Source organism: Neomonachus schauinslandi, chromosome 2 (assembly GCF_002201575.2).
Source record: "Neomonachus schauinslandi chromosome 2, ASM220157v2, whole genome shotgun sequence".
NCBI lineage: Eukaryota > Metazoa > Chordata > Mammalia > Carnivora > Phocidae > Neomonachus > Neomonachus schauinslandi.
In genome coordinates, this window is record NC_058404.1 from 109,617,836 (window position 1) to 109,762,014 (window position 144,179).

Consider the following 144,179-nt stretch of genomic DNA (forward strand, 5'->3'; position numbering starts at 1 on the left):
TAAGCTGCAGCTAGTCTTCTGGGAAGTTAAAGGCAAAGGTGGAAGTATGCTCTCTTCCTCCTCCTCATCCGTTCTCCAGATTAATTCAGCAATTCTCCCAAGAAATATTACTAATGATAAAAACCATAGTAAGTTCTCAATCTGTGTTAGTTATTGTATTAACTGGCTAAGGCTGCCATAACAAAATACCACAGACTGGGTGCCTTAAACCACAGACATGTATTTTCTCACTGTTGTGGAGACGGAATGACCAAAATAAAGGGGTCAGTGTGTTTGATTTTTTCTGAGGCGTCTCTGTTTGGTTTGCAGTGGCTGTCTTCTCTCAGCGTCCTCACATGGTGTTTCCTCTGTGCTGGAGCATGCTTGGTGCTTCTCTACTGAGCCCAAATTTCCTCTTTTTATAAGGACTCTAATCAGGTAGAATTAGGGCCCACCCTAATGGCCTCATTTCCCAACTTAATCACCTCTTTAAAGGCCCTATCTCTTTTTTTTTCCGTGTTCACTGAATATACAAAGATTTTTTTATTTTATTTTATTTCTTTAACTTCAATTAGCCAGCATACAGTACATCATTAGTTTTTGATGTAGTGTTCAATGATTCATTAGAAGCGTATAACACCCAGCACTCATCACATCACATACCCTCCTTAATGCCCATCACCCAGTTACCCCATCCCTATCTCCAAATACAGACACTCTAAAGCAGTGGGGATTAGGCCTTCAAAATATGAATTTTGAGAGGAATACAATTTGACCCATACCAGTTATTCTTAGTGTTATTATCGTGATGATTGCATTAGTCTAAAAACACTATTTTACTTGATCTTCATAGCTACACTGAAAGGTTGAGTATTTTCATCTCCATTTAACAAAAGGTTCTAAGACGTGAATTAAGGTTTCTCAAGGAATAAGTGGAGAAACTAGAAAGCCTTCACTGAAAAGTTTCTTTTGGAAAGTAAGTACCAAGAAAAATGTAGATTACCTTCCCTATCATCATTCTTTCCAGCCTACTGCTAGAAAATTCCAACTTACAGCTAGAGGAAATCCTCCCTTCAACCAGGCAGAGCACCCACACACAAATAAACAACCATAACGGGTTGGTCTAGCAAAATTCTTCAATCCTTAATTTTAAATTCTTTCCCCTTTGCTCAGAAGAATTCAGCGTTGATTCTGGGTAGCTGATGAACATTTGGTTTTCATCACAGGACTTCTTGCATCAGGGTTTGGCTTTAATCTTAAGGAAAGAAAAGCTACCATGTTGAAAATGGTCAAAAGATTTCACTAAGTACATAAGACTAAAACAGTCATCCTTGCTTAGTAGTGAAGTGGTAGTTTCCATGGCAGCAGCTTTGGGAAAGGAGAGCAGCAGCTACAGAGTTCTCTAACTGTGCCTTAAAAAAAAAAAAAAAAAAAAGAACCAGATATTCAAATATATCATAAACTATTTAATTAAGCTCAACAAATATACTTTGGGACCCTACTCTATGGCCTCCTTATTTGGGAATGTCTTTATTTTACTTAGACTAAGCTCTTTTCAGGAGTTCCAGCACTTTCTCAAGTCCATGGGGATCTCTGTACAGGCCTGTGTATCACGTTATTCTATCAGACCACACAGATGCCTTTTCCCCTGCTTCTCTTTGCATTTTTTTATTTCATTCCTTTCTTTTTCTCCATGGAATAAAAAAAAAAAAAAGATATCTTCTTGCACATACTCAGGCAAAAATCTAATGAGGGGCGCCTGGGTGGCTCAGTTGGTTAAGCGACTGCCTTCAGCTCAGGTCATGATCTCAGGGTCCTGGGATCGAGCCCCGCATCGGGCTCCCTGTTCGGCGGGAAGCCTGCTTCTCCCTCTGACCCTCTCCCTGCTAGTGTTCCCTCTCTCGCTGTCTCTCTCTCTCTGTCAAATAAATAAATAAAATCTTAAAAAAAAAAATCTAATGAGTTCTGTTGTTTCTATTTAGAAGCATTTAGATGTAACCAAAACCTACTAAAGAAATACATGGAAAGCTATGATTAAAATGGTGCATTTCAGGGGCACCTGAGTGGTTCTGTCAGTTAAGCATCTGCCTTTGGTCCTGCGATGGAGCTCCCTGTCTGTCTCCCTGCTCAGTGGGGATCCTGCTTCTCCCTCTCCCTCTGCACCACCCCCCTTCTTGTGCTCTCTCTCACTCTCTCTCTATCTCAAATAAGTAAAATCTTAAAAAAATAAAAAAATGGTATATTTCATCCTTTATAATATTCACTTGCTTGTGTTTCTTTATCAGGAATAAAGACATGTAAGAATCGCTAATGAACTAAGCTGGCTAGAAGTGTTTGCTTGTTTTTTCACATTATGTTTTTGCCGATTCAAAAACTATTAAATGATTTTATTGTTCTCTTGCTCCTAAATGCCATATAATAGAATACAATTTTTAATTAATCTCTTAGTGGTGTATATAAATGATATCTATAGCATATTTTCTATGTTTTTCCAAATGGGCGACATTTGAGCAGGTAATACAATTTCCCTTTAAAACAGCGTAACAACGACAATAAACTAATTACAGAAAAAGAATTCCATTTCAACATGAAAATCAGTTCCACTATATAATAATGATTTAGGACATTTACGCCCTATTTGCCCACTCCATCTCTTCCACTATTTGAGAAACTGGATCTCTTCATTTGTATCCTTCTGTAAGGAAGGGGCAATGTTGTAACCTTGGTGATTTTCCAGATCTGCCCCAAACCATGAAATGAGTGGTCCCTGCAGCCTTTCCACAATGGACATGCTGTGAACTGGTTTGTTTTCACACCTCCACCCAAATGGCAGCTCGAAGGTAATTCTCAGGCTCAGATGTGGCACAGTGCCTGACACCACCAATTGATTTATATAGCCTATTTGCCAGTTGAAAAGAAAAAGTAGATGAGATTAGATCTGGCATAAAATTTATATATGTCTATATAGAGAGGTTGTGTTTTACCATGTTTTTAAGATAAATTGTCTTCATACTAGAAAATATGTACAAATGAACCAGTTAATTTGTAACAGAACCTTATTAGCAAGTCTACGAATTGGCAGACGTTCTGTTTCTACTTACATATTGAGTTCAGTGCTGGCATTAAACTCAGTAATATATGCAAAGATGTAAACTTTGAGGTATTTTTAATACAAAAACCCACATGCTGACCTTTTAATTTTTTTTGTTGGTCAGAACATAGAAAATCAGCAGTAAATTCTTAAGTTATTACACAATCAATCTATTAGTGACATGTTTTCATGATTTCTGCCAGCTGGCACCAATATAAGAACTTTACTTACAATATTAAGCAAAAGTTTAGCAAATTTATTTTTTTAAAAAGGATGTGATTAGATCTGAAGGAACAATTAATCTAAAAACTCTTACTAAGCAGAAGTCACTGGGCTGATCCTAAGGATAAAATGTGGTGTAAGAAGGAAGGGATACCTTCAAGAAGTTTATAAGATACTTTTGGGGAGAAGCCACATAAATCTAAAATATACCAAAAACTAATCACTGAATCCTATTATTTTGAGAAATGGGATATTTAATAGATCAACAAACATTCTCTCATACTCCTTTATAATGAATCTTAAGACATTTTTCCTAAGAGCTTAACCTACACGTATAAAATATCCTACACTAATTATTTTTCCATAAATCTTTAAAAACACAGCATCTTGGGCTTGCTAGATTTTCAAGACCCTTAAAAAGATTATTGGCTAAAAATATGAAAATTAAATTATACATTGGAATTATTAATTGATAATAAAATGTATACAAAATAGTGCCTTATATCAAACTATTCAACTGCATTGAAAATCAATTTAACATAAATAATGTTTAATGTGGGATATGGGGGCATATGAATATATTTGATATATAGTAACAGAGAATCAGATCTCTAAGAGTTCCTAAACTCTGTGAAGGCATTTAAATGGTCATGCCCCAACCAAATATCCAAATGGCATTGCTAAACATTTTGAGTAAACAACAATGAAACACAATTAAATAGCAGGGTTAAAATCATATGAATAACGTAATAAGCCTCAAAAAAATGTCTTTACCAGAAAAATAATAGAAAGAATACAAAAACATTTTTTTTAATATATAATAGTCCTATGATCTGGACCAGGTAGTAAAATTTCAGACACCTAAATCAGGATAGCAATAATACTCTAATTGTTCTATTTTCAATCATTTCCTCACTTCCCATCTACTAGTAACTGCTGGTTGACCAATTTTCTCTCTGAAATGATGCTGCCATTCCTACCTCCAAGTCTCAGTTCATGCTTTCCTCACAAGGCAAGTTTTTGCCTTTCTCTCTCAGATCCAAAGCCACCCACTTTTCAAATATGAAAAGAATTTCAACTGCCCTGTTCTTTTGCCCAGTTTCTTCATATCCACAGAATGGGAAGCAAATGGGGGAGAACTGTGACCTCACCTCAGACACCATGGTCCAGAACTGCCCGTGCACACCCATGATCCATAATTATGAGCTCCCCACTGCCTGATCCTATCCCCTAAATCTAGGAAAGCTGCTCCAACAGTAACCTAGTGCTGGACTGTGTGCCACACTCATGGAGGTGGCTGGTTCTCCTTGGATTTTGATCTCTCTTGCCCAGTCTCTCTGCACTGCTTCTTGACCAAGAGTTCAGGGGCTTTCTCCCTAGGTTTTGGATTGGTTGTCTCTCCAATCTGATCCTTCAACATTATTTGACAATTTGGTTCTCATTCTCTTCATGGCTCTGACCTTCACTATTCCTGGCTGCCCACTTTGTTGCTTCCCCCATCACTTTGAATTACTCATCTGCTTCCTCATGCACCATTTTCTTTTGTTATTATATTATTTCTTGACCCTTAGCTTCTGAACTCTTCTTTAGTCCTGCTTGACAAATCCTGTTCACCTGACTAAAGTTCATCTTTATAAGATCTATTATCAGTTTTTAAAATAGTGGTTATCTTCTGAGTATCAATTTTTGACAGGTTTTTTACATATGATTTACTCTAATCTACATAGCAGGTTATCATTTCCCCCTTTTTAATGATGAGAAAAGTGAGACTCAACAAATTTAGACCTTAGTATCTCTGACATCAGGTCTACTCTGGCTATTGCAGTGGTAGCTCCCATACTAGAGAGATTTTTAAAATAGGATTCTCAGGACATATCCTCGAACTTCTGATTGTAGTGGTTGCAGGGGCTATGCCAAGAGATTTCAACCATGAGCCAGGTTTGGGAACATGCTACTGCAAATGTTGTCACTACCATACTATGTGTAACCTGTATTGTGGGGCACACCACCCTTAAAATGAAACTTGGGTCATTTTTAAAACTGGCAGTGTGTTCTTACAGATTTATGAGGTGTAATTTTACTCAGGGTCCTTCCATGCACTATTCTGCTTATCTGAAGAATATGTTACGCATTCTAGATTATATGTCATCCATATTCTCCTCTTTTAACCCAGACCTCAAATTTGAAGAGCAGTTGGTTAACACCAGTAGTCTTGGAGTGAGAATTTTTCTCCTGAGGCACAGAAGACCTACATAAAGACAAAAATCATGACCATGAGGTCATAATCACATGGACACAAGTTTACATTGTGTGTTAGGAGAAAATATAATACGGTGACAGTATGCTCTTTTAGTCATTAGCACAAAGAAGTAAATGCAACTGTATTGTCCCTATAATGAGATCAAATTTAGCCTAACTATTCTAAAATAAATCTTTCTACTAGAAAATAACCATGAACATTTCTCATGACTTGAGGATATACTTTGTTGTATCACTATATCCCAACTAAAAACAAGAGTCAAAAATAATTAATTCATTCCTCTGAGACCTTCTAGGTGCTTCGTAGCTTGAAGTCAAGTATATATTTTTTAAAGTAAATTGAGATGCATAGGATAGTTGCAATTAATATTGCTACTTGTACTCCTTAATCAAATGAATCACTAAACTCTCAGATATTTTAAGGGGATAGTGAGTGAATCTTCATACTAATGGATTAAAAAAGTAAGAACAAAGCATCTAGATAGCTATTTTACCAAACATGATAGTGACCATAATTTTTTCCACATTTATGCAAGAGAGAGAAATAAGGAATAGAGATACCCAGTAATCCTCTGAGTCAATTTAGAATTTACTGGAACATACAGAGAGGAAACCCAGGGTGTATGACTGATGATTGCTCACTAAACACAACAGTGCCTCATGATGCTCACATTAATGTTCCTACCTTGCTTTCCCATTGTTACAGAATTCTCTTAGTTGACATTATCAATTGTGTTTTTCCTACAGGTCAATAAAATAATCTAAAAACTGATGTTTAAAGTACAAAGTAAATCAGCACAGCAAGGAAAACCATCAACAAAGTGAAAAGGCAACCTACTGAATGGAAGAAAATATTTGCAAATCATATATCTGATGGAGCTAATGTCCAAAATGTATAAAGAACTTACACAACTCAATAGCAAAAAAAATACAAATAAGCAATTTAAAAAATGGGCAGGAGATCTGAATAGACAGTTTTCCAAAGAAGACATACAGCTAGCCAACAGGTACATGAAAAGATGCTCAATAGCACTAATCATCAGGGAAATGCAAATCAAAACCACAATGAGATATCACCTCACCTTATCAAAAAGACAAGAAATTACAACTGTTGGTGAGGCTGTGGAGAAAAGGGAAAACTTGTGGACTGTTTATAGGAATATAAATTGGTGCAGCAACTATTATGGAGGTTCCTAAAAAAATTAAAAATAGAACTACCACATGATCCAGTAATTCCACTTCTGGGTATTTATCCAAAGAAAAAAAAATCAGTAACTCAAAAAGATATATGCACCCACATATTCATTGCAGCATTACTAACAATAGCAAAGATGGAAACAACCTAAGTGTCCATGGACGGATGAACGGATAAAGATAATATGGGGTGTGTGTGTGTGTGTGTGTGTGCGTGTGTGTGTGTGCGGTGGAATACTATTTAGGCATTAAGAAGGATGAAATCTTGCCATTGCAACAACATTGATAGACCTCAAGGGCATTATGCTAAGTGAAATAAGTCAGACAGAGAAAGACAAATACCATATGATCTCACTTACATGTGGAATCTAAAACAAAAACAAAAGCTTATAGATACAGAAAACAGATTGGTGGCTGCCAGAGGTGGAAAGTGGGGGAATGGGGAAATGGGTGAAGGGGGTCAAAAGGTGCAAACTTCCAGTTACAAAATAAATAAGTCATGGGGATATAATGTACACCATGGTGACTATAATTAATAACAATGGAAGTTGCTAGGAGAGTAGATCTTAAAGGTTCTCATCACAAGAACAAGAAAAAAACATTTTGTAACTATCTGAGTTGACAGATGTTAACTAGACTTATTGTGGTCATCATTTTACAATGTATACAAATATCAAATCATTATGTTGTATACCTTATATTCATATAATGGTATATGTCAATTATACCTCATTAAAAAAAAAAGGTATAAAGTAAAGAAGACCAAATGAGGTATGTTGCTTTTGTTTGGTTATTTTATCTGTGGTAGCACTATAAGAAAATAGATCTGGACCTTGGTTGGTCAAAACTCCACATAAAAGTTCTGAGGTGAATATAGTTGATTTTGGAATAAACCCAAAGAAGGACGAGGATCTACTTCTGAGATGGCAGCCCAAGAGGGCACGATGCCAGGAAAGAATTTAAAAGCCAGGAAATGAATCAGGCTTGTGAATGGAGGGAGTCAAACACATCACTAAATCAGGAAGACCAGGCAGATGGAAAACCAGAAAAATGTACCCAGCTTTGAAAAATGCCCATTGCAAAGGAGATTGAGGTCAAACGGGCTGATGTTTTACTGGTTTAATCATCTATCTCATCGTTCTTTTTATCCACAACATGCTGGGTCAGGGTAATTTCCATAAAGCAAGGCATACCTACTTTCGTTATGCCGTGTTCCTTTAACAGAGAAACCGTGTTTTCTAAATTCTGACCTGTTGTCTGGAATTACACCTTTTGTGAACTCTAAAAAATAGGCTAAGAGATCTCAACATTTAATATAAATAGCATCTTTTTTCAAGGATGGGAATTTGGCATATATACTAGTGTTGAATTTCTGAAAATTATTCATTCACTTATTCATAATGTATTTTTACTCTAGACAAAGCAGGATCGTGTCAAGGGCTAGAGACTGCATATTACCAAATGGCCACAGCCTATATTTAGTAATGTGAATTTCAAAGGAAGAAGAAATTCTCTAGTTCTTCACTCATATTGATATTGCTCAAAGCAAGCTATTATGTATAAACCTGAGCAAAAAAAAAATTAATCTATGCCTTAGAGAGCTAAGCAAAAGGAGAACGTTTCTAATTTTTGTTCTGTTAAACTCCATTGGCTTTACACCTTGTCAAAAGATTGCCCTCTTTGCATAATAACTTGATAGTTTTATAAATCTTTTATTTATAATTTGACATTCAGACAAAGCATCTCTAAGAGGTATTTCAGGATTCTTATCAATTAATTTATGTATCACAAAATTAGCATCTAATGACTTTTTAAGGTTTCTCTGCAAATCTGTAGAGTCAAACCCTCACCTTACTGAAACAATACTGTTTTCTATGCCATAAAAATTTTCCAGTTATAAAAAGTACTATATATACTTTTTCATCTGTTATGTTTTCTTTACTTCCATCTATAAGCTTTAACACTTTTGCTGTGCTGGGAGAGTGGGGACAGAGGATGCCCAAGCTTTGCTTCTTAAAGCCTTAGAAAATGCGGGTCTGTAGGCAGAAAAACATTCCACTGAGTTACTTATGAAATCCAAACCAAATTTAAACCCTGACACTGGGAGGTTTATTGTGGTTTCTTTTTATTTAACATATAGTCACTAATAAAGTAAAATACCTCTAAAATGGACGTTTGACAGTCAAAAATGTTTTTACTTCTCCTCTAACAAAAAGGTGGGGAGACCTGGAAATTGAGTTTCTTTGTGTGTGTTTGAGGTATGCTTAATTACCTACTTCTTTAGTTTTCCTTTAGAGTTTAATTTTGCTGCTTATTATAATACTTAGTTATATAAAGTGCTTAAAATAGGCATATATGTATACTTTAAATCCTCACAATAACCCTATGGGATAATTAATTATTATCCTTATTTTATGGATTAAGAAACTAAAGCACAAAAAATGGAAATAACTTGTCATGAAAGTTACTGGCTTATATTTCAATGGTGTCACTGACACATATCACAAGTAAACTATTTCTTGAAGGATTGTCATGTAATATAAAATAACAGAAAGAGGAATTTTCTTCCTAATTATTGATTTTTGAGGTTAAAATATAATTACTGATTTAATATACTCTGCTTCCTTGAAGTTGAACAACCAGATACAACATGCATATGAGTTTAGGATAAAACTCAAGTGAGGCATTTTCTATAGAAATTAACAGATGCAAATATGTCATTATTTTGAGAAATTTTCACCTAGCATATATAAATAGGAAAGATTTTTATATGAAGCAAAAATAGATACAAGAATCTTTCTTTCTCTTGCCTCTTTCCTTTCTAGAATTGATTTTTCTTTTCTCCAAATATAAGTATTTTTTAAATTCTATTTGTTGACTTCACATCTGCATCAAATCCAAAAAGTATTGAATTGTTACCTGTAAATACTTGTGTAATGGCAATTTCTTGATGTTAAAGTAGCCATCCTTAATAAGTATTACACAATCACATATGGTCTAGGCGAGTCTTTATTTGTTAGTTTTAAAATAACACAGTCCTACTCAGGATGTAGTAAGAGCGCAAAACTCCACCCAGGTGTGGGATATAAAGCATGATCATTTCCTGAGAGAGGGCTTAGAGCCCATTCTTCCCAGATGCTTCAGTATTTTTTTTTAGCAGTCTTCTATTTGCTTCTTCCACAGGGAACAGCAGAATTCCAAGCATCTCCTTTATAACTTTCGAAGTAAGACTTATCATTTGCAACACATATTGTGATTTTGAAAAGCTACCATCAAAAGTTTTAGACTATTTACTCAGAGGCCATTGTAAATCACAGGGAATCGTTTTGTTGCTAAATGCTGACTCTGATAATCTAACTAGGTTAGTGGGTCATTGAATTTTTTCCCCTCGTTTTAAGCAAATCTTTTTTTAGGGGAAAAATACTATAACCAAATACCAACAGATCAGTTTTTCTGTGGTTTTTAAGAACTAGCTACAGAAAAATAACAAGTCTGTGAACTACATTTCAGAGTTGAAAAGGAGCCATGGTTTGGCTCATCTCTCTTTATGTATGCTAGCAATAGGAGAGTGACAGATGCTCTTTTTCTGCCCCTGTGTCCTCCTAATTTACTTTATTCACTGGACCAACTTGCAATGTAGATAAACATAGCCTCTGCTCTTATTTTATCATGATAATGGTGGAAAATCCTTAATTTTTCCCTTGTTGCCTCTATGTCCTTCTATATTTTTTAGCACTGAGACTTGTATGTGCTTGGTTTTTCTATTCACACAATTCCATTATGAATAATCTGATTAATTATGTTTATTTCAAGTATTCGCCTCCCCTTTTATAAATTCTCTGTTAAGTTCAGATTCTCATGTTCCTTTTGTTTTCAGTTAAAAGACAGAATTATTTATTGAACAAGAGAGGAAAAGGCAGCAAAATGTGGTTGAAATCAATGGACCCGAGGGTAAGGGCCTGAGTCTAAAATCCAACTAATTCATTCAGACTTCGTCCATAATAAGAGTTTTTAAATCTCCAATTCTGTGCCAGATAATGAAAGAATATGGCACACGAAGTATTTATTGTCCCCACTCTTGTGACACAATCTGGTGGGGAACTCAAGTGATAATCAGATAATCACACAAATAAAAATGTAATTACAAAATGTGAAAAATGCCTTAGGACGTAGGAGAACTTGACTACACCAGAGAGGCTAAAGAATGCTTCCTGGAGAAAGCAACATCTAACCTGAGAAATGAAATAACAGGGTAGTAGGGTCAGGAACAGGGAAGATTTGTCCAGGCAAGGGAAAGAGTAAGGGAAAGCCTTGAGGCAGAGTAGTTTACTTATTTTTTTTTATTTTTAAAGATTTTATTTATTTGACAGAGAATGAGAGCAAGCAGAAGCAGGGGGAGCAACAGAGGAAGAGGGAGAGGGAGATGGAGAAGCAGACTCCCCACCGAGCAGGGAGTCCGATATGGGGCTCCATCCCAGGACACTGGGATCATGACCTGAGCTGAAGGCAGATGCTTAACTGACTGAGCCACCCAGGCACCCTCACAGAGTAGTTTAAATAAGGAATTCTAAGCCCCTAGTTAAGAGGAAGAGAGGTTCCAGGTATCAAAAAGGATACCTGTAATATCTTGTAGGATCTACTACAGGAGGAGTTGTTAGTGATTTTGGTCTCAATGTTAATAGCAATGTGAAGAAATTGAACTGATGTGATCACATTTGCATTTTAAAAGAATTACTGTGCCAAGTCTGTGGAGAATGGATTAGGAAGGTACAAGAGCAGAATCAGGGAAGAAACTATTATAGGAATCCAGAATGTAGATCATGGCCATTTGGATCAGTAGGAAGAGAGAAAAACAAATGGATTCAGAATATACTTCACTTGAAAAATAAAATCAGGAGGATTTCATGATAGACTGGATGTGGTAGATGAGAGTGTCAGCAGGGACTTGCAATTTGGGGGCTTGCATATTACCACTGACTGAAATAGAATATGTTTTCAAGGAAGATCATGAGTTGGCTTTAGACTGCTAGAGCTTTGAAACTGAGGCTTGTAAGGGGTATCTACAAAATGAGAGAGTGAGTAAATCATCTCCAAGATTCCCTTTCAGCTACATATTTTGATTTTTATTCTGTCTCTTTTAAATCTTACCTATAGGAAAAACCAGGAAATTGTCCTTGTTCTAATAAGTTCCTTGATCATAATCAGAAAATTTTAGAACTGGGAAAGAAGCAACTTTACCCTAGTGTTGACTAAGTATATTTTCAAGTGTACTTTCAAGGAAATGACTTTTGGAGTTCAATCTGTCAACTATAGTTTACTATTTTGGCCTCTAAACGAAATACAGTATTAAATTCCCTATCCAATTTTTTTGCCAGTAGTTCTCAAACACTTTTACAGGCCCCTGTTCCATGGAGAAGAAGGGGAGTGATAACAAAGAATTGGTAACAATGAAATGCTATTAAAAAGTAGAAAAGTAAGGGTGCCTGGGTGGCTCAGTCAATTAAGTGTCTGACTCTTGTTTTGGGCTCAGGTCATGATCTCAAGGTGGTGAGATCAAGCTCCACATCAGGCTCCACACTCAGCCGGGAGTCTGCTTCTCTCTCTCTCTCCCCATCTCCCTCTGCTCCTCCCCCCCCACTTGTGCTCTCTCCCTCTCTAAAATAAATAAATCAATCTTTAAAAAAAAAAGTAGAAAATCAGTACACACACAAAAATAAAAGGTCAGGAAAAGTAAATTTTAAGGTCAAGTCTACAAATGTATTAAATAATGCATTCATTCCAGGAAGTATAAATCATGGTTAGTTCAAGGCAACACTACATTCACAGTGATAATACAGAGTCCTTCCTGAAAATGGCAGTAATTCCTACTATCTACATGGACATGTTAAAAGAATTTGGCTGCTGTGGTAAGTAGCCTCTAAGATGGCCCTCAGTGATCCCCATTCCTTGGAATCCACACCCTTGAACGAAAGCTGGTCTTTCTGGAAGATACTTGAGACTTAACTCCATATCTAACCAAAAGGTGAGAGCCCATCAGAAAAATTTTACTCATTCATACTATATGCAGTACAGAGCTCCATTTTTTAGCTCTTCTCTGAAAGATTCAACTGTCAGTAGGAAGAGGCAGTGCAAACTCTAGCTATGACTGAAACCTTTTAATTTCCTACCCAAAAATTATATACATCTTAAATATACCTCCATGTTCTCTCATGAGAATATCATTCATCCCCACATGAACTTTGAGAAATCTTGGAAGGATAGAAATAACATGTTAACATGGTAGTCACACTTTGAAGCTCCTGGGATATGCCCATTATTTCATATAATTCTCACAACTTCATAAAGAACACTGATTAGCACCTTCAAAAAAAAAAAAAACCTGAGACACTTAGACAAGCACATTATTCAAGGTTTTATCTAGCAACTGATAGAATAGGGCTTGTATACGAGTCTACCTATCACATTCTGAAGTGCCTTTTTCCCGCGGCCCTATTCCCATCCCTCAAAGATATGCTTGAAGAAGGCAGCCCCCAACTACCCAAGGGGTCTTTCAGGCCCTTTCAGATGTCATCAGCTACCATAAATCCTTGTTTCCTCACAGGATCAGTAGATTTCCTTGCATCTTTCATTATTAGCAATGCATCTGATTGTTTTAGAATTCTCCAAAAAGTATTAGATTATCTTTTCAAAGGATGAACCCCTTCAACGGATGTCTTTCCAGTGTACAGAATGGCTTTTCTTTGTATCTTCTGTCAATTTCTTCTCTCTCTCTTTGTCTGTCTCTCCTACTGCCAGATGTGTGTTCCTTTCATATTACTGAAGTGTTCACATTCTATTTTGGTTTTATGCCCTCCATTAACTCTAGCAACTCTTTCATCTCTAGACCTGCAGAATGTGTGGGGAAGTGCTCCTTAGGCTTTCTCTGTCTCTCAAGCATGCTGTATAGTCTGTTTATGATGCTGGCGTTCACCTTTGGCAGGAAAGAGGAACTCTCCCACCAGCCACTTAAACAGCCTTCCAGCTTTGAATCCTCCTACTTAGGGCTGGCATTGGTAACATAAATCTTGTCTCTTAGGGCACAGTGCTTAACTTGCTTGGCTAACTGTGCAATAGGAAATGGATACATACATTGTTTTCTATGTAAGCTGGTTTGAACAGGGCTTCATGTTAAGTTTCCATATGGGAAAGAATGGGTAGGGATGGCAGGGTTATTTTTCAATTTGGGCTCCATCCCCCTATAGAGGAAAGAACCTCTGCTGGCCAGCTAAGCTGCATATTAATTCTTTAACCCACCCTTTCTGGAAAGGAAACTGTTCTCTCAGGTGAGCAAGCCCTTGAGTAAGGAAATTGCCCTATGAGTTCAATGCACAATTGCATTCTGCTGCAATACTGCTAGTTGAGAAAGAAGACCTGGGTAGATAATTAGAATTCCATTACCCTCTATTCTAATGTTTGCCACAATATACTTCTTAAATATTTATTGAGTGGAAATTTAAGAGTAAATTAATAAATATGAGAGTTAAGTTATCCCAGTGTACCTGTGGAAGACAACAGCAATTTTTTTCAGCCAGATATTTGATGGAACTTAGCAGCATCAGGAGCTTCCCAACCAATCTCTCCTTTCCAAAGGTGGGATTGGGCGTTTAACTCAGGCATTTTTAGAAGCTAAGAAGAAGTATCAAATATCCCAGGACTTTCATATTCACTGAAGATAATTAGGCATAATATAGGAAGGAACTTTGTTTCATGCAACATCAGTTTCCATGGCCCCCTTTTCCTTCAGCTAGTATTTATTAAGTACTTGGTATGGAACAGGTACTATGGTAAGCCCTGGGCCTAGAATAGTGAACAAAACCTAACCTAGTCCCTATTCCAGTGTGGGGACTGGCATTAATCAAATACTCACAGTGTCTTTTTAAGCTGAAATAAACATTCTGGACAAAAAGGAATATGGAGTAGATGGAGGGCAGGACTGGTGCATAATGAGATCTGTGATTTTTTTTTAAACATAATTGCTGAATGTAGAAAATCAATTGGAGGAAACCCAAGTAATTACTCAGTAGTAAAATGTTCTGTCGCCTTGCAAGGGAACTGACTTTTCATATTAGTTAATAAAAGTACACATAGAAGAAACCTCATTTTATGTACACTTGTCTGAACTTCAAAAAAGAAATTTTATATTCTATGTGGGAAAACATGTAAGCTGGGCAACGTTCAGGCAAAACTACTATGTTCGTGGTACTTTTTATGTTTATTGTGTATTCTTTTTATGCATGTTTAACTGGAGTAGGGTCTGAGTGGGTGATAAGCAAGCACCCTTTGTTAAAACTTGCTCTACTCATTTGCTCTATAATGTTTCAGAATATGGCTACCAGTGGGACTAGATTCAACTAGTTATTATTTCTGAATCAAAGTATTAGGTCAACATGGATCCTTAAAATAAACCATAATATAAAACATACCATCACAGTAGATTCCTCTAATTATTTCCAGAAAATAACATCGACAGGAAATTCAGCTAACAAACATGATATAGAAATGTTAAATTAGAATAGTACAAGAAAATAACTTTCTCCTAAAAGTAACTTAAATAAAATATATTTCAAAATGTTTAATGAGACAGCTCTCCCATCTTTATCTTTTCATCTTTATATAATACATATTTGTATATGTGCTGTCTCTGAAAATTCCATTATTCTTCCACTATTCTTCTATGATCTTTTCCTATTTAACCTCAAATTAATTGAAACACCACTATTTGCTTACCACTCCCTATACAGTCTAAAGTTTAGAAAGTCTCTGACATTATATTTACTTCCTTCCCTTGCATTTGATCTTTTCTACTTCACTAGGTATGAGCTAGAAATACTCTCATTACAAATGACATCAAAGTTTACCACACAGGGAAAGTATGCTTAACCAAAATCAGAATTATTTTCTACCTATTAATTATGAATTTGAAAAGCATTCATCATACTAGCTATACACATATAATTATTGGTTATTTTATGTTGAATTCAAATACACATAAATTAATTGGATAGTTCCACAAAGAGATACTATATGATTAAATGTACATTTATATGTAAAATTTTATAAAAACTATTAACATATCATCGTAAAGTACAGATTCCTTAAAATCATTCCAAATTTATGAATGTTATAAAACTTGTTTTGATGTGGTATTAAACTAAAAGAAACAATAAATACATTCAATTTCTTTCCAAAGGCTTTTAAGGAGCATACAGGTTTTTTTTTTTTTTTGAAGATTTATTTAGTTAGTTATTTGAGAGAGAGAGCATGAGCAGGGAAGGGGCAGAGGGAGGGGGAGAGAATCTCAAGCAGACTCCCTGCTGAAAGAGGACTCCATCCCAGGATCCCTAGATAATGACCTGAACAGAAATCAAGAGTTGGACACTTAACCGACTGAGCCACCCAGGCGCCCCAAGGAGCATACAGTTTATAAAACACTGTGTGGATCAAAATCCTCAAGATGCTAAGAAGAACATCTGCAAAAATTCTGTTTTTTGTTTTTGTTTTATTGTGGTAAGTAAACACAAGATAACCACAAAGGGAAACATGTCTTATAAAACCGTATTTTTATGAGCCAGATCTTCAATATTAAAAGGAAATTATATCAATTGCAATAACATTTAAAGCACTGAAGGGCCCTTCTCATGAGATTATTTTAATTTTTTTCTTTAAAGATTTTATTTATTTGCGAGAGAGAGAATGAGAGACAGAGAGCATGAGAGGGAGGAGGGTCAGAGGGAGAAGCAGACTCCCTGCTGAGCAGGGAGCCCTATGTGGGACTCGATCCTGGGACTCCAGGATCGTGACCTGAGCCGAAGGCAGTCGCTTAACCAACTGAGCCACCCAGGTGCCCATCATGAGATTATTTTAATATGAAAAGCTGACAACACTTTTTAATAGGGAATGCTGTTTTAAAAGGCATTTGAAAAACAATCTTATCAGCAAAATTAGTGCTTCCCATTTTGGACAAGAAATATTGCAAGACATCTGTATTTGTTTTAATGTTGCCAAAAGATGGTGTTACTGTTTCAGCTGACCCATTGACTTAAAATCATTTGCTTCCTAAGAGTTGGGGGTGGGGAGGCTAAGCAGGGGAGAGAAGGAGAGGTCCTCCTCAAGAATCCATCATAATATAAGAGCATATTCTTTGCCAAATCTACTTATTTTCTGAAAATTAAATTCCTTCCGAATAACTGAGTATAAGAACTGACCTTACTAATGATGTATTTATGGAGTGCTGTGTTTTAATTTTTTTTAATTAAAATCTTCTGGCCTTTAATTATAAACAAGAAGGAAGACACCTACTTTAAAAAATAATAATCAAGAGCATGATGTAGTGAAAAAGGAAAGCAGAGGCAAGAAGTCTGTACTGTCATTGACTCTTTAGTCACTGATTTGCTATATGACCTTGAAAAGTCAAGGAATGACTTGACACCAGACTCTCTTTACTCATTTGTGAAGTGAATACATATAGTAATGGTTACCAGCTGGTTCCAGGATTGATGAGTTTGGGTGTGATCCTCCCATGTTACAGAAATACACCCCAGCTAGGCCTGGCTGAGCCTATTACCAAAAGGAACGGGGTATATCACGAAGCATCAGGCCTGTGCCAGGCACCACACAGGATGCCACCCAGCTGAAGGCGGTCCAAGATGGAAACTAGGAAGATCCTGAACCTGCCTCCTGCAGACTCACCAAATCTATAGCTACACATGGAAAATTCCCTCAAAAAAGACCTGAAAACTTGCTAAACATTTCCTTCTCAGCCGCAAATGAGAAAAGGGGAGGAGAGGCTGAGATGCGGTCTGATCATAAACCCCAGCCCCAGCACAGCAACTCACAATCAGAAGAGAACTTACAAATCCAGAGCTGCCTTCTGAGGCATGACATGTTGGTACCCCACATCAGGCACCTCAACTTTTACAATCTGCACCTGAGAGATGAGACCCCGAAATATCTGACTTTGAAAACCAACAGGGCTTTTGTCCACAAGACCCAAAGGGCTGTAGCAAACAGAGAAACTGCCCTTAAAGGGATCATGTGCAGACTCACTCGCCCCCGGGCCCCAAGCAGAAGTGGAAGTTTGAAAAACACCCAGTCTATATGTGATGGAGATGCACTTGCTAATCTTAAAGTGTCCACCAGATTGGCAGAGGCCTGTTAGGATACTCTCTGGGGAATAAGGTGCAGGCAGGTGTCACTCCTCGTTAAAGCCAATACGTGTCAGGCAACTTTTTTTTTTTTTTTTAATTCTGGGGGTGCTTTCTTCATGCTCTCCCTCTGCAATGCTCCACAATGCCGGTTTCTCTGCAGTGGGGTGGGAGTGGGGGCTTTTATACACACAGCTGATGCCCTGGTTTTTATGTCTGGTGTCCTGGTTTTTGCAGCTGTAACCCAGGGAGCACCCTTTGAACTCCTGGCTCTAGTGGTCAGGGAGACTTGCATTCCTGGGTCCCATGAAACTGTAACAGTCAGACAGTTCTTCCCAGACTACCACACTCAGGGCACTGCACAGATAGCAACTAAAACACACTCCCTGTTTTTCTGATAAAGAGGCCTATTTGGTTGTCTGGGAGCTTTGGCCTGAAGGGCAGGCTTCTGGTTGAGCTCACTGTATAGGAACCTACCAAAGTGCTCTGAGGGAAGGAGGCCAGCAGATTCAGTCTTTGTGCTTTCCCTCTGCCTTGCTCCTTCTCACTGGCATCTTCCAGGAAGGACCTTATACCTTTGTCTGATTTCCTGATTTTTGTAGCTGCTGCCAGGGGACACCTCTACATCACCTGGTTCTGGTGCCCAGCAGGGTTTATGCTCACAGGTCCTACAGGACTGTGTATATTTGCATACTTTAAAAGTTGTTGCCCGAGGCTTTGGCTTCTAATCAGTCTGATTCTAGGTGCTGAGATCTCCCCCTCTGGAACACTGACAGTTCTTGGGACACCCTCACAACTGGGAGCCGTGAAAAATAAACTAGGCTGCTTAGATAATCACAAAAATTCAAAAGACTACTAAGAGCTAGGGCAAGGTTGAATGATAAGGTTCATCTCTCCTACATGAGGCCATTCTTTCAAGACTGGAAGAGGTGGCTATTAGACCTAATACATGGAAACACAGAGAGTCAAGCAAAATGAGGAAACAGGGGAATATGTTCTAAATGAAAGTACAAGACAAACCTCCAGAAAAAAGATGAAACAGAGATAAGGAAACAGAGATAAAGAGTTCAGAGTAATGGTCATAAAATTGCTCACCGAACTAATGAATGAACACAGTAAGAACTTCAACAAAGTGATAGAAAGTGTAAGAAAGTACCAAACATAAGTCCCAGAGCTGAAGAATACAATAACTGAACTGAACATTACACTAGAGGGGCTCAACAGCAGACTGGATGAAGACTGGATGAAGCAGAGGAAAGGCAGCTCGGGTGAGTGTGTGGAGAATGAAGCTGGCGCACTGGGAGATAGGCCCTCTCCCAGTCACTGCAGAACCAGGAGCAGAGAGGGCAAACAGTGAAAGCGGGGAGAAAAAGGGAAAAGAGGGACACAAATCTAGCACATTTTGAGCACCTACTATAAAATGCAGATAGCCATAGTACTTCAGGGTGAAGTTATGAGAATTAAAGAATTTGACTCTTTTTGGAAAAACCTTAGCAAAATTCCTGAAATACGAAAGTGCTAAAAAAAAAATTGGTTTTATGGAGGTGGCTTGGGATCCAGATGGACTAGGTTCAGATTCCTATTCCAATATATTATCTATTTAACTAATTAATTTCCTTTTGTCTCAGTTTCCTTAGTTATAAAATGAAAGTAAAGATACTACCTACTCACAGGCCTGATGCAAGGCTAAATATGTTAATAACGGCACAGCACAAAGAACAGCGCCTGGCACCACTAAGCCATTCAATAAGTGTTATAGTTACAGTGAGCTTATCACTTCCCACCAGATTCTGTGCATGATGCTTTCACAAGGTTATCTCATTTTCCATGTCCAATTAATGTTCTCTGGGGCAAAAAAGGCTATATGGTAATTTGTATTCTCTTGGAGAAAGATATCACGAGGATGGTATTATGTTTCCGACCCAAAGAAATCTAATACAAAATAATTTTAAAGTAGATAGTACTCTGCAGTATGCTAATCTTGAAATACCATAATGAAAAATATCCATTGATGTCTTATTTATTCCACAAATGTTTACTGTTTACTATGTGCCAGACATATGTTGAAACTCTATATGCAGAATATTGAAGAGATTTCTTTTGAAAAGCTCTTTTTTATTATCTGATGAAGGTTAAGATCAGAATAAACTTTCTACCAAGTACATTATATTCATTAATTTTATCCCCAGGAGACTGTTTTTCCTTCTAGTTTTTTACTTCCTTTCTAAAAGACATTCAGCTTCCTGTTCACTTTGGTCTCTGCAATCAGTCCTTGTTAGTCTTTTCATTCCCATCTCGGGATGCTTCTCCTTTAGGAAGCCTCCATCAATTTTGATCTCTTTGTTGCCAGGCTTTGTATCATGGCCTGAGCACAGATAAAGCCGAATTAACCATGGCAGGAGGACTGTTGTTGTATAACAAACCATACCCAAACTTAGTAGCTTGAAATAACAGGTCACTTCATTTGCTCATGATTCTGTGAGTAAACTGGGCAATTCTGGTCTGGGCCAGCTTGATGGATCTCTACAGTTAGATGGTAACTCAGCTGGGGCTGATAGTCTAGAAATGGCCTTATTTATAGCTAGGTGGTTCTAGTATGCCTCATCTCTGGAAGAAGGGGCGACTTGTTTTTGCTTCATGTAATTTCCCATCCTCCAGTAGGTTATTCCTGGTTTCTACCCACAAGTTCTGAAAAACAGAAAAGCAAGTCCCCAGGTACAAGCACTTTTTAAGCCTCTGCTAACATCAAGTTTACTTGTGTCCCACTGGCAAAAAGAAGTCAACAGTTGAGCCCAGATTCAAGGAGAGGAAAAAATAGATTCCTCATCTTAATTGGAGGAGTTTTGCAAAGAGGCAGCATACAGAGATGGGAAGAATTTATGACTAGTGTGCACAAGAGGCTAAGCCTAAAAGAAAAAAAAAAGGCAAGACATCACAAATGTTGGAGAAAAATAAAATTTTTGATATTTGAAAATTCAAAAAAGCATTAAAGTGATTATAATGAAAAAATCAGTACTGAGTTAGATTGCCTTACACTTATAAATGATATAATATCTTGATGTTTTCAACCAAGTGGGATTTATTCCTGGGCTGCCAGGTTGGTTCCACATCCACATATCAATCTATGTGATACAGTACATTAATAAAAGAAAGAACAAGAACCATATGATACTCTCAATAGATGCCAAAAAAGCATTTGACAAAGTACAGCATCCTTTCTTGATTAAAACTCTTCACAGTGTAGGGATAGAGGGTACATACCTCAATATCATAAAAGCCATCTATGAAAAACCCACAGAGAGTATCATTCTCAATGGAGAAAAACTGAGAGCTTTTCCCCTAAGGTCAGTAACATGGCAGGGATGTCCACTATTACCATTGCTATTCAACATAGTACTAGAAGTCTTCAGCAGTCAGACAACAAAAATAAATAAATAAATAAAAGGCATCCAAATCGGCAAAGAAGAAGTTAAACTCTCACTCTTTGCAGATGATATGATATTTCATGTGGAAAACCCAAAAGACTCTACCCCAAAACTGCTAGAACTCATACAGGAATTTAGTCAAGTGGCAGGATATAAAATCAATGCACAGAAATCAGTTGCATTTCTATACACCAACAACAAGACAGAAGAAAGATAAATTAAGGAGTCGATCCCAGTTACAATTGCACCCCAAACCATAAGATACCTAGGAATAAATCTAACCAAAGAGGCAAAGAATCTGCACTCAGAAAACTATAGACTACTCATGAAAGAAATTGAGGAAGACACAAAGAAATAGAAAAACGTTCCATGCTCATGGATTGGAAGAACAAATATTGTGAAGATGTCAATGCTACCTAGAGCAATCTACACATTTTATGCAATCTCTATCAAAATACCATCAACTTTTTTCAAAGAAATGGAACAAATAATCCTAAAATTTATATGGAACCAGAAAAGACCCCGAATAGCCAGAGAAATGTTGAAAAAGAAAAGCAAAGCTGGTAGCATCACAATTCTGAACTTCAAGCATGATTACAAAGCTGTAATCAACAAGACAGTATGGTACTGGCACAAAAACAGACATATAGATCAATGGAACAGAATAGAGAGCCCAGAAATGGACCCTCAACTCTAGGGTCAACTAATCTTCGACAAAGCAGGAAAGAATGTCCACTGGAAAAAAGACAGTCTCTTCAGGCGCCTGGGTGGCTCAGTTGGTTAAGCGACTGCCTTCGGCTCAGGTCATGATCCTGGAGTCCCGGGATCGAGTCCCACATCGGGCTCCCTGCTCGGCAGGGAGTCTGCTTCTCCCTCTGACCCTCCTCCCTCTCACGCTCTCTGTCTCTCATTCTCTCTCTCGCAAATAAATAAAATCTTAAAAAAAAAAAAAAAGACAGTCTCTTCAACAAATGGTGTTGGGAAAATTGGACAGCCACATGCAGAAGAATGAAACTGGACCATTTCCTTATGCCACACACAAAAGAGACTCAAAATGGATGAAAGACCTCAATGTGAGACAGGAATCCATCAAAATCCTTGAGGAGAACACAGGCAGCAACCTCTTCGACCTCAGCCCCAGCAACTTGTTCCTAGAAACATCACCAAAGGCAAGGGAAACAAAGGCAAAAAAGGAACTATTGGGACTTCATCAGGATAAAAAAGCTTTTGCACAGAAAAGGGAACAGTCAACAAAACCAAAAGATAACCGACAGAATGGGAGAAGATATTTGCAAATGACAAAACAGATAAAGGGCTAGTATCCAAAATCTATAAGGAACTTATCAAACTCAACACCCAAAGAACAAATAATCCAATCAAGAAATGGGCAGAAGACACGAACAGACATTTCTGCAAAGAAAACATCCAAATGGCCAACAGACACATGAAAAAGTGTTCAACATCACTCGGCATCAGGGAAATCCAAATCAAAACCTCAATGAGATACCACCTCACACCAGTCAGAATGGCTAAAATTAACAAGTCAGGAAACGACAGATGTTGGCGAGGATGCGGAGAAAGGGGACCCCTCCTACACTGTTGGTGGGAATGCAAGCTGGTGCAGCCACTCTGGAAAACAGTGTGAAGTTTCCTCAAAAAGTTGAAAATAGAGCTACCCTACGACCCAGCAATTGCCCTGCTGGGTATTTACCCCGAAGATACAAATGTAGTGATCCAAAGGGGTACGTGTACCCCAATGTTTATAGCAGCAATGTCCACAATAGCCAAACTATGGAAAGAGCCTAGATGTCCATCAACAGATGAATGGATGAAGACGATGTGGTGTATACACACACACACACACACACACACACTGGAATATTATGCAGCCATCAAAAAATGAAACCTTGCCATTTGCAACGATGTGGATGGAACTACAGGGTATTATGCTAAGTGAAATAAGTCAGTCAGAGAAAGACAATTATCATATGATCTCACTGATAGGAATTTGAGAAACAAGACAGCGGATCATAGGGGAAGTGAGGGAAAAATGAAACAAGATGAAACCAGAGAGGGAGACAAACCATAAGAGACTCTTAATCTCAGGAAACAAACTGAGGGTTGCTGGAGTGGAGGGGGGTGGGAGGGATAGGGTGGCTGGGTGATGGATATTGGGGAGGGTATGTGCTATGATGAGTGCTGTGAATTGTGTAAGACTGATGAATCACAGACCTGTACCCCTGAAACAAGTAATACATTATATGTTAATAAAAAAAAATCTTGATATTTTAAATTACATATGGAGCAAACATGGGCACCAATTTCTTTTCATGATTCAGTGTCTTAGTCTATTTGGGCTGCTAAAACAAAATACCACAGACTGGATGGTTGGGGTCTGATTGCTCCCACACTGGGCTAGGACCCCTGTTTTAGCCTCTCAGAGATTCACATCATCTTCGTAGCACTCATCACAATTATAACTAATCACCATTATCAGTTCTCCCAGTAAACTGCAATTTCCATGAAGACATGGACCGTGCCTGTCTTATACCCTGTTGTATGTATCACCAATGACTCACCAGTAGTGGACCCTTATGGGGGATAGTTGAATGAATGGCAAAGCAGGAAAGAGGAAAGAACAAAGAGATAAGTATACAAACATATCTTTGAAATTAATTGAAAGGATGTGAACTGAGTAAGGAAATAAAGAGGCCTGCCTGCACAAGTTAACAAAGGGAATGATTATCCACCGAGAGAATGATAACAAATAAAGATGTATTTGGGAGGAATTAAAGTAGAAAAAGGGAATGAGCAAAGATTTCCCATTTTGAGGATTAGAAGGCCCAAAGTGAAACTGAGCCCAAGGGTGGCTACAGTGGAGGTAAGTAGGACTTTGGGCAATGAAAGCGGTTGATAGATCAAAAAGCCAGAAACAGTACGGTAGGCCTGGGCAAGGGGGGCACCCACCCTGGGTTCCCACCCTGTGAGGGCTATTCTCTGGCCTTCCTCCAGCCCTGCTCCTTCCCAAAAGGTAGGGAGCCCACCCAGTGTCCATATACCTCCTTTTAGATCATATTTGGAATATCTGGGACCTGGAAACTCCATGCAAAGATCACTCTAGATGTCTGTCCTCCTGAGGATGGATCACACAGCTACAGCATACTCTCTGGATTAAGGGGAGAGGAAGACAGGACTGTTTGGGGCCAGTTTGGCCCTAATCTGGAGTGTCTACACACTTTTACAAGGGTCTTGTGGTACAAGAGCAGGAGCAGGGGAAGAAAGAAAGTGAACATGAACTGGGGACCACCCAACCCACCAACTAGTGACATGGAACTCTGACAAGTCCAGGAATTCTAATCTTGAATCAGCCTTCCAGCTCTCAAATTGTATCTTTGTTTTCCATATATTCCTTTGCTCTCCCTATAATAAAAGAGAATGCAGGCTTTCTAGGGCAGAAACAAGTTGGACACCAGCTAAATTGATGAAGTCAGAGATCTCAAACTGAGGCTTGGCTTATTAGCTTGACTTACAACTATTAAATACTTAAGTATATGACATATAGACCTCCATTTTTAATCTTGACACCAGCCCTGCAATGTTAGGGGTGGACCTGGACAGGATGTTTACCTTATACTAGAAAGCTATGATTCTTAAATGATCTTTCACTATGGGTTGATCTTGGCTGGTTATGGACTTCTTACTATCCATAACTCTTATTTTTATGTGGAAACTTAACTAGACTATTCCACAACCACTGGCTTAGGTTTAGAGTTCCACTTACTCTTTTCAGATGGATGCTGAGTCATGTATTTGCTCAGGAGTCCCTAGAGGCTAGAGGTTTTCTGAACTCAAGAGAAATAAGAAAATTGGGGAGAGATGAAGAACATACAGGCATATGGTATTTGATGATTTCAAAACCCTTTCATATATATTGTCCTAATTTGGTTCTTAGAACCACCCTGTAAAAATAGATAGGGAAGATATTACTTCTTTACCTGACAGTTGAGAAAACTGAAACTCCAAGAGCTTGCACCATGATGGATAGCAGAACTAGAATTTGAACCTAGTCTTCAAATATCCTTTTATTTTTCATGTAAGGAAAGAGGTGATATATTTACAAAATTTGAGGGTTTTTTCCTTAACAAAATAAGACATATAAACCTACAGTGAATATATATATGTAATCTCACCATGAGAAGATGTTGTAAGCACTTTTTGAAAAGATACAAATTCCTCTAGTTGGCTTCTGTTTGAAATCTCTCTGTCTTCATCAATTTGGCAGGTGTCCAACTGGCTTATGCCCTAGAAATTCTGCACTTTCTTTTATTAAGGGGAGAGAAAGGAAATAAAAAAAAGGGGGGGAATCAAAGGATATAATTTTAGGGATAGTTTTCATCTAATCCTTTATTTTTACTTGAGGTCACTGCAACTCAGAGAAGTTAAGTGAGTTGCCCTAAATCTCAGAGAGATAGAAGGAAGAGCTAGACCATGAAACCACATCTGATCCAGATCTCTGAGTCTTCCCTTCTTTCTGTGTCCTATGTAATAGTCTTTACTCCCTCCAGTTAATTTTATTTTTTTTCTTAATTTCTCATCACCTTCTATTCTTTTTAACACAGTCTCTGCTACTAGTTGAAACTATGTATAAGATATGCATACATATATCTTGTATGTTAACATATATATTTTGTATATATATTTCTAGTGTACAAAATATTTCACATTATTTTCACTATGTATTACTTTAGATGCATATTTTATGTCCTTTTTATATTCATAATTATCATTTCTAGTGATCAAGGCATTGCATCAAGTTGATGACTCATAATTTATTTAACCCATTTCCCTATTACTTAAAATTAAGACCATTTTAATATTACCTGTTATAGATAGAGCTCTCATGACCATTTTTATTAAGTATTTCTTTTATTCTACTGAATTATTAGGATAAATGTCAAAGAATGGTACTACTGAGCTAATGTGTAGAGATATTTGTGTGGTTTGTATGTGATACTGTGATATACATTGCCATGTTATTTTTTGAAAAATATATATCAAACCAACACTCCCAGCAGAGTACCAGTTTCAATCCAATCTTACTAATACTACAAATCATTTATCATTCTTTTTACTAGTTTCATAGGTATAAAAATTATGATAGTTTGCTTTACTTTATATTCCTTTCATTACAAATAAGACCAATATTTTTACTCTCTTTTGATCCATTTCTATTTGCATTAGTTGTCCAAATTCTTTACATATTTATTATTGGGGGTCAAGATATTTTTCTTAAAAATTTGAATGACTCTTTTAATAGAATACATATGAACTCTTGTTATATTACTAGAAATATTTTCCCAGTTTATTTTCCTTTTTGATTTAGTTTTGTAATTAATTTTCATACAGTTAAAATTTATCTGTTACATTGAACAAGAAAAACCAGTAGATGCCCACAACTTTGTTTTTATTTCTCAATGTCTCTAAATTCTGTGGGCCAAGCTTCTCTTGCCCTTCAGACTTCTGGAGTCCATCCTAAAAACAAATAGTCTTGTGATCACTCTACTTCACAAAATCTGATATTCAGATTTAGGATGCCCAATAATATATAGTTCTGAAAACTGTGAACTTCATTTAAAGCATATCTTTTGTCCCCTCCCCAGATCAGGACCACTTCAGCCTGGAAACCCAGAGTATTTCTCTCATTTACTGTTCCCTGCCTAGTATTTCTACCGTTCCTTCCCTAGCTTGTTAACTTCAACTTCTCCTCCAGGATGAGTGTGCAGGGAGGGAGAAAGGTGAGAGTCAAGTAAGTCCTTACATGACCAGTATGATGCACTCTGGGCCTGGTAGTTGTGCAAGGGTAATTTTTTCTCCTATGTGCTCCCAACCAACTTTTGACCATCTCCTATCTGCAGTTCCTTTGATGTGAGAACAGGTATCTGTAGGCATAATCCAGAGAGTTAGCCTTTCAGACTGGAAAGCTACCTCGTGATTCTTTTTTTGGAAGTCTGATTGACTGAGCCTTCGGCAGACCTTCCTGAACAGGGCCAAAGACAACTCAAGGCCTGCTTTTACTCACACATGGCCCACACCTGGTTCCCAGGAAGCCCTCAAGCATCCTTTGCCCTGTCAAACTGTGGGAGAGCTGGCCAGTCCCTGGGAGCCTCTCTCTTCCTCTGGCTCGTCGGCAGCCTGTCCTGAGGCTTTCTCCAGCAGCAGGCAGACAGCAGACCACTTGAATCTCAGGAGTCAGCACCTCCCTCCCCAGGCCCATGTAGGCAGCAGGGTGAGGAGCTCTCAGGGCACACCAACAAGTTATTAAAATCTCTTCACTCATACTCTCCAATGCCCACACGCTCTGACCCTCTTATTACCTTTGCATGGGTAAGAATGTTAAGAGTTGTCAAACTGGTTTTTAATAATCTCCTTTGAAAACTGGCACCTTGTTCTGGCACACCTCTTTGGAAAAATCACAGCTTTGAATCTTAGTGCCTTAGTTAAAACTTCTGATTTAATAGTCTATTATAAATATTTTATAATCATCTGTCATTGAAATATCTGTATCATTTAAAAGCCAAAAAATAGAAGAGTTTCCCTACATATATTTAATATAGTCAATTAAATTTTGTTGGGCTTTCTTTAACTTTTTTTTTTCATTTAGCTCTCCAATTTCAACTAGATATGTTTTTCTCTTGGTATGTGCTATAAGATGTGGATTAATTAATCTTTTTTGATGTGGTTATATAATTATCCAATTATTATGTTCATCATTCTAAATGCTTACTTTCTTTTATTTTGAAAAGTTTATTTTCACATATTGTTGTCCTATAGCATCGGATCAGTTTTTGGCCTCTCCTTTCTTTCACCCATCAGCATTAAATTACTGTTGTATAGTAAAAAGTCCTATCTATGGTCAGTAGGACCTTTATGTCATTTAGTAAGAGTTTATCATGCATATAAGAATAGTTCACAAACTGGGAGCTTTCAAACCAACGGTGGAATGAGGCTCAGAGGTATATGCTGATCAGATAGTTTATATAGTGACAATGCAGAGGCTGTTTGTTCTTTATGATGATTGGTTATGGCTTTAGACTTTTCTTAGTGATAGGGAATAGGTTAAAAGTGGTTACCTCGGGCGCCTGGGTGGCTCAGTTGGTTAAGCGACTGCCTTCAGCTCAGGTCATGATCCTGGAGTCCCGGAATCGAGTCCCGCATCGGGCTCCCTGCTCGGCAGGGAGTCTGCTTCATCCTCTGACCCTATCCCCTCTCATGTGTTCTCTCTCTCTCATTCTCTCTCTCAAATAAATAAAATCTTTAAAAATAAATAAATAAATAAAAGTGGTTACCTCATGCCAATTTTAGGGAACAGCTTTTGTCTGTTACTATTCTTATAAATATTATCATATGTTGAGTTCTGAATTATCATCGGACTGAGGTTTTATTGGAATAACATTATACTATTAATTAATTTAGGAATAATTATAATAGGAATAACAAATTAAAACAAGCCTTAATACTGCTTGCAATGGACAAAAGCTGTCCTATGTGCTTTCAAGTATTAACTCATTTAATTCTCAAATGACTGTGGTCGATTTAATTATTGGCCGCATTTCATCACCTTTTCTGGCATCCACAACTTTTTTATAGCCTCATCCTGAGAAGGATGTATTTCCCACCCCTTGACTCTGGGCTTAGTTATAAGATTTGCATTGGCCAGTGAGATGTAAACAGGTAAACAGAGCCTTGATCTTGGTTCAGCTTGATCTCTTGTGCTTCAACTATGCCCTGAAAAGAATTTGTGTCCATCCCACTGATCCCAGGAGACAGGAAACAGTTGGAGCAGATCTGGCCCAGCAAATCCTCAAATCCATAAGAATATATTATTGTTGCTTTAAGCCTTTGAGTTTTGGGGTAGTTTGTTAAGTAGCATTGTTTGGTGATAGATAAGTAACATGCCACACTATGAAATAGTTATTATTATTATCTATATTTTACAGATGAGAAAAATGAGGCAAAGAGAGACTCAGCAACTTATTAGCTAGCAAGTGGGCAGTATGATTCCACAGTGCATGTTTTTGATCATCTTTATAACACTGAGTCCTTAGTTTGGAAAACAGTATATTCAAAACTGTGTATTCAAATATTTTTAACTCCAATATAAATATATACTTCTCTTTATAAAGATTTTGCACATGTCTCATCTAGTTCATCTAACACTTATATGATTTGATGATTATCAGTTTCTTTTAATACATTTTGAGTTAAAACCCTGTTTTCTTTCCAAACCTACTTAGTTCATCAACACTTCAATACTATAGAGCTCTATCATTGTCAATGTTGGTAAATTCAGAGAAAGAAAAAAGCTTTAGTAAGTTATTTGCAGAGACCTTATTCCAATGAATTAACACCTACTATGTTCCTCATCTCACTCTTCACTCTTGACTTTATTGACCTTTCTCACTTCCTGGTGTGTTAGTTCTCTGGTTCATAGCTATTTGATATTCTGTTCTCTTATGATGTCCTTCCCTTGTTTTTTCTTTGTACAACCACCTGATGTAACTTAACCTTAGTTTCTTCACATGTAAAATGGTAATAATAGTATCTATCTACATAGGTTGTGAAGAGCACTGGGATAGTTCATGAAAAACCACTTAGCGTAGTACTGGCACCGTGCCATTGCTGAGTAATGTTCAATGAAATCTGCCATCTTTGCTGTTACATTTCTCTTGCTACTTCTTGGCTTCCCTGTGGGCCCTATTTCATCTTCCCTATCCTAAATAGTTCTGTCCCCAGCCCTTTTCTCACTTCTTATTACCCAACTGCCCTTGGGAAATTTTACCCACCCTATCTAGATGTGTATACAATTTTCTCTCCTCCCTTGTTCTCTGAAGTCCAGACCCATATATCCACCTATGTACTGCACTCGTCTATTGGGATGCTTCACATATCTCAAGTTCAACAACACCAGAGTAATTTTTTCCATCTAGTCCTCAAATCAGCTAGTCCTTTCATGACTTCTACCATTATAAGTGGTACTACCATTCTGGCTATTTCCCCAAACCAGAAACTAGGTATAATCATTTATTCCTCCCTCATTTTTATTCTCCAATCACCAACTTCTATTGGTTTCTCCACTATATCTTATAAATTCATATGATTTTTATTCTTACGATTTACATGATTCTTATAGTCTTTAAATCATATGATTTTTATAAATTTATACAGTTTAAAATTGGGAATATGCTACTTTCTGGATGCCAGATCAGGCACTTACTCTTACTGAGTAGCCTTGACTCTAGATGTCACAGCTATCTAGCCTCATTGAGACCAGACACCAGAACATTTCAATCTCAGGAGGTCAGTACCTTAGACCTTAGACCTCTCTCATAGGGAGAATACTATGAATCCTGCCAAAAGACACCACTATAGACGAGCTGGATTTAGAACTCAGCTTTTCCTTCCAGTCTTTCCTTTAAGTGCATCTGAATCCAGCAGTGCCTGCACAGGCAATTGCCCCTGTCACTCACCCACTTAAGCTTCAATGCCTTTCCCTTCTTTTCTTGATCCTTGTGGCTTGGCTATCTCCCAACTTTAATTCTTCCTGTCATCTTACAGAAACTCACTGTTCAGCCCTCAGATGTTCTGACTCTAGATTTATCCACCCATTTTTCAGCTGTGTTTCCCATACTGTATTTGATAGATGGCACCAACCTCATCCATTAAGTAACCTATTAAAACTTTTTGATGATTTGGCTTCTAAATCAGTGGTTTTCAAAATTCTATACATACCAGAATCACCTGGAGAGCTTTTCTTAACACAGATATTACCAAACTCTGGATATTTTGATTTAGGTCTTGGGTGGAGCTGGGAATTTCCTTAAAAAAAAAAAGGCCCTAAAGGAATCTGATGAGCAGCTAAGTTTAGAAATTGATATTCTAAACAGAAAATTGCTATGTAAATAATAAAGAATTTTACTTACAATTTAAGCAGTAAGAACAGATTTTAAAATTATGGAAATGACCAGGTTTCCCCATTGTAAAAATTCTGTTTAAAAGTCTGCTTTCACACGTTTGCTGAATGAAAGATCTCTTCTTTGACAGTTCAGATTTTCTGAGTTTCTAATGTCAAAAACCTTGCTACTTTTGGGTAGCTATGTTTATACACTGTTGAAACTTTAGTGTCACTCACATTACTCAAATTATTACAGCTTATTTCAACAGAGACTTCCCACGAAAGAGAAGTGATTTTTACTTAACAATTACTAAATCAGCTACTTAACCACCCTAATCATAGAGCTCTTGTTTCTTGAGACAATGGCTCAAAGCAGCCTTTGTTCTGTAGACTAAAAAAGAGTTAATAATGATGAATAAGGAGTTGATTATATAGAATGCATATCAAAATGACTATATTAGGACAAATGTTTCTTTTAGACTGTGCATGAATTTAAACTTGGTGACTATTCCTTCATTTTTAAGTACTTAATGTACTTATAAACCCAAACAAGCTGCAACTGAGTTTTAAATCTTTTTAATAGTCTATAAGTCCTGGAGTGACTATTTTCACAACTTTTTAAGCCTACATTTAAAAAATTAGCTGTATCTTTTAAGCATCTAAGTACATGTTTAGTTGAAAATAAATGCCTATAGAGAAATGGAAATAGGGTGGCAGGCATGCTCTCTTAGTAAGCAAAAACATAATAACAACAACTTATCTAGGTGTAACTACAACTACTTATCAGTAGTAAGCTAGGGCATTTCTGCCCATGCATACGGGGGGCTATGGGAAATGTCTTTATGGTGAGGATTAACATGGAAGTCTCAAAGAAATACTGTGTGACTATCCATTTTAGTGTTTGTCTGTGATTTTCTTAGCTTCTGCATTTACTGATAAGCTCCTCATATCCACTCCTTTATTCCACCCTGGCATCCACTACCCATGGTCTGTCCCCTAAAGAGCCCCAGGCCACACTGTGGTCTTGGATCACACTGTGATCTTACTCTGATCTCCCTCTCTGATGGTGACCTTCCTGACAATACATTCTATTATTTCTTTTCTTTTTCCATCATCCCATCAAAGAACGTCCTATACTGGGTCCCTGATTCCTTTGTCACTTGTTTTCCTCTTAGGTGATTAATTACTTCTTCCTAAACTTTTAACAAATGCCCCTCTCCCAGAAGATGATGTAATCTTTAAGGAATATATTGCTGTAGAAATTTCACACTGTGGCAGTTGTGTGATACTAGTCTTTACTCCCTCAAATCTCTCCCTAAAAATGTCCTGGGATATCTTTTCCTATATTTTCATCATGTCTTGCCCTAACCAAAAAAACTTTAATAGACTTAGTGCTCTCGGGGTAAAATTCAACTCTTCAAATTTTTATGGACTGAAGCCACTTATTTGTTGCTTCTATGTCTATAAATCCATCCCAGAAAGGACCTTAATATGATTTACTTAAGTATTTTTTCATGTTATGTCCTGCACAAAGGACCTCATCACTCCTAATGCCCTCAAATCAAGTTCCAGCCCTTTATACATTTTCAAAGCTTCCCATATCTGGTGTGATCTGAATTTCCTAACATCATATACCAGTCTCTCCCAGTCCAAATGTGTCTCAGCCAGTTGGTCTTCTCTTTCCTTTTACCTGAAATGCCCTTCCTGTAACTTCCTCTCTTCTTTCCCAAATTTTGATTGTCCTTTAAGGCATACTTTCAGTCCCACCTCCTGATTAAGCCTCACCTGAATAATCAGTCCACACTAATTTCATCTCCAAGCAATTCTATTTCCTCTCTCTCTTTACTGAATCAAATAGTACCTTTAATTTTTATAATGCCATTTCATAACTAGAGAACTGTGTAATATGACTATATCTAAGCTGAAATAAACCTATGGTGTGGTTCCATAGGTGAAGCTGATGCCTGAACACCAGAAATGCTGGCTCTAAAGTCAGGAAAAAACAGCTAAGTTATAGAGGGTCTTTAACCTGGGATTTCATGAGGACACTGAAACTACTGCTTAGAGTGCATGAAACTCAATCCTGTAATGAGAAATGCGAAGTTTATGTGCTTATAATACCAGTGTATGTACAGTAAAGCATAGGGCATTCAACAGCCTCTGATTTCATGCTCAAGGTATTCCTTGTGGATGTGGGAATAACCATTATCCATTTCCCAGTTTGGCTAGGGCACCCAATCAATGGATTTTCCCTTTGAGTCACATCTCATTTGGTCTGCTGTAGCATGACTATTAGTGTGCCTTGGCTCTTACTACTAATTGCAAATAGTTCTTAGTCTCCCTTAATATTAGTACTGTTTACTCTACAAATGGCATTTTTAGGGCCAGAATTCTGCCCTTCTATCCTCAATGTGGAGAGCATGCATGCCTTGTGTGAAGATTGGAATTCTCTAACTCTGGCAGCTGTGTTCTCTCTGTGCTGTGTGGCTAGAAAAGATCTTAATGTCCACTTGTGGGAAGATTATCTTTTGAAAAACATGGGTTTTGAAGACAGACAGATTTGCAAGTCTAAGTTTCCTGTAAAAAGGGCATAACAGGTTTTCCTCAGCTGCCACTAAGGTGCTCTGTTCTTCTGCGGAAGCTAAGGCCAGGGTGGGGTGAGGCTCTCACTTCATCCTGTGACTATTACCTTGCCCAGCAGCATCCACTCAGCCCTCATCTGCACCAAGGCCTCCAGCTGGGAGCTCACCTGCTTCTACTCAGCCCTCATCTGCACCAAGGCCTCCAGCTGGGAGCTTGCCTGCTTCTACTCAGTCCTCATCCTGCACCATGATGAGGTGAGGCTCACAAAGGATAAGAGCCCTGCCTCATTAAAGCAGCGGGTGTAAATGTTGAACCTTTCTGGCTGGGCTTGTTTGCAAAGTCTCTTGCCAGTGTCAACAAAGGAGCCTCATCTGCAAGGTAGGGGCTAAGGGACCTGTCCCAGCAGCTGGTGCCACACCAGCAGAAGGTCCTGCCCCCTCCACCACTGCTGCCGAGCTGAGAAGAAAGTGGAAGCAAAGAAAAGAAGAATCAGAGAAGTCTGACGATGACATGAGCTTTGGTCTTTTTTACTAAACTTCTTCTGTAATCTGTTCAATAAAAAGCTGAACTCTTAAAAAAAAGAGGGGGGTGGATACCAAACAAAATAACATTTCCCTCAGTTTAAAGGTTACTTCCCTGTACCACTCACCCATTAACCACACCTAGCCTACGTCAGATTTCTTTGTTTTAAAATTTCTTTTATTTTGTTCCTTTGCTTCAGAATACTGCAGAATAGTAGGTAACCTCTGGAGTTTGGGGGTGATTCATTGATCAGCGTATCTCTTCCCATCAATGTAAGTTCCACAAGAGCACACGCTGTGCTTCATTTAGTTAACCATTACTTTCCAGCTACTAGCATTAGCCCAGCTCCTCAGATATTTATTGAATGGAAGAATACCTCATAAAATTGGTAGGGAAGGAAAAGCGATAAAGTATGTAAAGCACAATATAAACACCATAAGGCATATGTGTGTGTATATTTATGTATGTGTATATACATATATAAAATCAGTATATAGCGCACTATGGTTACCACATGGTAAGCCATAAATGTTAACATTATCATTATTTACTCTTGCTTGAAATCTGAACTGAAAAGGGCCCTCTTTCTTGCATAGCAACATGGACTAAGTGCTAAGTCATTGACTATCCCCAACTAAAAGCAGCTGATTCATCTGAACGTCTTTTAACACTCAAGCACCTTGTTAGGCTTACAAAGCTGGGAGCCTTACCTCAGTGCTTTCCAATCTCCCAATATTCAGTTCACTCGTTACATATTTGGTGATTTACCTTACAGAACTGCCAAGATCATATTTCCAAGTAGGCCTTCTAACACTGCTCATCCCTCCACAGACTAATCAGAATGGCTTCAGGGAAGAAAATAAAGTGGTAGAAGGCTACACGTTTTAGCAAAATTACCTGTATGGAGCACACTGCAAGTTTCAAAGGTGCTAAGTTTCCATTTTACAAATGTTTTGCCTAGAAACGAAATAGGAACTTTAGCAACAGAAAGGAATTAAAAATAATGGCTAAGTGAAACCTAGATTTATGCTTAGGCAATTGGGAGAATCTGGCTTTTTATGTGCCAGCCCATAGTAGGTGTTCAATAAATAATCTGAATAAATTTTGGGAAAGAAACATGTCTCAGTGGCTCTTGGCATTGATTGCCTCCTCTACAGATACCACAAATCCCTTTCCTGACTGAGCAGGGCTTTAAAAACCTGTGACTCTAGTAAAAGCAGGCATATCTTCCTAGTCAGGACAAGATTTTACAATAGTTTCACTCCACATAGTTTAAAAAAAAAAAAAGTGATGAAGTTCCTGGAACTATTAGATGGGAAATGGTTTCTTTACTGCAGGAGTGCAGACTGGGCTCTCAGTTCTTGAGGGTGAAATGCGTAACTCCTCTTCGCCCCACATTCTTGGCTGGAGACGCCCTGTGGGTAAGTTTGGGGGGAGGTAAGAACACGGGGACAATTTCAATATCTTCACGTAGGGAGAAGCTCATGAGGAAGTCAGGCTGTCAAGGCCAGCAACAGGGAAAGGAAATTCAATTTAAAAACTTGTAGTCGCGACTGTTTAAAAAAAAAAAAAAAAAAAAAGAGGCGGGGATAAAAAGAGTAGGAAAAATGGGGGGTGGTGGTGGAGGGAAGAGACTAGTAAAGGAAAACTAGAAGAGGAAGAAAGAGTGTGCTGCGCAGTTTGTTGTTTCTCCTGCTCTTCCTCTCTCACTCCCTCCAGCAGCTAGAAAAAGTTCGCAAGCGCAGCAATCGGGATGGGCGAGAGAGCTCTTCATTTACGGACCCACGAAAAGAAGCACCCGCTTCACCCCTCCCGATCCGCGCCGCCGCCGTTTCCCCCCTCTCCGGATGATGGAGGGCAGCCGGCGAAACCCAGAGAGGAGTTAGCCCTGGCGGACTCCCCTGGACCCCGCAGGGATCGAGGAGAGGCGCGCAGCTTTCCTTCTGTCCCGCAAAGCCTCCCCTCCCTCCTCCTCCCGCAAAGAAAAAAGGAAAGACCGAACCTCTAAACCAACCTTACCCCTCCCCCTCTTCCTGGAGGAGCTAAAGCCGAAAGTACCGTTCTGTGATTCACCGGACAGAAAAGAGGAAGGAGGCGGCTAAGAACGCCTAGTGCGCAAACTAAGTAAGTTAGCTGACAAAACGCACCCATCTTTCAGCGCCTCGGCCGGGTGCGCCAACTCCGCGGAGACCAAGTGGGCTCGGCGTGGAGGGGCCACCGGGGCGGGGAACCCGCTTCGCTCCCCCACGCGCTCCAGCGGCCCGGAGGACTCGGCGCCCGAAGTTCCTGCAGAAAAAGGGTGGTTAGCGGTGGAAAGAAATCAGGAAACTGGGCTTTCCCCCCCTCACTTCGCCGCCTAGTGTCGGAGAGATTGGCAAACGCCTTGGAGAGGACCGGGACAAATAGCCCTGGAAAAGTGGAGAAAGTGGTCAGGAAGTCGGTCCACTTCAGGCGGCTGTTTATCTGCTAGTGTACGGGCGAGGCGTGGCGGCTCAACTTCCAGTGCTTTCCAGGTGAGGGGACGGCCAGACTGCCGGTCCCACCCGGCCCGCGCGCGCGCGCGCGTGCGCGCCCGCCGCAACCTCACTCCTCAACGTCCAGGGCGCCCTGGGCAGAAAAAGCCCCTACCCAAGGTGATTCTCAATCCCTTACTAGACTTCTTCTCCCGAGAACTTTTGGGTGGAGGCATTGACTTTTTTTGGTGGCAGCTGCTCAGGGGAGCGAGGAGGAGGAGAAAGTGAAATTTGAAGGAGAAGAGCGGCTTCTTGTTTTTCCGACGTCTCATCACTTCTAGGAGGTTAAGGAAAGTTGTTGGATGTGGTGACAGCGGAGAGGGGCGTAGGACTTCTTTCCAGGTGGAGATAGTCCACCGTCTGTTCGGTCGACCCCTCCCGCGTGCATGTGTGCGCCAGCGGCGGCACGCGGTGCGTGGTTCGGCAAGTGGCGTCTCAGCCGGGACCTAAGTGAATGGCCCCCAGGGGCTGTGCGGGGCCTCCGCCGCCTCCGCCTCCGCCTCCGCCTCCGCCTCCGCAAGCCTGGTTCTGGCCGGGAAGGATGCTAGCCATGGGGGCGCTGGCAGCCTTCTGGGTCCTCAGCCTCCTCACCTACGGTTACCTGTCCTGGGGCCAGGGCTTGGAGGAGGAGGAGGAAGGGACCTTGCGAGCTCAAGCTGGAGAGAGACCAGAGCCCAGCACGACGGCCACCTCCCAACCCCATCTCATTTTCATCCTAGCGGATGATCAGGGATTTAGAGATGTGGGTTACCACGGCTCGGAGATCAAGACTCCCACTCTTGACAAGCTCGCTGCCGAAGGAGTTAAACTGGAGAACTACTATGTCCAGCCTATTTGCACACCGTCCAGGAGTCAGTTTATTACTGGAAAGTAAGTGTTAACACTTTGTATATTTATTCCTTGGAGAAATCTTGAGCATTTAATTAAGACCCAGCTCCTAATTTAAAGGAGTAACAGAAAATACGGGGAACGAGTGAATGAATGAAATGTGGTATTGAGTTATGGTGAGTATCAAATTGGATGCCCTGTTAATGATCTTGAACATCTCCTCTCTAGCCTAGTCTCATTTTCCTTACTCTCAGAGCCTGCTGTGAAGTGCCCTCCAAGTTTTTAAATGAGATCAGTACTTGTAAAAGTCTCGCCTACCAACCACATGTCTCCAGAAGGGGTCTCCTTTTCCAAATCTATTTTGGCTTTTGAGCATGCTTAGATTTGGTTCAGGCGTCACAGTAGAATTCACAATCGCCATCACTGATAAGAAAGACAGATCAAAAATTTTCTGCAACTCTTGGTTTGTTCTTAAATCTAGAATTGAATGATCAAAGCCATAGGTTCTCACGGACATAAAAGAGGCCAAGGAAACAGATGGAAAGCAACGTAAAATCAGTGTACAGATGACTCTGTTTGGGTCTTTGGTAGGTAATTTTCTCTGATTGGATTAATAAAGAGGGACATGTGTGATTACCAAGGCAATTCTCAAGATGCAAGGAAATTCAATGATAAATGTTCAACAGGAGTCCAATTTCATCTGAAGTTTTCTGCTCCTTTTATCTGAAGTCTGGGAATTTTCTGGCTAACTCTAAGAAAAATCAGATTATTTGGATGCTTAAGTAAAGCATTTTTAATTTGTTGTTTTGCTAAACAGCTAAACCTTCTACTTAAGGCATTCACTCATTTTCACAGTTCATCCTATTAGAATATGGGTTACTATTACTGATTTGGATGTCCAAAGTCAGCCTGTGCAACTGAGATAGACTAGGAGGTCTGGAGGTCAAGCTACCGCTGGACAGAGGTAGAAGAGAAGCCTTGGTGGTTCAGTATATGCATCCTGTGAGTTCAGTCTCGGGGAACCCTGCTTCAGTGAAGTTGTTCTTGGAACTGGATCCTCTAAAAGTAGCCAGTATCCATTGGAAAAATAAAGATTATTTTGTAAGAATCTCTGTCTTGCAGAGACTTTTGCTTACAGCATGATTTCCATTGCTTAGCAAACTGTCAGAACGTAGCATCACTGCCAGAAAAGAAAAGAAAAAAAATCCCATCCTTTCCTTTCTTGAGAATGAGAGATTTTAAAAAAAGTCTCACTGTACTTCAGAGATAGTTTAAAGGTTATTTGTGGCATCACAGAGTCAAGGGCATTTGATATTTATAAAGGAGCAGATTTTTGGCTGGAAAATAAGTCCATCTGGTGGCTGCAGATCAAGTTCTTCATGTCTAATCCCAACCACTCTTGTATTTGGCTTATGAAGTAAATGTGTCATAACTCACTGAATCTCTTCAACTAATTTAGAGAATTTAGATTTACTGAGATAGCCAGTGGTAGTTGAAAATATGTACATGAATTATATGAATTTTATCTTTCACAATAGAGCATATGCTTTAAGGCTTTTTACCAAATAAGAACATTTAGTTCCTAAACATTATCTTGCACTGATAAAATATCTAGGTTTTATCTTTTAATCTTTATGTTTACTTAATGACATGAAACAGAAATGAAGCTAGGGACGCCTGGGTGGCTCAGTCCTTAAGCATCTGCCTTCAGCTCAGGTCATGATCCCAGGGTCCTGGGATCTAGCCCCGCATCAGGGCCCCTGCTCGGCGGGAAGCCTGCTTCTCCCTCTCCCACTCCTCCTGCTTGTGTTCCCTCTCTCACTCTCTCTCTGTCAAATAAATAAAAATCTTTAAAAAAAAAAAGAAATGAAGCTAAAAATAATTCCTAACTTTTTTCTCTTTTTTAAGTTGAAGATGATATACAATGTTGCATTTGTTTTAGGCATACAACATAATTGATTCAACAACTCTATACATTATGCTATGTTCACCAGAGCGTAGCTAATTTTTCTCTTTTGTCAAAGGTTGGCTCTCTTGTTCTTTCAATGCAATCGAACATCTAATGAAAAGATTTATTCTCCTATTAAAATTTTCTATTCAGTGCGACAAATTGTGTAGCTGTTTTATAGACAAAAAGTTTAAATAGATACTGTAACTTGATTTAAATTTTTATTTGACTTAAGCTGAAGACATTTCCATTTGCAGTTCTCTTTTTTAGACTGGAACCTTCCTTTAAATGAACACAAATATAAGAAAGAAAGTAGTGATAGAAGCCTGGTTGTGGGCCTAATATTAATGGTGCAGAGCCCAGGGATTATGGTCATTTGTCCTCTCCATGAGCACATGTGTATACTCCCTGGATCTTCTAAAGTAAAACAAAACAAAACAAAATCAGAAAGCAAAAAAAAAACCTAACTGTCCTGAATTATTTTAAGTGAAAAATGGGTTATATAAAATACGAGAGGATTCAAATATCTTTTATGAAGAAAGTTAAAATGATTAAAACTGAGGCTACCTTTTTTTTTCTTTTTTAACAAGCCTCCTTTTATGTTTTGCTGAAGTCAAAATGTCAAAATCTATTCCCCTATACTGCATAAATGTGTAACAAATTCCAGATTGCTTTAATAATTTATGTCATACCCATCTGGTAATATTCAATATCAGTTAGACTGTCAGTAAGCATTCACTGTGTACAGATCCCTGTATTGGAGCTCTGAGGAACAGTAAGAAGTAAGCCTTAATCTCTGGGTAGTGGTCTTCAGATTTAAATCTACAAAAATAATCACTCAAAAGGCTAGTTAAAATGCAGATTTCGAGGCCCAACTAGCAATTCAGCCTCAATAGGTGTGGGGTTGAGCCCGGAAATCAATGGTGATTTAACAAACACTTCAGGCTATTCTGATGTTGACAGTATTAATACAAATTAAGGGTGTTATTATTAAGTGCTAACATCCACTGTCCCAGGATAATGCATTTTTATCTCGTTTAATCTTTTTTTTTTAAAGATTTTATTTATTTATTTGAGAGAGAGAATGAGATAGAGCATGAGAGGGGGGAGGGGCAGAGGGAGAAGCAGACTCCCCGCTGAGCAGGGAGCCTGATGCGGGACTCGATCCCAGGACTCCGGGATCATGACCTGAGCTGAAGGCAGTCGCTTAACCAACTGAGCCACCCAGGCGCCCTATCTCGTTTAATCTTAATAACACTCTGTAAGATAGTTGCTGTTGTTATCTTCATTTTACATAGTTACGGCAAAAAATTTCAAGAGAGGTAGTAATGCAGGGGCTCTGTACATGGGACTTTGAGAAACAGCATTGAATGTGTTCAAAGTTGGCCTGGTGATAAAAAAGGTTGATTGAGAAAGTGACTATCTATGTTTGATTTATTTCAAAGTAATTTTCTCACCTTTTGTTTTTCATAGTTTTACAAATAAAGACATGGATAAATGACATCATTTTTTCTTAAAAGAGAATATAGTGAAGGCTTCAGAAAGAGAATTAAAAGTTTTGCAATATTTAGAGGCGCCTGGGTGTCTCAGTTGGTTAAGTGTCCGACTCTTGGTTTTGACTTAGGTCATGATCTCAGGGTCATGATATCCGGGTTGTGAGATGGAGCCCTACATTGGGCTCCGCACTGAGTGCAGAGTCTGCTTGAGGATTCTGTTTCTCCCTCTGCTTCCCCTCCCCCCGCACTCTCTCTCTCTCAAATAAATAAATAAATCTTAAAAAAAAGTTTTGCAAAATTTAGGCACGCATTTTATGCAGACTTCAAAGTAGGAAAAATCGGCAATCTGAGCTGAATTTATATCTTTGGCAATAATTTCGTTTTTTTACTACTTTGTTATTAATTTTTCTACTTGAAGTTACCATGGTGATCATTTTTATAAATGCAAAGGTAACTCAAATGTGTATTTGTAATAGGATATTTGATAAATTCATTGCGTATTAAAGCAACTCCTGCTGCTTGCCCAGGGTAGTCACTCTCCCAACTTCTAACACCTCAGGTTAATTTTTGCCTTGTGTTTGAACTTTATCTTAATGGAATTATAGAAATGTACTCTTTCATGTCTGCCTTCTTTCTCTTAACATTATGCTTGTAAAATTTTTCCATGTTGTTGCCTGTAGATGTAATTCATTCATCCTCATTACTGAACAGTGTTCTTTTGTATAGATATACTACAATTTATTCATCCATTCTGCTGTTGACAGATATTAAGGTGGTTTCCAGTGTTGGGCCATTATGAATAGTGCTGCCATGAATATGTATTTGTATGTGTTTGTTGATGAACATATATATATGTTTCTCTTGAATATCTATCAGGAACTTGGATTGCCGGGTTATGGGAATGTGTGTATTCATTTTCTGTAGATACTGCCCAACAGTTTCCCTAAGTGGTTCCACCAGTTTACGCTCTTACCAATACACACTCTTAGCACTGTATGGAGAGTTCTGTTTGTTTCACATCTTTGTCAACGTTTGATATTGTCTTTTTCAATTTAGTCATTCTGGTTGTTATGCACTGGTATACCATTATGGCTTAAATTTGCATTTCTTGAGTGACTAAGGAAGTTGAGCATCTTTTTGTATTTTTATGGACTATTTGAATATTCCCTTTTAAGAAGTATCTGTTTAAGTCTTTGTCTATTTTCTCATTAGCTGATTGCTCTTCCTTGTTGATTTATGGTAGTTATTTATATATTCTGTTTCTTTGTCAGATATTTGTACTGCAGATGTCTTCTTCCACTCCATGGCTTACTTTCTCTCTCTTAATAGTGTTTTTGATGAACAGAAGGTTTTAATTTTATTGTAGTCTAATTAATAATCTTTTTCTTTTTATGTCCTATTTAAGGTATATTTGACTAAATCAGGATCATGATTTGGTCTTTTTTTCCTAAAAGTTTTATTGTTTTATTTTTATATTTAGATCTATAATTCATCTGAAATTACTTTTCTGTTATGGTGTAAGTCAGGGTTCAAGATTATTTTTTTTCCGTGTGTACCTCCATTTGGCCCACACTATTTATTAAAAAAGGCCATACTTTCTCCACTACACATCAGGGTCACTTTTTCATAAATCAGAAAAATATAGATGTTTGGGTCATTTCTGTTCCATTAGTCTCTTTGTCTATCCTTGTGCCAATACTACATTCTTAACTATTATAGCTTTATAATACTGATATCTGGAACGTGAGTTCTCTGACTTGTTCTTCAAAATTGCCTTAGCTCTTCTTTAACAGTTCATTCATTTTAAAAATATGGATGTACAAATGGGAAAGGTTGGGAGATTTGGTTTTGGAATATGGAGTCGTTCTTTTCTCAATCATTCTACTCTCTAAGTGAAATAACAAATGAGGTCATTAGCTGAGAATAAAGATCTGGAGGTTTAAAGACCAAAATAGAAAATATTCTTCCAGGAGAATGAGAAAGTGAATTAAGTAGGGAAATGCTGTACAAATACAGGGCACTCAACTGAGCCCACTTGAGATTTGTAGTCATAAATTTAAACAGAGATGGGTCATCGTTTGTTTGTTTTTCTCGTGCCATGGCCCAGTGCTGGTGTGCAGAAGAAGCACCATTGAAGAGGTAGATTTAACTAGATATGGGGCTTTGCCAAATCAATCAAGTGGGATCATGGACTCTAAATTGGCAAGGAAAAGGGGAAGACATTAAGGGGTTAATGTTCTCTAAGAAATCACCAGGTCAGTGAATTGACTCTGGCTGGGGTTGAAGTGAGGATATGTAGTAAACTTGGAAATCTAGATAGATATTGGTAGTTGGAGAAGTGTATGCTTGGGGTTAAAATTGTGTGAATGGTACAGTTTTGGGAAATGATAGGGGAATGGGTGCTAAGGTGAGATGGAAGAAAACATCTTTGGAAATGAGGAAGGCACGGTTTAAAGGGCAAGGTATTGGATAGATCACTTCAGTGGATATTGAAATTATTAACAACAATGAGAGAGGTAGTATTCAAGAGGATGGTGAACCAGGTGCTGGAATCATCAGGTGCTGGAGGTAAGGGGCAGGGCCTGGAACTAGGTGTGTGAAGGAGTCAAATAGGAAAGAGAGTCTATAATCTGTTGCCTTGCTTTTCGAGGGAGTTGAGCTTTTAAAAGAAGAGAAGAGCCAAAATTGTCTGAAAGTGCCAGTGAGGAATTAGGAGGACATTCATCCCTGCTTCAGGCTCTGTGATAATTGGGGTATGGGTAAAAGAACAGCCCCAAGTTGAGAGGATGTCAGGGATACCCAGCAATCAACTAAAACAAGAAGGTGGAGAGAAAGTCCAGGAAAGAGGAGAGGTCATAGTAAATTTTGCTAATGTGAGACTTTCAGTAACAGAAGGCTTCTTGGCAAAGGTTAGGGAGTTAGGAGTGGAGAGGGATTGGTTAAATCAGAGTAGAGATGTACAGAGACATATAGAGATTAGAACCTGAATGAAAGAAGTTACATTGGGAAGATTGGAGTTACAGTGAAAACACAAATGGCGCTGAAAGGCATTGTAGGATTTTCTCCACACAATCTCCTAGGAAATGATAAGTGTTCAGTTTTAATTTTAGTGTCATTCTGGAGATTGATTGAGCTCCTGACCGTGTGCCTGACTATACACAGTATGGCTGCAGTAGTTGGTGATGAACGGTCAGGAGCTTTGGGGGCTTAATCTGGTCTAGGAAGATAGGATCCATGTAGGCCTCCTTCCTCTGTAGACTGCAATGGGCTATACAGGCAGGGAAACATGTCTCTTGCGAGTTTACAAAGTATTGTTTCTAGATATGAAATTGTCAACAATTATGCTAGTGTTGAAAACCCTGAAAAAGTAATTGAATTCTTTCAGTCATTCTCACAGGAGAAAGATTCAAGGAAGCTAAGGAGAGTAGGGTTTGATTATTCCATTTCATAGGCATGTGGGTACACATATACATTTCCCCTCCACTTTTATTGTAAACATAACATCAAGAGTCGTGCATGCTTTCTCTTCCATCCACTTCTTTTATCCAAAGCCTAGTTTTAAGTAGTGTTCTACATACTAAGAGTACACAATAAAAATCAGTTGCTAAGAGTTCACTTATTACATTTGTAAATATTTAGTTAATGCATAAACATCTAGAGAAATGTTTATGGTTAGAAGTATAGAAGAGACAGAATTTTTTTCCAAGACTCACTTTGGCTTTGGAAAATGAATGTAACAACAAATGAAGAGGGTGGCTTTAAAGTCTCACATATCCATTTCAAAAAGAACAGCTCAATAGAGGAGACCATTCAACAAATAGCTGCCTCTTCCTATTTGACCTCATGGGTTTTTCTGACAGTAGAATCATGGTCAAGTAATCTATTGGCACACTCTTGTGATCAAAGTCCCCAATTTTAAATGAGTCTTTTAAAAAAGATTCCCTTTGAAATGAATTTCTATTCAGGTAATCCTGGGTGAGTTTCCTGAGTGGCTGCTCTGCAAGGTGGACATTTATTCAGGTGTGGAGAGTTGAGAACATTTTGTTTCATCCAAATGACCTCTCCTAGAGATCAAAGGTGAGAGAAGCGAAAGACTTAAGCCCCTGCTTCTAATATGAGCTCAGTGTGAAAGCCTCTATTTCAAAGTTTCATTCAGATTTTTTCCTACAGCAATATTCCAGAATTAAATTCACTCTAATCTTTTTCTGTATTTTACTTTGATATAATTAGAGTGTGTTGCAATGTTCTTTTATCATTCTAGATAGTAAGCATTCCCGGTAGTGTTACCTCATTGAGACATTCATTCCCCTGTGTGCTCTATTGCAAAAAAGACTTTTTACCTCTAATCATTTACTCCCTCTCTCTTCCGATTCACCCAGCATATTTGCTTTATTCAAGCATGACTCTCATTACATCACCAGCCTCAGCAAACACCCTCCCTGGTTCAACCCTGACTACCACAGAAGGGGAACAGAATTAATTTTTACTCACAACCTTATTGTACCAATCACTTTTCAAACATCCTGTCATTTGATCTTCACACCCACCCTGAAGGTAAAATATTTTTATTATTTTGAAAAAGTTATGAAATATTTCACAGATGTCTTCCTTTCACGAATGATATATGAAAGTTTTAGAGAAATTATGTAAGTTGATCACAGTCACACAACTTCTAAGTAGCAGAGACTGTATTTGAACATAAACTTGTGTGGCTTCAACAAGACCCTTGCTGTTTTCATCACCTCATTCTGCCCGATATGAAAATTGTAAGCACCTTAGTCTAGTCTTTAAAAAAGTTTTTAGCCTTATTTTCCTCTATCAAGCTTCACACTCTCCTCCAGCAAAAAGGATGATTCACTGTTCCTTGAGCACGTTCCATACTTCACTTTCTTCCTTCTTTTGCACATACTGTTTCCACTCCTTGGAATTCATGCCCTATCTGTCTTTGCCCAAATGCCAGCCATTCAGACTCACCTAAAATACTACCTTTCCTGTACAGCTTTACGAGATTCCTTAGCCAGAAATAATTTATTCTAGTGATGACCTTTCATAATTCTATTACTGTCTTATTATGCATCTCATTCATAGCTGTCACTAAACCTCGTACCTCTGATTTATAATCTCCATAAATCTCACAGTGCTTTGTACTAATAGGCACTAAGTGTATATGTGAAGAATGAATGAATGAATGAATGAATGAATAGATAAATAAATGATTATTTATTTCCCTCTGGCAGGCAATGTGATAGAGCAGAAATAGCATAGAATTTATAGTGAGGAAACCTGAATTACAGTGCTGATTCAGTGAACAAATTCCTGACTGACCTTGAATAAGTAGTTTAATCTCTCTAGGATTCCATGGTTTCACCTGTAAAATAGGAATAATGATATTATTTATATTGCCAACCTTAAATTGATCAATTGAGGTAATATCTGAAAAGTGTGAAAACTTTTAAGTATTATATAACTTTTAAGTAAAAATTCTTTTAAATTTAGAGCTATAGCTCTGTAATTTTTAATCATATACAAACTTTAGAGGAATAGTTCTTTTTAAAAGTTTTCTGGGATACAGTCATATCTCTTTTCCAATTTCAATCTATTGGTGCAAAGAGTTAAAATTAAATCCCATATGTTTTAATTTCTATACATAAGTTATTTTCAAATGATATTGTTAGTTCTGAGATATTCAGGAAGGTGATTAGGGGTATATATTTTTTTAATTTCTGCACTTGGAAATTGTGCGTATTGTTGTCATCATGCTTGGCAGAATCTGATGGAACCCTGCTAAGCTTGTGACAACTGAAAGCAGATGCATATTTAAACAATGACATTGTTTAAGAGTACAACACTAAATGAGAAGAAATGGAAATAGGGTAATGGAAAGGCCGGTGATTACTTCAAATTCCTTCAATCAACAACAACTTTAAAATTTTATTGAGTATCATTAACATACCTCATTCAGCTTTGAATGCCAGTTCACCCCAGGGACTACCACTCAGGAGGTACTCAATAAGTTGTTTTGAATTAAGACATTGCTCTTGGCTTCTTGGGAATTGGAATTTGATATGCTCTGTGACCACTATTTCAGTCACCTTCTAAATGACTATGTTGCCTGCAGCATCTTCCTTTAATACTAGGACTTGGGTGAAATTTCAGCATGTTCGAAAACCACTTCCCTGGTTAAAATCTTTTAGAAACCGACATTACCTATAGGCTAAAGCCCCATTCCTAAGCATTCTATATAAGGACCTTCAAAATATGGCTTCTGATAAAATTCTGGTGCAATCTCCCAACACATTGCCATTTATACTTTCTCTGGATTATCACTGCCAAGGTACAATGCCCCCCAGCCCCCCTGTTTCCATCTAAGCAGGTTTCCCTTTGCTAGAATATCCTTCATTCTCCTCTTTGTTGCATCCCTCCAGACCCTCTACTACCTTCATCTCCTCTGCAATCCTTCTCTGATCATTTTCTTACCCCACACCAGGCAGAATCAAGTGTGTTCTCCTCTGTTCCTACAGCCTCTCCTCTTTACATTTTTATAATATTTGTAATTATTTATGTACCTATTTCCTCCCAATTCCAAAATGTACAACAATACATTAAACTGTAAACTTCTGTCTTTTTAAAGACTTTATTTATTTATTTATTTATTTATTTATTTAAGGGGGGAGGGGCAGAAGGAGAGGGAGAGGTAGAGACTCTCAAGCAGACTCTACACTGAGCATGGAGCCCAATGTGGAGCTGGATCTCATGACCCTGAGATCACAACCTGAGGTGAAACCAAGAGTCAGATGTTTAACCAACTGAGCCATACAGGTGCCCCTGAACTGTAAACTTCTTACAACATAGTCTATTTAAAAAAAAAACACAAAAACAAAAACAGCATATCCTACTGATTAAAAAGAAGGATTCTGTAAGACACCAGCCATGTAACTTAAGCTATATATGCCTCATTTTCTCATGGGAAAATGGCCATGATAATTATAGTACCTACCTCAAAGAGTTTATTGTGAGGGTTAAGTGGGATTATGTACATGGAACATATAGAATAGAGTCTGCCACATAGAAACCTATTTATTTATTTGTTTGTTTGTTTCTATAAAATCTTGATCATCTTGGTTATTACCTTCATGCTGGGCAACTTTAAGCTATCCCACAAATAGTGAATGTTGATAAGCAGACTCTCAAATATTTCTTCAATAATTATACTGAATCACCATTGCTGATCAACTGGGATTTGATACTGTATTCCATAGAGTTAGGTGGACATAAATATTTAGATTGGTAGGAACTTTTAACAGTTGTTCAAGTATAATTTTAACCTTTATTATGTTCAGCAAAAGCAGCCATGTTAAGTGGAAGTTATTTGAGGAGCAGGGTGCTATGTGGGAAGAACTGTAGGCATAGAGTTGAAGACCTGGGTCTAAACACCAGTTCCCACCTACAGTGAAACCTTAGATAGTTACTTCATGCCTCTGAGTCTCCTCATCAAGTGAGAATAATAGGAGCTAACAGACCATTACTTTCTGGTTTGGTTATCCTATTAAATGAGACCATGTTGGTGAAAACATATAGAGTATTGCCTGACATATAATAGATGCCCAATACATTCTAGTTTTAGGTTTAACTCAATTCTGCAGGGCATTTATTTTGAATAGAAAAGGAAAAATCTTTCCAAAGTCTCAACTACACTTTTAAATTTTTTCCAAATTGGGGATGTGTAGAGCCTTACCAAAAATTGTGACAATACTCATGAACCTTTTGGGTTTACCATATGTAGGCTTTATACAACTTTTCTTGGGTACGATTATGACAGCCAACACAGTGATAGAACTCTTAGAATTCAAAGGGATATCACATGTAATTTTTTTCCAACCCCCTCATTTTATGACAATGGATAGGAATATTCTTTCCACTGACCAAACAGAATCAATAATAATGCATCTCTATCATAACACCAATACCAATCTACTAAGCACCTGGGCCTAGTAGGGAGACGAGCCAGAAAATAATCACTAGGTTATTGTCCTCTTGCTGAAGAGATATATTAATGTGCTTTCCTCAATACTTGGTTGTTCTCAGACTTGATTGGAGAGGGTAAGGGAACCAGACCTAGATGAGAAAGAAGCTGAGAAAACTAACTGGACCTTATGGGATTACTGGATTGGTCTATGCACCGTGACCACACAGGCTTTGTGAGCATGGTTTGGCAACATTCAGTGTCCAATAAGGTCCAGCCAAGAGGTACATAGCAGAAGGAACATGAGTGGCAATCAATACTGGATTAAATTCATGCCCACAAATCCAAAATAGGCACTCAGAAATGCCCAGTAATCTTTTTAACTTCCTCTAGTATATGTTCCATTCTTTAGAACTACGATTTCAAAATTTCTCATCTCCTCAAAGTCAGTTTCAGGATGAGTTCAGATATATCCTGATTTTTTTAAAGTGTTCTAGCTGGTCTGAACACTTACCTGACTTCAAAATTCCATCTACAGAAGCAATAATGAATAATCTATACCACAATATTAATGTATACTATAAATTATCTATAATTTTAACATTTTTAATAAATCTGTGATTTATTAGAAATTTATAAAAATTTGCCATAATCTTGGATCTGAGGACCTCAAGAATTTTTAAATTGTTTTATCAGACTTTTTTTTTTTAAGATTTTATTTATTTATTTGAGAGAGAGAATGAGAGAGAGCACATGAGAAGGGGGAGGGTCAGAGGGAGAAGCAGACTCCCTGCCGAGCAGGGAGCCCGACGCGGGACTCGATCCAGGGACTCCAGGATCATGACCTGAGACGAAGGCAGTCGCTTAACCAACTGAGCCACCCAGGCGCCCCTGTTTTATCAGACTTTAAACAATTATCTTCAGGGTTGAATATTACAAGATTAAAGACTGTATTATATCCTTTGACCATACCAGGTTTTTGCACAGAATAAGGCTATAATAAAAGTATGTGAACTGAGTGTATCAAACTTATCAAATTAAATTTTTTTTAGTTTAGGACACCTGGGTGGCTCAGTTGGTTAAGCTTAGGACTCTTGATTTCAGCTTATATCATGATCTCAGGGTCGTGAGATTGAGCCCCACATCAGGCTCCATACTGGGCATCAAGCATGTTTAAGATTTCTCTGTCTCCCTCTGACCCTCCCCCCAACATAGGAGAAAAAAATAAAGTTTTGTTAGTTTAGAGAATTTTTAACATACTTGAAAATATAAGCTCAAATACTTGAAATCAGTTTTGGTTTTTATTTTCTTTTTGTTTTTGTTTTGTTTTTTTTGCTTTGGTTCTAGTTTGGTTGTCTTTCAATGTTCTGAAGTATAATTTAATCATAAATTTTTCTAACTAAAAGGTTTAGTTGAAGATAAAATCTTGGGAGTAGAGCTGTAACATTTATTTGGCACTTAACAAGTGTTAAGAAATTATATATGTATGTATATACATATATAAATAATTCGATATTATATATTCTCTAATTTGTCTATGTATGTATCTCTCTTCCAATATGTATGTAGACCTCATAACTCAGGGGTAATTATTATTATCCACATTTTATATATGAAGAAATCAAGCTCACAGAAGTAAAATATCTTGGCCAAGATCCCATAGTAAGTAATGAGGCTAGAATTGCAACCCTAACACTATGATTGTTCCACTACATTACTCAGATGGTTGGCAAGATGGGTTTAGTATAGCTGCATAGCTACTCTTTAGAGTTAGAGTGGAAATTAATAAATATCTTGTTCAAGTAAAACCACAACAGGCTAAAATAGGTATAGCTATTCTAAAAAGCAGAAACTCATTTTCAAACTGGCTTTCTCATACAATTTGGGGAAATTGGGATAAGTTCTTATTATTCATTTCATATCTACATTAAGGATGACACTATTATTTTACCTTTCAAAATTTGTAATACTTAAATTGTTAATCAAACTATACTTTCTCATATTGAGATGAAACAAAGAATTTAAGTGGTCCAGGGGATTTAAAATATAATCTCAGCTCTGTTTTTGTTACTATGTTTTGAAGTAATAGTTGAATACTTCCTATAAAATGTTTTGTTTAAATTTGACTTTGAAAAGTTTTAAGGATTTTTTTCATACATATTATTGCCCCTAACCTCTTAAATATTAACAATTAGACATTTAGAACTGTAAGATGTACATAATAGTGCAATGTGTAAGAATTACCTGGAGAGCTTGTTAAAGCCTTCATTCCTCTGGACCCCACCCAGAAATTTTGTTTCAGAAGGTCCTGGGTGGGGCCTGAGATTCCTCATTTCCAGTAAACAGCCTGGTGATGATGAAGTTGCTGGTCTGGGGACCACAATGAGTGAGGAGTAACACCACAATACAGTTTTGATCTCTAAGGCTCCATGACTGTTTATTACCATCTTCTTTCTTTTTTCCCCCCCACCATTTAACACCCACCATATGCATAAGGCTGTTTAATTTAAATGCCATCCAAGTAGCAAGTGCAGTTAATTCATGTGGTTTTCTTTATATCCTCTATAGTTGAAGGCTTGTTTCAGGTTACGTAGATCTGGCTCCTGGAAGAGACAGTTTCTCTATTAATGTGCTTCTGCTCTCCCACAGAATGAATGATAAAAAAGATTCCTATTTTGGGCAAAGCAATTACCTCAAGAGCAAAAGCAACTGAATTTCTTAGAACTAAATTGTGAAATTAAAGGTGCTAGGAGATATAGATATTTTAGCACATTGTTCTCTTTTAGAACCTTTCTACCACAATGCCAACTTAGAGAAAATGGACATTTATTTTGGGGTCTTGTTTAAATCAATAAATTAAGAATTTGATCTAGTTTGCGTCAGTTTCAGGATGAGTTCAGATATATCCTGATTTTTTTAAAGTGTTCTAGCTGGTCTGAATTAGCTGAGGAATTCATTGTCATCATTTACCTTTAAATGAGATTAGGTCATTTAGTTTAACAGTCTGAGATTTGCTAAAATAATTCAGTGATTTGGTTTTAACAATAGAACTTCTCAGATCTCTTTTCTGATGTGGCTCCGAATGACCGCAGATGCCAAAATAATAAAAAATATATAATTTAAAATAGAGGGTTTTTTATTTTTTAAGACCAATGTTAAGCCTCACCACAAATCTATGAAGAAGGTGAATGTTAATGTTTCTCAGTCTTACAAAGGAGTCTCCCAAGGTTAAATGCATACCCTTAGAAGTTCTATAAAGGAGAAAACTACACATTGACTAATTTGTCACACTCATGTGTAAACCTTCATGAAGCTTTCCATTACCAGTTAATGGTTCTTGAGGTAATCACCTTTGATTTAATTAGGCTTCTTGTTTTTATTTCCCTGAGATTCATTCAGCATTCATTCATTCAGTACTGAGCACCTATTCTGCCAGATGCTGTTGTAGGCACTGGGAGACGTATCAGTCAACACAACCTACAAAAATCCCTGCTCTGGTGACTTTTATATGTCAGTGCAAGGAAACACAAATAAGTGAAATATATAGTATGCTAGCGGACGCTATGCTCTGTGAAGGAAAATACAGCAAGAAAGGGGATGGGAGTTAAGAGGGTAGTGTTATGGAGGTCATGGAAGGCCTCATTAAGAAAGTAAGGGAGGGAGTCTTGTATGTTGGTGCTCCAGGCAGACAGAACAGTAGAAGCATAGGCCCTGCGGTAGGAGCAGCTTTGATATGTTGAGGTACCATTAAGAAATCCATCTAGCTGGATTGATCAGAGGGAGGACAGGGGAGAGTAAGAGGAGGTGGGGTCAAGGTGGTTAAAGGAGCCAGATTCTGTAGTGCAGTGCAGGCCAGGACGGGATAGGGACTTCCACTGTGAGCAAAATGGGAGCCATGGAAGGCTTTGAGCAGAGATGTGACATGAACTAACTTAGTTTTAACTGAATTGCTTTGGTGCTTATGTTGAGGATAGATTGTAGAAGTAAGGTTTGCAGCAGGAAGACCTGGTACAGAGATCATCCATTAACCTGTGTGGGGAAATTACAGCTGTGGAGAGGGGTGATGGAAAGCAGTAGATTCTGAGTATACAGAATCTCCACAGGTAGAGCAGACAAAATATTTTTATGAAGTACAGATAGTTTGGGGGGGGGAAAGAGGAGTCAAGGACAACTTTAAGGTCATTCATTCTGCTAATAGCACAAAACCAAAATGTGCTTGCTCAAGCAGGTGAAATTACTACTGATTACAAATTACAGGAATGCCTTCCTTCAGTAATTACATTTGACACTTCAAAGCCCACCGATACACGGGAGCCTTTGTTTCTCCCTTCTCCTTTGCCTGACTCTCTAAGTTTTTACAGTTTGAAGGAGTGCCATAATATATATATTTTTTTCATTTAGCAGTAAGGTTCACAGAAGGGCATAGTAGATGGAGTTGGAAGATCTGCATTTGAATTCTAGCTCAGCCACTTACTAACATTTCAAAGGAAAGATAAAGCGCAGGGGAATGTGGAAGAGGCTGCTTTGTCAAGACAAGAACAAGAACAAGAACAGGGCTCCTTCGGCCACAAAGTTGTCCAGAATGGCATTAACTAGGTAAAGTCACCATTCCCATCACTTTGCCACCTCAGACTTGAAGACACAAACCCTGCGGATTATTGGTATAGTACACATTACTAGTATTAGAGTTGCTCAGATGGTTGCTGAAAAAAGGAAACCAACAAGCACAACCAATGTATAAATTGGACATTCCTCTCTCTTGCCATTACACTGAAAATGCTGCCACTTCAGTCAGATTAAATGTCAAGTGTATACAACACACACACACACACACGTTTCTCCCTTTGTCTTGGATTAACGTCTAGGCCAAAAAGTCTGAGTGGCACTTGGTGGTTGAATCTTCACCTGGCACTTATGGAGTTATGACTTCTAAGGATTTATTTCTGGTAAGAATTTTTTTTTTTTTTTAATTTGAGCTGCGCTCCTTTTGTTTCTTAGTTTACAAATAGCTAAAAATAGAACATCTGGTTTTATTTTTAGAAGACAGTCATTTTAAAAACTTTTCCACATTGGTGATCTCTTCTTTTTGTTCTCTGAGTTAATAAAATTGTTCTCTAAACAATTTGTGAACCACCCTGGGTAAGTTGTATTGCTGATGGCTTCTGTGTTGTTTTCTGGGCCAAAGAGTTAACAGCTGTGCAGATAGGGAGACAAGTTTTAATGAGATGAATGTTTGTTTCAGTGAGTTCATTCACCTTGGTTACCCCCTAGTATTAAGATTGAAAGGTCCACCCTCCATCTGACATAACAGTGAGCCCAAACTTTCCCTTTCTTGGACTTTGAAGGACAGGCACTGTAAAAAATTTTATACTGAAGCAAAAGAAATTTTTAAAATTATTTCTTAAAGAACACTGAATCTCAAGAGTCTTTTACAATCTCTAATTTCTCCTCAGAATCCCTCCATTTTAAATATTTGTGGGAAACTTTAGTGAAACCGTGTTGTCCTGTCCTGTAAGAGTTGCCTTGCTTCCCACGTGCTGAGGCCTTTCTGGGCCTTTCCGGGCCTGAAGCAGGGCTGTAATCTCACGCCTGCAGCTGTCTACGTAGGACCCACACAGTCCCTTCTTTGTCCCAGAGCTTCTTTTTGACCTCGAGGAGCTGGCTGCTTCACAGGTTTGTCTGCCACATGTAAATTGATTTAATTTCCTTGTTGGACTTGAAACTCATTCTGTGACTTACAAACTCTTTTTCTATGGTGGAACTTTTTATTCAAGTGAGGTCTTTGATGGAAAAGCTCAGTATATAAAACAGATGAAAGTAGAGAGTCTGGCAGAGGTTCCTAGCCTCAACCCCTTCCTTCAAAGGCTGGCTCAGGGCCCCTCTGCCCCATCTCCAGGGTTCCTGGGTCATGGTTTGAGATACTGAGGCCTATTTTGTCTACTATGGGAGTCATTTCCCAACAGGTCAAGAAAGATACGTGACTGACTTAATGCTGCAAACGAGTACTTTGTGGACAATGCAATGCAGTCATTCTCAAGAATAGAGAATATAGGCATTTAGTTATAAAATATAAAAATAGTACACAGCAGCAGCAACAACAAAACACTGCCTGTCTTTTCAGTACATCTTTTATAAGTCAGTGCTTTGGTTACAACAGATTTTTTTTTTTTTTTTTTTTTTTTTTACAGATTATGATGTTTGTCCTGATGCTTTTAATGAATTGATCATAGTTTTTAAAGATGATGCAGCTAGTAATAATCTTAAGGTATTGTAATGCTATAGTGCAGGGGCATGAAAGACTTTAATATCCGAACTAGGGTACATGGAAGTATGAGGAAAATAATAATGAAGCAACAATATCTGTAGGGTGGGGAAGACTTTCCAGGTAATATCAGACTTTTAAGGCTTTTTTTTTTTTTCTTGTCTTCAAATACCATTTCAGTAGCCCAATAGAGAGTACCAGGGAGCTATGATTTAATAACTAAATTATAGGTAAGCATGTTGCAGAACAGTTATTGGGAACTAATACTTAAAGTTTGTCCTCTTTCTATGCATAGTCTATAAAATGCCAACTATAATTCTACTGCCTCATTATTATCTCTCTAATTCTTTAGCAGGAAAATCAGTAGGAAATTGTTCAGATGAGAAATGAGAAGCTGGAAAGACATAATAATAAGAATGGAAAAGAGAACAAAACTTCAAGAGATAATCCGTATTAAAATGGACATTACTGAATCCCCAAATGAGCATAGCTTGAAATGAAAAGAAGAGAAACTACAGGACTTTCAGGAAAGTTCTCTTTGGGTGGCTGGTGGATCACATAACATTATCCAAAGTAGACATTAATCGAAATGCAAGGTAGCAAATATTTTGCCTTTAAACTGTGCTTCTTGTCTTCTTTATGTCTTCCTTCTGTTTTCCAGAAACCAAATATCTTTTGATAATATGCAACCATATAAAGACATTCTGGTGAAACAATCCCACATCCTTGCCATCCCATTGTAGTTGCCAAATGGTCTAAAAAAATCATGGTAAATAAATATAAACTGAAACATAGCAAATGTCTGTAAGATTTTTGTTTAAATGCTACACATGATCATTGTAAATCCTATATAAATAAAAAATTATAGCAAACTGAGGTTCCTCTAGTAAATGTTGAAATTCAGAAAAGATAAGACATGAAAACAGTAAAATCTTATTTCTCTCTTAGCCTGGCCTCTCGTGAAAGCTAAAAATTCTGTCTCCTCTGAGACTGTGAAATTGTTCACAGGTTCACATATGTCCCTAACATTTTAATAGCTAACTGTCTTGGAAAGCTTTATGACTCTGACTCATGTTTGGCCAGAATGATTCAACCTTAGGGAATCAGTGCACTAGATCAGAACTAGTCTGTGCATTTGAAACATTAAACAGAAGATTTTTTAAAGGAAATATTATGTATATTTAGAAGTAAAGCTGTTAACAGAACAGAACACTGGACTGAGGGTGAACAGAAATTATTTTCCTCCACAGTGTGCTGTTGGCTTATGAGGTTTATGTTCTGTGTGAGCCACTCAGAAAGATGTCTACAGCAATTTCAGGCAGATTACTTAATTTAACATTTGCCTGAAAAGAAATGTGCTTTTTAGACAGTTCTAGTTATTTTTTTAAAAAAAATTTATAGTGCTTTTAAGTTGCTATTTTAAGAAGAAAGACATTTTTATCACCCCCCCCCCAAAAGAACCTAAAACCACAAATGGCTTTGATTTTGGAGAGGTTACTAAAAGGGCTGGTGGAATAGAAATGGAGAGAGTTGTGTAATTTGTGAGAGGAGTTTGACTTTGTATATGTGCTGCCGAAGCGAGCACCGAGGAGTTTGACTTTGAAACAAAGGCAAGAGAGAAATATTCTGGTGTTTTAAAAAGTAGTAGGTTCAAAGAGAGGATATTTTCAAGATAGAGAGACATGTGCTTGAAGATGTGGGTGAAGGTATAGCAGAAAATAAAGGGGAGTTTAGGGGAAAGTAAATCTTTAAACAAATGGAAGTGGTACATTTTTATCACAGTTGCCCTCTTCTCTTGCCTATTTGAATCTTATTTATTCTTGAAGATCCAGATCAATGTCTGTCTGCCTTTCTCCAAATCTTCCTCACCTTAAGCTCTGTTATGCATGCATTTGTATCTATATAACTGCTAACAATAAAATATTCAGGTTAACATCCATAGAGAAAAAATATATAAAAATCTGTGATGTAGGGGCCTGATATTTGTCAAAGTAAATGGTTTACAGACCTTCTATAATTACCACAGGTGTCTGGTTTGGGGAACATAGTACAAATAGAAAAATTATTAATGGATTTCTTAATTTCTCTACACACAGGGAAACCTTAGACCGCATTTTATCTTTAGTCATAGCATCGATTACACTGTTTGTACTACTGGTTATGCACATAATTTTTCATTTAACACTAATTTTGGCTCTATAACTCTCTCCCTAATTAGACTGGATTTTCATATAGCAATGCTTTATGTACAGGGACATTCAATAAGGTGGCTGATTTGTCATCTCCTTTTTCACCAAACCAACCACCTCACTGAGTTCAAGTTGCATCAGGAGCACTGTTGCTCAGTTTATTTTCCATGGTATTTTGGAAGGAGCTGGTAAGAGGAAGTAGAGGTTCCAGGCAGTGGCAACAGCTGGAAGGCATCTCTAATTAGATTCCAGGCGGACTTGGGCCACATTTATAACTTTCCATATGCTGGCTTACAGTTCCTTTTAAAAAGGTTCCCCAAACAACATGCAAATTTAAAAAGATGTGCTGCATTTGTATATGTCACTCAATATGAAGCTGTTTTCTTTGAGCACCTTAGTATGGAACATAGAATGGTAATCACCGAGTGCTAAGTTAGAAGATGTTATCCAGAAAGGATGTCTTAGGAGGTCTGTGTGCTTGACTGATTTGTTATTTATTCATAAAAGTTTCAAGACTTCCATTACCTCATAAAATTAAAAGATATAAGCCTAGCAGATGAAATTCTATCTGACTTTTAAGTTTTTTCTCTGACGTACGTGATTTGGAGTCTCTCTTGTAAGTTACTGGTTTTTTAAAGAAACACAAAAGAAGCCAACCATTGTGTTCAATATACAAACAAATCAGTGGCCGTGAACTATGAAACATATGTTGTGCATTTGTGATTATAGTGTTGTGCTCAGCAGTAGAGAGAAGGTTTGGAGTTGTTGGGTTTTATTTTTTCAGCATTCTCTCCTGGAAAGACTGATTTAAAATTTTCCTTTTCAAGGAAATTAAAAGTTATATTTGTTGCAGAAGAACTTTAAAGACCCATTGCTATTCTCAAATGGATTATCAGTCTACTTAATTTTAGATTTTAAATTTTCCAATAAAACTTATTGCTTATTAGTTTTGTACTTATGAAGGATTTGCTTTTGTATTTGCTTTCTCCAGAGAGAAATTAACTTAAAAAAAAAAGATTTATTTATTTATTTGAGGGCAGGGAGGGGCAGAGGGAGAGAAAATCTCAAGTAGACTCCACTCTGAGCACAGAGCCCAACACTGGACTCCACCTCATAACCCTGAGATCACGATCTGAGATCACGACCTGAGCGGAAACCAAGAGCCAGGTGCTTTTAACTGACTGCACCACCCAGGAACTCCTTAACATTTTTTTAAAATATTTTATTTATTTGTCAGAGAGAGAGAGCGTTTACAAGCAGGGTGGACTGCAGGCAGGAGAAGCAGGCTTCCCTGCTGAGTAGGTACCCTGATGCTGGACTTGATCCTAGGACCCTGGGATCATGACCTGAGCTGAAGACAGACGTTCAACCAACTGAGCCACTCAGGTGTCCCACCCCTTAACATTTTTTTATTATTATGTTAATCACCATACATTACATCATTAGTTTCTGATGTAGTGTTTCATGATTCATTATTTGCGACCCCTTAACGTTTTTAAAAGAAGAAGAAACCCTTAATATTTAAGGATGTTAACAAAGATATGTAAATGGGGATACCAGGGATCCTGGGATCGAGCCCTGCATTGGGAGAGTCTGCTCCCTCTCCCTCTGTCACTCTCCCTGCTTGTGCTCTCTCTCTCTCACTTGCTCTCTCTCAAATATATAAATAAAATCTTAAAAAAATAAAGACATGTAAATGAAATGGTGGTAATACCTTTTGGAGAACTGAATATAAAAGAACAGTCACCATCCCAAGGCATCAGACATCATATTGAAGACTTTATTGCTATTAACTTACTATGTAGTGAATCTTCCTCAAGACCCTCGTCCCCACACCTAGCCTTACCTCAAAATATTTCATATTTATGAGCTGCCCACAATTACTAAAAACATTATTCTAAAGTAAAATGATTCTTTAATTTATGATAACACATCATTATGTAGTTTCATCTTGTCCGTACAATTGCAGTCACCTGTGAAATGGTCCCCTGCCACCAGTCTCTTCTTTCCATTGTTTTTCCTCCCATAAGCCCCTGGAATTGTCTTTGTAAATTACCAATCAGAGAGACTGATCATGTCACCTTTGTGAACTTACCTCTTTTACGTCTCTTTGCCTTTCCACAGGCTGTTCCTTTTGAGGTGTTCCCTTTCTCAGTTTATTTGTGATTCATCCTTCGGAACTCAAATCAAATTTTACTTCCTTCATTTATTCCTGTAGATGAGTTTCTCTTTTTTTTATTCATAGATTTTATTTATACTTACCAGGACTGTAACACTCGTTGCCATATTCTCCATTGTATGCTGAGCTCTTCAAAGGCATAGGCCTTGTCTTATAAATTTAAATTCACCCTGTACCTAGCATTACATGGCATATAACAAACAGTCAATAAATATTTATTAAGTGAAAGTGTGTTCCCACTGATTCTAGCATATTGGTAATATTTTTTATTATTTTTATTTTAATATTCTAGATCCCCTTCTCTTTATTTTTTCTATCAAATGACTAATAAGTACCTCTTTGTGTTCTAAGGAAATAATATATTAACCATACCCTATAAGAAGAGACATCTCCTTTATTATTATGAATAATTTCGATCCTAATTTTTTATTCTAAATATATGTTTTCATAAAGAAGGCTTTGCCTCACTTTCTTTCAAAATCAGCACAAGTTCTATCCTTAATATTATCCTCATATTTTTAGACAAAGAAATTAAATACTATATTATAATTATTTTTCAGCTTGGGCATATGACTGAATGAATATTCAACTTCTCCAGTGCTGGTTTGAAAAATTATTACATTTCAGTACAAGTCTGTTTTATTAAGTTGTTCCATCTACAAATTATCCATTCTTGGTGAAGAGATGGAGTTCAATGAATACTTGGTTATAGTTTACATCTTGGTTCCAACTAGTGAAAATGGAGCTTATGTCAAGTCAGTTGGAAATATAAAGACAAAGAAGAGAAAGGGAAAAAGAAATGATCACACTATAAACCAAACAGCTACCATTTGGGTACAGTTGTCAAAGAAGCCTAAAAATATGCTGTATATCTTTTAGATATTTATATGTGTTCATGTTTGACCATTAATATATCCTGCTCAGAAACAGTTATCCTGTATCTCTACCATAAATTTCAAATCAAGTCTTTTAAAGTTATAAAACTGTTTTGTCCTTCCTGAATAAAACCCATTAATTTTACTTACTATAAATTATTATGTAAATAGAAATTAAATATTATGAATTATTTGCCGTATTCCCCTAATATATTAATTTTCTAATTAAAATCAGGATATAATAAGCAGAGGTTGAATTATCTTCTGTCTTCTTGTAAGTAAGATATATTATTACTTTAGAATAATTAGATAACAAGTTTCATTTTCTTCTGTAGTAGTTTTGGATATAGTCCATTTGCTTATCTTAGGTTGGAGTTACATGATAGCTGAACAATCCCCAAAAGGGGAAAATTTTCATTCAAAAAAAAAAAAAAACAACCCACCAAATTCTAGGGAAGAAAATTCCAAAGCCTTCTTTAAAAATGTCATGGTTACTTTCAACCACATAGGCAGGAAAGTTTTCCTTCATAATAACCAATTGTAAATTCCAGTTAGGCTTCTTCTATCCTTCTTCATATTCAGTGGAATTAGAATACTTCTAAGCTATCATTTTCATAACTTATAAATGCCTTAATTCATCCCTTAGCCTTTATTTCCTTAAGCTTTTGTTTTTGTGGAGTGTTTTCTGTGTCATCATGACCGGATCACGCATGTAATGACAGCCTAATGTGAAGTAATTGTTTGCAAAGTACTTTAGCTTTCATAAATTATATAATGCTGTATAAAGCTATATTTATAGTTTCTATATAATAAAGGCATTTTTGTGACACACACACACAAAAATTTTGTGACACTAGATAATCTCTCAACTTAAACAGGGTAGAATAGAAGAGACAAAATAGAACACACTGATCCAACCAGCATTGCATTCTTCCTAATAGAAGTAGATTTACATGAAATTTTTTCACAGAGAGGAAAAATACGTCAATGAAGCTGAACAGGTTATATGTATATCTACTAGATTAAGTTCCTGATATTTGGGATTTTTTTTAACCTATGGAAATGATACTTTTGTACCTAATACTGACATTAATAAAATGATGAAACAATGCCAAGAAGTAGCAGATACTATGAAGAAAAATAAGGCAACTTAAGGAAAAAGAGAACAAAAGGAATTGCCCTATTCCTAAAGGCACTCAGGAAAGGTGTCTTTGAGGAGGAAACATTTGCAACCTGAATGAAATGAAGCAAAAGCTAATGTACAATTAGTCTAGGCCAAGGAAGACACAGTGGCCAAGGTCCAGGGATCGGAGCTGCCTCGGCACGTTTTTGAGAAACGGGCAGTAGGGTGGTGTGCGGTGAATGAACAGAGCATGGAGGGAAGTGAGAACAGAGACAGAGTCTGTCTTGCAGCCCATGGTAAAGACTTTGAGACTTAACCTAAGGGTGAGGAGATGCCACTGAAAGATTTTTAGCAGAAGTGTGACATGATATAATTTGTATTCCAAAATGATTTTTTGCAGCTCTTAGTACTTTGATCAGGCTGTATGACGCAGACGGCTGCAGCCTCCCAGAATAAAGAATAGTGTATCTCCCAGGATAGAACGAAATTTGCTTTCCTTCCTTATAACCACTTGGATTTTGGGCTAGGTCAAGAGGAGCTGGTCCACAGAAGTGAATTTTGACTGTCAAACTCTGCCGTAAAATGTGGACTCATGCACCTGCACAAATGCAGTCTGACTCCCCACGTTTCCAAGGCAGGCTTCCCCACTTCTGCCTGGAGCCCAACCCAAGTGTTCAGAAGCAGGGAACACCACCACGGTTCATCACAGGCTGCAGGAAACTCCATAGCTTATCCACCATAACACCGGCCAGCTACTGAGTGTGGGGCTTTGTCCCTGATGCCAGCGCACTAGTGGAAGAAATTTGATGGAGTTACGGCAACGTCGTAAAAAGGCAGCTATATCGGTCATTTATGGACCTTTCACAGAGGCACCTCTACCGTACCATCAGAGGTTTGACGACGACTGACGAGTACATTAATTTTGGCCTCTGGACAAGATCAAAATCTGTAAAGAAATAGACTTGTTAATTGCATTCTTTGTTTCTCTTAAAATAACTGAATTGCCATTTGCAAACGTTTAAAGAATAGCATTCCTATTTTAGCTACTCAGAACTTTATAAAACCATTTCCTATTTCAATCAAACATTTTTACGTTTTGCCCCAAACTAGAGTGAATATACTTGCTTTAAAATTTGAGACAATTGTCTTCAACTTTTCTTGAATGTTTTTACTATAGAAAAATTTCAGGCTTTTTTTTTTTTTTTAAGTGTGAGCTCAAACATGCTTAACATCAAACTGCTATAGCAATTACATTTTATACTTAAAGACATGGTTATCTATTTTTCCCTCTTCTGAATAAATATATATCCTTTATCTTTTGTCTAGAAACACTGATAATTGGGATAGGACCTTTATCAAAGGTGATCAAATTTAGTGTGCCTTGAAACTTTATGTTCTTAACACATTTTGTTTTAAATTGGCGCTCTTCGTTCTGAGGCATTTACATTGCTCCTGATTTGTTGGCCCATTTGTTTAGAGCACATGTCAGTAACCATGAGGATCCCTGAGTGAGGTTCTGGGGTTTTTCTATGGCTGTAGTCTACCCAAACTGCAAATTTCAATACATAGAAAAGAAGTATTTTTGGTCACAAGTGGAACCAAGTTAAAATGTTTAAAAACTTTCAAGAGTATTTTCAAATTTTCAGTTTAAAAACGCTGTTTCCATAGTACGAATGGCTCAGAAATATTATCTTCACAAATTATTAGACCATAGCCCCTATTGTTGGAAGATACTAAAAGACAACATTTTCTAAAAGTAACATTAAAAAGTATACTTACAATACTATTTTCTTACAATGAAGAATTTGTTAAAATGTTTCAAAGACAGGCAGCACACCGTAGTAGAATTTAGGCTAGATTTGGAATTAAAAAAAAAAATCCACTCATTTTGGAATCAAAAGTTATGGCTTAAAACATTGTCTTTTGCTATGTGATCATAATGATTTCATTTTAGCTCCTTAAGCCTTAGTTGCCTTACCCTTCAGTGAGGATTCTAATGCTTATGAAGGGTAAGCAAAGCAACGTGTAGACCAGAGAGCACTATACAGGTGTTAGTATTATTTTCATGGTATTTATCAAGCTGTACCCATATGAATTTGGTGCTTGAAAACACCAAACAGACTTCATCCTTGTACTTTCTGTTATAATAAAAACTATGACACAACTCCTGTGGGGTGGCACGGAACCTGGGCTTTCAAGCAATTCTGTTGATTTTTTTCCCCTGAATTTTCTGTTTAATTATGTAATCATTTAGATTACCATGAGTCCATGCAGATTTAGGACCTAAAAGAAGTTGGGTTAATTGGTTGAGTTAATATGTAAATAATAACCTGTCTGCCCACTTGCTCTGACAGACGTTGATGAGAATTTGGGAGAGGGGGAGGGAAGTATAGTGTATCTGCCACAGTGCTCAAGCTAGATATATGCAGGGTCACTGGATCTGGCAAAACTTTGAGAAGTGGTTTAGTGTGTTTCTGACAATGAGTGTCTCTGGTTTTCACTTGTACCCTTCCATTATCTCCTTCCTGTGTTAAAAGTACCTTGATTTCCCTTTCCTCCAATTTCTCCAATAATTAATTTCATCCATCTGGCATAGACTCAGAAGCAGATGCTGTGTGCTCACATATGCTAAAGAAAACAGTCAAGAAATTGAGAGGAGGAATAAAAAAGAACACAGCTCTGTTTGTAGTGGTAAAGAATGGGACCAAAATAACACAAGACAGATAAATGCACAGAGAATAGCAAAGGGGAAGCATTACTGCATTAGAACAAATTGGAAATCATTTCTAAGAGGTTCCAGACATCTGGCTCCTGGGGTTTGGGGGTTGAAGATCCATAGACCTTTTTGGAAACAGTGCAAATGTAAAAGGCATGGCTCTATTTTCAGCAAATGGGCCTTTGGTATATCACTGCCCAGTGTGATCTGGCTTCATCTGTCTCACTGCTCTGAGATAAATTCCCACCTATTGGCAATACCCATACATCAAAAAATGCCCATAATAACTGTGGACATCTTTGTCCCAGGGACAGTTTGTGCAGTGAGAGTTAACTGAGATAGATGTGGACTTCTAAAGTACAATCTATATTTAACTTTAAATGAAATAAGGGAAGATACTTGATTTTTGGAAGCAGTGCTTCTTAGGTATTTTGTTTGAGGCAGAATTTGAAATAAACGTTTTATTTATTTTCTTTTACAAGTATTTAAAATCTGTATTTTCATAAAGAATGAAAACATAAACAAGAACATAAACCTAAAATTTTGTTCAATTTCACACTCCTTGCAGATTATATATTTTAAGATCAGAGAAAGCTATTATGGAAACATTATTAATTTTAATGAAAATTCTGTGTTAATTACAAAGAATATTTTATATATACTGGGAAGGAGGGAGGCAAAGAGGAGGGAGACCATGGCTAATAGATTTCTATACATTCACATATGTAATGGATATAGTCACATATCTAATGAGATGTCAGTGACTTGAGGAAACCAGAGGACATCCCTTCAGAAAGCCTAAAATAGATCTTCGTGGTAATATGTTATTTTAATTATTTCTTGTCTGAGAAAACCATTAGAAACCCAAAACAATAGAGCTATAAAGAGCCACACTCACTGATGTAGACCTATAACTCATTCCTAATATATTTAGAAATACTGCCGTTTTGAATCTCACATTTCTTGAAACAATTTTATTCAAACTTATGTGATGATGCATCTTTGATATCAATGACCTTATCATTGCTCCTGCTACCTTTTTGATCCTTTTTTCCCCCCAGAGCACTTTATCTTTACTTCCATCTAAGTTATTTAACATTCAGCACTTCTAAAATTCTTTTATTGTGCTACCACTGATCATTTCTTTTGATTTTACAGATACTAAAATTGAAAATCTTTTTTTACCCTTTAAAATATTTTCTCCCTTAATTAATGAATTAACATTTTCACTAGGTTGATCTGGTGCCACATATGTAGGGCCGGTATTGGGGGCCAAAAGGTGCAGGTCCTGTTTGAAATTCAAATTATTATTGAGAATTCTCATTGCATTACATTTGTCTTAACTCCATTGTACTAAACCAAAGAGTCATATGTTGTCTTTACAAAAGTATATGTTCGTCACAAGACTTTAAAGAAAATAGAATGTACTAAGAGAATGTATTTTGTTTACATCCTAAAGCAGAATGAACTTCAAACTGAGGGATTGGTGAAGTACAATTACCAGCAAATAGTAGCACGAGACAAATAAGATGTGTCTGCTCTCCATAGATTCTAAGAGAGATGGCCGGCTGTCACAGCTTCTGCCATGCTGTCTTCCCAGAGTTCTGATTTCCTGAATCAGTAGACCCTACAGTCTTTCAGCACAGAGAACACAAGCTTCGGAGCTCAGCAGGCCTCACTCCAGATCCCACGTCTGCCACTTCAGTTTCTTAATCCCTAGTTTCCCTTTGTCTAAAGCTCGGATGCTGTTACTTTCCAAAGGTTGTTCCAAGAATGAGAGAGATTATTGGTTTATTGCTAGATGATATAGTATTCAATAAATTGTAGGTATCGTCACTGAATCTGTGCTATTTTGATCTTCATTTTCAATATAGACTTCAACGGTGACACCAAGATTCCTGGTGTCAAAGCTATTTTCTGACACTGGTATCCAATGCTTCCTAACAATGTTGTCATTGCTGTGTCCTCCGACTGATTGTGTCCCAGTTCTAGCCCAGTTCTTATGTGAACCATATCTAAACTGGAATTTTTGGATAGCCTAAAAGGTTTGCCTTTCCTACAGAGGGCTGGCCATCTCTAACCTATAGGTCTCTTGGTCCTTCTAACCGGCTGTCACTCACACAGGTCTCTATTTCTCAGCCCTCTGTTGCCCTCTAGTGATTGCTTTCAGCACTACCTCATTTGGTGGTTTATCATTGTACTGAAACTCTTCTTTACCTGGGTTCAGACTGTAAGAACAGTCAGCTGAACTGAGAATCCACCATGGATTAAATTACATCCCATATTTTAAACATTAACATGTGTGAAAAAATTGAAAAACAGCCATAGCAGACTCCTGAAAAGAGGTTATCAGAATATTGAAGATGTGTAGGATCTCAGTGACAAAAAACAAGTCTAGATTATAGAAACAAGACCAATAAATTGGTTATAGTGCCCTGATAAAAAAATATTCTACTTGACTAGGAAATGATTGTTATTGAGTAAGTTAGTAACGGAATCAGTGATCATTAGGATCTATCTTAGATTCATTGAGAAGAAATTATGCCCCCAAAATGTCATTTACTTTTCTTTTGGCATGCATGTCAATATCAGCAGAAGTTATAGGTATACTCTATCTCAGTTTCAACAAAGCTCATAGAAAAGACGATCCTTTTTAATAAACAAAAATTAGATTGGTCAGTAAAAAGTTGAGCCATTCAAAGTGAATTGAGTAATAAATCAAAGTTGACCTGAGGGCAGGTCTCCAGTAACATTTTATAAGGCTTTGATCTGAGTTAGTGTTGTCCCCTCAAAATCTGTAACATATGGTTCAGATGAAGACATATATTGCCAAAATTAACGGAGGAGGAATAACTAAGGTATTGGATGACAAAATCAAGTATCTGCTGGGTCCCTAAATGGCAGGAAGAATGAGAGAAAACATCCAGAAGTGGAAAATTCTCTGTAGATTCACAAATTAAACTGTTCTTCTACAAAATACGGGAAACCTGGCTTAAGGAAAGTATACATGAAAAAAAAAATAATGTCGGGCTTTAGCCACCTGCAAGCTCACCATGTGCCAACAGTGTGATGAGCTGCCAAATAAGCTAATGTGAGTCCTAATAAAGTGTAGAGTTCAGATCAAGGAAAGTAATAGTCCCATTGAATTTTGCACTGTTCATACCACATCTGGAGTATTATGTTCAATTTAAAGTGCCAGATTTTAAGAGGGACACTGACAAACTGAACCTCGTGCCAAGGAGATCTGGCAAGTGCAGAGCGCGAGGACTGGCTGAGATCGCTGAGATGACTCAGAAACATGGTAGCTGTCTTCACGTATTAGAAGGACCATAACGTAGAAGAGAGTCTGCGTTCATTAAGATTCCAGACAAGTCAAGCCTGGATCAATCCAAGTAAGAACCTTCTATTAGCAAACTCTTCAGAAACAAAATGAGCTGTCTGGTGAGAAATTGAACTCCCCGCCACTGGAAGTGTTCTAGAAAAAGCCATAGGACTAAGAAACTATGGCTCTTTATAGCTTTACTGTTTGGGCTGTCTACTGCCTTTCTTACAAATCTTTAACTTTTAGGATTCTATATTTCCTTTCCCTCTCTTTACATTTGTTTCTTCAAAAGTAGAAACCCTCATTTATTTTCTTTTACTCTCCAGTCCCTCCTCCCAAGCTTGTGCAGAGTTGGACAAGGCAGTGCCATAAACAGGATTACAGCATATCATGGCCAAGGCTGTATGCCAATGCTTCAACTATATGCAGATTTCTTTAAGAATAAGATGCTGTCTCAGGGGCGCCTGGGTGGCTCAGTCATTAAGCGTCTGCCTTCTGCTCAGGTCATGATCCCAGGGTCCTGGGATCGAGTCCCACATCGGGCTCCCTGCTCGGCGGGAAACCTGCTTCTCCCTCTCCCACTCCCCCTGCTTGTGTTCCTGCTCTTGCTATCTCTCTCTGTGTCAAATAAATAAATAAAATCTTAAAAAAAAAAAAAAAGATGCTGTCTCAGAACAGACTCCAGAGAAAATAATTCCCGTTCCTATCCCCAGTTATGGTATAATCAGAAAAGCATAGCTTCTTAATGTTTAAGCCTTTGTATTCAGTGGCCATAAAAATAAAGAGAACACAATCACGTTAGCACGAGCCTAAGGAGCTTATGTGTAGTGTTTTGATAGTCATATTACAGAACCAAATAGAATGTATGTAACTTCAGAATTTGCAGGCCTTTCGAAGCAAAATCAATTCTCTCTCTCCCTCATTCCTTCTTTGCATTCCTCCTGCTTTTTTCCCTCTCTCTTTCAAGATTTATCTCACAGCTGTTGCACAGTGTTTCTTAGCAGAATGATTGACTGTCCCGTTCCTATGTTTCTCTTGAGTTGTTTCCTCATTACCAAACCCAACTGACTGCCAGGTCCAGGGCTCATCTGGCTGGTGCCTCCTACATCTGCTGTGCTAGGAATAGCTTCCTCTTCACCAGCTGCCAGTAAAGCAACCATGAGGGTGCAGAGGGAGGCAGGTTTGGGGGGAGCATCAAAAGAATGGGGAGGAGGTAGAACAGATATGTCCTTTCTTCTCTGTGATGGATTTCCTTCAGGGCAGTTCTAGACAGCTGAAATCTCTTCAAAGAGAGGGAAATGGAGAAGCTGTTCTTTCACAAGTAGGTTTCTCCTTTCAGATGGTCCAATATTTTCTACTCCTATGTAATCACTTTTCAGTACATTTTATTAGAAGTTATTTTTATTTCCTGAGAAACCATGTAGCTTGCATCTGAATGGCATGCGTTTCTGTGGACCTCTAGAGTCCTGGCATTTACAGTGTCTGACTCCATTCCCGGACCAAAAGTTGGGAAAACCTAGGAAAGAAAATCTCCACATCTCCACACTTTTCTTCCTCCAAAGAGTCTTTAATATCAAGTGGCAGAGAGGCTGTGAACATTAATAACAAAGATCTCCTTCTGCTGTGCAGGGGCGCTGGGAGGCGTCAGGAGCTAATACGACAGGTATAGAGCAGAGTACAGATTTCAAAAGTATATTATTAGTGATGAGACCATCAGCTTCATCTCTTTATGCCTTCACTTCTCCATATTTAAAATGACACTAAAATATCTATCCCATGGGGTAATTATGAGGAGAAAACAAGAAGGATGTAAAACCCTTAGCATAGGGACTGGCACAGGGTAAATCCTCAATAGCCGTGGGCTATTAACATCATTCCTGTCTATTTTTAAGTGGGGCAGTTAAGTTTTAAGTTGAGGGAACCATCAGTAAATATCCGTGGAATGAAGGTGGGGGCCATTGAATACCAGTGTTAGTTCAATATGTGCAGATCTTGAGCTTCATTTAGAAAATGGCAGATTCTAGTGTGTGCTTCCTCAGCTCCCGTTCATGTGCTTCTTTTTCCTCCTTTGATCAAAGTCAAACAGAAAGGAAAAAGGCGGTCTCTGGCATTCACTGTATCTTCAGTTCTAACCAGCAAAAAAGGTGCCATGGTGAGGTAGCACATTTCTTAAAGGTGGGCTTTAAGAAACTCTTTGAGCATCTGTTGCAATGAAGAGATAGAGAAAATTCTAAGACCAAGGGTAACTGGCTGGCTTAGTGGGTAGAGCAGCGTGTAACTCTTGATCTTGGGGTTGCGATTTCAAGCCCTGTGTTGGGGGTAGTGATTGCTTAAAAATAAAATCTTAAAAAAAAAAAAAAAACAGAAAGGAAATTTTAAGAGCAAAGCCAAATACCATCTAAGAAGCATGGAAGAGGATGTCATATAGCTATATCCAGTTCATTCATGGCTCAGGACTGCACTCTTCTCTGCGTGCTTCTGTAGTAATAGAATTGTTATGTTTGCCACTATGTGCTTTATTTTTTTTTGTATGTGCTTTAGAATGTGGTTCTAAAATATGATTGCCTAGACACAGAAGAAAATCCGTGAAGTGCAATAAAAATCAAAGCTATAAGGATAACATTAACAGTATGCTTGGAAAAAATTCTAGAAGGCAGCACACTTGCAAATATTATCAGGAAATAATAAAGTGTAAGTGTTTGTTTTTAAAATAAGTAAAAATGCCTAGATATTATAAAATATGACATTTCATATAGCTGTAGGATTCCTGCAATGGAAAGGGAATGCTCCAATCTTTGTTAACTGTAAGGAAGTTTCTGAAGAAAAGAGTAATAATTTTAAAGTTTTTCATGGTTTAAATTTCTTGGTGATTGTAAACCATTTGGGTTTACTGATCTATAGTTATGAAAGAATATAAATTTCGACAAGTAATTCCTTACTTGAGCTCATAGATAAGATAATAGAATGAAGCCATAAATAACTCACAAGCATATTACTTCTGTTGGAAACATTCTTCTCCACCCTCTTTGGGTCTCCAGCTGGGCCTCAGAAGTAAGCTGACATCCGACAGATTAACAAGAGAAAAGCATGCAAGTTGTATTGAATTTCTACATGGACATGGAAGCCCCCACAAGAGAATGAAGACCCAAAGAAGTAACCAGAGCAGGAAGCTTTTAATACCTTTTAAATAAAGAAAGAATACATTTGTGAAGAATGGTAAAGAAATAAGGTTTCTTTACACAGCCTTCTTGGCCCTAAATTCCCCATCTCTGGTGATTAGAATGTTTTTCTTCCTCCTGGTACAGGGAGAGAACCTTCCACATGGGAGGTTTCTCTTCTGCTTTTTGAGAAGTGGTGCCAGAATGACCTTCCTACTGCTACTCTTTTCTCAAACTTCTTCATCTTATGTCAATATGTCAATATGTCAAGGTGTCATAATTTAGAGTGGTGTGTCCTGAACTCCATCACTTCATAATATAATAAAGAAATATTGTATTTTAATATATTTTCATCACATACAAAGTTTAAAGGCTTACTTTCCAAATGTTTTAATTAAAGATAATACTCTATCTAGGAACTACAAAACACTCATGAAAGAAATTGAAGAAGATGGAAAAATACTCCGTGCTCATGGATGGGAAGAATAAACATTGTTAAAATGTCTGTGCTACCCAGAGCAATCTATACCTTCAATGCCATCCTGATCAAAATTCCAATGACATTTTTCAAAGTGCTGGAACAAACAATCCTAAAATTTGTATGGAATCAGAAAAGACCCCGAATCGCCAAGGAAATGTTGAAAAAGAAAACCAAAGATGGGAGCATCATGTTGCCCGATTTCAAGCTATATTACAAAGCTGTGATCACCAAGACAGCATGGTACTGGCACAAAAACAGACATATAGATCAATGGAACAGAAGAGAGAACCCAGATATGGACCCTCAACTCTATGGTCAAATAATCTTTGACAAAGCAGGAAAAAACATGCAATGGAAAAAAGACAGTCTCTTCAATAAATGGTGCTGGGAAAATTGGACAGCCACATGCAGAAGAATGAAACTCGACCATTCTCTAACACCATACACAAAGATAAACTCAAAGTGAGGGCGCCTGGGTGGCTCAGTTGGTTAAGCGACTGCCTTCGTCTCAGGTCATGATCCTGGAGTCCCTGAATCGAGTCCCGCATTGGGCTCCCTGCTCGGCAGGGAGTCTGCTTCTCCCTCTGACCCTCCCCCCTCTCATGTGCTTGCTCTCTCTCATTCTCTCTCTCTCAAATAAATAAATAAAATCTTTAAAAAAAAAAAAGATAAACTCAAAGTGGATGAAAGACCTCAATGTGAGACAGGAATCCATCAAAATCCTAGAGGAGAACATAGGCAGTAACCTCTTTGACATCGCCCACAGCAACTTCTTTCATGATACATCTCCAAAAGCTAGTGAAACAAAAGCAAAAATGAACTTTTGGGACTTCATCAAGATAAAAAGCTTCTGCACAGCAAAGGAAACAGTCAACAAAACAAAGAGGCAACCCACAGAATGGGAGAAGATATTTGCAAATGACACTACAGATAAAGGGCTGGTATCCAAGATCTATAAAGAACTTCTCAGACTCAACACCCAAAAAACAAATAATCAAGTCAAAAAGTGGGCAGAAGATATGAAAAGACACTTATCTAAGGAAGACATACAAATGGCTAACAGACACATGAAAAAATGTTCATCATTATTAGCCATCAGGGAAATTCAAATCAAAACCACCTTACACCAATTAGAATGGCAAAAATGGACAGGGGGAGAAACAACAAATGTTGGAGAGGTTGTGGAGAAAGGGGAACCCTCTTACACTGTTGGTGGGAATGCAAGTTGGTACAGCCACTTTGGAAAACAGTGTGGAGGTGCCTCAAAAATTTAAAAATAGAGATACCCTATGACCCAGCAATTGCACTACTGGGTATTTACCCCAAAGACACAGATGTAGTGAAAAGAAGGGCCATATGCACCCCAATGTTCATAGCAGCAATGTCCGCAATAGCCAAACTGTGGAAAGAGCCGAGATGCCCTTCAACAGATGAACGGATAAAGAAGATGTGGTCCATATATACAATGGAATATTACTCAGCCATCAGAAAGGATGAATATCGAACTTTTACATCAACATGGATGGGACTAGAGGAGATTATGCTTAGTGAAATAAGTCAAGCAGAGAAAGTCAATTATCATATGGTTTCACTTATTGTGGAACATAGGGAATAGCATGGAGGACACTAGGAGAAGGAAGGGAAAAATGGGGGGGGGGCGGAATTGGAGGGAGAGATGAACCATGAGAGACTATGGACTCTGAGAAACAAACAGGATTTTAGAGGGGAGGAGGAAGGGGGGATTGGTTAGCCAGTGATGGGTATTAAGGAGGGCACGTACTGCATGGAGCACTGGGTGTTATACGAAAACAATGGATCGTGGATCACCACATCAAAAACCAGTGATGTATTGTATGGTGACTAACATAACATAAAAAAAAAAAAAGATAATACTCTATATTCAGATATGTTTGGTGATATGTGTTTACCATATTACACTTATCTAAAGAAAGCCTAAAGTATCTCAAGCTAAATGATCAAAAGCAAAAAGCAAAATTTATTAAGTAACTTATAAAATACTGTTTGTATAATTTCCTTATTTACTGGATAAAGAAAAAGCCCTTTTCACTTATAAATCACAGTTAAAGTACCTACATATCATAGTTGAAAAATTTTGAATATATGTCAATATGTCAAAATATCTTGACAAAAAAAAAGTCAAATGTTTTCCATAAAGTTCATGGAATGGGTGAGAAGTGATATTCATCAATTTTTTTAGTGCATAGTCATCAAATGTTAGATACCACTCATTTTGTTGATGCCTCCCCTCTAGTAAATGAAAATTTAATTATGTTAAGTTTTAAATTGTATAAATAACTTTTAACTGTTATTGTAATGTTCTTAAAATTTGTATAATTAAAAAAATCATAACTATGTTTAGGAAAAGACAATAGGAATCTAGAAACCACTGTATAGGAAAACAAAACAGCTATAATTCAAATCACTAAAATAATTTTAATACTGCATTTGTTTCCTTATGGGCTACCCACTGAGCTCAATTGGAATAACGTATGTGAAAATAAAATTATGTAATTTATACAAAATATTATAAATGGATTATTATTGCTATTAAGGTCAAGGAGAAGTGCAAAATTATCTAAATTAAAATAGAAGTTGGAGAGTTTGGCATATTAAATATATAAATCATATTTATAGGCATGTTTGTGTGTGCACACATACATGTGTATGTGTGTGGGGGTATGTTTGTGTACTGTGTGTATTTAATGCAACCTTTTTTTTTAAGATTTTTTTTATTTATTTGACAGAGAAAGAGACAGCGAGAGAGGGAACACAAGCAGGGGGGAATGGGAGAGGGAGAAGCAGGCTCCCCGCTGAACAAGGAGCCTGATGTGGGACTTGATCCCAGGACCCTGAGATCATGACCTGAGTCAAAGGCAGATGCTTAACTGACTGAGCCACCCAGGTGCCCCTAATGTAACCTTTCTTGATTTCCTTTTTACTCTGAAATGTTCAGTGAAGACCATGTGCAAAATTTGGGATGCTGATCCACTGTAAAACATAACATATTTAAATTATGTTTAGTATCTCAACATTCTTTTCTCCCATGTACATTTTTTCATGCTTCTAAAAATACCACTTGGTGTGCAAAGGAGTCTTCTCTATGTGGAACTTCCATGTGTGTCTGCATCGTTGTATTTATGCATAATGATTTGCAAGTCATTAAAAGGTGGGGATTACATTTAGGATTTGTTTTCACTGTAATTTTGGAGCACAGTCCCTATTGTTTCCAGTTCTAAGAAAGTGTAAAGGAGACAGATAAGAAATCGGTGAAAAAGACATCTAGAAGAGTGAAGGAGTAAATTCTGGCTCACTTTTTATTTCCTTTTATTTAACCTGGGGAACACAGAAGTGGCCTACACCTCTTTCATTTTAAGTTACTCTTTACAGTAACCACAGGCACATTATTTTTATACCAAGGAGGAAAAGTGATTCTTAGGGGGGAGAAATTTAAAGTGTAGAAGGGAAGTAGTTTGTGTGAAATTGCTTTCCTAGATCACTGTGCCTGCTGCCTATTGATATTGATATTGATTGATATTTTGATTTTTGATTGACATTTTTAAGCCCCCAGTATCCTCTACCAACAATCAAGATTATTGGTTCAAATCAGAAAAGAAGGTGTGTGGAAATTACTGGGAGAATTCTTTTTCTTTTCATTAGGAAGAGAGAAGAAATCAAAGAATGGGCAAAATGCCGGTATACAGGGCACTTCTAAACAATAGTTCTTTCATCTATTTGTATAAATGTCAGAGCCATAAAGGTAAACTGCATTAAGATTTTAATATGAAAATGGAAGAGCGCCTGGGTGGCTCAGTCGTTAAGCGTCTGCCTTCACTCAGGTCATGATCTCAGGGTCCTGGGATTGAGCCCCATGTCTGGCTCCCTGCTCAGTGGGGAGCCTGCTTCTCCCTCTACCTGCTGCTCCCCCTGCTTGTGCTCTCTCTCACTCTCTCTCTCTCTCTCTTTCTCAAATAAATAAAATCTTAAAAAAAAACCACCCTCCTTTAAAAAAATAATATGAAAATGGAGAAATGGGATTTATGATGGCAATTAAACTGGTTTTCTCATAGCTGTTCATAATGCCTTTTTTGGAAGAATGACAAAAAAATTCCCTTAGAATATTAAGTATCCTAGGAACAATTATATATATATTCAATCACAATAATGACATTACCCATATCTCGACTGGTCAATTATAATTCTAACTATTCAAAGTTTACTAATTTCTATTATATCCTCTTTAAATGTCAGAAGTGGACATTTTAAGAGAGACCACCAAAGAACTAATCCCAGCAAATCACTTCCTATTCGGAAATCAAAATTGCCCCTTTGATCTTTAATGCACTATTGTTACTCTTGTTAACATGTAATTTCAAAAGATAAAAATACTACTGTCATTCAAATATAAAATAAACATGTCAAAGATTTATTTTATTAAATTCATTAAGGAAAAAAATTCAGTAAGGAGAAAACCATTAAGATGTCAATATTAATTTAAATGAGAATTTGAAGAAGATATATATGCAATCATGAATACTGAAATGAATTTGTTAATAAGTGCAAAACTAGTTAATATTCATGGGGCAATAATGTTTGGAGTCATCTTTTCTATAGGGCAGAGATCAGTTGTATCTCTGTCAGACAAAATTCATTTGCATCGCTATGGACGAGAATCATTTGTATTACCCTCGGTTTTCTGACACTTAACTTCTAACCTCTACAGAGTTGTAAAATAGCCTAGCCAATAATAAAACTCACATTCCTGTAGAACTGATAATCCCCAGAAGATCTGGTAGAACACTCTACCTCCCTGCATAGCCCTGAAAGGACATTCAGAAGCCTCTTTCCTGTTCTTGGGAAATATTTCCTTCACAATGTATATAATTTTATTGGACATGTTGGTTTTGATCACTGTTGTTTTTTTTTTTAAGGTAATGGATCCCTTTTGGTGACTAGACAGCTTTAAAATTACGAGGCCATTTTATGAGGCCTCATCCACCTGATGAGGAGCAATGGCATTAATATGATAGTCTCGAACTTTTAAGACAGAGCTATTGATTTCTTTATGTGTTCCTCTCCTAGTTTTCCCATTGTCCACACAGTTATTTAATCCCAAATCCTAGGAATCATCTTGACTTCTGCTAATCCATCTCCCTCATCTCAAATACATAAAGCCACACAGTTATATACATAGAGAAACACACATACACACGCATCCCCTGTCTAGCGCTGTCAGATCTGCAAGCAAATCATTCCCTTCCTAAATATCACTTCTCTGAGTCTCCTGGTTCTAAACCACAAACAGCACTTGCCTGGGCTAGTGTAGCAGCATTCATACTGTTTTCTCTTTTGTCACCAAAATTGCATTCTCTACAAGTCAGCAGAGAGATTTTGAAAAACTTAAATTGGATATTACTTCCCTGCTTAAAGCTTTCCAATGGCTTTACCATTTCAGTTAGAATAAAATAAAAATTTGAGGACATAGCCTACAAGGCCCAACACACTCTGGTCTTATCTATGTCCCTGGCTTTGTTACCTACCATCTTCGGTACTTCACTGTGCTCTAGCCACACTGTCTCTCCCTCTGTTCATGGACACATCTATCTGATTCCCAGCTCAGGACACTTACTTTTACCACTCCTTCTGCTTGAATGACTTTCCCCCGTATCTTCACTTGGCTTCATCTTGTCATTCAGGTGTCAATTCAAAAGCTACAGCCTCAAAGAAGATTTCCCTTGCCCCCCTCTCTAATGTACCTTTCTTCAGTAACTACCAATTGCTTGTTTTAATTATTTCCATAGCAGTTATTACTACCTGAATTTTCTTATTTGCAGTTGGTTTGTTTATTATCCGACTCCCCTGTGGGGAGAACAGAGCTATGGTTCACGTATACTCTAGTGCCTGTCCCATAGTGGTGTTCAACTGAGATTTGTTAAAGCATAGGTAAACCCCATAGGTAAAATATGTTTGCAATATTTACTGAGGAATTTCTGCTCTGTTTAGGAGTCTAAACTGCTACATGTAATGTGAGAGAACATCATGGAATGGTGCTCAGGACAATAGTAGATCTAATCCTCCATGATACTGTAGAACATAAGAGCAGCAAAGATTCCTGCATAGGGCTTTGGTAGGTACTTTTGTACTGGGAGGTACAAGTAAGTCCTTAGATGTGAACTAAGGGGTGAAACACAGATTTGGGATCACAGGAGCCCCAGGATAGGAATATGAGCAGGAAGGTTGAAATTGGGGTCTATGGCAGATGCTTACTTCTCTCTGTCAACTTCTAAAACGTATCTGAGCAGCTCTGGGTCCACAGTGATAAACGTTGGCCAAAATGAAGTCAGTGGACTCCAGACAAATCCTGCTTGGGTTTCAAGACATGTAGAATCAACCAAAGAGATTCAAAGCCTACCTTTATGAACGACTATCTTGAGATGCTTTGTACTCCTAATTGTTATTTATTTATTTATTTATTTATTTATTTATTTTAGTATCTAGGTAAATTTCTGACTCATTAGGCAAGATCTTTTCTTCACATATATTTATTAGCTGCACCAGTTAATTATTCTAGGCTATGATTGAACATATGGCTTGGGTGCTATTTAAGTAAACATGTGGTACATTTTTTTCATATTTTTATGACTTTTCCATTTTAAGAAAAAGTTCCAAAATTCTAGCAGAATTATGCATTGTGTATATGCCAAATTAAAATGAAAGTCTGAAAAGATCACTTGTATCCACTGCTTGCCAAAATCTAAGAACATTCCCTAGTCATTGTTGATTGTGCTTGCTTTGTGCCTCAGGGGGAGGAGGAAAGCTCCATGGCGGAGGTGGCATATGAGATGGGCCTTTAAATGTGGAAGTGGTACCAAAACAAGGATTTATATCAAGTTAAGTCTCAGGAGTAGTGTTGTTTGGGTTTATTTAGAACAGTGAGGAAGTGAGCACTAGTTACTTGGGTCTGTGAAAATTTGCAGCCATAATTTCAAGGGCCACATATTCTGAGATGTCTATACTTTATGTACTTTGCAGGTAACTGATTTTTAGCAGCAAGCTTATATCATTGGGATTTATCTATAAAATATTGAACTGAAAACTGTCTGATAAATTAATTTGAGGAGAAAGGGATAGGAAGCAAGAAGAAAAAGTAGAAATGTGAATTCATTGGCTGCATCCACGGTCTTCAAGTAATCCCATCATCTGACGTTCCTTTGCATTTCCTTTCGTTCCAGCAAAACTTGACAGTTCTTGTGTTCTTCAGTTAAACATGTTTACCTAATAAGATTCCTTGTAACTGGTATCCAGTTTTCCTCTTTCAGTTTAGTCATACTTCAGGGAGGTCATGTCCTTAACACTTTCTCTAACCTGCTCTCACCATCATCCCTACAACTCTCCTTTCAGGAAGCATGACCTACATATGTTCCTTACCTCTCTAAACCTCTAACTTCTAATCTGTAATAATGATAATATCCACCTCAGAATTGTCCCAAAGTAAATAATGAAAAGGTTTTGAGCATTCTTATTCTTAAATTGGTGCAGTTTGAACTTGGCAATATTAATTTAGCATTTTGTCTTGCTATACAGTAATTTATATACATGATTTATTGCTTCATCTAGATTCTAATTTAATTGAAGGTAGAAATTGTATATTATTTTTGTTTTTACCAAAGAGTATTATGGTGCCTTATGCATTAGACATTTAAGTTTTCGATTTGAATTAAGGGACATTTTATAATTGTTAATGGCACATCTGTCTTGAATTATGACTATTGGGGGCTTTTAGACAACACACCAATATCAGATACTTTAGTTTGTTGCAACTCATTTGAAGGCATATAGGCCATGTCTTCTTTTTTTTTTTTAAGATTTTATTTATTTGAGGAAAAGAGACAGCGAGAGAGAGAGAGAGAGCACAAGCAGGTGGAGGGGCAGAGGGAGAGGGAGAAACAGACTCACTGCTGAGCAGGGACCCCAATGTGGGGCTCCATCCCAGGACCCTGAGATCATGACCTGAGTCAAAGTCAGATGCTTAAACAACTGAGCCACCCAGGCGCCCCCATGCCTTCTCATCCTTGCATTGTCCTATTACATTCCTAGTAGATTTTCTTCCTACCACCTAGTAGATTTTCAAACCATATGGCAGGAACCAAGTAAACATTCACTGAATCAAAACATGAACACAAAGGAAGCAACTCCTATATTCTTTAAATTCTCTAAGATGTCAAAAAGCAACTACTTTGGCTTGCTTATTTATGTAATTGAAAAGTGTTTGTTTTATTTTACAACTTTTAAAGTCCCTAGAAACTCTTAACTAGTGTATCTTATTTCCAGAATATGGGGTGTGTTCACATGTTGCTGTGTATATCACATTTGCATCTAAAAAGAAGCCATTCATTCTTTCTAGAAATATTTATGAGCTTCTACACTGTTCCTGGCTCTGTTTACCTTCTGTTAACCCCTCAAAGGCTACTCAGCTGAAAGGCTATCTTTGTCCATGTAACGTAGAGGTTGACTTCAGGAAGGCATTGTAGAAACTGGAAGAGAACAGGAAATCAGTTGTGTAAGGAACCCCTAAGAGCCTTGCTTTAAACATATATGCCAGGATTCAAGAAACATGCTTGCCATCTGTCAAAATACTTAGATTTAACATTAAAAAATTCTCATATTCAAATTTATAACCCATTTTGAATTTATTCTTTATCTCTTTCTTAGAGCCAATTTTAGGCCAACTTTTAAAGTGGGTGGAATCTATCTTTCGTAACTCCACCTCATCTGGGTCTTGTCTTCATCCACCTTTTCTAGGCAGTCAGGGTTTTCCTGTTGCTTTAATATAGTGAGACCAAATTTCTCACCAAAGTTTTAGTGTCTTTTAGCTTTATTAATTTTCTTGTGTTCATAGACTTTAATGCAATGTAAGTAAAAGTGCTAGCATGAACATATGAACAGAAGATATTAAAGATACATTAATATTTTACTTGAAATAATCAAATTCTTAGGAGCATTTTTTATTTATTTTGCTTCATTATCATTCTGTTTTTATGAGCTACAAAATAAAAGTTTTGATATTTGATATTTGATATTTGAACAATAATAAAATATCTTCACCTCTATAATTAATGATAGTGCCTCTCTAGTTGTTTTTAGATTGAGGAAAGACTACAGTGAATCTGATTCTGATTCTAAAAGAATCCATTCTAGCTTTTTAAAAAAATTTTAATACAACAGTGTGATGAGCACAGGGTGTTGCATGTAAGTGATGAATCACTAAATTCTACTCCTGAAACTAATATTACACTATATGTTAACTAACTGGAATTTAAAGAAATTACAGACTCAAATGTCTGTGTGTGAAGTGTGTAAAGCAGCAACGTAATGGAATTAATGGAAGTTATAGATGTGTTTTCAAATGTTCTTCCAATTTGTTTTACTGGCTAAGTCAGAATCCCCTTTTGGAATGCATGTGGTCTACTGCTGTCTACTTCTACATGTAAATATCTTCTTTTAAGGCAGCAGATACATTGTCTTTCTTTTGATTGCCAATTGATTCATGAACACTCATTCATTTATTAATTCCCTCATTCATTCAATAACCTTTGAAGTGACACCTTTATTTGAGTGTGCTTGTACCAAGTGGAAAACCAGATGACATGACTCAGACTCTACCTTCCAATAAATTATAAACCATGTGACATATGAACCTTTCCCTCATCTTTCTGTCCACCCAGCCAGAATTAGTTTCCTTCTCTTCAGAACATTTAAATAATTTTCTGTCTTGTATATGTTTCTTTATATGTCTTATCCTCCTTACTTAGCTATTTCTTATATATCTCGGCATTCTTCATGCTATCAAAAGTTGTTACTTACCCTCAGATATTGGTCAATATATGTTTATTATATGAGTAAATGTCAGATTAAGCTCTTGCTCATATGATCACAATGTTTTTTACAGGTTAGAGCATCATTTTTGCATTTATTTACATCACAAATTATGGTGAGGATATAAGGACAGCATCTTCTCTAATGATTTGGTTTTATTTGACATTTTATTCCCTCAGTTGGTATCCTTAGTTAATTAATTAAGCTTAGAATGTTTAAAATACATTTTAAGTTTTAAGAGAGACTGACTTTCATAAAGAAAGATACTATTAATTACTATGTTAGGGAAAGTTTGAGAATCATGGTATACACTTAGGATAAATGGGAAAGTAGAGGAATAGTTGAGCAAGCTGTCAAAATAAGGACATAGAGTATTCTAAATCAGGTTATGGGAAAGCTGGTTTTGTTTGCTCTTACTCTCTTAGACCAGTTCCCATTCCAGTATAGTAAAATATAAACCCCAATTGTATAATACACAATTTCAAATTATTTATTACTTTGAAACATACAAATACTTATTTCAAGGAGGGAGGTAAATTAAAAAGTTTAGTTTGGGCCTTATTAAGCATGAGGCATATTTTAGACATTAAAGTAGAGTTGTCAGGTAAACAACTAAATACAAGAAACTGGGGTTTGGAAAAGAGATTATATCTGAAGATATACATGAAAGACATTAAGGGCCATGAGATTATATGGCATCCAAAGATGAACCCTAAGCACTCCAGAGTTAAGAGGTCAGTGGATGAGGGGGATTTTCAAAAGCATTCCAAAAAGAAGCAGCCAGTGAATTAGGAGGAAAACCTAGAGAGTGTGTTCTGGAAGCCAAGTGAAGAAAGTGAATAAAGGAGAGGCAAATGATCAACTTTGTCAAAAGCTACTCATGGATCAAGTGAGAGGAAGGCTGAACATTGATCATTGGCTTTAACAACATGGAGGTCAATGGTGATCTTGTAGTAGAACGGTAAATAGAAAAACTTACCAGAATATATGCAAAAGAGGATGGGAGAAAACTAGATGGAGACAACAGGTATCAACAAGTATTTCAAGGAGTTTTGATGTAAAAGTGAAAAAACAAAACAAAACAGGGCAATACCTGGAAAGGGAAATAAGGTCAAGAGAAGATGTTTGTAAGTTGGAATAAATAATAGCAACAGCATATGTTAGCTGATGGGAATGGTTCAACAGAGAGGCAAAATTTGCTGATGCTGAAATATAGAAAGATGTTCTTGAGTAGGCAGGAGAGGATGAGATCTAGTGTGCAAGGTGAGGGATTGGCATTAGCCATGAACACAGGAAGGAAGACAGGGTATTATGAATACAGAAGCAAGGAGGTGGTAGATTAAATTGAGTAACTTATGGAAGTTAGAACAGAATCTGAGTGATTCTGTTTCCTTTGTGAAATAAGTAACTTTACCAGCAAGAGGGAGAGAGAGGGAGGAGCTGTTAGAGATCTGAGGAGAAGAGTATGGTATGAAATATGTATCTAAGAAAGTGAGAGGCGATGAAGGAGGAAAATAAAGACTAGGGCCAGTATCAGGGCCCACTTGAGATTAGTGATCATGACTTTAACGTTAGACCAGTACACTTCATTTTAGGTTGTTCTCTGGAAATGGGTTAGGCAGAGAGTTGGATTTAATCAAAATTGGAGTTTTACCAAAAGAGTATGATAAAGTTAGAGGGAAGGAAAGAGAGTGGTACACATGTGTAAGAAGATAACTACAATGATGGTATGTGGAATTTAAACAAGGCAATTTAAACTAGGGGTAGTGGAAAGGTAGTATAATAAATGGATTACTAGTCTCAGAGAGAACAGATTTTTTATTAATTAAGATATTAGAAGGAATGAGCAGGGAAAAAAAAGTTGGAAACAGTGATTAGAGAATGAGGTGCTTAAAATTGTGGTTAGAGTGGGGTTTCCATAAATGGTAGTGAGAAGATCTTCTAGGGCATGATCACTGGAGTTGGTAACTGGATTAAAAGACCATGGGAGGAGAGGAAGTCAAGAAATCAAGAGTCCAGGGCATTGGAAGAATCATTCGTGTGGATATTGAAGTAGAACTGAAGAATGTTTTACAGTACAATAAGAGCCAAAATCTTCAAGAACTGAAAGGGAAGAATGACATGGAAAGGGGGTGCTAGAAAAATGATATACAGTAGATTCTATAATCTGATAACATGGGATTCAAAGTTTGGCATTATAGGGAGAAGAAAGAGAATTGTTTGGAAGTGATAATAAAATGTAAGTGGGGTATTTGCATTCCAGGGCTCTTCCAGGCCCAGTGGTGTGAGAGGTATCAAAAAGAGAAGAGCCACCACTTGAGAATGTTATAGGGGATGGAGTGTCTTCACAAGAGAGCCATTTTTCAGTGGAAACCAGAAGATCAAGATCCCATTCAAGAGGAGACTGAAGATAAAGGGGACTATGCTTATGACTGGCTGAGAGCTCCAGAGGGCACAGTGTGCTGGGGAGGAGTCAGGGATGGGAACAGAAAGATGAATATACAGGGCCTTATGGAAATTAGAGACTGAGACATGAGAGACCCAGGTTTTACCTAGGGTGTGAACAAATAGGACTGGTGCTGAGCAGGAGAGTGGTGGAGACCTGTCAGTGGTGTGAGAGAGCACCTTGCCTATGGCCTACAGAACTGAGAATATACTATTGGGAAATAAACATGTTTAACAAATGATGTTTACTGTTCATAAGTGGAAAGGTAGAATGTGAATAAGAATAGAGTCTAAAAAAAAAAAGAGTCTAACTTTTTGCTAGGAAATTCTGCCTTAGATCATTTACAAATTGATGATATTCTGCAGAAATTTAGCCTAAGTTGATCTTAGCTTATAAAAAAAAAAAAAAAGCCTTTTAGGGTATGTCTTTTATGAGTTTTGTCAGATCTAGGCTGATACTGTGGTTCCAAAAATTCACATATGTTTTGACATTGACTTCATGGGAAAATCTGGAGTTTCACATAATATGATTTGTTTTCCCCGTATTTCCCTTCAGTTCTCCAGAGTCTAATAATATTTAGCTTTATTGTGGTAAAAGGGACTTAGTTCTCTGGGCAAGCCAATATTCTGGTCCATGCATCAGATTTAATTATTCTAAAAATACATATATACTATGGGGCGCCTGGCTGGCTCAGTTGGTGGAGTGTGTGGCTCTCGATTTCAGGGTTGTAGGTTCGAGCCCCACATTGGATGTGGAGATTACTTAAAAAAATAAAACCTTAAAAAATACATTTATGCTCGGGCGCCTGAGTGGCTCAGTTGGTTGAGCGACTGCCTTCGGCTCAGGTCATGATCCTGGAGTCCCGGGATCGAGTCCCACATCAGGCTCCCTGCTCGGCGGGGAGTCTGCTTCTCCCTCTGACCCTCCCCCCTCTCATGTGCTCTCTCTCTCATTCTCTCTGTCAAATAAATAAATAAAATCTTTAAAAAAAAATACATTTATGCTCTTAAATCCTCTGCTTATGAATAAAAACCAGGTAATTGCCAACTAAATAATAGCAAATTGTTTAAGTCTCTGAACTATTTACCTTTTCTTTCATGCCTTGCATCATTTTCTGACTTTTTGGCAGATTCTCTTCATTGCCATTTTTGAGGCTATGATGTTCAGTTTCTGTCTCTTTTGGCTTCTTATTAATCTCATCACTTTTTCTTGATTGAGATTAATAATTTCATTGCCCCCATGTTTACATTTCAGTTTGTCTTGATTCAGATATTAAAGTGCATTTTAATTACTCCTGGATCAAGATATTTCCTGCATTTCAATTTAATTCTATTTTTTATTTTTTATTTGTTCTTATAATTATTACTTTTTTCTTGCAGATCTTTTGAGCCTCTTGACATAAGTTCTTGCTTGCATGCAAAGCTTCCTCAGACGAAAGACATTGTCCATTCCAAAATAATCTAAAAATTATTTTTAATCATGACTAGGTAAAAATACTTTCTTGGAGACATTTACTTTAAACAAAGTTCAGTAACATAATAAAATCAGGGATGGAGCAGGGGAGAGTATACCTAGTCTTTCTTGAGGGTGGCTTTCCTCTCTTCTAAACAGGTGGAAACAATAGCTACTCCTTTCATAGCGCAATTGATCTTCTCCTCTACCCTTTTTTACTTTGGTTATCTCATTAATTCTTTTCCCCTCTTCACTTAATCTTGGATAATGGGATAATGGCAGGTCCAAAAGGAGTGTAAAGTTTTTAATGAAGAGGAAAAATTCATACTTATTGTTTTTCTTCTTGCTCAAAATGTTGAATTTGGGCCAAAGCAGAGGAAGCTGAGCCATTAACAGTCTTTATTTTTACGCACATTTATTTATACTTCTATTGGCTACAGTTAGCAGACTTAGAAACATGTGTGGACCATATTGAAAAATCAAATTAAAAAGCAGTACTTAATTGTTGATACTTAATTGGATAATACTTAACTTTTAAGTTTCCTTGATTCAGGGTGTGGTATTTTTCAGGCACTGCGTTGAAAATGAACCTTTTTCTTAGATTATTAGATCATTCTTAGATTCTTAATAGCCAGGATCATAAGATAAAGTAGTGGTATTTTCGCTATAGGGATAAACTTGTCTCAGGACCTGGACGGATTGACGAGTCCAATAAATGAGGTGTCCAAATGACAGGGCAATCTCAGAAACACAAAAGTTAAAAACTGCCACTCTGATTTATTTTTTTGGATGACTTGCAAATCATTGTTCCTCATTCTGAGTTACACATTCATTCCTTTTTATATATATGCTAAGGTAAAATTAACAGTTGCCACCAAATGACTTACATATACCACAATTCTTGCCTAACATGTTAATTTTGTAGTTTAGTTCTCACAGGGTTCATCTTTGTTTTTTCCCTTCTGAGTTTGTGAAGATGCTGTTCTCACATACCTCTTCACAGCAACCCACACTGTTGTACTGTCTGCAGTGAAGAAGGAGGGCTACCTCCTTCTATGGAACTTCCTCTGATTGACCGGACATTGTGAAAAATGAGGTGTATAAAGTTGGCTTCTAGAACTCCCATTTTCTATTTCAGTATTTCCCTCCCTCATAACTGGGCTCCATTGCCTCATTGCACAGTTCTTTTCTGGTATACCTCATTGCCTAATCCTGCATTTTGTGGACAGCCCCATGGCTCCATGCCAGTCTCTTCCAGATTCTACTTTTTAAAACTTTATGGTTCTGCATTCCTTAGTAGATGTACTCTCTCCTTGCTGTAACTTGAAAACTAGAGCAAACTATAGAGTTCTACTGGCAAAGTCATAGCAGCAGACATCCCAGTTAGCTAGTTTTACCTCAGCTTTTACCACACAAAGACCCTCACCCCCATCCCCAACCCTGGCACTTGCCTACTATATTGAACTACTTAAAATTCTACCACTGTGCCTGTTCACATCATCTAGCCTCAGTTTGAAAGGTTCTTTCCCACCCTTCTTCACCTTTCCATTCTACATTCTGGTCTCTGCTTAAATATTTCCCAGGGAACATTTCCTTGAACTTTCTTGATCTACAAACATTTGAGTCCCCATATCACTCTGTCATCACCCCTTTTTAAGCACTTAACACACTGAATTGAAATCACCTGGACATTTATCTTTTATTATTTGGCTATAAAGTCCTTAAGATAAAGCACTATGTCTTATTCACCTTTGTTTGAGCAGCACATTGTTGGAGAAGGGAGGGAGGGAATAAATAAAGGAGGGAAGAAAGAAGTTAGTTATACAGCTAAAGAAGACTAAAGAGCTATGGGTCTTTTCTTCTACCTTTAAACAGACAAAAGTAAATATTTGCTGGAAAGTCTTCATAATGTGAAGGATAGGGACATAAATTTGAAGTTTTATAGTATGGCATAAAATAAAACAAATTATCTTTGTTCTGAGCTATTCATCTCAATGTTTCTGCCTAATTTACTTCTTATGGTTCTTTTAGAATTTGTATCACTTTGATACGCAAATTTTAGACCTATGCATTGCTCTGGAAATACATTTAATATTTTATTGATTATAAGATGCCATTAATAGTGGAGAACCCAATATATTATATAAAACCACATAAAATATGTAAGTCAGTTATAAAATACTTCACAATTTGGGAATTGTTATGAAAAATGTGCATTTTAGGATTAAGGACTATAGTAATAATACTAAATAATACTAAAATCTAACAATTATTGAATGCTTACAAAATGCCAAGTACTTCATGTACATTATAATACTTCATTCTCAAAATAACCCTAGGTGGTAAATCTACTATTATTATCATATTACATAAAGGAAACTAAATGTACAGAGAGGGGTGTGTGGAGGGTGTAGTGTGGGTATGTAGAGGGAGGGAGAGGGAGAGATTGATTTTAAAGAATTGGCTCACATGATTAGGGAGGCTGGCAAGTCCAAAATCTGCAAAATAAGTCATCAGGCTAGACACCCAGGGAATGGTCGATGCTACAGTTCAAGTCCAAAGGCAGAATTCCCTTTTCTTCAGAGGAGGTCAGTCTTCTTCTATCAAGGCTTCAGCTGATTGGAATATACCCACCCACATTAAGGAGGGTAATCTGCTTCATTCAAAATCTGCTCATTTAAATGCTCATCTCATCTAAAAAGTATTTTCACAGAAACATCTAGAATAATGTTTGAACAAATATCTGGGTACCATGGCCTACCCAAGTTGATACATAAAATTAATTATTCCATAGTTCGCTGAGCACGTTTGTATGCAGTACAACAAATTACATTGTTCCATGGAGTACACTGGAAAGGGATTTGACTAGTATTAAAGTAAGTTGCTTTTATATAATCAAACAAAACTGACATGTTTAATCAATCACCAGATGGAGCACTCTGAGTTAATGTTATATTGTTTCACGGTATTCTAAAACTCTTTGATGCTATCTAATTATTACCAAATATGACTTTTTTGTTTTCTGTAATATATGAGTAAAAGTATGAAGACTGCTTTAAATGTTATCATTTTCTCCATAGTGAAAATACAATAGTGATTGATGGGAGTTGAAGCTACCGTTACTTCCATCAAATAACTAGAGAACATACCTAGTATATTTCTATATTTGAAAAAAAAAAAAAAGCTTAGCAATAGAGCTGATAGGATGATATTATGTTACTCATACCACAATTAAACATTGAACAATAGCTAATCATAAAAGAATAATTAGAATATTTGTTAATAATCCTCCTGTTTATGTTTCAAATATGAAAATTAAGTGTTAAATTACATTTCTTCATTGATTGCAAACTCTTAGTAATTGGAGCTATTTAAAATTTAATAACAATATTTGATTTGGTCTGGTTTTTAATTTCACACCATAGATTTCAGCTCATTACTTTCCTAACATTACATCTTTGACTAAGGCATGTTTTACTTAAGCAGAGAACTGCCCTTGGAAAGAGAAGTAGAGACAGAGCTATTTCTTGTATTTTTTTTAAAGATTTTATTTATTTATTTGAGAGAGAGAGAGAGCACGGGCGAGGGGTGTGGGAGGGCAAAGGGAGAGGGAGAAGCAGAATCCCCACTGAGCCGGGAGCCCAACCCGGACCTCCATACCATGACCCTGAGATCATGACCTGAGCTGAAGGCAGACACTTAACTGACTGAGCCACCCAGGCACCCCTATTTCTTATATTTTTTAAATGATTTTCCATGTGGTAGATATTACTTTCCACACAAACTGTGGTGTTGATATTGTTTTCTTTCCCACTAGAATAGGGAAGATGAATCACAAGGAAAACAATCTGCCCTATTCACGTTGTACAAGCATGATGGTTGTTACTTGATTTATTCTTAGGACTATTTGAGAATTCATTGATATTTGCCTATTTGTTTAGACTCATTGTCCACCTGAAGTTTTCACCAACTTACCCCATTCCTGGTGTTGCCCACCAGGCTGTCTGCATGCATGTGGCTGTCTGAAAGATGAAATTTTATGTTGCATTTGGGCTAGAAAATACTGAGTTACAGCCTTTATTTTAGTAGTTTGCAAAATACAAAGTGACTATAGGTTTCTGACTAAAAGGAGAAGCTATGCCATTTGGCAAGTTTAATTAACACAAGACTGGTGAGATCATTCCTAGAGTTATGGGTTAATAATCACTAAGATGGTGGCTTCATTTATATCTTGGATGAGCAAATCTGTTTAATCAGCTTTATGTTTAACCTAGCTCTTGGCTAAAAGTTACATTCCTGGTAGATTAAACACATTTTGTAGTTTCAGGTGAATAATTCTGAGAGCCTCTTGCCCCTCCTCAACAAACATTAAACAGAAGAACTGTCATTCAAAATAAGAAGAAAAAGAGTATGTATAAACCAAAAGAATCTTACCTAAATCTTTTGCACACACCTCCCACCCTCCAGTCTCCTAACAGCCTGGCTCTTTGTGTTCTTCCTTCTGTTGGAGGAATGAGTAATACTCCACACAGTTTATGGAAGTTGCAGAGCATGTGTGTCAACAAGATTCTTTTCTCTCAAGGCTTGTCATCAAATACCATGGTTTCCTATAGTTTCTTTTCATTTTAAGCAAAGCTGACTCAAAGTTTAAAGCTTCTAATTTTTCTTTCCACACTCTGGTTTCACAGTTACGGTCATTTAAAATGTGTATCTGCATATCTATTTCAGAGAATTTTAAGCAACATTCTGCTCTCTCTCTTTGTTTGATGAATCTCACTCAATTCCACACAGCAGGCGCCTGCAGCATCCAGCCATCCCATTTCATTCCCAGTTAATGCTCCAGTATGTCATTATTGGTGTCATTGCTTTTAATCTAATACCTTCTAAACCTTGTCAGCATCCCAGATTAAATCGTTCAAGAATGTAAATGTGACTTTTGTAGTTATCATGGACCTCTGGGTTATTTAAAAATTCTAAAACTTCAGTTTTATTCTAAAATGTGATAATATGGGGCGCCTGGGTGGCTCAGTTGGTTAAGCGACTGCCTTCGGCTCAGGTCATGATCCCAGGGTCCTGGGATGGAGTCCCACATCGGGCTCCCGTCTCAGCAGGAAGCCTGCTTCTCCCTCTCCCACTCCCCCTGCTTGTGTTCCTGCTCTCACTGTCTCTGTCTCTGTCAAATAAATAAATAAAATCTTTTTAAAAAATAAAAAATAAAATAAAATAAAATGTGATAATGTACATGAAATACCAAATTGACTTTCCCATAGTAGGCAGTTAAAACAGGCAAATTGTCATAAGTCATGTCCCTCCATGGACTTTTATTTAAGTATGGGCCACTCTTAGCCTCTGAAGAGACATAGAGGCCCCTGGATTCTTTATGATTTCTCTCTTTAAGCAAGTTTTCATCTTAGGAGAATTCCATCCATCTTTCAGCTTTTAATTGCCAGTAAAAATTATTTATTCATAGAATGTTAGAACTGAAAGGCCCAGAGGCTCCCTAATTCCAGACTTTTTATTTTATATAAGAAGTTTTACAGTTTTTCCTGATATTGGCTAGTGTATTTCTTTAAATGTATTACCAATTGTTATTCTGGCCTGTTTCTGCAAATGTATGAATAGACCACAGTGTACAAAGATGTTGTGAAGTGATCCTGGATGATTTTTGTTTGCTGCTTTGTGCTGTGAATGTGTGCTTTAAGCCTGTTCACCTAATAGCTACTGAACACTTTTCTAGAGAATATTTTATGACACTTGAACACTCATGCAAACATAAATATTCTGTAGAAGGCTTTTTTTTTTTCTTTCACACTGAAACTAGCCTGTTCCAAGAAATAGAGAATAATTATGACCTTTGGCACAATGTTAAGTATTAATTTTTCTCTCAGAAACTAGCTGTTGGCTTTATACAAAGGAATATCAAGCTGCCTTCTCTTTTATTGAAATTCAAAGGAATGTAGAGCACTGTATTCAATACTCAAGAGGAAGTGCTTCATTTCAATAGAAACAGTGCATTTCTAGTTCCTACTAGAAATCACTAATAAATCTTAACCATACTCACTTTACAGAGCATGATTTCCTGTTAAATATGAAACTTTCAACAACCAGATTATCTCTATGGGAGGGATCTACAGGACTGTCTTGCTTCTTGCTCTTGTTACTTAATAATGATAACTAAACTTCCATAATATTTCATTCTTCAAAGAGGGAATTTATACATATTATCTTATTTAATTTTCACAACAATCTGAAGAGAAAGTCGAGTGTATGATTGGGACCATATTAAGTGAAAGTCAGGTGTCACACGAGGTAGAGATTTAACTACAAACCACAGCTCACTTCCATAGTCAGGGCTAGTGAAAGCCATTCCCATTGTTTTTCTTTGCCTTTCTCAGCGTGCACTCCTTCATCTGCCCACATTCCAGATTCCTCTCTTTGTCACACTGAACCATGAATCTCTGCCTTTCTCCTGTCTCCACAAGATCCCCAGTGCTTTTCTGAGTCATGACTAACTTTTCTGAAAATGTGGGGTCATGTTGCATAGCAACAGGTTTCTGCCATTTCTCTGGCTCTCCACTTCACAAGCGACTCCCTCCCAAAGTCCACACACCTCAGACATGTCCCTCCTTCTCATACAGATGGGGAAAGTTAGGTTTAGGAAGGGTAAATGATGAATCCAAATGATGACGCATGATGTGAAAGCCATGTGTCTCATTACAGAATCAGGGCTCCACTCATGACTTCAGCAATATTAAGAGTAACCATTTGTTTAGCACATTGTAGTTTACATAGACATTTCATTTGCATTAACATGTTTTAATCTGTTGAATAACCCTATGAGGTAAGTATTACTATTCCATTTTGCAGAAGCAGATATGGATACATACAGAATTGACTTACCTAAGGCACTATTTATTATCATTTGACTTTAGCCTTTCCTTTGAAATTTCACTTACCTAAAATTGATTTCAACTCCTAACCTACATCTTATTGAAGTCCAGTATTCTTTTCTTTTTTTAAGATTTTATTTATTTATTTATTTAGAGCACAGGCCAGGGTGGGGGATGGGACAGAAGGAGAAGGAGAGAGAGAATCTTCAGTAGACTCCATGCTGAGCACGGAGACCGTTGTCACAGGACTCAATCCCACAACTCGGAGATCCTGACCTGAGCAGAAATCAAGAGTAGGTGGCTCAACTGACTGAGCTACCCAGAAGCCCCTCCCGAGGAATTCTGTTAATTACTAGGAGCTCACAGTCTCATGATCACCTCTTTCTATAGCCTTTGATCTCAGCTGAATCTCATGTTCTAGTCTAGATGATATATATGTCTCTCAGCTTCAGTTCAACCCAAATATGAAAAATAGTCCTTTTTATGTATTTATTTTTAACTTTTTATAAAAACCAAAGCCAACTACTCTAGAAGCTGAAGGAAGTGATATGGAAAATTTTCACGACTACTGTGCATTATGTCAGAGTCAGCTTACTAAAAAATATTTGTTTCATCTTGCTACAGAGTTAATAATGGATTCAGTATTGGAAATTTTACAGCTAATCTCATGTTCTTTTTATTATAAAATACTGCTTCATAAAATTATTCATTATTTAGCCTTAATAATGATTGATGTATCTATTCAGAAAGTTTTGCCATAGACTAATTTAGAGAATTTTATGATATCAGTGTTCCTCAAACTTTTTGGCCTCAGGACCTGCTTACATTCTTAAAAATCACTGAGCATCTCAAAGAAATTTGTTTAAATGAGTTAACTGTTGTTTTTACCATAATAGAAATTAAAACTGAGAATTAAAATATTTGCTTATCAATTCATTTAAAAATATAAATCAATTACATGTTAACATAAATAAGATCTTTTTATCAGTACAATAGTCCCCCTCATCCACAGGGGATATGTCCAAGAACTCCCAGTGGATGCCTAAAACTGCAGAAAGTACCAAAACTTATATACACTCTATTTTTCCTATATATACACACCTATGATAAAGTTTAAAAATTAAACTCTCTAAGAGATTAATAATAGCTAATAATAAAATAAAATAATTATAACAATATGCTATAAAAATGTTATGTGAATATGATTTCTCTCCCTCAAAATATCTTATTATACTAGATTTACTCCTCTTGTGATAACGTAAGATGATAAAATGCCTATGGAACAACATGAAGTAAGGTGAATTACATAGGCGTTCTGATGTGGTGTCAGGCTACTATTGACCTGACAATATATCAAGAAGATCAACAGCTTCTGGACCATGGTTGACTTTGAGTAAATGAAACCACAGAAGGCAACACTGCAGTTAAGGAGGACTACTGTATAACTACATTCTTCTAAAAAATAATGAGAAGATTAGCACTATTTTTTACTTTTGCTCATCTCTTTAACAGCTAGTTTAATAGAAGATAATTGGCTTCTGGGATGCCTGGGTGGTTCAGTTGGTTAAGCCTCTGCCTTCAGCATGGGTCATGATCCCAGAGTCCTGGGATCGAGTGCCGCATCGGGCTCCTTGCTCTGTGGGGAGCCTGCTTCTCCCTCTGCCTGCATCTTCCCCTTGCTTGTGCTCTCTCTCTCTCTCTGTCTGACAGAAGGTAATTGGCTTCTCATTGCTATACCTTATTACTATTGAAGTATATGAAGAAAATTCAGCGTCATGGAGGCATATAGTTGGAGAGAGAGATGTATTTGAGCCATGTTTTCAGATAAATGTGGATATTCTTCTCTAATACTACACCAAAAATTTGACAAATGGTAGTTTCTTAGAGAGTCTTACTATGTTAGGTGAGATCAGACAGCCAATAGGTTGGAAAATGTGTTAAGTCTACAAAATTCTAATAACCTCACTGCACTCTATAATTTTTTTCTATTGTGTTTCTCTTTGTTAGAAACTGTTCTAAGCACTTTAGATCTACTAATTCATTTAATTGTCTTGATAACTCAATAACAAAGGTGCTATTATTAACCTCATTTTATGCAAATAAGGAAACTGAGGCATAGAGAATCTCTAAAATGAACTTTCCTTGTTTCTGCTCAGCTCTATTGTTTCACAGGATAGTAAATTTGAAGTAAAATAAATCTAATGACAAGGATAGGTAATAGAATTTCAAAGTTACTGGTAAGCATATGAAATATTGAACACTAATAATACATTGGTAAATTACAAAGGGAGATAACAGGCCAAAATCACTTACTATTCCCTTAGTATGCCTCCAATTATAATGTCTATTGAAATAGAATGACCTATTTTTGGTAACTTGTTTCCAATACATTATTTTTCTGAGTATGACATCTAAGAACTACATCAATACAGCTTCTGAATATAATCCTCAGCACATTGCACTTTTGTGTGCACTTTCCCTTATATTGCTATAAAAACACCTTAAACTAATTTTAAGAAGCCATGTTTGGGATCCTAGTAAGAAGTCAGCTAAAACAACATAGGTTTTCAGGATTTACATAACTCTCTAGGATTGCAAAATCTCGAGAACATAGGGATAACAGTTTGGGACCTTATAACACAAATTTTTAGAGGAGTTGCCAGGAGAAGTATAGCATGAGGACATATAATTCTTCTCAATGGCACAAGAAAGGAGCAGTGGGCACTAGAAGCAGTACCATAAAGGACAGTTTTTACTGCAGCAAATCTTAATGGTACCTTCTGGGAGCTTTCCAGAATAGAGTCAGCTGAGAAACCTGTGCTCAAGAATGGGTGTGCTTTCCCAAGGTCGTAAATGCAGATTTGTATAATATTTTGGAAATCTATCTGTTGTGGTATGAGTAAAGAATAAGAAAAAAATTGGATAGTGTATTCCACCTTAGGTTTATCTATCAAATCTTCCCTCTTATAGATAAGATAAACATTAATTAATAATATTAAAGCACTCAAAATAGAATTTGGGGGAATAAGTTTATCTCTACTTCTGAAATATGTCAAGAAGCATGTATTAAATTAATAGTAGAAATTATGATTCAGACAACTAATAGATCAGTTGGTTTTTGTTTATAAGTCATTATAACTCAGCATAATTTATTTCTATAGACTCACCACCTATCCTTGTCACAAACTGTTTCCATTCGGAATATTTATTTCATAAAAATAAGGCTAAGTAATCGGCAAAACTTGGGTCTCCCTATAGAGCAATATGAATTATATTTTTTGCATTCCTCATAGACATTTACAGGAATTGACACATTTGTCAAGTAAAAGGGAGGGAAAGCAACTCCATGGGCAAAACTTCAATTTGACAATTGGAAATTCCAATCTAACTGCTGGGAAGAAAGAGAATGGGCAAGATACTGGTTCACTAGTTCCAAGCAATGGAACCACATATTTGCTTTGGTTTGGTTTTGGTTGTATCACTTGCACACAGTAGGGCAGAGGAGGAAGAGGAGATGGAGTTGAAAAGATGATGGACAGGAAGGGCACAAGAAAAGATAAGATGTGGTAATAATTAGTATAATGAGCATTTGTATGAAATTTTACAGTTTACAGTATGTTTTAAGCATTTTATTTCATTTAATCCTAACCAAAAAGGGAGGGGGGAATCCTGTGGAGTTGATGCATTGTTAATATTAATATCTCTGCTACAAACTAAGACACTGAGGTTCAGGGTAAGTGGCTGTCTCAAGGCTACATAGCCAGTAAGGAGGAGGATTCAAATTCAGACATTGTGATTCCTAAGACTGTGGGTTTTTCTCAATACCACCACATAGGCTGGATTATTTCCACAATACATCCTAGAAAACATCCTATGATGTCAAGTCATTGGGCAGAATGTCCAGAGTTAAATATGGCCTCTACTAATCCCACCACCAACCTGATTTCTAACAAACAGAAAGATATACATTTTCCCACTTACTACCCGGGAAATGGGTGGTTGTCCTCCTATGAGACATTGGGGCTGTAGACCCAACCCTGACCCCCAGGGCAATCCTTTTGGAGAAAATAAAGAAGATTATTGCCAGAGCACATGTGAAATAAACACTGTGGACTTTACAGTTAGTGCCCTCTTTAGTCTGTAAGCAGTGAGCCCTCTCCTGAGCAAAATAATCTGCCTGATTACTTTCCACTTTACTTGTAATGTTTGGATAACTTTCCTGGAAAAAAAAAATAGAGGGCTGACTAGCACTTGTAGCAAGAGAGATGAAGGTTAACTGTGATAAAGGTATTCTGATGGTAAGCCAGAGTGGGGAGAATCTCCTCCCCGGGGTATGTTTCAAGGCAATAGATTTTTTGTTATTTTTTTGTTTTTTGTTTCTTTTTTTTATTAGAGATCTTCAGAGTATATTTATTTTTTCCTTTTTATTTCTAGTTTTAAACATTATTTTTATTATCACTGTGAAACATTTCTAACATACTAAATCTTTTTGAGAATAATATGACAAATACTCTGGGCATTTTTCTACATAAGAAGAAAGTTGAAGGGCATCTGCCTTTGGCTCAGGTCATGATCTCAGGGTCCTGGGATCAAGCCCCACATTGGGCTTCCTGCTCAGTGAGGAGTCGGCTTCTCCTTCTCCCTCTGCCCCTCCCCTACTTGTGCGCATTCAGTCTCTCCCTCTCTTTCTCTCTCTCTCTCTCAGATAAATAAAATCTTTTTTAACATAGTTGAATGAAAATTTTATTACAGAAAATTAAGACAGCTATAATCATTCTGTTATATATATGGTAGATGAAAGAGTATAATAATTATTAGAGCAAGGGGTCCATTTTAATTTCTAATTTTCCTACTCTCATTTAAAGTTATGCATAAATTTCAACACTTCAGAATATAAAATATAAATTCCACATCCTTATCTGCCAGCACTAATTGCTTATTAATGCTGCCATTTTAACAATAAATCCTAAGCTATTCAAAATAGTTCAATATCTGTATTCAGGAGAGAATCAATAGTCCATCACTATTAGAATTTAAAGAGAGAAACCAATAAAAGGGCAAAGTCACAGACAGAAGTCCGTGAATTAAGCTTTTAGGAAAAAAATTATTTAATACATGCCAGTTAGTGCCTAAGTTCTAAGTCTAATGATGCCTGTGTGAAAATGCATGGCTCTAGCCTTGAGAATTTGGTCATACCAATTAATGGAGTTTTTATTCAATAATTCTCTTTTTCTTTCGTTGAAACGGTTATGTAGCATAGAATTATAAGCATATATTTTTTAAGATTTTATTTATTTATTTGACAGAGGGAGTGAGCAAAAGTAGGGGGAGCAGCAGAGGAGAGGGAAAAGCAGGCTCCCCGCTGAGCAGGGAGCCCGAATGAACGCGGGCTCCATCCCAGGACCGTGAGATCATGACCTGAGCCAAAGGCAGACACCCAACCCACTGAGCCCTGAATTATAAGCATCTTTTAAAAATAGTGCTAATCAACTGAAAGTATTAGTAAACCTAGTGGCTTTGAAGAATGTAGGTTCACAACTCTCTGTAGATTTCCTGGTGTAATCTGAAACCTGTCCCCATCCACAGAGAACAGGGAGAGACCTAAAAAATAGGCCACTCCAGGTTGGTAGGTGGCATTTTTTGGGGGGGGGGGTGGCATTTTTAATACTAGCGAAAGGAACTTACATAAAAGGCTTGTCTTGGGGGCGCCTGGGTGGCTTAGCTGTTAAGCGTCTGCCTTCGGCTCGGGTCATGATCCCAGGGTCCTGGGATCGAGCCCCACATCATCTGCTTCCTGCTTCCCCCCACCCCCAGCTTGTGTTCCCTCTCTCGCTGTGTCTCTGTCAAATAAATAAATAAATCTTTAAAAAAAAAAAAAAAGGCTTGTCTTGGGTGGCAGCAAGATGAATGGATCCCTGCACACTCCCTCCAAATCTTAAAAACGTACTAAGAGTCCCTAACTGGGCTCAGTCACCTAGGCTGTGCAGGTGCTTTCAACATCACATCACCATCTCAAGGCTCTGTCCTTGGAGCAGCCTCTGGGAGGAGGAAAGACAGTGAAACCTACATTCCCAGGACCAGGGAGAGGGTGAGGAGCCTCCTAATGCCCATGGCTAGCTCAAAGGTCAATTGACAGGCATGTCCTTTTGATCGCATTCCCCAACAATTATATAATGGTTACATATTCCCTGCTAAGCCATCTTTACTTTCAGTTTATTTTCACCTGGCTTGCAGCTAAGACACTAATGAGTTCCACAGGAGTTTGACATGAAATACTTTCACCTATGTGGTAATTTCAGTGCAAAGATACTCAGTTATTTGAAAGATAATTCCTAACCTTGGCTAAGAGGAAGTAATTCTGTTCAAGAATGCAAGAATGTTACCACTTTTTTGGGGAGCTAATTCCTAGAGAAGCCACATGGTGAACATAAATGTCAAGCTCTTCATAATTTTTGTCTTCAAAGTTAGAACTATAAAGAAAATGTTGGACTTAAATATGGCAGTCCTCAGGCACCTGGGTGACTCAGTCAGTTAAACATCTGACTTCAGGTCATGATCTCAGGGTCCTGGGATCAAGCCCCATGTCGGGCTCCATGCTCAGCAAGGAGATCACTTCTCCCTCTCCCTCAGCCCCTCCTCCCCCCCCACGCCCCACTCATTTTCTTTCTCTTGTTCTCTCACTCTCTCGCTCTCTCTTTCAAATAAATCAATAAAATCTTTAAAAAATAGTAAATAAATAAATACGGCAGTCCTATTTCTAGGGAAATAACAATAATGATGGACTAATGCATACAAAGGAAAATGGAGAGATCCTATTTTCAAAATATTTGAAAGGATTTTTAATTTTTTTCTAAGGAATCTATGTTACTTTGAGAATTCTAATATCAAAGGATATTAGGGATATTTTCTTTAACACATCCTGTCTCTAGGGTAAAGTTGGTAACATGAAATGTGGTTTAACATTTAAGTATTCTCTGGTCCATACCTTCAAGTGCATTTTCTGTTTAGAATAGAGGACATTAAAACTTGCACGTTTAGAAAAAATTGATTTAATAATACTCTGTGGTAGTAAAGAGAATAGCAAAAAAAAATTGAAAATTTTATTTTGACAGTACTGTTACATTTTGCTTTATGGAATATATGTGACCTTAAAATAGTCTTTGTAAATTAAATAATTATAAATATACCTCTGGAGTTAAATTTTACTTTGTAAATAATTTTACAGAAAAGGAACAAACTAATTATATAAATGATCATTTAGACAGATGTTTGGTAATCTTTTATTTATGTCTTAAATCTTTTTTTTTCAAGATTTTATTTATTTGACACAGAGAGAGAGATAGCGAGAGAGGAAACACAAGCAGGGGGAGTGGGAGAGGGAGAAGCAGGCTTCCCGTGGAGCAGGGAGCCCGATGCGGGGCTAGATCCCAGGACCCTGGGATCATGACCTGAGCCGAAAGCAGACACTTAACGACTGAGCCACCCAGGCGCCCCTTAAATCTTTTTTTTTAATGGAGTAGAAAGTATCAATCTTCAAAAGGAATAATTCCAGAAGGAAAGACAACATGGAAAAAAAGAGTCAGGGAGAAGACCTCTAGTTGGGAAGTAAATTTGCCTTTTGATGGAAACTACCAAAAATTCACATACACACTATACATAAAACTGTAACTGAATAAAATAAAAGTTCATCCACCTGATGTGCAGCAAGCCAATAAAAACTGACACTCAGCTTTTGCAGTAAAGAAAGACAGGCTAGGGGCGCCTGGGTAGTTCAGTCGTTAAGCGTCTGCCTTCGGCTCAGGTCATAATCCCAGGGTCCGGGGATTGAGCCCCACATCAGGCTCCCTGCTCCACGGGAAGCCTGCTTCTCCCTTCCCGACTCCCCCTGCTTTTGTTCCCTCTCTTGCTGTGTGTCTCTCTGTCAAATAAATAAATAAAATCTTAAAAAAAAAAAAGAAAAGAAAGGGTATTTATTAGTATGGTGCCACCCAGGAGAATGGGAGCTAATATTCTTTTTTTTTTTTTTTTTAAAGATTTTATTTATTTATTTGAGACAGAGAGAATGAGAGAGACAGAGAGCACATGAGAGGGGGAAGGGTCAGAGGGAGAAGCAGGCTCCCTGCCGAGCAGGGAGCCCGATGTGGGACTCGATCCCGGGACTCCAGGATCATGACCTGAGCCGAAGGCAGTCGCTTAACCAACTGAGCCACCCAGGCGCCCGGGAGCTAATATTCTAAAGTTCCAAACTCCCTGATGGCTTGCAAATGAAGGGTTTTAAGGGGAAAATTTGGGGTGGGGGGTCTCCTGAAAAGGGGGACACCATTGATTAGGGGTCCATGAGGTCATGCTACCAGGTGCTCTGGTGCCACTTCGTCTGATCTCCTGGAGGTCTTTTCCATCTCAAGAGACTTAGAATCTGAAAAATATCTTTATTCTTTATGCTAGAGATTCATTTGGTGCATCTGGTGATTATATCTTTAGGGTAGTGCTGATTAATACCTAAAAGCAAGTAGAGTTGCATTCCTACAGGTTCCTTGGTCAGTCCAGCCCTGCCTGGGGCACTATGACCTCTGGTGTTCATTCTTTCATCTGAACTGGCAAGATGGACGCCGGCTTCAAGATTAAAAGGAAAATTTCCAGAAAGAAGTCACTTAACATGTAATTTGCAGCCATGTTTCTAATGAGACCAGGAAGACTTTATTCAGTGTAGCAAAAGCTTTGATGTTGTAAATGTTAACATATTGTGGATGAGCAAGGCAATTGCAAGGACGAACAGCAGGCACTGATGATGAGGAAAGACCATTCAAAGCCAGGAATTTTTAAGTTACTTGACAAGTTATTCCTTTTTCTTGTTGTTGTTAAATGGAGCATTTTCTCTGTCTTCTAAGACAATTATAGAATTCATTTAGCTCATTCCATCTGCTTTCTTCTGGTCTCAATGTGGTCTCCTGAGTAGATGTCCCTAATAGGAAGAATGTTCCTTGATGAGATGAACATTTTCATTCGTTTAGCATTTAATTTCTTTTTTAATTTTAAATTAAAAATTAGTCCCATATGTAATTAGTCTGAGTAGAGTAAGCTAATTTTTTAACACCCTTTCATCTAAGTTTCATTTATAATATATATAAATTATATGTAAATTTATATATCAGGAGTGAAAGCTTCCCCTTATTATTATCTCCCTGGAAATAATCATGTCTAACTATTTGGAGTGTATCTTTACAATTCTTTCTTTCTCTTTTTCTTTCTGTGAATATACACTCACTCTCATTCATTTAATCATTCAACAAAATTTTATTGATGTCCTATATGATGAGCCAGGTGATGCAGAACAGCAGTGAACAGTCCCTGTCCTCGTTGAATGTACACATTTTTTGTTATAAAAATGTAATAATACCATAGATATTCTGCCATAGCCAGATGCTCTTTTACTCAACAATATATCATAAGCATTTCACCACATCAGCACTTGGAGCCCCACCATATTCTTTTTTTTTTTCCTTCTTCCATTTATACATCTTGAAATAGTTTATACTCACCATCTATACATTTTTGTCAACATAAAAAAAAAAGCCAATTATTTTACCAGCAAAGTGGGTTTATTCAGGAATGGTAAAGAATTACAATTCAGGACCTGCAAGCTACAGCAAAACCATAGGCAAGTCCAACAGACAAAGGAGAGGAAGATTATTTTATAGACAAGGAGGAAGTTGGGAGGGGTTGTTCTGAACTAAAATCCATTGAAGAAAAGTAAGAGTTCAGGGTGATGACGGTTTCTCATTGGCTGAGAAACTGGAGTAGTTGATTTCTTGTAGAAGATGCAGTGTATATCTTTTCCTGGTAGGGCCTATAATTGATCATTCTTTCCTGTGGAAGATTCTTTTGTTGGGGTCTATAATTGACAATTCTTCCTGTAATTGATGTTGAGTGGTATGGCTCCTTCTAGCATCCCAACTCCACTTTTGTGGAAAATTAGTATTTTCACAGTTTTCATATTCCATTCAGGTCTCAACTCACTAAAATCTGGATTTCTACTAAAATATGGTTTACCAGGTTGTCAGGGAGAAAGAATTCCCTCTGCCCTTCAAGGTCCTTCTAGCTGGACTAAGAATCAAATTGACATAAGACAGATTAACAGGAGAAAATCAAATTTAGTTTCATATGTATGGGAAATCCACACAGACATGAACTTCCAGAAACAGTCAGGCAACATGAGGTTTATTTGACTTTCTGGGCTAAGGAGAGGGGTAAGGATTTGGGGATACAGAGGAAAGGAAGTCTATTAGCAGGAAGGTGAGGGGAGATGTTTGGAAAACAATGTTTACCCTATTATATGGTCAAGTTTCTTAGGTAAAAAGGAACTTATGTTAATATCTCTCTTCCTGGTACCTCCAGGAAGTTGTGGGGTAGGTAAAGAGCTTTTTCTGAATTTGCTGTGTTTAACTCAAAATAAATTTCATGCCAAAGTAGCCCGTCTTGAGGCAGCCTGCCCTTGTCTCCTACAAGGTCATACAGGCTTATTGCCAAGTTCAGTTGCTGTCTTTTAATTCTCACCTATCTTGGCTTCTCTACCCTATGTGATGCTGTCAACTCTAAAACTGCCCTTTACTACTCTAGTTCACACAGTAGCTGTTTCATCTCAAACTCTTTCACTGGTGCTCTTGCTTTTCTTCTGAGTGATAGCATTTCCTGGGCTCCATCTTTGGCCCTCAGTCTCCATCTTATCTTTAGATGGTCTCATGAGCTCCCATGAATTCACCCACCACCTATATGCTAATGAGTCTCAAATCTTAGAGCTATTTCATCGTATACATCTCTACCTGGATATCTTACAGGTGCTTCCAACCAAACAGAGCAGGATTCATCATCTTCCTATTCATTCCTGTTCTTCTTCCTACATTTCTTAACTTAATGCAAGAAAACTCCTTTCACCCCACCACCCAGCCCAGACACTTGGGACTCATTTTTAACATCCCCTGTCCCATGTTCCCCACAGCCTATAGCCCACTCAGATGTGCCTCGTTAGAGTCCTCCCCTCATCCTTACTGTCACACATCTCTGTTTCAGCTGTCAGTGTTTATCTCTTACACTAGGGCAAAACATCCCTGCCTTTGTCTTGTTCCACTACAATCTACCCTTCACACTACAATCAGAGTGTTTTTTCTAATGCAAACTTTTATTATGTATTATTCTTTTCAAAAGTATGTCGGTGGTTTCTTGTATCACATTAAGTACAAAAACCTTTGTATAGCTGTATGCTATAATACAACTCTATGTAACTTGGCACCTACTTGTCTGTGTAGCCTCATCTTCCATGAAGATATGTCTGAATCTCTGTTCTCATATCCTGAACTGTTGATCCACAGAGGGCCAAATTCTCTCCCTTTGTGCATTTGAACATTCTACTCCTCTTATTGAAATACTCTCTTTGCCTTCCCTTCAACTCTTCACCTGGCCGCACCTCCTCCCTCAACAATCACCTCAGATTCATGTTCCCTTGTGACTACGTGCTTTTTTCCATATTGTTCTGGGTGTTTCACATATCTGCCTTTTCCCCATATTCACCTACATACCCCTATGAATGCACTTAGATCAAACATGGCCCCTTTTGAGAGCATTTCCTGACCTTCTGTGAGTACTCAGAGAATGCTGTGGTTGTCTTTCTTGCAGTGTTTACTCCTGTCATGATAATCTTCTAATCATTGTCTGTCTCTAACACTAGACTTGTTACCTAACCATCTATCATAGCCTCTAATTCAGGAAATGAGGGGAAGCCCTGGTGTGTTGCCACAGCCAACTGCTCCATCCTGAGGAATCCTGACAAATCAAAAGCATAGCTCCTGGCTGGGTTTGCCAACAGTGTTGTCCAACAAATTCAGATAAAATTGTCACAAGAGAAGCCAATAATTCAAGAGGGGGTTTTAGAAAAGAGAAAGAGAGAAATTTATTTTGGGTGCAGGCAGCTGGGGAGGTGGCAGGCTCAAGCCTTAACAACTGACCTCTTCACTGGCAACCTGAAATTTTATAAGGAGAGGATGGAGGTTGGAGGTACGTGCAAGAGAGCAGGCAGAGTACATGATCATGGATAGGGGTCAGTATGTGTTCAGCCCATGAACATGGGTGGGGAGGGGGATGTGTGGTCTTCTAGGCAGTCCATTGCTATCTGGGCTTTTCTGGGCTGGTGGTTAGAATGTTCCAGTCATTGCAAGACACCTTCATTAATGCCTCAAGAAAGTGTGATAAGAAATAAGCACAATGGGTTTTACTTAGAGCATGAATTAAATGATCTTATCTATTTCTGATTTTAACTGTTGGGGTCTATAGTTGAGTAAGAGGGCTCACTAACTGAGTGCTTTCTGAGCAGGAATCATCTTCTACAAATTTATGACCCCCAAAGTTAGCAGTGTCTGGCTCATTGTAGGTGAATGAGTTTTAAATAAGTGATTCATTCTAAACCATGACGAGTTTTTCATCTCATGAATGAATATCCAATGAATATCCATTCATTCATGAGATAAAAATCTAGACATTGAGTTGTTATGGTACCTCTCTCCCACTTACACCCTTTGTCAGAAGATATAATTAACTGAAAGATGAAAGAAATTAAGGCCTATAAATAGAATGACAGTCTTTGAGATAAAAGAGTCTTTTGGAAGGAAGTGATGAAGGAATACCTTTCAGAATATGGAAAATTAGTTATATTTTTCTAATTTATAAATATCTGAGTGACATTTGATTCATAACCTAGTGTCTTATACCTGGTTCCTTCCCTTCAAAATACCAATTTCTCCTGCATATTGGCTGATTTTGTATTCTGTAACAATCCTAGACATTGGAGTCTGCATGGAACTGTGAGGATTCATGTTTTATCTTTATAAGTATCTTGTATTTATAAGGGTACATTAACTATGTAATTGGATTAAAACAATATTATATTAGACATTCCTAGACAAAAGAGAATTCAAAACTACTGCCACTGCCAGAACCCAGTGATATAAATTAATATTTAAAAAGATTACAGAAGTCTTTACACATTCTAATGCCAAGCTGAAAGGCCCACTTAGCTTTTGTCTTTTGAGTTGGCAGGAAAGTGAGAATGATGGCTATTGATGTTAACAGATGTGGTATCAACTCTAGGTTCACTATTGTTCATATGGAATTTTCTTCACATGGTACCCAGATGGTAACAAAAAAGTAGAATAAATTTCAAAATTAGTTTATTTTTTAATCATGATTACTGCATTCAGAAAATATTATGTGAGAGACGCCTGGGTGGCTCAGTCGGTTGAGCGTCTGCCTTCGGCTCGGGTCATGATCCCGGGGTCCTGGAATCGAGCCCCGCATCGGGCTCCCTGCTCTGCGGGGAGCCTGCTTCTCCCTCTCCCACTCCCCCTGCTTGTGTTCCCTCTCTCGCTGTCTCTCTCTCTGTCAAATAAATAAATAAATCTTAAAAAAAAAAAAAAGAAAATATTATGTGAAAAACCTATTCTTTAAGCTAACTTTATATTATTCAAAGAAATAACTTAAGTATATATGGATGCATTATGGAAATTTCTTTATCAAACACCTGTACATAATATTATAAACTTGTTTTTGTAAAACTGCTCTGAGGTTGCACAGCATTCTTTAAGGAAACGTTGACCTGTCATCCTTGATCCATGAATTCTCAGGTTTAGAAGGCACCTTAGAGGTAACCTAGTACTCCTTTCCCAATTCAAATACATCTTTTAAAGAATCCCTGGCAGATGACTATGTAGTCTATTTTGTTTTGTTTTTTTTTCTTCTTTTAGTTGTGGGGTTTTGTAGTTGTTGTTGTTTGCATTGTTGTTGTTGTTTTGCAATCTACCATTTTGTAATGTTATCCATTAGTCATAATTGTATACTTTGGAACGAAACAGAGATCAGCTGGTCCGTCCACTGTTCACCAAAATATGAAAGCCACAAATTCAGAAGTCCTTGATTTTTTTTCCTTTTCCTTTCCCACTACCCTCCCTTCACTGATTTTGTCCTATCAGTTCTAAATTTAAATTATACATCTGATTTACCCACTTACGTCCATTTTTACTGCCACTAGGTGGTAGTCCAAGCCACCATCATCTTTGACCCACACTACTGTAATTGCCTTCTCATTAATCCCTGTGTTTCAATTCTCATCTCTTTACAAGCAACTTTCTGTACCAGTGGTCTCCACATTGGAATATATACACTCCGGGGCAATGCAGGATCATTCATTAGGATACAAGAACAAATACCAGAAATTCTATTTCTATTTATTTTTATCCCATTCTTCTTAATTTCTATTTCATCTATGCTTATAATGTTGATAAATTAGTACAGTACTGCATGTGTGTCATTTATAAATAATAAACGTACATGTATTTGGGGGATCATGCTTAAATATTAAATACTCTATTCCAGATATGTTCTGATTAGCACAGAGTAGGATTATTACCTCTTAGAATCCACACACTGCCCTTACATAATGTAAGATCTTATTAGCATTTTAACTCTTTGCTTTTTTCCAAATTCATAATCTGATATATCCAACTTCCCAGATCCGTAACAAACATGTAAATCATTGCTTCTTAACATGCAGTGCCTTCCATTTGTCCCAATTAGATTTTCTTGCACTTTCTAAAAAAATTTTGAAACAATCTCATACTTACGGAAAAAGTCAAGTACCATACAAGTACAACACAAATAATATTTTTTTCTGGACCATTTGGGAGTTCACTGCCAACCTGATGCCCCATCATCTCTAATACTTTATATTTCTGACAAAATCTCTTTCTACGCTGGTCACAAGACTATCAAAATCAGGAAATTAACATTGTTATTCCCATTTAATCCTTAGACCCTATTAAAAATTTGCCAGTTCTCAAAGTATGTCCTTTATCATAACTATTCCAATTCAGAATCACATGCTGCAATTATTTGTCAGGTTTCCTTACTCTCTTTCAAATTGGAAAAATTAACTCATTCCTTCTTTGACTTACATTATCTGGACACTTTTGAATATTTTAGACTGGTTATTTTGTAGAATATCCCTCAATTTGGGTTTGCCCATTGTTTTCTCGGGATGAGATTGAGGTGATGCATCTTAGGCTGACACACACAGAAACAGTGCTGTGCTCCTCTCATTACATCCTATCTGAAGGCACATGATGTTGGTTTGTCCCAGTTATTGGTGATGTTAACTTTGATCGCTAGATTAATATGGTGTTTATCAGGTGCTTTCACTGTACAGTTACTCTTTTAAAGATTTTGTTTATTTATTTGTCAGAGAGAGAGCACACAAGCAGGGGGAGCAGGCAGAGAGAGAGGCGGGCTCTCCACTGAGCAAGGAGCCCAATGTGGGAGTTGACCCCAGGACCCTGGGACCATGACCTGAGCTGCTGAAGGCAGACGCTTAACCGACTGAGCCACCCAGGCGTCGCTGTACAGTTACTCTTTTATTACATGTTTTGTGGGGAGGTACTGTGCGACTATGTCATTATCCCATTCCATAGCAAACTTTTATTATTTACCAATTTATTTATATTAGTGTGGACTCAGGGTTTCTATTTTATTCAGTGGGTATAATTTTTTACTATTTTTTACCATCATTTATTTTGATACTCGCCTTGTCCCATATTTGGCCAGTGAGATCCCCGTCATTCACGCTTCTGCATCTTTTTGACATTCCCTTCACTCTTTGAGCGCTTCCTTGATTTTTGATCTATGTCTCACTTTCTTTGTTTTGACATTTCAGGTCATTTATATTACTTTGAGTCTTGATTATGCCACTTATAATATCAGCTATTCCTCCTAGATGATAAGCATTTCTTCTGTTTCTTTGTTCAAGTCATGGATAATAATGGATGATAATGGATATGGATATATAATGGACTATAATAATAAGTGGATAATAATGACCAGTGTGTTGAAGCTGAGGAAAGAGCCCTGTTGTACTGTTCCAGAGACTACTTCCCAGATCAGCAGTCTTCAACCAATTAATCAATATACTATTTTGTAGTGTATTTTGAAGACTTACTGATCATCAAGCTAGTTGCTGCTGCCAAGTCAGAGTCACTATCAAGCCAAAGATTCTTCCCTGGATTCCAACCATCTCCTTCCTGAAAGAAAATAATTTCTTAGCATTCAGTGCTGTTCTCCATGACTGAAAACACTGTCTCCATCCCCACCTGATCCCAGGGTTCAGAGAACTCATACTTTATTTTTTTGTTTTTATTTTTTTAAAGATTTTATTTATTTATTTGACAGAGAGAGATATAGCGAGAGAGGGAACACAAGCAGGGGGAGTGGGAGAGGGAGAAGCAGGCTTCCCACCAAGCAGGGAGCCTGATGCAGGGCTCGATCCCAGGACCTGGGATCACGACCTGAGCTGAAGGCAGACACTTAATGCCTGAGCCACCCAGGCGCCCCGAGAACTCATACTTTAAAGTCACTCCCATTGCAAGAAGGATCTTGACTTAGAGCTCACTTGAGGATATCAAAGCTTTGGGTACCAGGAGGTGGTAGACAAAACAAACAACAGCTTAGTCCCTGGCACACATTTTACACTCAGTATACTGCTTAACTGAGCAAATGAATAAATACTGAAGATTAATGCAAATAAATTAATCCAAACTTGAAATGGGTCTAGCTGTCCAATAATCTGTGAGTGTTCATGGAAAAGCCTCTAATGCCAAAAATCTGGATTCCAGATTTTTTTTTTCAAGACTTACAGCTGTGAAACTTGACAAACCACTGAATTACTCTGAGTTTCAGTGTTTTTTGTTTTTGTTGTTATTAGATGAAAATAATAAATGGAACACTCCTGCCTCATCCACAGACTTGTATAAACCAGAGAAATCATGTAAATGAAAATTATCTGTATGCCTTAATTGGTATTAATGTGTAACATCATTCTTATGGTGAATATACAATGTTACCATACAGTTATTTCTTCATTATTTTATAAGAAAATGAGATTAAAAAGAAAATGAGATTTTTGAAATGCCCATCATTTTCCTAAACTGTTTACCTAATACTGACATTTTTTAAAAAAGAAAATGAAGCTTAAAAATTTTTTTAAATTAACTAAATAAAATAACACAGAGAAGAAAAGAAAATGAAGCTAACTTAGCTTTTTGAAATACTCACGAATCATCTACTTAAAAATTGTTCTCAGATTTTTCTGGGATCAATATAAACCTCACTATTTGATTTACAAAAATCCTTCCTTTCTTTAATTAGAAAGTTAGAACAGATTTGCTTCTCAAAACTGATGGCATTTTTCCCCTGCTCTTTGATTTTTCAAAAAGTACTGATTTTATTTTTTTTTAAGATTTTATTTATTTATTTGTCAGAGAGAGAGGGAGGGGGAACACAAGCAGGAGGAGTGGGAGAGGGAGAAGCAGGCTTCCTGCTGAGCAAGGAGCCTGATGTGGGGCTCGATCCCAGGATCCCCGGATCACAACCCGAGCCAAAGGCAGATGCTCAACCGACTGAGCCAACCAGGCATCCAAGAAGTACTGATTTTAACTCTTGAATAGAGAGAGCATCAGATTTAACTCCTGTCATTCAGGAATCATTTCCCAGCTTGGTGGGCAGGCTGGAGGAGTTGGGGGTCATCTCTATATCTCTATTCTATCTATAAAATTAACATAAAAGCATCCTACTTCTTACTGTTGTAGTGAGGACTAAATGTAATAATGCATGTGAAAGAAGGCCTATAAATAATAAAACTTTGTACAAATATGTAAGTAACATATGACTCAGAACTTGGAAGTAATAATAGCAAAAGTAGTCTCCTTATCAGATTCTATGCTCTCTTTCAATGCTACAACGACCCAATATGTATTATTATCCCTGTTTTACAGATGAGGAAACTGAGGATCAGAGGGGTTAAGTACTGCCCAAAGTCACACAGCTAATAAGCAGTGGAGCAAATTCAATCTCAGGTCTGTCTGACCCCCAAACTCTACCCTTAACCCATGCCACAAATTCTACCCCAAACGTCACCAATTTGGCCCCAAAGTCTTGAATCCATTTAATAAGAGTCTGTCCTGAGAAGATCGCTTGTATTCATGAGCTGCTGCCCAACCTTTATGTTGTTGGTTCTAAATTTTCCAATATGAAAACTGTTTTAGGTTGTGGGGAAAACAGAAACTATACAGTTAATAGTTCTGATGATGTCTCTTACTTATCTGCTAACACTGTATCCTCTCCTGAAAGAAGCAGACCTCTTCTTTCCTACTCTTTTTGTGAGCATTTTCTGTATTTCATGCTTTTCAAAAGGCTCAATTACTTTTGCTTTTAGGACTAGCTGAGAAAATGCCCAGTTTGATTAGAAAGACTTGAATTGGTTAGCCATTCAATGAGTTGAATAGATACTCTGGCCAAGTACATTTTCTGCATAGAATAATTTAGTTAATAATTCATTAAAATTCTTACCCATGCAGATTTTCCAGTTTTAAATTTACTCAATGCTTACATTGATAGGTGTTACCAATTTGTCATGTACTCATACAAAATCGATGGTTTCACAAGTAAATGTTTTGGATCCTGAACTGGATCATCAGAAATTATCAAGGATAGTAACAATACTTTATGAATTGGGTGCTAAATAATGCTTATGAAACGCTTATTTCTTTGAGAGTTTATTACATTTTAAATTACCACAATCGTGATAATTGTGAAACTTTGACAGCTTAATGATCAGCAGAGTAGACAGGGCCCCATGTTGAATGCTGCTTTGCATTAGTGACTGAATTTCCCTATGGATCCTACAAAACCATCAATGTTACTGCAACTGATGCTTCAAAAGAATTCACAGTTACACTATACTATCATTTGAAAATTTAAATAAATTGCAGTATTCACCCAAGGTATGTATGACATGTTGGCCTTGCAGGTTAAATTAATTTTAAAAAATTTTTATTTTGATCTCAATATTACTCTTTGTAACTTGATTCCAAGAATATTTTCATATCTACCTTCTGCAACCTTCATTTTCTCAGAATTTCTGTATTTTCTATTTTAAAAGTCCTTTTGAACTTATGTAATAACTATGGAATCAATTGCTTTTAAATGTCATGAACCTAATAAACACATCTTGACCCAAATGAAAATTCATACACTTAGGTGATGATAACCATTCTCTGAGGACTTGGCAATATATCCTTGGGAAAAGAACAATGCTGGAAACTAACATTCACTTAATTTTAATGTATAATGTTTGCCTTGTTTTCTTAGACTATAAGTGAATGTAATTTTTTTTTTAAATGGAGACACTGGAAAAAATATGAAAGGACTTGTTTCCTGCTGTTTTGGGGAAAATGTAATCCTTCCTTAGCATTAGCTAAACCCTTACTCTAAAATGGTTTTCCCAAAATAATGTATTGGGAGCCAGAAAAATTCCCTTTCTCTTTACAGAGATCTAACAGGTTGGGAACTAATTATAAAGTATTTTTTGACAATCAAACAGCAGACTTTTATATAACTTTTGCTTGTATTTTTAGTGCTTCAGAATTAGCTTGAAATAGATCTCAGGAAATGATTTGGAAGCTAATGTGAGGTCCCTAGACTAAAAACTAATAATAATACTACTCTAACATTTGTATCCTTTTCCTCATCACATTAGTTTTCTATGTCATATAATTAATTAAGAGATTAAAGTTTATTCAGATTAATTCCATTAAAAGAACTTTAAAAACACTTGAGATACGGGTGCCTGGGTGGCTCAGTCGGTTAAGCGTCCAACTCTTGATTTCAGCTCAGGTCATGATCAGGGTCAGGAGATGGAGTCCTGTGTAGGGCTCTGAGCTCCATGCTCAAGATTCTCTCTCCTTCTGCCCCTCCCCCATCCTACTCGCACTCTCTCTCAAAAAAACAACAAAAGTACTTTGAGGTAAGGGGTAAAATCTTAGTTTCAAAAGTACTAATTTAGAGTCAAATGTACTTCAAATGTTAAATATGAAGCTAATTAGGATAAGACTTCTGAGTCAACAGTAGAAATGCTGAATTGGTCCTATTTCATTTGGGGTAAAGTTTCTCTGCACAGAACCATTGTTTAATTTAAGAATCATTGTAATATCTCTTTTATCCTGCACTGACAACATTTTTACTCTTGTCAAGGTATCAGATACACACCGGACTTCAACATTCTATCATAAGACCTACCCAACCCAACTGCTTACCTCTGGACAATGCAACCCTACCTCAGAAGCTGAAGGAGGTTGGCTATTCAACACATATGGTTGGAAAATGGCACTTGGGTTTTTATAGAAAAGAATGTATGCCCACCAAGAGAGGATTTGATACCTTTTTTGGTTCCCTCTTGGGAAGTGGTGATTACTATACGCACTACAAATGTGACAGTCCTGGGATGTGTGGCTATGACTTGTATGAAAATGACAACGCTGCCTGGGACTATGACAATGGCATCTACTCCACACAGATGTACACTCAAAGAGTTCAGCAAATCTTAGCTTCTCATGACCCCAGAAAGCCTATATTTCTATATATTGCCTACCAAGCTGTTCACTCACCACTGCAAGCCCCCGGCAGGTATTTTGAACACTACAGATCCATTATCAACATAAATAGGCGGAGGTATGCTGCCATGCTCTCCTGCTTAGATGAAGCAATCAACAATGTGACCCTGGCCCTGAAGACTTATGGTTTCTATAACAACAGCATTATCATATACTCTTCAGATAATGGCGGCCAGCCCACAGCAGGAGGAAGTAACTGGCCTCTCAGAGGTAGCAAAGGAACATACTGGGAAGGGGGCATTCGGGCTATCGGCTTTGTGCATAGTCCACTTCTGAAAAACAAGGGAACTGTGTGTAAGGAGCTTGTGCACATCACCGACTGGTACCCCACTCTGATTTCACTGGCTGAAGGACAGATTGATGAGAACATTCAGCTGGATGGCTACGATGTCTGGGAAACCATAAGTGAGGGCCTTCGTTCGCCCCGGGTGGATATTTTGCACAACATTGACCCCATTTATACCAAGGCAAAAAATGGCTCCTGGGCAGCAGGCTACGGGATTTGGAACACCGCCATCCAGTCAGCCATCAGGGTGCAGCACTGGAAACTGCTTACAGGAAACCCTGGCTACAGTGACTGGGTTCCCCCTCAGTCTTTCAGCAACCTGGGGCCCAACCGATGGCACAACGAACGAATCACCTTGTCGACCAGCAAAAGCCTATGGCTGTTCAACATCACAGCCGACCCATATGAGAGAGTGGACCTGTCTCACAGGTATCCTGGAATCGTGAAGCAGCTGCTACGGAGGCTCTCGCAGTTCAACAAAACCGCAGTGCCTGTCAGGTACCCCCCCAAAGACCCCAGGAGTAACCCTCGGCTCAATGGGGGAGTCTGGGGACCATGGTATAAAGAGGAATACAAGAAAAAGAAGCCAAGCAAAAATAAGGCTGAGAAAAAGCAGAAGAAAAGTAAGACCAAGAAGAAACAGCAGAAAGCAGGTTCATTTTCAAATTGCCGTTCCGATGTTTGCCATCACCGTGGATAAGTACATGTTTTTTCCTGGCTGGTTAAACTTAAGCCAGTCTTAGTCTTTTAGCTGTTTCCTGGGTAAACCAGCAAATCTGGCTCGATAATACCACGGCCATAAGCACCAGACTTACTTTCGTGTGTTGGCTACGGGGAAAACAGGGCTATTCGGTGCCAAAGGTGCTACCCTTGCGAGCCACACTTGGAGGAGAATGGAGATGCTTATTTCTTTTGCTCCTTTGTGAAAGTGCTCGTTAAGGATTTCAGCTGTTGTGTTTCGGTCAACGGACCAAACACTTGCTTTAAACTGCAAACCATGAATATGTTAATTTGATGCAAGTTACAGGGTAGCATGATGAAAACTACCTTTGATCAAATACAAAGGTTGGCTCACCTCAAAAGGCCTTGAAAAATATTTTTTCTTAGTGAATTATTGTATCTCCAACTTATGATACTTGGTTTTTTAAATTAATTCCATTTCACGTATCATTTCCTTTCCTGTGAAAATAAGCTGTTTCCTCCTGTGTAAACAGCTTGCACCTCATTTTATCACGCATGAGGGAATGGCAAATAAGAATGTTTGAGCACACTGCCAAAACGTGAATGTAACTATTTTCTAAACACTTTAACAGAATGACATTTCAACGTAAAGTACATAATTTATTTTACAGAAAAAATATTTTGTTTTCATAAAAAGTTATACAAATGACTTTTATTTTTATTTTCTATATACTGTTAGTTTATTTCATATCTTCAAGATTACCAAGCACTGTAATACTATAAATTACTGTAATACTGTGTGAATTCATAGAATATAAAATTAGTCAGAAAATATGATAATCATCATTGTTCAACCATTATTTTGAATGTAAAAAGATGAATATATTCCTTACAAATTACTTGGAAATTCAGTGTTGTACGGGGTTGAGAGACAACTTTATTGTTTCTGTCATAAACACTTTATTTATGTGTCTTTATTATTAAAATGACTTATTTTACAGCACTAGCAAATTTAGTGTGGTTTTCCTGATCTAGTTTCTAGATAAAATTATATTATTCATCTTAACAACAAAAATCTTTACAAATAGGCAATTTTCTAACAACCATATTATTTATATATAAAAATATAAAAATATATAAAACATATATGTATTTTAAATATATAAATATGTAAAATATATTTATATATTATTTATAATATGGATTTTGCAAATAAGAGGTGTTTCCACTTGGCTATTTCATAGAGAAAAATGTTATTTTGTTAATCTATAACATTTATAATGATTCTACTCTTACACAAAGTAGATACGGTGGGGATGTGATTTTAAGTTCTCTATTAATGGCCATAACTTTTTCAATGGAAATAAATTAGCCCACAGGCTTCTATCTGGAAATGGCTTCACAGATGTTCGCTCTTTGTAAGAATACCTGCCACCTGCACATGGTGCTAGGTAGACTGTGATTTAAGAGAAGTCTGTCTTGCAGGGCGCCTGGGTGGCTCAGTTGGTTAGGTCATGCTCCTGGGCTCCCTGCTCAACAGGGAGTCTGCTTCTGCCCCTACCCCTGCTCATGTGCTGGGCTTACTCTCTCTCTCTCAAATAAATAAAATCTTTTTTTTTTAAAGTCTGTCTTGCCCTTAAAAAACTAAAGTCTAACATAATAGTCATCTATAAATAATGAACAAAAATATTTTCAAAATGCTGTCAGCAAACCTCTAGGTCTTTCAAGACATCCAGGAAGGAAAATCCTCTACAGTTGACTTTCATGCCCTAATCATTAAAACTGTGTTAATACTGGACATTTAGTCTCAGGCGTCATTCTCCTAAACTATGATTCTCAGGCTGCATTTCTAGAGCTGTGTCCGTGGCTCTTTCAAGTGTAAACTGCAGCTCTTTAAAACCTCTGATCCTTTTACCAGGAGACCAAAAGAAAGTCCTGGACTGAAAAATAAATTTCCCACTAGTTTTTTCAGAAAACAGCTTGTGGATATGGCCATGCATCTTGGATGAGAAAGGATATAAAACAGTTAATGCGAACAAAAAAGCAACAAACCCTTATGGTCCCTTTCCAGTGAAAACATCCACCCCAGGTCTGTCAAGTCTACTAAAGGAGTTGTTTCATCTATATTTACATACTCTTACTTCACTTTTCAAAAAATTGAGTGAATGTTACAGTTTTCTTGACCAGGCCCTTTTTGAAAATCTGAAGGACAGAGAAAACACTGGGCCACTGACAGCTGAATAAGTATACGGTAAATACACTTTAACATTTGCTATTCCATGGTCCATGAATTTGGCATCAGGATTAGCTTCTTAAGCATTTTATTCACAGGATTCTTGAGCACCCAAATTGTGAATTTGTCAGTAGCCATCAGGAGAGGTGTTGGCAGAAAGATATACATTCATTCAACAAATATTTATTAAATTCTACTATCTGTCAGGTAAAATTCTAGGGGCTTGGGATGTATCAATGAACAAAATGAATAAAAATTCTTACCTTTGTGCAGGTTATGCTCTTGCCAAGTTAGGCAGACAATAAATAATGAACATAACTAATAAGCAAATTATATACATAGTCTCCCGCCTTAGCCACAATTTTGCTTTCCGCGGTTTCAGTTACTCTAAGTCCACTGTAGTCCAGAAGTAGGTGATCCTCCTTCTTCTGTATCGTCAGGTCACTTGTAGCCATCCCAAAGCCTATGTCATTCACCTCGCTTCATTTCATCACTCTGGGACTTTTTTCATCTCATATTATCACAAGAAGGCTGAGTTCAGTACAGTAAGATATTTGAGAGAGAGAGAGAGAGCACATTCATGCAAATTTATTCCAGCATGTTGTTATAATTGTTATTTTTTTATTAGTTATTGCTGTTAATCTCTTACTGTGCTTAATTTATAAATTAAGCTTTATCATAGGTATGTAGGTATAGGAAAAAATATAGTATATATATAGGGTTAGACATTATCTGCAGTTTCAGGCATCTCCTGGAGGTCTTGGGACTGCTGTATATAAGTACTATATAAAGTAATATGAAAAGGAAAAGGGGAGGATTCATTCAACGCCAAGTTTATCCACCCATTTATTCAACATTTTTGAAGTGCTACATGTAATGGTATCTGCTAGGGTCTGGTGACAAGTATCATCAGACAGAGTTCCTGCCTTCAGGTCGTGTACATTCTCCTGGGAAACATACACAAATCAAATAGACATCCTCATCTCCCCCACACTTCTTCCCTAATTGATCTCTCTCCGTAGCACTTCTCACCCTTTAATATAGTTCATATTTTACTTACATATTTTCTTTATTCTCTGACTCTTCCCTCTAGAGTATAAGCTCCTAAAAGTGGTTTATGTCTGGGGCGCCTGGGTGGCACGGTCGGTTGAGTGCCTGCCTTCAGGTCAGGTCATGATCTTAGGGTCCTAGCATCAAGCCCTGCGTCGGGCTCCCAGCTCAGCGGGGAGCCTGCTTTTCTCTCTCTCCCTCTGCCTCCCCACCAGCTTGTGCTCTCTCACCCACTCTCTCTCAAATAAATAAATAAATAAATAAAATCTTTAAAAAAAAGTGGTTTATGTCTGTTTACATCTGTATCATCAGTATATAAAGCAATACCTGGCTCATAGTCAGCATTCAATATATATTTCTTGAATGAATAAATAAAATAATCACGTATGTCCATATGTTCAGCTATATTTGCTTGAGTTTCCGTTTTCCATTTTTTTTTTGTTTGCTTTCCATTTCTTATATAGGGATTTCACTGTTGAGAATAGAACTAATCATCCCTAATACTTTCCTCCTAATAATAGCAATAATGTGAAATGCAGACATTTCTAGCACTATAAAAAAGTAACTCTAATAATGTATAGTTATAAAAACAGAGTGTTATAGCAAAAGCCAAGCAAAAGTCACACAAAATTGAGAGCCAATTTTATCTATATAATCTTTATTACCTAACAGGGCAGAACACTATTATTCTAACACTACTTTGAATATCACAGAATACATTAGCCAAAATGAGAGTTTCCAGAAAGGAGAGGTGGGGGCTTAAATTGTGAATATTTTTTTTTGTAGCAAGTGGTGAAAGGAAAAAAAAACATAAATAGCAAATAAACCTGTCTTCATAGAATTATGAAGACACATGGACTATAGCTCCTATCCTTGGGTGTTCTATTATAAACTTCTCCAATTTGGCAGAGCAGGAATTCTTCTTTGAAGATAGGTTTTTCTTAAGCTGGGTTGTAGCATCTCCATGAAGTCTGTTGATTTATAGGCTAGCTATGACATTATTAAACCCAGGACAACAAAATGTCCTTGTGAGTTGGGCAGACAAACACATTACCTAACCTTCCATTTCATATCTATGACTTGAAGTTTCCTTTCTCTCAAATTTTTCTACAATCTTATATTCTTGGTCAATTGGTTTATGCAATTTTGTGTAAAATTAATCCCAACAACTGCAAAGGAGCAAGAAAATAACATAGGCTCATGAGAAATGTCTACATAGTCACTCTTTGCAGAAATTCTCTAGGTGAAAATTTTAAGTGAGGAACATCTTATGAATCAAAGAAAAGTGAAATTTGTCTTTCAGAATAAAATCCAAAAACAATTTTCAAGAGGACATATTAATCTCTCTGGAAACAATAAAGAATTAATGTTCCTTCAACCTTGAGAGCTGTGAATGACTGGTGGATACTTTCAACTGAACTTCTAAATCCTAAACAACTATGAGAAAAAAAATTTTTATAACTAAAGTTAACAGACACAAAACCTTGATTTGAGGTAGCATCTGAAACTGTATTTTCTCACCTCACCATCACTAGAACTTCCAGAGGCTCTTTTTCAGCAAAAAAATTATAGCATAATTCATCAGTCATGGAGATGCATTCTAATACATGTCCCACTAACATTTCTCTATTTGTAGCTTTTTGTGATTGGAGTATCAATCCCCTCCCTACCTGGGAGGTAGGGAATTACAAGCATGTAGCATCCACATTACTTTCTACTATGCAGTCACACTTAATTCAGCAACAAAATGTAGGGGTTCAGGGTCTATCACCCCAAAATATGCTGTCCTGGCATATTGGTTACTTTGAGTGAGTTAAAGAAAGTTAAAAATGGCAGATGCAAGAAGGGACCTCTGACCTTCCTTTGTCTTCTGGAAGGCAGGAGATAAAACTCCCATGAAAAGTGCCCTCCCTGTTGCTGGAGTGGGGAGTGGGGTGGGAGGGATGGGGTGGCTGGGTGATAGACACTGGGGAGGGTATGTGCTATGGTGAGCGCTGTGAATTGTGCAAGACTGTTGAATCACAGATCTGTACCTCTGAAACAAATAATGCAATATATGTTAAGAAAAAAGAAAAGATAGTAGGAAGGGATAAATGAAGGGGGGGAGTCAGAGGGGGAGACGAACCATGAGAGACGATGGACTCTGAAAAACAAACTGAGGGTTCTAGAGGGGAGGGGGGTGGGGGGATGGGTTAGCCTGGTGATGGGTATTAAAGAGGGCACGTTCTTCATGGAGCACTGGGTGTTATGCACAAACAATGAATCATGGAACACTACATCAAAAACTAATGATGTATGATGATTAACATAACAATAAAAAATATTTTTAAAAAGTGTCCTCCCTGTACCAGGAGGAAGGAAGACATTCTCGTCACCAGAGAAGGGGACTGAAGGCTGAGAGAAATCTGTACAAACTTGTTAAACTGATCCTCATCTCTCTAGTCACGTTTCCACAATTAACTGCCCTAGCCCAAACCCCTTTGTTTTGTCACGTTCTTACAATTTACCACCCTTTGTCCAACCTAGTACGTAGCATTCAATTCTAGCTACTTCTTTGGGTCTTCATTTTCCAGTGAAGGTGCCCACATACATGTAAAAATGAAATATACAGTCTTTTCATTATACTTGTCTTTCTTTTCTTCAGGTTTTGCTCAAAGCCCTAAGAGTTAACTTAGCCTTTCAAAGATTACAGTAACTGCTGCCAAGATAAGCTATTACTTTCCAGCGGGGAGAAGTGGCTGCAGTGACCATCAGACTAGGTAAGTGGATAAGTGGAAAGGTTTTTCCCTTCTTTCTTTGGCTCCATGCCTGTGTACTTCCCTAGCATCCGGGCTATGGTTGCGCTGTTTCTTTCTGTCCTCTATGGCTCCACATTTTTCATTTTTAGTACCTTCATTATCCATCCCTGAGTCCCACACCACTTCCTGCCACAGAACTAGGCACAGAGACACCTGTGTCCAGCAGATTATTGACATCTTCATTCCTCCCCTCCTAAAGTTCCCCAGCATAAAGAGATGAGTGTGTAGAGCTACCCTCATCCCCCCTGGTGACGGGAAGTCCTGAGCCCCACACTTAAACCTTTAGCAGTAGAGATCACGGTAGAAGGGGAGTTGGGGAGGGGAGAAGCAAAGTGTTTCCATAGGAACAAGTGAGATCTATCTCCCTTCAGGTTTGAGCAGCTTAGCAGCTGCAGTGCCCAAAGCCTTACTACAGTTTTGGTAACTAATTAATGCTTTCTCCTCCTGTCTACAGGAGAAAGCAATAAACAAAGTAATTTCTACTGTTTGGGGCCTACCCAAAGCCCACCTTTAGGAATTCCTGCTCTTTCTCATCTAGCCTGGAGGAGAAAGCAACTGAGACGTCTTCTCTACCTACCCACAGACCAATTTGGGGAATTCCTGGACCTTTTCTTCCCTTGCCTGGAAGAAAGAACAAAAACCAAAAGCACCATTTGGGCTGCTTGTTCCAATCCTACCTCCCGCTCCTCAGCCAACAAAGGTCTCCCCATCCTTTCAAAATGGTAGCCACTAGCTTCTGTTGACATCTCTCAAATCCTGTTAGTCAGCCTATGAGGTTCTCCTATGACTCTTCCAGCAAACCAGGTTTCAAACAGGATCCCATCCTTGTCAGCAAAATTGATACATTTTTACTATTTATATTTCTTCATAGTTATCCTGAAAGAAACCCTGACCTTGCTGGGGTAGAGATCAGAGTCATTGTTATTATTTACTCATGATGACATCACCAATTTCCCAGAGGTGACCTCATAACAGCCACATGGTTAGGACTCCATGTCCAGGAGTTGTACCACAGGAGAAGAACCCTGAGATTAGGAATTGGGGTTTTATATAGAAACGGGATACCTCTCCCCTCCTCCCCTTCTGAGAAAAAAAGAGAAACCTCTGCTCTGCAGGCTTTCACAATCCTTTGGAATGTAAATGAATTAAGTCTGCACCACAGAATGCAAAGCATTTGGCTCTGGAAGAGGTAAGTTTTATTACCCTTCGGATGAGAGCAGATGGTTCAAGGTCTATCCAATACCCTTTAACTTCCAAGGCTTGTCCTTTAACCCAAGTGCCAATAATGTTTTCTCAGAAAGGCCTAACTGTGTAGAACCATGAAGATAGACATTTCTTGACACAGATCAGTGGTTGCCTGTGGCTGAATGTTGGAGCAAGATTGAGAGGGAATAGGTAGGAGGGAATCTTCTGGGGTGAGAGAAGTATTTTAAAACTGAATTGTGGGGTCTCAGGATCAAAACGGCAAGCAGGCCTGCTATTGCAGCATCCAGCCAGTGGCTGGAGGGTATTCGGAAATGGTATCATGATGCCACAGGGTTCAATAAACTGGAGTTAGTTTATTGAGATGATACAGTATATGAGAATGATGATGTGAAAGAGGCCATAAGCTTCCTGAGAACCTGTATAACCACAGGGTGTTTCACACTGAGAGAGCACTGGATCTGACCACGAGGCAGCAGATCATGCCTAATGAGCAGTGGACAAAATATGAGGAGGATAAATTCTACTTGAACCCTACTTGAGAGAAGTTATTTGGGAAACAGAAGAGAGAGAAAAATGGGCAAAGAAATAATCATGCAGTTGAAATCTGTGGTTGCAGCTGCCCTCAAATATTTTTAAGAAGTTGGGTAAATCTGAAGTGTACAATTGAGAACTATTTGGGCTGTAAATGTACTACTTTAAATAAATGTCTATTGTAATTTTTAAAATTAAATTTAAAAAATGTTAATAAAAAAACTGAATTGCAGGGATGATTTCACAACTGCACAATGTACTAAAAATCACTGAACTGTACACTTGAGATAGGAAACTGAAGGGACCCCATGAAGGACTGCTTTTTTGCTGCCTCTATTCTTGCAAGGACCTGCACCTCTGCTTTACCCATGCCTTAATGTATGTCCTCCTCATCAAGGTCAAGGAGTTACTGGTTTCTTTGGAGTCTTCCAGCATGATAGATAACATTTAAGGAGAAACTGGGCGAGGTCACTTTTTAAGACCACTGACTCCAGACACCTTGATGCCAAGACTCTTGGCTTCAGGGCATATTAGGTGACTTATGGAGGGCACCTGAGCACTTGTCCTTGTTTTGACTAGTTCCTGGATGCTTGGGAGGACACGTACACCAGACCACTATCCTCAGTAAAACCTCCCCAAAAACCAAGCAAAGATGACAGTCTCTCTCTTTCTTTTCCAAGTCTCCCGGATGCTCGGTCTGTATCTGCACTCTCCATATCTTCAGTAAACTCTGCTCTCACTTCCTCTTGGCTCCCATTTGATTTCTATACTGCAAGAAGCCAAGGACCCTCTGGGCTGGTCCTGTGGGACCCCCTCTGTGTCCTTGGACCTGACCTGCCTACATCACACTTACAATGGGCAAATTGTGTGGTATGTAAATTATTCAATAAAGCTATTAAATATAAGCCATAGATTGGGAGGATTATTTGTAACAACTATAACTTAACAAAAGATCTGTTTCCAGGTTATATAAGGAACTCTTACAAATCAATAAGAAAAAAGAAATAAAGGTCCCTCACAAAAGATGACACACCCAAATGGCCAATAAATATTTGAAAATGTGCTCAAAATCATTAGGCATTAGGGAAATGCAAATTAAAGTCATAATGCTATACCATTACACACCCACCAGAAAAGCTAAAATGAAAAAAACAAAGCCAAGTGTTGGCAAGTATCTTGAACAACTGGGTGAGAGTGTTCATGGGAGCGTAAATTGGTGCAACTGTGTTAGAAACTTCGGTCCATCAATGAAAGTTGAACATACATATCCCTATGATCCAGAAATCTCACTCCTGGGTATATACCCAAGAGAAATGTCTATATATATATATAGACATCAAAAGTCATACAAAAGGATATAGCATGATTCATAGCAGGTCAATACTAAAAACACCCAAATATCCATCAAGAGTAGAATGAATAAATTTTTTTTTTTTTAAAGATTTTATTTATTCAACAGAGAGAGAGAGACAGTGAGAGAGGGAACACAAGCAGGGGGAGTGGGAGAGGGAGAAGCAGGCTTCCCGTGGAGCAGGGAGCCCGATGCGGGGCTCGATCCCAGAACCCTGGGATCATGACCCGAGCCGAAGGCAGACGCTTAATGACTGAGCCACCCAGGTGCCCCGAATGAATAAATTATGGTATGCTCACAAAAAGAAAACACTTCTACTCTCACCAACACTTCTGACGCCACATATGTGAGATTTTCCACACCAAGCAATACCCCAATTCTTGGTGGGTACCAACTAGATACCCTACAATTTAACTCAATTCCAACACAGACTGCCTGGAGTTAGCACAGATCCCACAGGTTAAGGGCTCAGTCCTACAAGACTGCCCTTCCTCCGCTTCTGACTCCAATCAGAAGTCTAGGCCTCCCATACTTCTGACTGGTGGCAAACAATAAACCGGGGACTCCCAAGACTCCCTCTTAAGGTTCGGTAATTTACTAGAATAGCTCACAGAGCTCAGAAAAACTGTTTACTTACTAGATTATTGGTTTACTATAAAAGGAAACAATTCAGGAACAGCCAGACAGAAAAGATACTACGTAGGACAAAGTGTGGGGAAGGGCACAAAACTTGCAAGCTCTGCAGGTGTGCCCTATCTTCAAACACCTTCATGTGTTCAGCATCTCAGAAGCTCTCTGAATCCCTTAGGTTAGGGGTTTTTTTTAATATAAGCCTTATTACATAAACATGGTGGATTAAATCATTGACCATTAGTGATTAACTAAACTTTCAACCCCTCATTTCTCCCCAGAGGTCAGCAGGTGGGGCTGAAAGTTTCACAAATAACGTTGGGTCCCGTGGCAACCAGCCCTAATCCCTAGGGACTTTCCAACCGCTACCTCATTAACATAAATTCAGGTGTGGTTGAAAGGGACCTATAATGAACAAGAAATGATACTCTTTTCACCTTATGGTTCTGGAATTATTTCAGAAGCCAGGAACAAGAACCAAATATTATAACAAAAGATGTTCCTATGGCTCTTATCACTTTGGAAAATATAAGGGTTTGAGGAGCTTTGTTCAGAAGCTTGGAGGAAGGCCAAACATTTTTCTTATTATATCACAATATCATATCCATATTGTGGAATGTTATTTCATAGAGGGAAGAGTGTGGGAGAAAGGGGGACAAGTGGAGCTTTGGGGTTCTGTTAATTCTTTATCTTGGTGCTGCTTATGGGAGTAAACTCACTTTTTACAAATTTATTAAGCAACTCATTTTTGGTTTGTGTACTTTATTTTTGTTATACTTCACACCAACCCCACCACTACCAGAGTTCCTTTTATATGTAGAGTCTACTCTATATGGCTACTCTGTGTGTGTGTGTGTGTGTGTGTGTGTGTGTATACATACATATATATAATAGGTGTATAAAATAGGCATGTCTACTGTGTACCTACCCTATGACACAGCAGTATCTACTCCCAGATATTTATTTACCCAAACCCGGTGATAAAACTAATAGGTACCTAGCAGAGTATCTTGAACACTATGGTACACAATTAACATTGAACACAGAACAAAAAAAAGGCCAAATAGAGTCACCTAATATTTTAATAATTTTTTTTTTACCATGTTAACCGTGCAGAAATCAGTGGGGCCTAAATAAATATCACCCCCATTACATTATAGATGACTGCCACCAGGTATCATGCTAACAGGTTTCTTTCAACTGATTGAAGCTGTAACTACTTTTGTTATTTTTAATTATTCAAATCCAAATCCTTTAAAATTAAATCATAAAACTAGGGCAATGTGAATAATCATATTGAACGGTTAAGTGCAAATATATCTGTATATGCATTTCATTCACAACTGATTCATGTTTAATAATCCCAGTTGAAACTCAATTCTAATCAAAAGTACTAATAAGTATAAATTTGAAATAAAGAACCATGCCTATATGGCTCTCTGGTTATATGATACTCTACTGAGAAAATATGAATTCCCCTTGAATCCCCCCTTTTGTTCTCATGTTTTCATGACTATTTCTCTATTTCTCTGACCCTCTTCACTCTACTCCAGCACTTCCTCTATTTGTCTATCCCCCACTCCTCTTTGGCTCTTTCTCATGCTTACCTTTTCTTCTTCATCTTTTTTTTTTTTTAAGATTTTATTTATTTATTTGAGAGAGAGAGTGTAAGCAGAGGGAGGGAGAGGGAGAAGCAGACTCCCCACTGAGCAGGGAGCCCAACCTGGGGCTCAATCCCTGGATCCTGAGATCATGACCTGAGCTGAAGGCAGGCGCTTAACCCGCTGAGCCAACAGGCACCCCTCTTCGTCTTTCAATAAGTCTCATCTGTTTAAAAACTAAACAAACCTACTTGTTGAAATTCAACATTAAAGCCTCTTAGTTCTGTGCACCTATCGTTAAAATAAGTCTTTGAGCAACAGTTCATATTAGGATGCACTGTTCCCAGTATGTTCCACCCTAATCTAAGAGTGAAAAAGACTACTGATTGAAAATCTGTATTTTACCTACAAAGGTAGTGATCATATTTCAACAATAGAGAACTTTATTTATGGGGTACCTGCGTGGCTCAGTCAGTTAAGCGTCCAATCTGTGGACTTGATTGGACTCAGGTCATGATCTCAGGGTTGTGAGATGGCCCCCCCTCATCCAGCTCTGTGCTGGGTGTGGAGCCTGCTTAAATTCTCTCTTGGGGTGCCTGGGTGGCTCAGTCCATTAAGCATCTGCCTTCGGCTCAGGTCATGATCTCAGGGTTCTAGGATCTAGCCCCACATCAGGCTCCATGCTCAATGGGGAGACTGCTTCTCCTTCTCCCTCTGCCCCTCACCCCCACTCATGCTCTCTTTCTCTCTCTCAAATAAATAAAATTTTTAAAAAATTCTCTTTCCCTCTTCCTCTGCCCCTCACTCCCCTTTCCTTCTCTCTCTCAAAAAAAAAAAACTTTATTTACTATTACCAGATTCTTAAGTATCATTATGAATATATTTGTATGCTTAATTATAATCACATGTTTGCTTGAATTATGGTTCTCAGAAGTAATTACAGCTGTTACTGGCTATTAAATAAGAAAATGTATTTGCAGCTCAAAAATTTGTCTTGTTATATTTCCTAGTGGAAAAAGGCATGTACACTGACAGGATGTTAATTAATTTTAATGGAGTCACATTATTATCTGGCACAATAAAACAGTAGGCAAGGCTCTGCTTTGTGGATTGTGAATTATTAGTATTTGTATTATTTTCTGTTTGTCTGCATTGTCAATATTTTTATATATATATGATCATTTTTGTAACTAAAATTGATGTAAGATTTAATTTTAAATACTTGTGAACAGAGAATGAATCACCATTTTCTATTAAACTGCATTAAGGGGGGCGGAGCAAGATGGCGGAGGAGTAGGACACCTGGATTTCGTCTCCTCTCAGGAATTCAGCTGGATAGGGATCAAACCATTCTGAACACCTACGAACTCAACAGGAGATCGAAGAAAATAGCAATAACTCTCTCATCAGAGAAGCGACCACTTTCTGGAAGGTAGGACGTGCAGAGAAGTGAAGCCCAGGCGATATTCGGTAGGATAGACGGCGGGGGAGGGGCCTCCGTCGGCCGCTTCTGGCAAGTGATAGAACCACGGAGCACAAAATCGGAACTTTTAAAAGTCTGCTCCGCTGAGGGACGTCACTCTAGTGGCTAAGCGGGGGGTGGAACCCTCCGGGACAGTGTGGTCTCAGGACCCTCGGGGTCACAGAAAGACCGGGGGTGCCTGAGTGTGGCAGAGCTCCCAGGTATCGGAGCAGGGAAGCCGGCTGCAGAGACAGCCGAGGATCAGGCTCTCAGCTCGGGGTTGCCATAAACCGTGATCCGCGGCACAGTTGGGCCACTGCTCCTCCAGCAGGGACCCAACAAGCGGCAGATCCGGGGAGACTCACCTTCTTCCCCCGGGAGGAGCGGCATGGGAGTGCACTGCAGGGATCTGCGGGGTTTGGAGACTCCACCCGGGGTCGGGTGCCAGAGATAGAAACGCGCGGTCACAGGCCGGGTGAGCACGGAGTGCGGCTGGAGACCGGGGAGACGGGAGTGACTGACGGCTTTTCTCTCGGGGCTCACTGAGGAGCGGGACTCAAGTTCTCGGCTCCTCTGAGGCGGAGATTGGGAGGCCGCCATTTTCACTCTCTGCCTCCAAAGCTGTACGGAAAGCTTGCAGGGAACGAAAGCTCTGGAGAGCAACCCGAGCAGATTACTTAGCCCGGACTGGGCAAGGGCGGGGCAATTCCGCCTCAGGCAAAGACATTTGGAAACCACGGCAACAGGCCCCTCCCCCAGAAGATCAGTGAGAACAGCCAGCCAAGACCAAGTTTACCGATCAATGAGAACGGCAGAACTCCAGCGCTAGGGGAATACTGCACATAGAATTCATGGCTTTTTTACCATGATTCTGTAGTCTTTCAAAGTTAATTTTTTTTTAACTGTCTTTTTTCTTTTTTTTTGAATTTTTCTTTTTCCCTTTTTCAACCAACATCTTATCAATCCCTTTTTTTAAAAAAAAAATTTATTTTTCATTTTTAGAGTCATATTCTATCCCTCATAGTAGTTACCCGTATTTTTGGCATATATATATAAGTTGTTCTCTCTTTAAAATTTTGAGATAGTTTCTTCTAACACATTAAAATATACCCTAAATCTCTAGTATATGGTGTTTTCTATTCCCCTGCCTGATCACATTCTCTCCCTTTTTTTTTCTTTCTTTTTTAAAATCCTCTTCTTTTTTCAAACAACTTCTTATCAATTCCTTTTATAAAATTTTTTATAATTTCCATCTTTACAGTCATATTCCATCCTTCATCATATCAACCCTTATTTCTGTACATATATAAGTTTTTCCTTCTTTAAAATTTTGGGAGGCACTTTCTTCTAAAAGACCAAAATACACCCCAAATCTAGTGTGTGGCACTGATCTATATACCAGCCTGATCATATTTGATCACATTCTGGTTTGTTGTTGTTGTTTTGTTTTGTTTGTTTTTGTTTGTTTTTATCTTTTTCTTTTTTCTCTCTTTCCACTTCTTTTTCCACTGCTTCAGGTCTTTTCTGATTTGTTTAGAGTATATGTTCTGGGGACATTGTTACTCTGCTAGCATTTTGTTCTCTCATTAATCTATTCTCCTCTGCACAAAATGACAAGACGGAAAAAATCACCTCAACAAAAAGAACAAGAAGTAGTACCGACGGCCAGGGACCTACTCAATACGGACATTAGTATGATGTCAGATCTAGAGTTCAGAATCATCACTTTAAAGATACTAGCGGGGCTTGAAAAAAATATGGAAGTTATTAGAGAAACCCTTTCTGGAGAAGTAAAATCCAACCAAGTAGAAATCAAAAAGGCTATTAATGAGGTGCAATCAAAAATGGGGGCGCTAACTGCTAGAATAAATGAGGCAGAAGAGAGAATCAGTAATATAGAAGACCAAATGATGGAAAATAAAGAAGTTGAGAAAAAGAGAGATAAACAACTACTGGATCACGAGGGCAGAATTCGAGAGATAAGCGATACCATAAGACAAAACAACATTAGAATAACTGGGATCCCAGAAGAAGAAGAAAGAGCAAGAGGGGCAGAAGGTATAATGGAGCAAATTATAGCAGAGAACTTGCCTAATTTGGGGAAGGAAACAGGCATCAAAATCCAGGAAGCACAGAGAACCCCTCTCAAAATCAATAAAAATAGGTCAACACCCCGACATCTAATAGTAAAACTTACGAGTCTCATAGACAAAGAAAAAATCCTGAAAGCAGCTCGGGAGATGAGATATGTAACCTACAATGGTAGAAACATTAGATTGGCAACAGACCTATCCACAGAGACCTGGCAGGCCAGAAAGGACTGGCAGGATATATTCAGAGCACTAAATGAGAAAAATATGCAGCCAAGAATACTATATCCAGCTAGGCTGTCATTGAAAATTGAAGGAGAGATAAAAAGCTTCCAGGACAAACAAAAACTAAAGGAATTTGCAAACACAAAACCAGCCCTACAGGAAATCTTGAAAGGGATCCTCTAAGCAAAAAGAGACCCTAAAAGTAACATACACCAGAAAGGAACACAGACAATATACAGTAACAGTCACCTTACAGGCAATACAATGGCACTAAATTCCTATCTTTCAATAATTACCCTGAATGTAAATGGGCTAAATGCCCCAATCAAAAGACACAGGCTATCATACTGGATTAAAAAACAAGACCCATCGATATGCTGTCTGCAAGAGACTCATTTTAGAACCAAAGACAGCCCCAGATTGAAAGTGAGGGGGTGGAAAACCATTTACCATGCTAATGGACACCAAAAGAAAGATGGGGTGGCAATCCTTATATCAGACAAATTAGATTTTAAGCCAAAGACTGTAATAAGAGATGAGGAAGGACATTATATCCTACTTAAAGGATCTATCCAACAAGAAGATCTAACAATTGTAAATATCTATGCCCCTAACATGGGAGCAGCCAATTATATAAGGCAATTAATAACAAAAGCAAAGAAACACATTGACAACAATACAATAATAGTGGGGGACTTTAACACCCCCCTCACTGAAATGGACAGATCGTCTAAGCAAAAGATCAACAAGGAAATAAAGACTTTAAATGACACACTGGACCAAATGGACTTCACAGACATATTCAGAACATTCCACCCCAAAGCAATGGAATACACATTCTTCTCTAGTGCCCATGGAACATTCTCCAGAATTGATCACATCCTAGGTCATAAATCAGGTCTCAACCGGTACCAAAAGATTGGGATCATTCCCTGCCTATTTTCAGACCACAATGCTTTGAAACTAGAACTCAATCACAAGAGGAAAGTCGGAAAGAACTCAAATACATGGAGGCTAAAGAGCATCCTACTGAAGAATGAATGGGTCAACCAGGAAATTAAAGAAGAATTAAAAAAATACATGGAAACCAATGAAAATGAAAACACAACTATTCAAAATCTTTGGGATGCAGCAAAGGCAGTCCTAAGAGGAAAGTATATAGCAATACAAGCCTTTCTCAAGAAACAAGAAAGGTCTCAAGTACACAACCTAACCCTACACCTAAAGGAGCTGGAGAAAGAACAGCAAATAAAGCCTAAACCCAGCAGGAGAAGAGAAATAATAAAGATCAGAGCAGAAATCAATGAAATAGAAACTAAAAGAACAGTAAAACAGATCAATGAAACTAGGAGCTGGTTCTTTGAAAGAATTAACAAGATTGATAAACCCCTGGCCAGACTTATCAAAAAGAGAAGAGAAATGACCCAAATCAACAAAATCATGAATGAAAGAGGAGAGATCACAACCAACACCAAAGAAATACAATTATAAGAACATATTATGAGCAACTCTATGCCAGCAAATTAGATAATCTGGAAGAAATGGATGCATTCCTAGAGATGTATCAACTACCAAAACTGAACCAGGAAGAAATAGAAAACCTGAACAGACCTATAACCACTAAGGAAATTGAAGCAGTCATCAAAAATCTCCCAAAAAACCAAAGCCCAGGGCCAGATGGCTTCCCAGGGGAATTCTACCAAACATTTAAAGAAGAATTAATACCTATTCTTCTGAAACTGTTCCAAAAAATAGAAATGGAAGGAAAACTTCCAAACTCATTTTATGAGGCCAGCATTACCTTGATCCCAAAACCAGACAAAGACCCCATCAAAAAGGAGAATTACAGACCAATATCCCTGATGAACATGGATGCAAAAATTCTCACCGAAATACTAGCCAATAGGATCCAACAGTACATTAAAAGGATTATTCACCACGATCAAGTGGGATTTATCCCTGGGCTGCAAGGTTGGTTCAACATCCGCAAATCAATCAGTGTGATACAATACATTAACAAAAGAAAGAACAAGAATCATATGATCCTCTCAATAGATGCAGAAAAAGCTTTTGACAAAGTACAGCATCCTTTCTTGATCAAAACTCTTCAGAGTATAGGCATAGAGGGTACAACCTCAATATCATAAAAGCCATCTATGAAAAACCTACAGCAAATATCATTCTCAATGGGGAAAAACTGAGAGCTTTCCCCCTAAGGTCAGGAACGGCAGGGATGTCCACTATCACCACTGCTATTCAACATAGTATTGGAAGTCCTACCACAGCAATCAGACAACAAAAAGAAATAAAAGGCATCCAAATTGGCAAAGAAGTCAAACTCTCACTCTTTGCAGATGATATGATACTTTATGTGGAAAACCCCAAAGACTCCACCCCAAAACTGCTAGAACTCATACAGGAATTCAGTAAAGTGGCAGGATATAAAATCAATGCACAGAAGTCAGTGGCATTCCTATACACCCACAAGAAGACAGAAGAAAGAGAAATTAAGGAGTCGATCCCATTTACCATTGCACCCAAAACCATAAGATACCTAGGAATAAATCTAACCAAAGAGACAAAGGATCTGTACTCACAAAACTATAAAATACTCATGAAAGAAATTGAGGAAGACACAAAGAAATGGAAAAACGTTCCATGCTCATGGATTGAAAGAACAAATATTGTGAAGATGCCAATGCTACCTAGAGCAATCTACACATTCAGTGCAATCCCCATCAAAATACCATCCACTTTTTTCAAAGAAATGGAACAAATAATCCTAAAATTTGTATGGAACCAGAAAAGACCCCGCATAGCCAGAGGAATGTTGAAAAAGAAAAGCAAAGCCGGCGGCATCACAATTCCAGACTTCCAGCTCTATTACAAAGCTGTCATCATCAAGACAGTATGGTACTGGCACAAAAACAGACACATAGATCAATGGAACAGAATAGAGAGCCCAGAAATGGACCCTCAACTCTATGGTCAACTCATCTTTGACAAAGTAGGAAAGAATGTCCAATGGAAAAAAGACAGTCTCTTCAACAAATGGTGTTGGGAAAATTGGATAGTCACATGCAGAAGAATGAAACTGGACCATTTCCTTACACCACACACAAAAATAGACTCCAAATGGTTGAAAGACCTCAATGTGAGACAGGAGTCCATCAAAATCCTAAAGGAGAACACAGGCAGCAACCTCTTTGACCTCAGCCACAGCAACTTCTTCCTAGAAACATCGCCAAAGGCAAGGGAAGCAAGGGCAAAAATGAACTATTGGGACTTCATCAAGATAAAAAGCTTTTGCAAAGCAAAGGAAACAGTCAAGAAAACCAAAAGACAACCAACAGAATGGGAGAAGATATTTGCAAATGACATATCAGATAAAGGGCTAGTATCCAAAATCTATAAAGAACTCATCAAACTCAACACCCAAAGAACAAAGAATCTAATCAAGAAATGGGCAGAAGACATGAACAGACATTTTTCCAAAGAAGACATCCAAATGGCCAACAGACACATGAAAAAGTGCTCAATATCGCTCGGCATCAGGGAAATCCAAATCCAACCTCAATGAGATACCACCTCACACCAGTCAGAATGGCTAAAATTAACAAGTCAGGAAACGACAGATGTTGGCGGGGATGCGGAGAAAGGGGAACCCTCCTACACTGTTGGTGGGAATGCAAGCTGGTGCAGCCACTCTGGAAAACAGCATGGAGGTTCCTCAAAAAGTTGAAAATAGAGCTACCCTACGATCCAGCAATTGCACTACTGGGTATTTACCCCAAAGATACAAATGTAGAGATCCGAAAGGGTACATGCACCCCGATGTTTATAGCAGCAATGTCCACAATAGCCAAACGGTGGAAAGAGGCAAGATGTCCATCGACAGATGAATGGATAAAGAAGATGTGGTATATATATACAATGGAATATTATGCAGCCATCAAAAGGAATGAGATTTTGCCATCTGCAACGATGTGGATGGAACTGGAGGGTATTATGTTGAGCGAAATAAGTCAAAGAGAGAAAGACATGTATCATATGATCTCACTGATATGAGGAATTCTTAATTGCAGGAAACAACCTGAGGGTTGCTGGAGTGGGGGGTGGGGTGGGAGGGATGGGGTGACTGGGTGATAGACCTTGGGGAGGGTATGTGCTCTGGTAAGCACTGTGAATTGTGCAAGACTTTGAATCTCAGATCTGTACCTCTGAAACAAATAATGCAATATATGTTAAGAAAAAAAGAAGAAGAAGAAGAAGGTAGCAGGAGGGGAAGAGTGAAGCGGGGGAAATCGGAGGGGTAAACGAACCATGAGAGACGATGGACTCTGAAAAACAAACTGAGGGTTCTAGAGGGGAGGGGGGTGGGAGGATGGGTTAGCCTGGTGGTGGGTATTGAGGAGGGCACATTCTGCATGGTGTTATGCACAAACAATGAATCATGGAACACTTCATCTAAAACTAATGATGTATGGGGATTAACATAAGAATAAAAAAAATTTAAAAAAATAAATAAAAAATAAACTGCATTAATACGTTCAAGCAAGAAAGTTTATTAAATTAGATTCTACTAACCTTCGGCATTTATGCACTTGTCAAATTACCTAACTTATGCTGTATTATAGGATAATTTTAGTAAAATATATTTTGAATTATTCTAAATTGTCTTAAATAAGTTGACTGATAAATTTACAGAACAATAGTGTTTTATGAGCTATGTAATTCAATCTCTAAATTTCACTTATTTCAATTCAAAACAAAGTTATGGTTACAATAAACTTCAGGTTATTAACACATTATATTCCTCCTTTTCCCTCTAACCATCATTTGACCATTTTTTCTACTGTGAGTTATTCTGTTTCCTTTACAATTCTTAAATAAATCTTAGGGTTTTTTTTTTTGTCAATATGAAAATGCTGTAATTTCCTTATAACTTGTTATTAATGCTAATTTACTCCATAATTTATTTGACCTTTAAAGCGTCTTTCTCTTTGACATTTATCTTAAAATTTCTTTGTAGGCAGCCAGTTGCTGAGCTGAAGCATTTCATTAGCTGATCTGGATGCTGTACATGCTCATGAAATATTGCCAAGTAGATCTTTGAACATTTTGCCTGTCATCGCTTGTCTTTTCTCTTATACTAAAAAGTATTATGTACACTATTTACATACAAAATACACATTTCTGAAATCTGACTTCCAAAGTCCATTTTTTTATCTCACCCTCAAGGAGTGAAGGAACTTAAACACATAGATTTCAACTATTGTTCAAATGTACTAACATCTCTTTATCTTAGCAAATGTACTATTAATATTGTTATTATTATTTAATCTCTCTTTGAGACCCTTAAAGTATCATTTAAGATACAAGTGTACCTTATAAATAATGAGTAATAGGGTCGAATTTGCTGGGTTAAATTCATTCTCTCAAGTATCACCTCACATGTGTCATTTTTAAAATTCTCCAGGAGTCAAAAATTAAACCAGTGTTGCTGAATGAACTTCCTATAGTTGTGTGTGAAAAGAGAGAGAATGCCTGTTTTATAAAAACATCAATAACTTCATTTCTTTTTTACCCCCTTTCTCTGGATCAGACAACCAATCTTGATATATAAGTGGAAGAAAAATAGGTAGTGAGAGGCTCACATTGCTGGCTATATATCCTCTACAGAGAACACAAGAATTTTACCACTTAAATTCAGATCTTTTATTTACTTCTTTCTTCCAAGATGAGAACCATGAGAATTTTGTAGAAAAACTGCATTCTCTTTGACCAGCTATTTGTACTTATTTTTCTACAAAAAGAAAGTTGGGCTAAATCAAAGCAAGACAGCAAAAGGCAAAATTGATTTTTCACAGATCATAATATTTAAAAATAGATGTCACTGATTCCCTTGGCTTGACACATTACTCATGAGTCTCACCTGACCCTCACATCATCCTTCGGATAGAGGTGGTTAACAGAGCAACAAACAATCAAAAGCCTGAAATCAATCAAATGATGAGTTCAACCAATCTTCTCTCAGTACCTCACACTCTTCAGCCTGGAGAGACCCACAGCTAGGGAAAGTTGCTGTTCCTATTTGTTTATAAAAATATAAAGTGATGTGTACAAAATCGCACGTAATAAACAATAATATTATTGCTAGTAATAGACATATGTTATTATTTATTATGGTTAATAATAGAGTTACAGGGCGCCTGGGTGGCTCAGTTGGTTGAGTGACTGCCTTCGGCTCAGGTCATGATCCTGGAGTCCCGGGATCGAGTCCCGCCTCGGGCTCCCTGCTCGGCAGGAAGCCTACTTCTCCCTCTGACCCTCCCCCCCTCTCATGTGCTCTCTGTCCCTCTCATTCTCTCTGTCTCAAATAAATAAATAAAATCTTAAAAAAAAAATAATAGAGTTACAGTTACTAAGGGGCATATTTAAACATATATCATTGTTAAACACATTATAAGAGGCATTAGCTTAAGTTAAAGCTCAGAAATAGATTAAAATGTTTTTTAGACTGCCTTCTGTGCCTCTCTAAAGCAAACCTAGGACTAACAGACGAAATTAGTAAATTTTAGGTCAATATAAGCAGAATGTTCTAGCAATTAATGCTGCCTTCACTGGAATATGGCAGACTCAGAAGTCTACCTCTGTTTCCTGTTATTGAAGGAAATATAACAGAAGTGGAATCACTAAGTGGGAGGGAAATATCCAGACTCTGTGTGTTAGTAATACCAGGAGACTTGTCCACAGCCCAGACTGCTCTAATAGTTTGCGTCCAAAGCCACCTTCCACAGGCGCCCTGAAAAATGAGCTCCCACAGTTTCTCTAGTCTAATGTTCCTTCCCAGTGGTGATTCTAACTAATATATAGTAATTGAGATGATGTGACTATATATGTATATGATTTATTTATTTTCCCTGACTTACCTGAAATCAGTAGAAAAAACAACAGATTTGTGCCAAATTCAGAAGCTCGTGAGCATGCAGGCTCAACTTCTCTCTTTAGAACGTCACCCAAATTTTCTCTCATGACTTCATCTTTTGTCGATGGCATAAACCTGTCCCAAATTCTTTGCCAAACCTATCTCCAAGGAAGATAGGACCACTCTAATTATGATTTACTTCACCTTCACGTGTTTTTCTCATTATAAGGTTTTAGCATGTTAAGACACTCCTGTTGCCAGGGCAACCTAAATGCACAATTGTTTCCTTAAAACGTACACCTGCCTTGTCAAAGTCCCTCTGTATTTCTGTCTGGTCTTACTTTTGTGTCATGAAGATGGAAGCATCCTGCAGTTTCCCCCTTCTTATTTTGCCATTTTTCACAAGGTCTTGTTGATCTATACACTCTCTTTCCTTTGATTCACTGACATTTTATTTTTATTAACTAATTCAAATACATTTCACCACATTGAAAACAAGATTTTTTTTCCATCTTTTACATGTTTCTCTCAAATTTTTCATCTCCATTAGAAAAAAATGAAATCAGTTTATGTATTTTAAAAAACCTATATTTTGGAAACATATGAGCATTACAACCACTTTTTAACTTGTGCATTTTTCGTTCCATCATATAATCATGTCTCCTTTAAGATACTTAACATGTTCAAATTGACTGTAATCATTTTTTTTTCCTTTATGGTGTTAAAATTGATACACTGGGCCGCTGGAAGCCCTCTGACAAACTAGCCTATCTCTTTTTTATACTACCTCAGATATTTCTGAAAGCATCCTTGTTTTTGATAACATCAAGATATTTCAAGTCCATTCTTATTTTCCTGATTTTAAGTGGAGTCAGCTATATGCCAAGCAGCCCTCATTACTTTTAGGGGAGAAGAATATTAGAAGCCATATGTTGGCGTTAGATCATACATTAGACTATTCCATGAGATTACAAGAGGCAGGAAGAGTGACACCAGAGGACCCAAGAAGTACCTGCTTGCGTTATTAACACACACTGAATATTGTAATAGAAAAGTCTATTCACAAATAACAAAGGTATAATATGGTAGCTTTTTCAAAATTATGGAAATTTAAAAGGGTAAAAGTAGTTTGAAATTTTATAACTGATTTTTCTTAGCATAATGAAACAAGTCATATGCAGCTACTAGAGTTTGCTGGAAAAGAATGGACAATCAGTAAGAATAGTGTTTGCCCATAAAGAATTCTGCTTTTTCCTCTTACATATTCAAAACTGAAGCCTGCAACTTGAGGAACTTTAACTGGAGTTAGTTCCTTTCTATGAATGATAGGACTTTCAAATAGATGACCTGGGAAAGAGGTCAGAGGGCCTATATCTTCTTATGTTAATCAGTTCATTACTTTAAATAAGACAGAATTGGTAAATGAAGGAACCAAGATCTCAGATGAGATCAGTTTTGTGGCTGAAATTCATCTCTCACAACAAAGACAAATAACAGATGAGATCAGTTTTGTGGCTGAAATTCATCTCTCACAACAAAGACAAATAAGCCCTTGTGTTTTTACCACCTCCTACTGGTTAAAATCTACACTTCCATCACATCAATTATCTGGCCAAATATCCAGTGGAAACAGGAAAACTTGAAGTAACTTGAAATGATTTTCATGTATGTTTACACTTTAATAATATATAAAGTAACAGATATTTTCGGGGCGCCTGGGTGGCTAAGTCGGTTAAGCGTCTGCCTTCTGCTCAGGGTCCTGGGATCCAGCCTCGCATAGGGCTCTCTGCTCAGCGGGAAGCCTGCTTCTCCCTCTCCCACTCCCCCTGCTTGTGTTCCCTCTCTCACACTCTCTCTCTGTCAAATAAATAAATAAAATCTTAAAAAAAAAAGTAACGGATATTTTCAAAATGCAGTTCTGGAAATACATCCTGAAGATATATTCCATAAAATAAAACTTTTAAAAATTGTTTCTTTTTTTTAGGGTGTGGCTTTGTGGATTTATGAAAAGTATCACCCTTTGTTATATGGAAACTTTAGGGACAGACTAATTATTGCCAGATTACCTGCAGCTGTCAGCCATTCATCTGATGCACGTATCTCCCTCAAGAGCTTAAGCTGTTGCATCAGATAAGAGTTGATTCATAAGCTTTAGCTGTGTTTCCAAGAGCTGTTGTTTTTCTTAATTACATCAACTACAACTTTTCTGAATACATTCATATTGCTCGTATATCCTGAGCATTACATCAAGATCGATCTTCATTTATGATAACTACTCTTTGCTTATTGAGAAATTTATCAATGCATAAGATTATTGTCATACTTTACGGTAGGATCCTTTGAAATTTTTTTTTGTTTTCTAAAAAAATGAAATGGTTTTGAAAGATGTGGGATGTGACAGGAATTTGAGTCGTTCAACAATATGTCACTCTTGAAGGACAAAACCTGAAATTAACTGTTAGTTATGAAATTAGTGAGAGTTCATAAAGAAATAAACATTAAATAAAAAAAATTCCTACTAATATTTGGCCAACAGATGAGAAGGCAAGGACTTGAATTGGATTTTTCACTAACTTATATTTCTGGCTGAATATTCTGTGTGGCAAGAATTTGCCTTTTTCTTGTACTAACTTGTAGAGGACTAACAGTCACTCAAAAATTTTTATTATTTTACTAATCTTACTGAGAAGTGGAATAGAAATGAAAATAGAAAATGAATTTTCCTTCCAAGTCCAATGTAGTTTAGGACTCAGAATTAGTCTCAAAGTTATGAAATTGAATTTATATAGGAAACGAACACCCTAAAGTTCCCAGGTTGAGTGGCTCTGTATACTATTCATTCTGGACAATTAGCAAACCACGGTGCTTTTTTACCTATTTTTCACCTACTTTACCTTCATTGTTTATTTCTAATGCTATTTATAGTTTGATACTACCTCCAACAACCACAGTTGTCCATATTTTAAAACCTCATTGTTTTATTACAAACATTAGTTTTTTTTAATATAGCAGAGAATCCAAAGATCTTCAGTGATGTTTGCATAACATTTATACAGAGGACAATTTTTGTCTTCAATGATAAGTTAGGTTATTATAACATGATGTTGTAGAGTACCCATGGAAAATCTTACTGTCCCAGAATAAATGCCTAAAGGTCCATAGTCTGACACCAACTAATGCAAGTGTATTTTCTTGTTTTCCCAGAAGTGACACCCAGAATCCACATTCTAATGTCAAGTAATGTCAAATTCTAAAATAAAAAACTACCAGCTGTGGGGCGAAACACTTTGAAGAGAGGATTTCTGAAAGGCACTATTTCAGCACAGCTGGAACCATCCGTTATAGCAACCCTCCACTTCTCCACTTCCCCTGAACTATATACAAAGAAGGAAGGCTAGAAGTCATCTTTGAAGGGAATGAGAGTTTGTGGAGCAGCTTCCCACACTCCTCCCATAGGTGAGGAGGAGCATTCAAAATATTCTTTCTGATCCTACATGGGTGAGGATATCAGGACCACTATCCCTTCCACTAAGTTGGGACTTCTGGTCATCCTCATGTAAAATTTTCTAAGCTACAGAACCAGCAGGACACTTGCTGCCCTAAACTTAAAGTTACTGATGAGAGAAGAGAGGGGCAAGAGAGAGGAGAAGAGACAACAACAAGGGGGTATTGTCTGTATCCCCACTGTGTGATGGGTAAGATTATGTTTCCCACAAGCACAGTGGGTATAGGTTAGAAATTGAGTGAGTTTGCCAGTAGTCTCCAAGAGAGCTACCTACTAGAACAGGACTCTCCAACCATAAGAGGTAATGAAGTGAAATCCCCATGGCAGAAATGGGAAGAGTAAGGGGTTAAGCCTCAGCTGACTCTTCCAAGCCATGGCCATCAAGGGTTAGACTCCATTAGGGCTCTTCATGGAACCAGGAAACATCTGCCCATTAGAAAACAAACATTTGGATGCCTACCACAGAGAAGTAGCTGGGGAACTGACAGAAAGGGAAGAACAAATTGCCACAGTGGATTTAAGTCATGGAAGAGCATTTCAACGAACAACGGAAACATCAGCCAATTATCCATAGGCAGTTGCACATGGAAACACATTTTGACTCTTCTCCCTCTCTGCCTCCACACCAGAGGACTAAGAGTTTGAAAAAGGACAAGGTGGTAAGACAGTTTGCTCCACTTCCACCGTTAACACAAGTCCTGAACCACTAGGCTGGACTTGGGGGAAAGGAGAGCTTAAATTGATTAAAAGATTTACGTTCTAAAATAGACTGTTAATAACCAGGAATTTGTATTCTTTTTCTTACATGAAATACCTATGTACATCTCATGTGTAAAAGAAAGTTCTGTTTAATCTGTAATTCTATGGTAACAATTATTTCCTTTCAGTACTTAGAATATATTATTCCACTGTCTTCTGGCTTCCGTTTCTGCTGTTGAGAAGTCAAATTTTAATCTAATTGTTCTTCCTTTGTGATTAATTTGTTTTACCCCCTCATGCTTTAAATAACTCCTCTTTTTTCATTAATGTTTTAATTTCACCACGTCTAGGTGTGTATTTGTTTTAATTTCAGATACCAAATTGAGAAAACTCAATGAATTTTCTCAATTTGATAACATCTGAAGTGGCACTTATCTCTTCAAATATGTCCTTTTCACCATCCTTTCTATTTTATTATTCTGGAACTATTGTTAGGGGTATGTGAAACTCTTCCCTCTATCTTCTCTTTCATATTTTCATGTCCTTCTCTTTGCTGATCCTGGATAATTTTTTTTGCATCAATCTTCCATTGAGTAATTCTTTCTTCAACTGTGTAATGTAATTGGAGCCTACTTAAAAAAAAAAAGAAAAATTCTGGTTGGAAACTCTTAAAAGATTTTTGTTCTTATAGTTGCTTTTAATTTTATATTCTGTTCTACCCAAACCCAATGTGTTTTAATGTGTACTTGGGGTTTGTTTTAATCAAGTATGGTAAGATGACAGACATGGAGGAAATTGCCTCAAAGAAAGACTTTCTTACTCACAATTTCCCAGAGAATGGGGCATGCATGCCATGCAGAGCCATGTGGGGAATCACCAGGGTTGATCAGAAGGCAGAAGGAACAAAAGAAAAACAGGGCAGAGGCTTTATCATGATTTTTGCCAGAAGGAAGGGGTAGGCAAGCTAAGCCAGCTTAGTATTGCATACTTTGAATAATTTGGGGGGGGGGGCCTCCGGACTATAAGGTGGTCCCCTATTATTGGGTACCTGGTCTTGGGGTGTAAGGCAAAGGGAATCTTGGGTTGGTGTGTGAGAGTTACACAAAAGAGGTGGTTGAGGTTATGGACTCAGGATTATTTGGTTTGAATATGAAAAGCATGCTCATAGGCAAGTCCTTAGCTAGCTCTAGGAATTAGGTAGCCCTGGGAGGGGCAGTCTTCCAAGGATCAGCAAGGCCCCAAGATGACAAAGTATCATACAATTTTAAAACAAACAAATAAACAAATATAATACCCAAGGCTAGATGGGCAAGTATTCTCAATATCTTCTTCTGTAAGGGGTTTTCCCCTCATGTTCAGTCACTAGGGTATTGTCCTCTGGGAACTGGGCTCTCAGATTTTTGAAGTTATCTGTGACTCAGACTTCTATGAAATTCAGGCCGGTGGTTTGCCTCCAGCCTGTGCCACAGGCCTTAAAAAATCCAGGCTCAAGGTTACTAACAATTAGCAGGTGCTCTCTGGCAAACACGGACTCTAGTGCTCACTTACTGTTCTGGATATGTGGGGGGTTTTGTTGTTGTTAATTCTGCCTTCTGATGATTTTTTTTTTGATTTTTCTTAATTTACTACAATTTTGGGGCGCCTGGGTGGCTCAGTCATTAAGCGTCTGCCTTCAGCTCAGGTCATGATCCCAGCGTCCTGGGATCGAGCCCCGCATCGGGCTCCCTGCTCGGCGGGAAGCCTGCTTCTCCCTCCCCCACTCCCCCTGCTTGTGTTCCCTCTCTCGCTGTGTCTCTCTCTGTCAAATGGATAAAATCTTAAAAAAAAAAAAATTTACTACAATTTTAAAAACATTTTCACATTTAATTCATTATTTCAGGCATTCTCTGCTCTACTAGTCAAACATTTTGCTAAAATTAAAGTCTTTGGGATACCTGCATGGCTCAGTTGGTTGAGTGACCTACTCTTGGTTTCAGCTCAGGTCTTGATCTCTGATCTCACCTTTGGGCTCTGAGGGTGGAGTCTGTTTCAGATTCTCTCTTCCTCTCCCACTCCTCCTCCCCTCCATTCGCTCTCTCTCTCTCTTTCTCCAAAATAAATAAATAAAATCTTTAAAAAAATTTAAAAATAAAAAATAAAGTCTTTGATTTACCCTTTAATGTCTCTTTGCTTGTTAAAGGTTATTCTTAAACTCTATTAAAAGCAAGAAAAAAAAAATCCTAAAATACTATCTAATGAAATTTCAATTTGGATTTTTTTCAGACTTTCAAATAGTTTTGTACATTTTGAGCGATTGCCATGAAAGTGAAGCTACTTGAATTTTTGAATAAATGTTTTGTAATTTTTATTTTCTCTAAGAAATTGAAAACCTTTCCAGTGATTTCATACCTTGCAATCTGAAATTTAATTTTTAAAATGTGAGAACATCTGTCTTCCCTTTTCAATATTGAAACTATTTTTGTAAAAGATGTCAATATTTCTTAACATACAGATCAAATTTTTTGCTCACCTTAGAACAGAGAAGTCATCGACCTTATCTTCTGAATATTCAATATCCTCTAAATGGGCAATAAGAAAACATTTCAAAAGCCAACCAAAGCCAATCTGTACACATTAGATAATAATATAAATGTGTAGTACATAAATTGTTATCAGGAAATAAAATTTGAATTACATAGGATATTACCTGCAATTTAAATACCATATTAATTTTGTCACTTCGCTTTAATTTCAAGGTCTGATAATATTAAAAAATACAAAAAGCTGATCCTACAACTCTATTATTGTGAGACAACTATGCTTGATTGTTCACAGTTCAACAAATTAAACTAAAACTGTTAGTTTAATTTATTGATTCACTTTTTAATTTTAATTAAAATACCTGAAAGTTCCTAACAGTCATTTCAGCATTTTTATGTTACCAAATGATGTTGGGAATTCAAGCAACTATTATGATTAATTAACCATCATTTCCATTTTCTTAGGAGTCAAGCCAGATCTGAGAGCTAACTAGCAAGCAGGACGCTTGGGAAAGGCTGGTTTAACAAAAGGGATATGAAGAAACATGTTGTGTATTTCATGTCTATTCCAACATCATTTGCCAATTAAGTTATCTGCCTTGTGAGAATTAAAGTATTCTAGTCTATTTATATCAAGATTAGCGAGCAGAGGAAAGAGGAAGAGAAGAGATACTGAATAACCAAATTTTCCTTCTATAAGAACTTGGGTCAGTCTCAATAACAATCAAAGATGCGCAATTTAAAACAAGATATTTTTTTGCCTCTCAGATTAGCAAAGAAAACAGTGTGGTAATACCAGGGTTAGACTAAGTGGAAGTAAAAAAGATGGTTTTTCGCCCAGTTTAAATAGAAATTGCTACCAGCCACGGGACAAATTGACATCATATATCATTAAAAACCTTTTAAAATGTGTATATTCTTTAGTCAACTCAACTTTCAGAACTTTTTCCTAAACAAAACAAAACAAGTGTAAAGATGTAGATACACAAATGTTTGTAATTGTGAAAGTTTCCGACAGGAGTGAGGTCCTTTACTAAAATCAGATGAAGGAATTTGCAAAGTTCTGCTCTTTGGGGAAAGACATGCCTACCAATGAGTTGACTCTTAAGTCACCTGCAAGTAAACCTTTCCTTATGATGGACTCCCATTAGCCTGCTTCTTGCATGGGTGTTTCCTGCCTTTACTAAAAACTGATTTCTGCAGTTCATCACCTCAATATTCACCTAAAATTTATTATTAATAACTTATATGCTGTGTACTCCCAATTTTTATTCTATTTTATTTTTATATCTTAGATTTTCTGGCTCTGATTTTCTTGTAACTTAAAAATTTATTTCTACAGTTTTAATACAAAAACTTTATATTCTTAAAAACTACTTTTAGTCTTAATAACCTCTTTCTTTTTACTTATTAGACCTCACTTCTTATCTTGAATCTATTTATTTTCAAGTCTATTTAATTTTTGTAATTCAATTGCTTTTTTATATTTTAAAATTAATATTTTTTCTTTGGGATAAATTCTCTTACCTTAAAATTATACTCTAATTCTGCTTCTATTGTTTTTAGACTTCACCCAATTTAAATGTCTGTTTTTCCATTTATTATTATATTTTAATTTTTTTTCTCTCTTGTTGAACAACCTCATTTTCTGGCTCATATTCAAGAGGAGAATCCTGGCCCTGCCCACCCCTTCAGTCCA

General features: G+C 37.7%; 1 protein-coding gene and 1 pseudogene across 3 annotated transcripts; both read left to right on the forward strand.

Annotated features, from left to right (window-relative positions):
- The first annotated feature begins 37,377 nt into the window (after positions 1–37,377).
- ARSJ (arylsulfatase family member J) lies at positions 37,378–113,844 on the forward strand. Of its 3 annotated transcripts, none has more exons than XM_044912636.1 (3): positions 37,378–37,793; positions 112,267–113,624; positions 113,728–113,759. In XM_044912636.1, the coding sequence occupies exons 1-3, from the start codon at positions 37,378–37,380 to the stop codon at positions 113,757–113,759; spliced, it is 1,806 nt and encodes a 601-aa protein (XP_044768571.1). The 3 variants fall into 3 exon arrangements, with proteins under 3 accessions (XP_044768571.1, XP_021540145.1, XP_044768572.1); XM_044912637.1 differs by lacking the exon at positions 37,378–37,793 and adding an exon at positions 110,010–110,057 and having other exon boundaries at positions 112,265–113,624; XM_021684470.1 differs by having other exon boundaries at positions 112,267–113,844.
- A 7,052-nt stretch (positions 113,845–120,896) lies between these two features.
- On the forward strand, positions 120,897–121,528 carry LOC110575547 (annotated as a pseudogene).
- Positions 121,529–144,179: the final 22,651 nt, after the last annotated feature.

Coding starts and splice junctions, on each gene's coding strand:
- ARSJ (XM_021684470.1), top strand. CDS start 37,378: ATGGCCCCCAGGGGCTGTGCGGGGCCTCCGCCGCCTCCGCCTCCGCCT. Junction 37,794..112,266: donor AGTCAGTTTATTACTGGAAA/GTAAGTGTTAAC, acceptor ACTCTTGTCAAG/GTATCAGATACACACCGGAC.